The 144,179-nt window shown below is 41.9% G+C and overlaps 1 protein-coding gene across 3 annotated transcripts; it reads left to right on the top strand.

Annotated features, from left to right (window-relative positions):
- Positions 1–1,700: 1,700 nt before the first annotated feature.
- On the top strand, positions 1,701–65,639 carry GPAT3 (glycerol-3-phosphate acyltransferase 3). Of its 3 annotated transcripts, none has more exons than XM_043448180.1 (13): positions 1,701–1,917; positions 2,715–3,002; positions 12,303–12,369; positions 38,523–38,793; positions 43,532–43,606; positions 44,573–44,662; positions 47,250–47,343; positions 51,201–51,316; positions 54,572–54,627; positions 55,402–55,487; positions 56,546–56,674; positions 57,166–57,245; positions 64,363–65,639. In XM_043448180.1, the coding sequence occupies exons 2-13, from the start codon at positions 2,862–2,864 to the stop codon at positions 64,472–64,474; spliced, it is 1,317 nt and encodes a 438-aa protein (XP_043304115.1). In that variant the 5' UTR covers positions 1,701–1,917; positions 2,715–2,861; the 3' UTR covers positions 64,475–65,639. The 3 variants fall into 3 exon arrangements, with proteins under 3 accessions (XP_043304115.1, XP_043304114.1, XP_043304116.1); XM_043448179.1 differs by lacking the exon at positions 1,701–1,917 and adding an exon at positions 2,219–2,556; XM_043448181.1 differs by lacking the exon at positions 1,701–1,917 and adding an exon at positions 2,219–2,453.
- Positions 65,640–144,179: the final 78,540 nt, after the last annotated feature.

A 144,179-nucleotide genomic window follows, 5' to 3' on the forward strand; every position in this document is an offset into this window, starting at 1 on the left:
GCCCCCTTCAATGCCTGCACAGAGCTTTGTTGTTACTAAATGACTTCAAACTCATCATCACATTTGACCCTAAAAAGAATGCATTTTACTGATGAGAAAGCTGAAGCACAGGACTAAATGAATTGTTCAAATTTATGTGCTGGAGTCAAAAGTCTTCAAATTCTACGTTATTGCTGAGGCAGGAGATAGATGAGCCCCAGGCTGAGCAGTTTCTCCCTTATGGATAGAAACTCTGTAATAGCAGAAATTCCATAAAAACAGAACGATGGAGGAAGCTGGGCCCTGTCCAGATAAAACATGGAAGACCACGTATTCCTTATTTTCCAAGTTGAAGAGACCTCCCAGATCACACATGTGCAGAAAGGCTCTTTGGTGGTCAAAAAGGGAGGGGGCTTCACCTCATAGTAAGTGATAATCAACTACCCAGGAGCCTCTTAACTAGACTCCATAATTTGCTAAGAAATGAGCCTGCATGCATGGGAGAGTCCTGAGATATACCAAATACAGACCAGGCACATCTAAATGATTGGCCAGAGGAAACCAGGAAGAAACGCCCAATAAAAGTAATTAAAACTGCCAGGAGGTGCAACCTAGTGACTCTCTGAGCCTGCCTGTGTGTTCATCCACATTACTCTTTTCCTCCCAACAAACACTTTACTTCACTTGCCTTCTCTGTGGGAATTATCTTCTGCAAAGCTGAAAAGCCAGGGTCTTGTCACTGAGGACGGCCTCCGTCTCTGGCAGGGAACCAAAGCCCCTTTTCAAGCTGCTGCAGGCAGAGGTCACTCGAGATCATAGCCGTTTTACCATTCTGTTGTGGGACAATACTTCTTCCGTGAAAAAACAAACAAAAGCCCCCAAAACAAAAGAAGCAAACCCAGTTCATGAAATTTGGTCATGAGCAACAGAAATCATTGGAGATTGTGGGCGCTCAGCATTTGGGTCTCAGTGGGTAGACAAAGTCCATCCTTAAAGTTGCCTGCACTGGGACTTGTTGGGTAAACTTCGGTCTAATCGCTCAGGGTCCTTTAGGACCTGAGGAAATAAAAGGAGCGTTTAAGAGTTTTGCCTGAATGTATAGTGTTGAGTCAAAATAATCTTTGAGGATTTAGATTAAATAGGTGTTTGTTTCCAGCAAGGACTTTGTAAGGATTTTGGCAACTGTGTTTTTCTTGTTTTCATAAAATGGCAGACCAAACAGAGGTTTAATGTTGAGAAGCCAAGCGCCTGAAACTTCTTTATTCATAACTTGAATTTTAGGACCGAGTCACATTTCTTTTGCCCCTTCTTAGTGGGGGGTAAGGGGGGTGGTGGTGCGGGTAGGTAGGGGGGTTGTGATACCCTCCCGGAGAGAGGTGCAAAGGCCGAATATTTACATTCTTTGCCGGGTGATTCTCGTTCCTTCCGCTCCTAGTTTCCGCTACACCTTAGGCCCCGGCAGCCTCCATGGCAGTATTTTCGATCAACCCTCTGAATTCAGTTTTTCCTGCCCTCCCCGTTTTTCCAGCTTGAAATAACACCCGAAAGAGACTGCTGTGAGATTTTTGGTCTCATTCCGTGACGATCTGGAAATCCTGGGGAGCCTGATTTTCTCATCGACTACACAGTCTCAACATCCCTTCTCCCGCTTATTCTTAAAAACAGATCAGGTTTCTAAGAGGCGTGAACCGCAAGGAAGTCAATACCCCTCCAAGGTTGTTCGAAGGAGGGCCAGCCAGACGGCGGTGCGGAGACTGAATTCCCTGGCAGCGCGCGTCCTCGGGGTGAAGCCAGCGCGGGCCCGGCCGTTCTTCTGTGGTTTCTGTGCCTTGAGTGTGGGGTGAAAGGAGAGGGGAGCTGTGGTCGGAATTTTAACCCAGGAAGAGAGCGACCCTGGGCGGAAGGATTTCTGCGCCAGGGACGCGGCGGCTGAGCGAGGTGAGCGGTCGGAAAAAGCTTTCCCCTCCCGGGATGAGCTAGGTCTCTCCCCAGCCGCTCAGCATAGGAGGGAGGGGATGGGGGGCGGGGGGAGGAGGAGGTGTGGGGGACCTGGAAGCGGAGGAACCGAGGCGTTTCTCTTCCCCCGGCCGAAAGCCCAGCCGAGAGGTCGTTTTATACCCAAACAGGACCTTCTCAAGCGTCCCGGACCCATCGGTAGTCCATTCTGGGCATGAGAAAAGGCTAACGTTTTGCAGATGAAAATTCTGCTCCCAAAGGGACCTCCGCTGAGAGTGCTGGGAGGCGGGGCTCGGCGAAGGCGGGAGGCCGCCCCGGGAGGCTGCGGCGCTTTCCGCGTGGATCCCGCCTGGAGGCTCCCCGTTGGGTGGCGGAGGAGGTGGGGCCAGGGCTGGGCGCAGAAATAGGGACTCCCGGCGTCCGCGCGCAGCCTGCGGGCGGTGCAGTCCTCGGCCGGGCGCCAGGTCCGCGGCGGTGCGGTGCGGTGCGCCTCGGGATCCTCGCCCGGGAGGGCCTCCGTGAGTCACCGCTTGAGTTGTCGCAATCGCCACCCAGCGGAAATTGGACCGGGGGTGGAGCCGGTTCCCCGCCGCGCTCGCGTGTCTCCGCGCTCGCTCCCAGGTCTGCGCTCCAGGCGACGGCTTCGGCGGGGGGCCTGGGCCTCTGGCGCAGAGAGAGTTAATCGGCCGCGGCGAGGAGGAGCCCTACGAGGAAGGAAGGAAATTGCTGTCCTTCTGAAAGTTTTTTTTCCCCCTTCCTCTCTTCTTTTCCCCCCGCAGAGGTGAGTGCCCGGAGACGGCGGCGTTGACTCCTGGGAGCCGGGCTCCGCGCTGCTGCTCCTGGAGTTGCCTTCGGACTACCTGCCGACAGGGACGGCCATCGCGCTAGGACCTGCTCCGTGGAGCCCAGTCGGGGTGCGCCGAGCCATGGATGGCGCGGAGCTGGCCGGGCAGATCCTTTACACCTGGCTGACTCTGGTGCTCGGCCTCATACTCCTGCCTTCGGCCTTTGGGGTGTCTTTGGGTATCTCTGAGATCTATATGAAGATCCTGGTGAAAACTTTAGAGGTGAGTCCGTGGAGGGATGCTGCGCCCCCTCCTTGGAGGGCTTTGGGGTGGGGGGAACCCGGGGCGATGGAGAAAGAGGTTAGAACTGAGAGCCGAGGAGACGTCAGGAGACCTGGAGGAAGGTCAGTGGTCTGGAGGGAGGTGCGTTTTAGTTTATCCTCGGCCGTGTCCGGGCGTCTCCCGCAGAGCTGGAGGGCTCCTGAGACCACTGGACCACCTTGTTGCTGTGGTTGGAGGTAGAACGACCCCACCCCCTGTTATTATGATGATGATTTTTACTCATCTCAATGACAACACGACCGCCTTTTCTATCACCGGTATTTCTTTATGTTCTTTGAGCGAGCAGCAGCCACCTCATTCTCCTTAGTTTTTACAACCTCAGGTTTCAGAGGTCCTTCTGTGGACTAAGGTTTCCCGTCCCGAAAGGCATCAAGTTTATGCCTAAGGTAAGAAACCGATCGCTGCATGGTAGAAAGAAATCTGATTGTATTTTAGGAGTCATGGAAATTTAATCTACCTAGTGGCACTTGACACGTCATTGAAAATCCATGTTTTCTTTGACTTCAGCTCTTCCTACCCTCCTGTTTCTTAAATTTTGCAAAGAAAGGTGTTAGATGGGAGTGGCCCTGATGGAACAACTGTTACTTGCCCTTCATACAGGGTTTTATGAAGTCACAGAGGGTTCCCTGTGGACTCTCATCAGATGTAGGGAGAGCAAATGTTATCCCCCCCTTTACAGGTAAGGACACTGAAACTCTGAGAAGTTCAGTGATTTGCTTGAATCAAGCAGTGGAGACAGGAATCTAACTGAAGAGAGGGCCTATAGCGTAAAGGTTAATGGTGCAGACTCTGGGTACAGATTTGCTTTGACTTGGTACCAAAATCCCAGTTCTGCTTCTCAACAGGGAACTCACCTACTTACGCTTCATGTTCCTTATCTATAAAATAGTAGTAACAATAAGAACTGCTTCCATAGGGTTGTTAAGTGAGTTAAAATATGTCAAGCACTTTGGATTGGTATCTGGACATGTTAGATGCTGTGTACATGTTTGCTGCTAGTAAAAGAATAATATTATTGGGACTTGCCTGGTGGTCCAGTGGTTAAGACTACACGCTTCCGCTGCAGGAGATGCAGGTTCTATCCCTGAGGATCTTACATGGCTTGTTTCTTTAGCTGCTACAAAAGCTTCTAATGTGCCTACATGCCTGCTCAGTGGGGTCCAACTCTTTGTGACCCCATGGACTGTAGCCTGCCAGGCTCCTCTGTCCGTGTGGTTTCCCAGGCAAGAATACTGAGTGGGTTGCCATTTCCTCCTCCAGGGGATCTTCCCCACCTAGGGATCAAACCCGAGTCTTCTGTATCTCCTGCATTGGCAGGTGGATTCTTTACAATACCTTCTTAGACGGGTTCTCATTTTTCTGCCCTTATTCTCTGTCTGCGCAGGGCTTGGCTTTATTTGCTCTTCTCCCTCGGCCAGGAGAGTGGCTTTCAGATACATATCTCTAATCTTTTATCTCCTACCTGGAGATTACCTGTCACCCACCAGCTAATCTCCTGCAGATCTCTTCTACCTACTCATCTGTTTTATCTCACATTTTTGTTGCACTCTGTGGTTGATTTTCTGTCTAGTCTTTAAAAGTTGTATTTGACTGTTCATCAGCCCTCACGTTTTAAAAGTTATGTTGTTTCTACTTGGGAGATATTTCAGTCTCGAACCTTCCTTGCTGACGTCACACTTTGGACATGGTCAGAGTCTACTGTGAATTTCCTAGCTGCCTCTTGCCTTAGATCTTCTTCAGAATGCTCTGCCTGTAGCAGATGATTATCTTCAGCTGGTGTTCACTCTTAGAACTCTGAAATGACCAAACTGTTCTCCCATATAGTAATATCTTTTGGAATTGATACTGCAAGTGAGAACAGAGTAAATCTCACACTCTATCTTCTGGGTGCTGACTCTTGATCGCTTGCGTAAGTCAGGTACAGCTAAAGAGATGTCAAGGAGATTGGCCTTCTAGTACCTGTAGCGTGTGTGAATGCTTGCCTGCTCAGTACTATCTGACTCTTTGTGACCTCATAGACTGTAGCCTGCCAGAGTCCTCTGTCCATGGGATTTTTCAAGCAAGAATACTGGAGTGGGTTGCTATTTCCTCCTCCAGGGGATCTTCCCAACTCAGGGATTGAACACGATTCTTGGATTCTTTATACCACTAGTCACCGGGGAAGCCCTCTCTAGTTGCTGTTGGCCTGGCAACTAACTTCTACACTTTGAAGAGATATCGCCAGCCCAGGATCTGACTTTCATTGTCGCAGGGCCTCAAGTTTTAATTTTTGTCCTTCTAGCTTTGAAGAGATTTTTAGAGATGTACTCCTTGTTAGTAAAACTCTCAAGAATGCCAGTTTTCTTTTTCTGTATTTGCGCCAGGTCTTTCTTGCAGCTGCTGGATCTTCATTGCAGTAGGCAGGCTCTTCTTCAGTTGCAGCATAGGTTTCTCTTATTGTGGAGTATGGGCCCTCGTGGGCGCCTGTTAGGTAGTTGCGATGCACAGGCTTAGAATTAATTAAATTCTCCATTAATTTAGAGTTAATTAAATTCTTAGTTTCCCAACCAGGGATCAAACCTGAGGCCCCTGCATTGGATGGTGAATTTGAACCACTGGACCACCAGGGGAGTCCCACCAGATTTCTAATTTTAGTGGAAGATATACCAGTTAGCTTGGAAACCAGGTAGATGGCAGCATAAAGAACCATCCTCTTTGCTAAGACCAAAGTTTATTAGGTCAGACAGATGCTTGGCATATATGTAGTTAGAATGGGGATTCATTTTGTGAGCCATCTCTGATTTGGTGGTAGCTGCCTGGAGTTCCTGTGTTTGGGTACAGCTGGGCGCCTCAGGGAAGAGCTATGATCCAGTAGCAGGTTTGCTTTGGGCACAGGAGAGGGAGATGGTAACCCGGAGCTTTGTATTGTCCAACCAGAACAGCACTGTTGGAAGTTGACAGTCACTCAGTCGTGTCTAGCTCTTTGTGATCCCAGGGACTGTAGCCCTCCAAGTTCCTCTGTCCATGGAATCCCCTGGGCAAGAACACTGGAGTGGGTAGCCATTCCCTTCTCTAGGGGATCTTCCTGACCCAGGTTTTGAACCCTGGTCTCCTGCATTACAGGTAGATCCTTTACTGTCTGAGCCATCAGGGCAGCCCAGGACTGTATTTGGTGTTTGAAAGACATTTGTTAGGCAGAGGTTGGTATAGTGGATTGTCTTTCTGCCAACTATGGGAATAATTCCCTTAAAGATTGTGCTGGTTGTTTAATATTAAAACATTTTTATATTTGGACAAATACCCTTTGTTAAAGTCCGTTCAAGGTCCAGACCTTCTGTTACTCATTATTCCTTAGTATATTCTCAACTGACTTGGTGGTTTCTTTCTTTTACTTTCCAGTCCCAAGAATATATTGCTTCCCAGGTGGCCCTGTGGTAAAGAATCTGTCTGCCAATGCAGAAGACTTGAGAAGCTTGGGTTCAATTCCTTGGTTTGGAAGGTCCCCTGGAGTAGAAAATGGCAACCCATTCCAGTATTCTTGCCTGGAAAATTCCATGGAGAGAGGAGCCTGGCTGGCTGTATATGTAGTTCTTGGGGTCCTAAAGAGTTGAACATGCGACTGAGCACACACACAGCCCCAAGAATATTGTTTGCACTCTTAAAAAAATATATTTATTTAATCTAATTAATTTTTAAAAATATTTATTTGGCTGCGAGGGGTCTTAGCTGTGGCATGTGAGATCTTTGGTTTTTGCTGCAGCATGTGGGATCTTTTATTAATAGTTGCGGCATGCGAACTCTTAGTTGCTGCATGTGGGATGTAGTTCCCCGACCAGGGATTGAACCTAGGCCCCCTGCATTGGGAGCAAGCAGTCTTAGCCACCAGACCACAGGGAAGTCCCTCTTTGGACTGTTTAATTATAATTGGATATTTCTCAGGTTTCCTTGGTTACAGTTTACATACCATTTTAAAAGGTTGTTTAGTTTTATACATTATGTGTTTACTTTGATAAGCTTTTTCTGTGACCATAAACTCAAATTCTGGAAGTTGCAGTGTGAGGGGGTGATCTTCAGAATAGCTGACTATGAAAACGACTAATTGTCAAATAACTCAGCCAGCTGAGGACTCTTCTTAGCTCTCCAGTTCAGGTAATAATTATTTATTAAGTACCTGCTGAATGCTGCCTTCTGCATTGCTGAATATCTTTATATGTATTCATAAGTCCTTGATATGGCAAGCTACCTGAAAAACAGGGCTTGAATTCTTTTCTTTTTTTTTCTAGGGCTTGAATTCTTAGAGTAAGTGAGTGATTCTCTAAACCAGTGATTTTCTTCACTTCTGTTTCGTTTTTTTGTAGTGTTTATTTTTATTTATTTATATATTTGGCTGTGTCAGGTCTTAGCTGTAGTATGCAAACTCCCAGGTCCCCTCTATTGGGAGTACAGAGTCAGCCATTGGACCACCAGAGAACTCCCTCTAAACCAGTGATTTTCTAGGGGTATATAGTAATTTTTAGGAAGTAGATGTGTCAATATTATGACTTTATATTGGAGAAAATTGTTTTAGGAGTGCAAACTATGAAAAGTAAAACTTCTGGCTGAGGGAATGCATAGTCTGTCTGCTTGGTAGGGTGTATTAATATATATTTAGATCTCTGGAAGAGAGTATGAGTTTTTTATGTTTATCAAACAGGAGCATGGATTAAAGATTGAATTATGCTGTTCTCAACCAGGAAGGGTTAATGATGCTTGTTATTCATTGGCCTAAGGACTGTCATTTGTTGGCCTGAAGTTCACAATTAGAGGGAAATAAAGAATGGAAAGAGAATGTAGGATTAATGGAGAAAAAGATACAGGGGAATGATACATAAATTACCAAATCTAACCAGATATTGCAAGCAATAGATAGATAAAAATAAATGTTGATGGACTTAATTTTCCCCTCAACTTTTGAAGCATAAGTTGGACACATGAACAGCTGCCTCCAAATTTCTGGCGTTGTAACCTTGGGCAGGTCATTCAACATCTCCACCTTACTTTCTTCCTGTGTATTTAGGAATATAGCTCACAGAGTTATTGTGCAGATTGAATGAGGAGAAGTGAATGAAAGCACTTAATATACATTAGGTGCTCAAATTTTAGTGGAGTTTGGATTGGAACACTCATTGGTTGTGTGTGTGTGTGTTTGCTCCTATGTAGCCAAGAATTAATCTACCTTCAGATCTGATGGGTCAGCACACACATATTCAGAGCAGACTACTCCTGCCTTGTTATTTTAGTTACTATTCTTTCCCTTACTGTCTCCTCCATCCACCGGTTATTTTTCTGTCTTTTAAAAAAGGCAGGTCAATAATTTTCAGATGGTTAACACTTCTGTTGTTATAACACTCAGATATTATCCTTTGGTGTTGGAAATACAGTAAATCTTCTAGAAGGCCATGACTGTTTATGACAGAGTGCGCTTAGTCACTCAGTTGTGTCTGACTCTTTGTGACCCCACGGACTGTAGCTCACCAGGCTCCTCTGTTCATAGGATTTTCCAAGCAAGAATAGTGGAGTGGGTTGCCATGCCCTCCTCAAGGGGATCTTTCCTACCCAGGGATCCAATCGAGGCTCCTGTGTCTCCTGCATTGCAGGCGGATTCTTTACCTCCTGAGCCATTAAGTCATAGTAAAAGAAAACTACTAAAGCAATGTGCTTCTTAGTTAACTTCCACAGCACCTCTCTGGGATAGGGTGTGTTATTCCCCCTGATAGACTGAGGAAAGAAGGTTCAGAGAGGTGAGTTGACTAGACAGTGGCATATCACTGTCAGTGGTAGAATCAGCATTTAACTTGAATCTAGACCCTAGGTTCTTACTCTGCCAAGAGACCAGTTTATTTTGTTACAGTTGATGGCCAGCCATTGAGTAGGCCTAACATTTTGAGGCTTTGTACAATTTTGTACATTTTTCCTTTTTCCTTTCCCTCTCCTTAGTCAATTCTTATGTGTCTTTTTAGCATGGAAACTGGAAGTTGAATTGTCTAGCTGACAGTGCCATGTTTTTGCAAACTTTTGACCCAAGCTTGAAAAATTAGGCTTACCCATTTCTTTACTGTGAGTTGTGGACAGCTACTTATTTTCTTTCAAGAGGATTTTGAAATTAAGTGAAATGACAACCTGATGGAAAGTTGTCAGGACTTTCCTGGTGGTCCAGTGGCTAAGACTGCCTGCTCCCAATGCAGGGGACCTAGGTTTCACCCCTGGTCAGAGAACTAGATTCCATGTGCCGCAACGAAGACCAGACACAGCTAAATAAATAAATAATCATTAAAAGCAAAAACAAAAAACGTGCTCGTCTTGAACACAGTAACTGTGTTTTGGAGGACAGAATTTGGAGCTAGCATTTCAGGGGAGGGTCTTTGTTCTAAACCTTGTGTGATGACAGAACATGGAGTTCTTTGGAGCACATCATGCTGTTGGACCAGTGTACCCATATTAGTTTGTTGCCATAACAGAGTCCCATAAACTCGGTAGCTTAAACCATGGAAATTTATTCCCTCACAGTTCTGGAAGCTGAAAGTCCAAGATCAAGGTGTCAGGAGATTTGATTTCTTCTGAGGCCTCTCTTGGCTTGTAGATGGTGCCATCTTGTAGGTAGTGACCTGGATGGTCTGTCTTGTGTATACGTGTCCCTAGCTCTCCCTGTTCTTATAAGGATACCAGTCACACTGGATTAGGGCTTCACCCTAAGGGCTTCTTTTTAACTTAGTCACCTCTTTAAAAACTCAGTTTTCAAATAGAGCCACATTCTGAGGTACTGGGGGTTAGGGCTTTCACACATGAATTTTTGGGGGGAGGATAGGGGTACAGTTCCGCTCATAACAGCCATGCGATACCGATATTTTCCATCCCGTCAGCATGAACTGATTGTCCTAGTCTAAGGTAATTCCCACTTATATCATACTCAAAAGCGCATGCTCACATTAAAAAAAGAAAGCTCCAAGATGAGGATGAATGTTTATTTACAAAATTTTATCTTAATCATATCTTTAGTCTACTTATAACCAATAATAGGTACCAACACTGTAAAGTGAAAAACTCTCCCCCAGTGGCTCAGCGGTTAGGAATCCGCCTGTTGTGCAGGAGACGGTGGAGACGTGGGTTCGATCTCCGGGTTGGGAAGAACCCTGGAGGCGGGTGTGGCAACCTACTCTAGGATTCTTACCTGGGAAGTCCCATGGACAGAGGAGCTTGATGGGCTACAGTCTATGAGGTCACCATGCATTGGATATGACTGAGCCCGTGCGTGCACACACACATGAAAATAAACCTTCACCTCTCCTGAGACGAGATGGGAGGCATAAAAGTCCAGAATTTGAGAATTCCTGCCTGGGATCAGCAAGGAGGAGAAAAGGACACAACCAAATTAAGACTCTGAGCCTGTTATCATTTGTGACTTGCCACTTGAAGCCGGGAAGATTAGGCATCTATTTATAAGTTGTTTTCTAAGCACAAATGGCATGTTCCTGCTTTGCTGTTTGGGCAGTGGTGCAGGGGTCCTGATACAGTCAGGTTATGTCCTGCTTCTTGACCTTCATGTGCATGTTTTAGGTCGTTTATTCTCTAGCACTTATTTTCTTATTTATTAAAAAAAATCAGCTACAAAAAAAACCTTTTATCTTTCTGCTTAACACCTTCAAGCCCTGCAATAACTGAAGTGTGTTCTTTTGTTTGTATCTTGGAAGGGGCTTGTGCTGGGTCTTTGTTGAGGTGCACAGGCTTCTCCTGTTGCCTGTGGGCTCAGTCGTTGCAGCGCTTGAGCTCTCTAGTTAGGCATGCAGGCAGAGTTACCCTGCAGCATGTGGGATCTTAGTTCCCCAGCCAGGGGTTGAGTCTCCTGCACTGGAAGGCGAACTCTTAACCACCAGACGACCAGGAAAGTCCCAATAACTGAGGTTTTTGCCTTGACATGCTTAATAAATCCTGTCTTTTTGCCCCTTCAAAGGTACTGAACTCTTAATTATAATTATTAGTGACCTTTACTTCTTGTTTTGCTCTTCTCCTACCTCCCTGAGTCAGTTTAGGCACTGTTAGCTTCTAGAATTGTAATCATCTAGATGATATTTTAATTGATCCTTTCTCAACTGAAGATGGTAGCCATTGGGTTTTCTGGAGTGGTGTCAAAAGAGTTCACTTCTTGCTCTTGAACTGTGATGTTAATGGTAGATGATTTGGGAAATGTACAAAAAAAAGTATAAAGAAGAAAAGAGCAGATCACACCTTGCAATTATTTCTGGGAGTTAATTTTTTCTGTTCTTAAATTCTCTCAAAACTGCGGTTTCTCTTAATCATAACATTTTCTTTATCTTAGTAGATAAGTGACCTCATGGGCAGGTTGTTTTTTTTTTTTTTAACTTTTGTTTCTTTGTTGGTTTTAAAAATTTTTGTTGGTGTGTAGTTGCTTTACAATGCTGTGTTAGTTTCAAATGTATAGCATAGTGAGTCAGTTATACATATATATATATATCTTTTTTTCCCCACTTTTTTTAGATTCTTTTCCCAAATGGGCCATTTACAGAGTATTGAGTAGAGTTCCCTGTGCTATACAGTAGGTCCTTGTTAGTTATTTATTTTATGTAAAATAGTGTGTATATTTATTTCAACACCAGTCTCCTTAGTGATTTCATGGATTCCTTTCCAGCTTTCCAAGTCTCACAACAGTCCTTCTGCAAGCTTCTGTCTGATATAGGCAGTTAGGCATCTTAGAGAATGTCTCATCCTTGAATGCCTAATTTGTTATGAAAATAATATTCTTTGTGTCCTGTGTTTATGTCTTTACATGTATTAATCTCATTTAATCCTCATGGCAACCTTATGGGATAGGAACTATTATCCTCATTTTACCAATGAGGAAATTGAGGCTGAGAGGGATTAAGTAATTTTATACCCAGACAGAGTTGATGCTATAGTCTGTGCTCTTGTCCTCCATACTTTCTGACCTTCTCAAGGAGTAATTTATTGGATACCAGGTGTGTGTGAGAGTTTTAATAAGGTAAACATGATCTTTTCCTCATTTTTATTTGGGAATTATCGGTAACTAATATAAGAGTATACATGGGACTTGGAATGCTATTATATCAGAGATTCAGTGGGGTATCTCTTCAATTCAGATAGCATGAGGGCTTAATGGTTAATTTCATGTTATTTAAGCATGGTTTAAATATGTTGCATCCTGTCTGTGGCACATTTTACATTAATAACTTCTTGTTTTTTGAACAGTGGGCCACATTACGAATTGAAACAGGAGTTGCAAAGCAAGCAATCCTTAAAAACTCAGCTTCTGTCGGTAAGTCTCCCTTTTCATTATGATGGTTAAAATATCCAAATTGGGTAGATATGTGTCTACCCAACTTGAACTTGAAATATACCCCAAATAGTGCATTTTATGGGCCTTGGATTGTTCATAATTCTGTCCTTTATGCAAAATAGCAGCCTTCTGAGTTCTGGATGACTTTTCACTGTAAAGGTAGTCATACCATGCTGGTTATCTATGTGTTCTTACATTTAACAGTGATTGCCCATGGTATTTAAATGGACTTAAGAAAAAAGAGGGGGGGCTAATTGGACCACCTGGGGTTAAGTTAAACCTATTTTTGAGATTTCATTAGCACCTTATTCTAACTTTGGTTCTCAAAGTATGTTCCTTAAAATATTATTTCCTGCTAAAAACTAATTAGTAATTCATGAAAGAAAAAAAACTCTCTTGTGATGTAAGCTTGGGAGTCACCACGTGCTACAGATTCCTTTTGGAGACTAATAATGTCTAGTAATAAAGGCTCAGAAAATTCAGTGGCAAAGACACTCCCTTAGTTTTTGTTAGAAGTGAGTTTCTGCTTCTGTTTGTGTGTTTTTCCTTTGTCCCCAAAACCCTTTTCATGTGAGTTAAGAATTTTAAGAATTTTTTAAGACACGGGGTTCATAGGGGAGTAGAATTCTGTGGGAGTGATGGCAATGAAATTAGGAAGAAATAAACCCTGGATTTAATTAAAAGAATTAGGCTGTGTGTGTTTTCCAAAAATAAATGTATAAATATATAGAAACAATAGTGTGCCCATCTAATTTAGGGTTCAACATGGTCAAAATGTCAAACACTTTACTAGATGGATTTTGTCTTCTGAAAGCTTGTCTAAGAGGAATTGTAGAAATATAGTACATTTTGGAAATAAAGATTTTGAATGAACATATCTGTGCATTCTTGTATAATTAGATTGTTATGTTCTACTGATTGAAGCAACTAGTGAGTGTTGTGTTGTCCATGTAAACACCAGAGGATTAGCACCGATAACATTTTTACCATGATTGGGTATTTCTGACTATACTTCATCCTCTTTTTATTGCCAGATACCCTCTCTGATAATGACTAAATAGCACAACTTTCTCTGAGCTATAGCAGATCTACTAACTTTTTTTTCTGGGTTCTCTTTAAATGTGTGTCCTGTGATTTAAGGAGAGAAGAAACTTTATTGCTGATTTTTTGTTGCACTCGGTGAGACTTTGGGCTGTTGTTGACTTTGGATGAAGTTCTCTGGGACCCTGTAGATTGGGGTGGTGGCGGCCCATATCTTGGGCCATGAATTTAAAAGAGCACAAAGTATTTCAACTTGGTAGTTAAGAGGATTAAAGTCACTAGGTAAGGGTGTTTGCAGCATTGTTTTAGTTTTGTAAAAATTATTTATTTTTGACTGTGTCAGGCCTTGGTTGCAGCACTTGGGCCTCTCTAGTTGAGGCACGCAGGCTTAGTTGCCCCAAGGCATGTGAGGTCTTCGTTCCTGGGCCAGGGTGTCGAACCCGAGTCTCCTGCATTGGAAGGCAGATTCTCAACCCCTGGGCCACCAGGGAAGTCTCTGTTTTAGTTTTCAGCCTAATGGAAATGACTGTTTCCACTTGGATTGATTTATTTATTTTTGTCACCCTCTTGTCTTTTCTGTCTTTGGTCTTTGCCTGTTCCTTGGTACCTCCAGGAGACAGTGGAAATGAGCAGAAGGGGAAAATACACATCACAATGGTTGAGAGTCATGTGTTGACTCTTGATGTCATCAAACACTTTTGATGTCTACAGAATTTATCCTGTTTCCTTCAGAGTGGCTGCTCTTCCTTTTCAGCCTGTGCAGTTGGCAATTGACTATTGCAGGGACCAAGCATTTGTTGCCAGTGAGGTTGACACGGGATCCATGGGTGATGAAGACACAGTTCCTGTGGGGAGAGGGGCATCCACGGCGATAAATGCTAAAATCGCTGCATAAGCGGAGGATGATGTGAGATCTCACGCAGGCTCTGCCGCGTGCTGCTTTCGTCTTTAATCCCACGGCTGTCCTTGGTATGCCCCTCTCCTCCTGACTTATGTCCTGCTTGGGTCGCCCGGTGCCAGGGTGTGTCCCCTGTTGGATACGTTCTGGTGCTTGGAGTCAGCTGGGAGGTAATGTCTCAGTCCTCCACAGAGGCAGAGGGTGATGAAACCTTCAGCGCTTGTGTGTCTGGCTGCTGCAATCCCCTGCCTTCGGAGCGTCCCGCCTCTGTCCCGCAGCCAACTAGGGCACAAATCAGGGTTGAGCCGGGCAAAGTTTAGGCCAGGGTCACTGGCAGGCCACGGCTGGGGGTGCAGGTATGATTTTGAGACATAGCGCTGATGCAAGGTTTGGGGAACCGAGAGGAAGAGATGAGCTAAACAGGGACGAGAGTTAGGTTTATTTTCTGCGTCCAAAAATTCTCCCTGCTGCTCTTACTTGGCGAAACGCATTTTTGGAAACACTTTTCACATCTCCCTCTCCAGTTAAACCCCTCTTGTACTGTATTGGGTTGGCCAAAAAAAGTTCTTTTGGGTTTTCTGTACTGACTTATGGAAAAACACAAATGAACTTTTTGGCCACCCCAGTATTTTTTCTGAGCCTTTACTGAATAAGCTGATTGAAAGCTGAACTTTGGGAAGTGTTATCTTTGTGCTTAAATACTTCCTTGCCGTCCTTGACTGGACTCTACCGTGACTTTTATTAAAACACTGTCTTAACTCATTGAGCTTTAAATATAATCATAAAGAGGCTCTTTAAGAAGCTCTATCATTGTACATTCCTCTTCTAAGTTAGGGTTAGTGTTAAAACAGTGGTGAATATAAATTTTTTCCTCCCTTCAAGTCACTATGTTATAAAGGAAGCGTTCATCTTCAGTGGAGAGTACAGAGTTGCCCTCTAACCTAGTTTTTCTTCCCTGGGAGCTGATGTGCTAGAAGGTAAAATAAGAAAAGAGTCTTGGTTTCTTTGCATCAACTGTGCTCTAGCCATAGGACAAATGCATCTCCTTGGAACCCTGGAATGTGATTTTTAACAACTTTTATTTTACTCTGTTGTAAATAGTGGTAGGGACCTTTGGACTATAAGAAGCCTCTCGCCTCTTTCTCTGGGTATCTGATTTCCAGGACTTAGACTGTCAGACTTGAATGAGTCAGTAACTGTGATTGTCACTGAAATGAATGTCATTGATTATGTCATTTTCATGACTCAAGATAAATTCTACTGTAATTGCCTTATGGTGCTAGGACACCGTGATGATTACCAACTGAATGTTGACAGGTAGGAATTAAGGGCCTGCAGTTGCCCTTGCCTGGGGAGTGAGTCACAAACAATACACACAGAGGCCGTGGCCCAGACCTGCTGGTGTTCCCTGGTAGGTGTTGCTGACCTTGTTCCCTGGTGCCTGTTGCTGGCCCGACTCAGCATCATCGTCAGTGGGGGAACACACTTGCCTCCTCCGGTCCTCCACCTTGCTCTGTTCCAGCAAGGATTTGGGGTCACGTGGCCTACCGTTAATTAAGCCCCTGGGCTAAATTTTTCTTCTGCCCTACATCTCTTGCCTCTCAGCACCCCCACCCCACTTCTCCCTCCTCCCAAACACACACAAAGGACAAAATGCTGTGGTTAAGCGTCTGATGTACCTGTTCGAGGAGAATTCAGCCAGACTAATGTCTCCCACTGATTTCATTCACATTAGGAATTCTTTTGTGAGAACTGACTAACCGTGTTGATACCAGTACATTATTATTATTAGTAGTAGTAGTAGTTGTTGCTGTCTCATTGCTGTCCAACTCCATGTGACCCGTGGACTGTAACCCACCAGGCTCCTCTGTCCATAGGATTTCCCAGGCAAGAATACTGGAGTGGGTTGCCATTTCATTCTCCAGGGGATCTTCCCGACCCAGGGATTGAACCCTGGTCTCCTGCCTGGCAGGTGGATTCTTTACCACTGAGCCACCTGGGAAGCCTGTGATTCCATTTATATGAATTGACCAGGAGAGATGAATCCACAGACACAGAATACAGACAGAGGCTGGGGCAGTGGGGTCAGGAGTGACTGCTTCATGGGTTCAAGTCTCCCTTGGTGGGAATGAAAATGTTCTGGAACCAGATAGAGGGGCAGCTGCACGCTGTGAATGAGCTAAATACCACTGAATTAGACACTTGAAAATAGTGAATTTGGTGTTAGATGAATTTCACCTCAATTTTTTTTTTCTTCTTGCCATGAGGCATGTGGGATTCTTTACCACTGAGCTATAACGACAAGTTAGTTTAATGACACTTTGGAGGACAGTTTGGCAATTTGTAGCAAAGTTGAAGACCTACTTATTACCCATTAACTCCTCAATTCCTGTGATATCAAACCTATCCGAACTCAGCATGTATGTGTCAGGAGACATGTTACGAGTACATGGAAACGTGGAAATGTGGAGATGACCCAGTTACTCCTGAGGAAGGAAGATTATGTAAGCTGCTTTATTTATACTATACAGCAATCAAAATGAATTAGCTGGATTTACGTGAAGAAAACAAAATAGACAAATCTCAAACAACGTTGAGAGAAAATAAATGTACAGTATAATAATATAATAATATTCATTTAAAATTGAATACCTTAAACAGATACTATTTATTTATGTAGATGTATGTTGATTAGTAATAAAATACTTACAGAAATGATACATCAGCTAGAAGGAAGGTCAGATGGAGAGGTGGGCTTTAACTGTACCTATAATTTTTTCTTTAAAAAATAACTGAAGCGGATAGGCCAGTGGGTTTCTTTTCTTTGTTGAACTTGTATGTTTTGGTTAAATTTGTATTTTAAGCATAAATGTTAAGAAAACCACTCAAATAAATTATTAATATCAATAATCATTCAGCTAGAGTTTGTAGTCTGATGAATAGAACTAGTTTCATGTGAATAGAAAACAGACACCTATCTCAAAGGTGTGACTGATGGATTCAAGCTCCAAAATTCATCTCTAGTCAGTATGTCCTGTGCCTGGAATTTAAACTTAAACCTGTGGAACAGAGGCACTAGTAACTGAGTTAGAGCTGAGTTTCACAACCTTAGTACTACTGACATTTTGTCGTTATTCAGTTGCTCAGTCGTGTCCAACTCTTTGTGACCCAGTGGACTACTGCCTACCAGGCTCCTCTGTCCATGGGATTCTCCAGGCAAGAATACTGGAGTGGGTTGCTATTTCTTCCTCCAGGGGATCTTCCCGACCCAGGAATCGAACGAGGGTCTCCTGCATTGTGGGTGGATTCTTTACCAACTGCGCCATCAGGGCAGCCCCAAATGTACTCTGCCCTCTCTGACGCTGCATCATTCTTTGTTACAGGGAGCGGTCCTGCATAGGGTTCCGGGTCTCTACTCACAAGGTGACCGTAACACACTGTTAATGTGACAACCAGCAGTGTCCCCAGATATCACCCACTGTCCCCTGGGGGCAAAATCCTCCTCTCTTCTCCCCCACCCCACCTTCCACTTCTTTTAGTGAATACCATGTTAATCTATTGGTACCCACTCTCATTGGAATAATTTATTTAGTTTTCTAACCAGTAGCCCCTCGAAGGAGCAGAACTTCATTTCTCCAGTTTGTGGCGACTAGTTTGGGGGGAGCTGGAATGCAAGGTAAGACATGAAATCCACAGGGTTAGCGGGGTCACTGGATGGTGGGAGAAGGAGGTGGCAGGTTCTTTAAGGAAAGAGAGAGGCGAGTGGAGGGAATCTTCCTTTAAAGTTCACCTCATCATCTGATGAAAATAGACTTCCTCTTTTAGAGGAATCTTTACTGTTTCACCTCTGAACGCAGATGACTATGCATGTAATTCTGGCCAACAGTGAGTAAGCGGGATGGAGTGGTTCTGGCAGGAAAGAGAAGACAGGACGTCAGAGAAGACTAATGGTCTTAACTGCGTGGTGAGGGATGGGTGGAAAAAGAGCAATTTGAGCCGTAAGTCACAGAGAGGAAGGCTCCTAGCCTAAGAAACCAGTTTTTCCAGTATGTTTTAGCCCATAAAACATACTCTATTATTTTTCCAGATTGTGTTCCTTTTCATATAGCTGTAACAAAGTGGATGACTTGCCCTGTGTCCTCTCCCTGTTTTCCATGAAATTAGGTTTCTTTTAAATTTATTTTTTAAAAATTCATTTATTTTTTAAATGAAGGATAATTGCTTTACAGAATTTTCTTGTTTTCTGTCAAACATCAATAAGAATCAGCCATTAAAAAAAAAGTACTGAATCTAAGCAGATTTTTAATCTAATGACAACCCACTCCAGTTTCCTTGCCTGGGAAATCCCATGGATAAAGGAGCCTATCAGGCTGCAGTCCGTGGAATCACAGAGTTGGACTGTTTTCTGGGTGGCTCAGTGGTAAAGAATCTGCCAATGCAGGAGACACAGGTTTGACACAGGGGATCTTCCCTGGGTTGGAATGATCCCCTGGTGAAGGAAGTGGCAACCCATTCCAGTATTCTTGCCTGGGAAATCCCATGGACAGAAGTACCTGGAAGGCTATAGTCCATGGGGTTGCAAAATAGTCAGAAAGAACTTAGTGACTAAACAACAACAAATCCTCAGCTGTTGGAAGTCTTGTTGGTGATTTCTCTCTCTTCATCCCAATTCCCTCAGTTGTTTTGAAGAGGGTATCTGCATTTCAGAATTATGAGATTTGAAAAAACTGGGTGTAAAGTAGACTCAAGGATTCTTTGAGAGGGAAAACAATGTAGGCTCAGATGATAAGACAGTCAACTCAAGAGCACATCTCCTGTTTATTTAGAGTTCTCTTTACTGCTGGGAGGGGTGGACATCTCACCGGGGACTCATCAAATTTAAAATGCAGCTTGTCATTTTAGAAGCGTTCCTAAAACCAGCCTCCCCACCCACCACACCCCTTCTGGCCACCCTACACCACAGAGAAAACCCTGATCAAAACTCCAAAGCTTTTCCATTCTGTTTCTGCCTTATAGATGAGAACCTGTCAATAATAATGATAATCACCACTCTTTGTTAAAAACTGACTCCGTTGTGCAAACTTTATTTGCATTGTTTATGTCAAGATAATGTCTTGTTAGGGCTTCCCATGTGATTCAGTGGTAAAAAGAACCCACCTTGCAAGGCAGAAGATGTGGGATTGATCCCTGGGTCGGGAAGATCCCCTGGAGAAGGAAATGGCAACCCACTCTAGTATTCTTGCCTGGATAATCCCATGGACAGAAGAGCCTGGTGGGCTACAGTCCATGAGGTCTCAAAAGAGTCAGACACAACTTAGCAACTAAACAACAACATTTTCTTAACCCTCATCTTATGGATGAGAAAACTATAGATGAAGAAGCTCAAGTAACTTGCTTCAGATCACGTCACTAGTCAAAGGCAGCCTGGAAAGGAATCTCAACTTGTCTTTCCTACTCAAAACCCCTTGCCACCACTCCTTACCCTAATCCATGCCTTCCTTACCAGCCTGTCTGGTCAATATCTTCTGATTCTTCCTTTGAAGGTTGAGGTGACTCTTGCACAAATGGAAACTCCTCTGCTGGGTGTTGGTTTTGTCATATCCTAGGAAACTCATAACATTTTAATCTCAAGACATCAACAGAAATTTTAAAGAAATGAATCTGTTCAGACTATTCAAAATTATGATCAAAGCTACTGTACATAAATGCCAAACCCTAAGACTGACATTTTAGTTGAATTAATGGTTCATTTGATGATGAAGTTTTATGGACACTTTCGTGTTATGGAATTTCTTGTTTAATCTGATTAGTTATGTCCAAAGCAATGAATAATGTGTGTCAGTCAAAATATGAGTCAACAGTGTATTGAATGAGATGTTAAAATGTTAGTTGTTAAGATGAAACTATGCCTGTTATTCCAAATGCCTATTGGTTTCTCTGCAGTGTCAGTTGACAACTGATTACAGTGTCCATACTTCTACCCCACTGATGCCTTGAAATAGGTATAAATACATAATTCATCCCATGATTATATATCTGGGGCTAAAATCCTCCCATTTTATAATCAGTATTGGCTATTTTGTAAGTTTCTGAACTACTGAGGGATATAATGGTGGAAATGATGGTAGGTTTTCTCGTCCACGTTTCTCAAGAGGCTACAAGTATATTTCCAGTACTTCTGGCTTAGTACTTTCAGTCTTAATAACTGAGACACTAATAGAAAATTATTCACAATGAAAACAGCAAATTATTTTATTATAGATATAGGAACCATGTAGAAATTAGGAAAATAGAACATTTATTTCAGCAGAACTTTTGTTTCTATCTTAATCCCAAATAACAGGGTCAACAAATGGATCCTGTTGGGTTGGCAGAAAGTTCATTTGGGTTTTTCCATACACTGTTACAGAAAAACCCAAATGACCTTTTTGGCCAATCCAGGACCATGTTAATCTTCCTGTGACCCTGGAGACATCACTAAGTGATGATGTCTTTGTTACCACTCAGCCTTCTTTATGGTCCAACTCTCACATCCGTGTATGACTACTTGAAAAACTATAGCTTTGACTATATGGACCTTTGTTGGCAAAATGATGTCTGCTTTTTAATATGCTGTCTAGGTTTGTCATAGCTTTTCTTCCAAGGAGCAAGCATTTTCTAATTTCGTGGCTAAGGTTACCATCTGCAGTGATTTTGGAGCCCTAGAAAATAAAATCTGTCACTGTTTCCACCTTTTTCCCATCTGGGTAGTAGCTATTTTTTTTCTTCTGCTGGATGACAGGGTGGCACTGGATTGCATTCTGAACGCTGCTGTACCCTTCCTGTACTGTTCTATGTTTAGATCCTGCACCTCCTCAAATAGAACTAACTTACGTGAATGGACCTGCAAACACGTGTTCACATGTTTGAAAGTTCGCAAGTTGAAGGTTATGTAGGGGATTTACTGTACTTTGGAGACAGTGCAAATACAAAGCAAATGACATCTTCAGGTTCTAAGAGAAAAGATTGTTACAGATGGTGATTTCAGATATCCCTTTGTAACCAATGGCACTCTCTTGGTTTAAGCAAAGTGGAAATTGATAATGAATTCCAGAGACCATCCCTTAAAAGGAAGAAAGGGAATTAAAATTGGATAGACAGTGCAGATGTTGGCTATGTGTGATTTATAGCGTGCACCTGCTTGATAGACTATGTAAAGTCCTCCAAGTCTTTGCAGAGGGTTGGTGATGTTGATTTTTTTCCCCAAGTGTGGTAAACTTTCTGTTTATTAAGTTGGTATCTGTTAGTGTTTCATGCAGACTTGAATCCCCTTCCTTCCTCTTCCTGCTTCTCCCACAGCATTTGCACAGATTTACTTGAATAAATGAATGTCCCCATTTTCAGTGACTCACATGTTCACACAGTGAGTTTTCTTGCCAGTCAGTGGCAATCCACATGACCCTCTGCAACAGTTACCGAGTGTGTGACGCCAGCAGGCATTGTGAAATCCCAGCGCGGCAGTGCTCAGCCTAGCCTCTGATGCCCCTCTCAACGAGCCTGTGCCCACGATCGCTAATCAGTAGGGAAGCTTGTGTCTAAGAGAACCTGTGCAAGAGAAAAACAGGCATTTTGTAATCAACAAAAAGAGCTGACATCCTTTTCTTTTTTTTTTTAAAGGCAGGACATTGCTTAGCCATTTCACCCTCATCATTTTAAAAAAATTATTATTTATTTATGGTTGCGCTGGGTCTTTGTTGCTGTGTGCCTGCTTTCTCTAGTTGTGATGAATGACCCAGGACTATTCTCTAGTTGCGGTACGTGGGCTTCTGATTGCGGTGGGTTCTCTTGTTGTGGAGCACGGGCTCTAGGCACATCAGCTTCAGTAGTTGCGACTCATGGGCTGTAGAACGCAGGCTCATTAGTTGTGGCGCATGGGCTTAATTGCAACATGTGGGATCTTCCCAGATCAGGGATCGAACTTGTGTCCCCTGCATTGGCAGGAGGATTCTTAACCACTGAACCACCAGGGAAGTCCCCATCCTCATTTTCACAGGGCAAGCCATCCATTGTGTCTTTTAGTATAAGCCTGATTTAGTTGTAGTAAAAGATTTAAATGCTGAAGTTGAAATTCTAATACTTTGGACACCTGATGCGAAGAACTGACTCATTGGAAAAGACCCTGATGCTGGGAAAGATTGAAGGCAGGAGGAGAAGGGGACGACAGAGGATGAGATGGTTGGATGGCATCACCGACTCGATGGACCTGAGTTTGAGCAAGTTCCGGAAGTTGGTGAAGGACGGGGAGGCCTGGCGTGCTGCAGTCCATGGGGTCAAAAAGAGTCAGACATGAATGAGTGACTGAACTGAACTACTGAACTGATTTAGATTTAGAAGCTTATAAGTGATATTTTGTAAGTTTGAGGAGACATAGTCTTTCCCCCCTTGTCTTTGCAGACAATCAGTTAAAACAACTCCTGCATCATATAATGAGTGGGGTTGGTGGTTCATGGGCTCAAGGAGAATGAAAAGGGGAAATGGAGTTCCGCTGATGTGAAGAATTTTGAGTGATTTTGGGAAAAAAGAGTATCAGGTGGAAGAAATTGTAAGCAAAGGCAGAAGTGTAGGAGAGTCTAAGAGGCATTAGGGGCCTAAGAACTAGGGGCCTAGGCGGGCTGGAGCTAGGATGAGGGAAGATGAGTTGGAGGTGGAAAGAATCGAGAACAGATGTTTCCATCCTGAAGGATCTTGAATGCCAGGCCAGGAGATTATTTAATTAAATTCAGGACAAATCTGGTAACTTTGTGGAAGTGGAGCTAGACAGGAAGAGAGTGGGGGAAGTGGAGAAAGGATGGTGGTAGATGGAAAGCCATTCCGAAAGGTAAAGTGGCTTTGAACCAGAGCTGTGGGGCTGGTGCAGAGGTGGAGGGTCTGGGCAGCCATATATTATAAAATGTAAGCCTTGGGGTAGAAGTCAGGACTAGAGTTGCACGTTTGGGAGTTATTTGCAGAGGGTGGAAATTGAAATGGTGGACTGAGTGAACTCACTTAGTGAAAGACATGTTATTGAAGCTAGAGAGAAAAGAAAAAATGGAAGAGAAGCAGGAAGAGATAAATGAACCAAATGAGGATTCACCAGGGAAAAGAATAAGAGCAGAGAGAGTGGAGATTCAGAGGAGAGGGAGTTCTAACTGTATATTTTCTCTCTGTATTTCTCTGCCCACTGATACTTCTTTTTTTCCTTAGTTTTAATTAACTTATTTGACTGGCTGCGAGGAGTCTTAGTTGCAGTACGCGGATCTTTGATCTTTGTTGCGGCTTGGGGGATGTTTTAGTTGAGGTATGTGGGATCTAGTTCCCTGACCAGGGATCCAACCAGGGCCCCGTGCATTGGGAGGGTGAAGTCTTAGCCTCTAAACTTCTAGGGAAGTCCCGAAACCCTTGAGTCTTAATTTGCATTTCTTTTATAGAGAGTGTGATTTGGTACTTGTTTTATGTTTTTAAGGGCCATTTGTATTTGTTTTTCTGGGAGCTGTCTACTCCCATCTTTGGTCATTTTTCTTTTTTTTGGGCCACTTTTCTATTTCTCCTGATTTCTGTCTCGCTTTGGCATCTAGGATCTTCTCCTGCATTAAAGTGGTTAGCTTTTGTCTCAGCAGAGATAAAAGTACTGCCTTCAGTTTGTGATCTGTGTTTTGTCCTTTGCTTATCATGCGTCTTACTTTACGAGTATTTTTCATCTTTATGTAGTCAAACTTAGCAGTATTTGCTTTTTGTAGCATCTGAATTTTGAGTTTTTTATTAGAAAGATTTTTCCCTCTGCCAAGTCCTAAGGGAATTTCCTAATGTTTTCTTTGATTACTTTTATGGCTTTAAAAAAATTTAAATCTTTGATTCATTTATTCTGGTCTGTTTGTCCAGATGACTATCCAGATGTTGCCAACTCCCTATTAAAAAGCCCATCTCTACCCAACTGATTTTCGATGCATCCTTCATAGTTTCCTGTGTTCTAGTATATGTTTGGATCTATTTCTGAACTTTCTGTTCTCTAACATTTACTTCTTTTCTCTTGCACGGGTATGTTGCTTTAATTATTGACATTTTAACAGATTATTTTAATATCTGGTAGGGATTGCTGTTTGGTCACTTTTCCTTACAGAAAACTGTCTTGATAATTCTTGCTTTTGACCCATATGATCTTGAGATTTAGCTTGTCTGTAATCAAGAGGAAATACAACATCTGTTTTTATTGGCATCATGTTAAATTTATAAATTTCCTGAGGGTGGTTTGAAGTTATCAGTGTTGAGTCTTCCTCTCCAAGGACATTGCATCTTTCCATTTGTTTAGGTGTTTTTTTTGTGTGTGTGTCATCCAGAGGTGTTTGAAAGTTTTCCTTACATAGTGTACATTTCCTCTTAAGTTTATAATTCTAGCTGATATTATAAATGGAGCATCTTCTTCCATCATATCTTCTAACTGGTTGTTGTTTGTATATTGGAAAGCTTTTGATTTTAGTAAGGCAGAAGGATATAATCAAGTCAGAATTCTCCTACTGTATGTAGATTTTCATATTTCCTTGTTTATTTTTTCAGGTATGCAGTTATTTTATTGTCAAGTAGTGATAGTTTTGCCACCTATTATTCAACTTTAGTTTGTATTTTATTTCTTTTCCAGTTTATTTTCTTTCTTTCTTTCTTTTTTTTTGACTGCATCACACGGCATGTTGGATCTTAGTTCCCTGACTGGGGATCATACCCATGCCCCCGGCAGTGGGAGTGTGGCGTCTTAACCACTGGACTGCCAGCAAAGTCCCTCTTTGCCAGTTTACACGTCATTTCTTTCCCTGGTCTAATTGTTCTGGCAGCTGCTCCAGTACAATGTTGACTAGCAGTGTTAGTTGTCATTCCTCCTGGGGACACGCCTCCAGTGTCTTCCCAGTGAGCATCAGGTTGGGCTTGACCTAGTTTTCCACCTTATGGTAAATACTTCTTGATGCTTGTTTTGTAAGTCAAGAACAAATGTTGAAGTTTTAATGTTTTTTCAGCATGTTTGGTGATGAATATACATTTCCCCCACTTAGGCATATTTTGGTAAATTACATTAATAGCATAATATTTGAGTCATCTTTGAGTTTATGGGCTAAACATTGCTTGACCATGCTATGGTGCTAGAAACTGTCTGCCAAAACTGGAGTTAGGACTTTTTTGCAATTGATCGTTATACCTGAGGTTAATGTATTACCTACCAGCTTACTTGTTTCCCCTCCTTCCCTTCTTTCCCCTTGTCTCCCTTTCTTCTCAGATTTAAAGGTTTGGTAGAATTCCTTGTAAAAACAGTTTGGGTCAGGGACTGATAAGGTTTCTTTACTCCCACATTGTTTCATTTGTGCAAATGGCTCTCTTTAGAGCATTCATCTCTTGGTGTCAGAATTAGTACTTTTTTTTTTTTAAGTTAGAAAGCCAAACTTTTGCTCAGCTTTTTATTAATTTGGCAGGACTTTGTGCAAAGCTGTTTCTTATTCCTTTTATACTTTCTGTTTATATTATTTCTTTTTTCTCTCTTTTTTGGTTGTGTTGGGTTTTCATTGCTGCGTGTCAGTTCAGTTCAGTTCAGTCGCTCAGTCGTGTCCTACTCTTTGCGACCCCATGAATCGCAGCACACCAGGCCTCCCTGTCCATCACCAACTCCCGAAGTCCACCCAAACCCATGTCCATCGAGTCCGTGATGCCATTCAACCATCTCATCCTCTGTCATCCCCTTCTCCTACTGCCCTCAATCTTTCCCACCATCAGGGTCTTTTCAAATGAGTCAGCTCTTCGCATCAGGTGGCCAAAGTATTGGCGTTTCAGCTTCAGCATCAGTCCTTCCAGTGAACACCAGGACTGATCTCCTTTAGGATGGACTGGTTGGATTTCCTTGCAGTCCAAGGGACTCTCAAGAGTCTTCTCCAGCACCACAGTTCAAAAGCATCAATTCTTCAGCGCTCAGCTTTCTTTATAGTCCAACTCTCACATCCATACATGACTACTGGAAAAACCACAGTCTTGACTAGATGGACCTTTGTTGGCAAAGTAGTGTCTCTGCTTTTTAATATGCTGTGTAGGTTGGCCATAACTTTCCTTCCAAGGAGTAAGTGTCTTTTCATTTCATGGCTGCAATCACCATCTGCAGTGATTTTGAAGCCCAGAAAATTAAAGTCAACCACTGTTTCCACTGTTTTCCCATCTATTTGCCATGAAGTGATGGGACCAGATGCCATGATCTTAGTTTTCTGAATGTTGAGCTTTAAGCCAACTTTTTCACTCTCCTCTTTCACTTTCATCAAGAGGCTCTTTAGTTCTTCTTGACTTTCTGCCGTAAGGGTGGTGTCATCTGCATATCTGAGGTTATCGATATTTCTCCCTGCAATCTTGATTCCAGCTTGTGCTTCCTCCAGCCCAGCGTTTCTCATGATGTACTCTGCATATGAGTTAAATAAGCAGGGTGACAATATACAGCCTTGATGTACTCCTTTTCCTATTTGGAACCAGTCTGTTGTTCCATGTCCAGTTCTAACAGTTACTTCCTGACGTGCATACAGGTTTCTCAAGAGGCAGGTCAGGTGGTCTGGTGTGTCCATCTCTTTCAGAATTTTCCACAGTTTATTGTGATCCATACAGTCGAAGGCTTTGGCATAGTCAATAAAGCAGAAATAGATGTTTTTCTGGAACTCTCCTGCTTTCTCGATGATTCTGTGGATGTTGGCAATTTGATCTCTGGTTCCTCTGCCTTTTCTAAAACCAGCTTGGACACCTGGAAGTTCGCGGTTCACGTATTGCTGCAGCCTGGCTTGGGGAGTTTTGCGCATTGCTTTGCTGGCTGTGAGATGAGGGCAGTTGTGCGGTAGTTTGAGCGTGTAGGCTTTCTCTGTAGCATCACACAGGGGCTGCCGTAGTTGTGGTACCAGCCTTCTTGTTTCGATGTGTAGGCTTCTCCAGTTTTTAATTTCATCTTTGTAAATTCTTATTTCATACTTATGTGACTTTCTCCCCTGTCCTTATTTCTCTTGCTTGGATTAACTGATGGATATATAGGTGTTTAAAGTAAACTTTACCCTTTTCATGTAAAAAAGAAAAAAAAGTTGAATGTAACTCTTAAATGTGCCAACTGGGGAAAGGTTACCAGAGGAACCTAATTTCATAACTCTAATGCTTTTTAAAAAACTAGGCCATCATGATAGAGTAGCACTTAGGAAACCAGAAGAAGTGCGAAGTCAGCATTTATTTGTAGCACATGTCATGTATACGATAATGATCGCTTCATGATTATTCTGACTTTGTCCAACCCCATTTTTTTGGCCGCGCAGCTTGAAGGATCTGTGTGGAATCTTAGATCCCCCACCAAGGATTGAACCCAGGTGCTTGGCTGTGAAAGTGCCAAGTCCTAACCACTGGACCACCAGGAAATTCCTTTTCTTTTTATGGTTCTATTTTATGGTACACATGAATCTAGTTCTAAAGCAGGGACACTTGTGAAACTTCTAGGTAGTGATTTTGTTTTTAGTTTGCATTGTTTTCACATATTTGCTTTTTATCTTTACCAATTTCTCCATTTCCAAGAAGACAGAAACTTCAGACCTTAAAACAACACCCAAATGACTGAGCAAATGGCAACTCCTCTTACAAGTACATTGCTAGTTTGACCATCAGCTAAAATATCAATAATAGGTGAAAATAAGAGAAAGATGTTAATGTGTATGACATCTCAGTGTTCTAATACTTATTGGTAATAATATGGTTCTCTCAATCCTAAGTAGTTCTTCTAAACCATTTTAGGGGGCTTCCTGGTGGCTCAGCGGCAAAAATTCTGCCTGTAATGCAGGAGATGTGGGTTCGATCTCTGGGTCCGGAAGACCCCCTGGGGGAGGACACGGCAACCTACTCCAGTTTTCTTGCCAGGAAAATCCCATAGACAGAGGAGCCTGGCAGGCTACAGTCTATGGGATCGCAGAATCGGACATGGCTGAAGCGACTGGGCATGCACAACCCTTTTAGGTTGTAGAGTGAGTGTGTTAACATAGATCTGTCGCTTGTAGCAACAAAATAATAATGTGATTCAGAGGTGGGGGCCATTCCAGATTTTGTGGGGGCCTGATGCTTAGACAGTTTGGAGACTGTCTTTAAGAAAATAATACTCAAAATTAGATGTGGGAGCTTGGAAAGGTCTGTGCAGGTGAGGAAACTGAGGCTTAACCTCGTTAACGGCACGGTCCGTCTGTCTTTGGCTCAGAGACCTTGAATTCAATGTGCAATCATGGCTGAGGATGTAGCAGGTTATTTATTGGGACCAAAAGAGATAGAGGCTGTTTTCTACAAAACTTGGCAGGGTGACTCTACAGGTTACTATAACTGTTAATATAACAGACGTAGACAATTTTAGGATACACCTTAGCGACAGCAGTAAACATCAGGGATGACTATCCTTTCTAAACCTTGACTGATCTGCAAGATACATGGGGCAGCTGCCTCTGCCTCAGACAGGGCTTGAAGAGGAAAGATACAGGCAGGACATCTGTGTGCTGAGTCATAAACTGGACAGAACAGCCTCCTCAGAGAGAACTTGAGTCTGGCTGAACTACAAACCAAGGGAGTATTAAACAGACCACTGCCCGGGGGCTGTTCTCTGTTGGGCTTGTAGTGGGAAGACCTAAACAGATGTGCTCCAGTCTGTAAAGGTTCCTGCCCCTGTTACAAAAAAGCAACAACAAAACAGTGACTTGAGTTCTGGCTTCCTGGGAAAGATGATTGAGCCTAGGTCAGTTAGTGACAAGTGCGTGTCCAGATTAATGGCAGATGGAGGCCACTTACAGATTTTCCCGTATCGATGTTCCATTTCTTCCTTCAGAGGTAGGAGAGATATTAGGAAGAACTGCTACTGGAGTAGGTCTTCTGTTTAGCAAGGAAAAACTAGGCTGATGTGGAGTTAATGGGGGAAGATCTTAATTAATATCTTTGAGGTTTGTGAAAGATCAAGTGTTGGACAGAGTAACATGGAATTTGGAAACTTAGGATATGAGGGAACATTTGGTTTCAGAGTCACAGGCTTGGTTTTTAAATCCTGGTTCTATTCCTCTTTCTCCCCATGGCCCTGGGCAAGTTAATCACTCTGAGTCTTAATTTCCTCATCTGCAAAATGGGGATAATAGACAGTACCTCCCAGGATTATGGGGATTCTGTCAGTGTGTGTGTCAAGGGTTTAGCACACAGTCTGGCATCAGGAAGCACTCAATAAACGTCAGCTGTCTTTTAGTTCAGCAAAGAAGACAGAAATATCCATGGGAAGTATAGGTGTGATTGGCTAGAGCCTCTAATTGAGAGGCTAAAAGCTGAAAGCTGTGGAGACTTTTTTTTTTTTGGCCACACCATGTACCGTACAGCATATGGGATCTTAATTCCTTGACCAGGGATCGAACCCGTGTCCCTTGAGTTGGGAGCATGGAGTCTTAACTGCTGGACCACCAGAGAAGTCCCTGTGAAGACTTTAAAAAAAAAAGTGCTGAGGCATAATTAGCATACATTAAACTGTACAAATATCAGCTGTTCAACAAGGTGAATTTTTACATGTTTGTAGACCAATGTGACTACCCCCCAGATTCAACTAAAGATCGTATTCATCATCTCAGGGTTCTCGCAGGCCTCCCTCTAGGAGACATCACTCATCCCTCAGTCCCTGCTGTAACCTCTCATGATTTCTGTCGTCATCATTTAGTTTTTCCCATTTATTGAAATTCACAAAAATGGAATCATACAGTTTGGGCTCTTTTGTATCAGTTTTTTCACCCAGCATAATGTTTATGCAATTTCTCCTTGTTGTGGCATGAATCAGTGGGTTTTTATTAATTGCTGTGGACTGTTTCTTTATATGGGGCTTCCCACGTGGCACTCGTGGTAAAGAACCCACTTGCCAATGCAGGCGACTTAAGGGATGCTGGCTCCATCCCTGAGTCAGGAAGATCCCCTGGAGGAGGGCACAGCAACCCACTCCAGTATTCTTGCCTGGAGAATCCCATGGACACAGGAGCCTGGCAGGCTGCAGTCCATGGGTTCACAAAGAGTCGGACATGACTGAAGTGACTTTGCATGCTCACATTTCTTTACATACAAATACATATTAATTTGCTTACCTATTATTGTGTTGATTGACGTTTGAGTATTTTACAGTTTTTAGCCATTAGGAATAAAGCTGCTATGACCATTGCTGTGAACTATTTACTTGTTTTTCTTGTACACGCCTTGTAGCAGGATTGCCGGGTCACAGGGTAAGCAAGTGTGTTTTAACTGTTGAAAACTGCTAAGTGGTATTCCAAGATGGTTGTGCGCTCTCTGAGCTGGGTCTGAGTTCCATAACCTCTTCAGTGCTTGATATTTTGAGCTTTTTTAATTATAGCCATTGTGGAGGGTAAGTAGTAGTACATACCTCATTTTGTTTTTTTTAAAAACAGCATTTTATTAAAAACAGCATTTTAAGTACTTTTCTCTCACTATGTAAAATGATGTGTGTGCTCAATTGCTCAGTTGTGTCTGACTCTGTGACGCCATGGGCTGTAGCCTGCCAGGATCCACGGGATTCTCTAAGCAAGAATATTGGAGTGGATTGCCATTTCCGCTTCTAAGGGATCTTCTCTACTCAGAGATCGAACCTGTGTTGTCAGGCAGGTTCTTTACCACTGAGCCACCTGGGAAGCCTATGTAAAATGATACATATGCTTAATTAAAAAAGTAGACATGGCAGATGTATAAATAAGAAAATCTAAAAAATCACCCACATGAAATCCTGTTACTCAGAAAAGACCTAGTATTTTGATGTCTTTCCTTATAATTTTTCCTCTATTCCTATTTATTTTTAAAAGTGTAGTTATTTTGTTTAGTTTTTTGGCCTCACCATATGGCAGGGTCCTAGTTCCCTGACCAGGGATCAAACGTGTGCCCGCTTTGTTGGAAGCGTGGAGTCTTAACCACTGGACCGCCAACGAAGTCCCCATGATTAGTTTATTAGATTTGGGATTGGACCCTGGTGTCTGTATTTTTCTGGAGGAGGGTATGGCAGCCCACTCCAGTATTCTTGCCTGGAGAATCCCATGGACAGAGGAGCCTGGTGGGCTACAGTCCATAGGTCACAGGGAGCTGGACATGACTGAAGTGACTGAGCACACACTCACGTCTGTATTTTTATAGATACCAGAGATAGTCTAATGTGCAGCCAAGCTTGAGAACTACTGAGTTAGTCCAATTTTTTTTTCCGTGGCCTTTCTGTGTATTTTAGTTCCTGGCCTGGCACTCTCTCTGTAATGACTGAATGAACAAATGAATGAATGCTTTTGATTTAGATGAGGAAATAGATTCCCAGCTAAATTGACTTTTCAAATGAGTTTTTAGATACATTAAAAAAATATATATCTAGTATTCATTTTTAAAAAGTAAAGAGAATAGTATAATTAATCCCATTATACCCATCACCCAAATTCAACAAGGATTTGTTTCATCTATCCTTTTTTGTTCAGTTTTTCCTTTGTGGAAGTTTTTTCTTTTCATTAAAAGTTTAATGAGAAGTGCAGTATGTGAGCAATGTAGAAAATCAGAGAATACAGATAAACAATCAAAAACACCATATTCTCACCTTAAGTATTTTATCTTTTTTTGTAGAAGTATTTTAAAACTAATCTAGATACTATGTCATTTTACCTCTAAGTACCTTAGTATGCATGCACCTCAAAAACTTGACTTTTAAAAAACATAATCCAGGTACCATTATTATACTTAACTAAGTTGATAACAGTAAACTGGATTTTAAAAGGTACTTAAGAAGGAAAGCAGTTGTCATCAGAAACACAAAGAATTTGCTGTGAAAAAGCACAGTCAAATCGCCTAAATTATGTACTGGAAATTGTATTTTGACTAATGGGCCAGGAAATTTTTTGCACATGGTATGCCTCAAGCTTAGCCTTGTCATATTACAGGTAAGTTACTTTGAAAAACGGTGACAAAAAGTGGACTAGAAACCTGTGCAGTTGTGTGACTTCATAGTTGGTGAACTGGTTAGCGTGTTAATTAATATCTGTGATGATGAATGAACTGGAGAAGCATGAGGACAGAGCTCAGTGGTCTTCGGGAACCCTTGGCCTTGGCCTGCTAGCATTGCATCAGGAGCTTGAACTGCGCCTAAGTGACTAAACCTGGGTCTTATCTCTCTGGAGCCTGGCACTGAATAGTTCTGCTCTTTAATCCCAGCAGCTCCGACCCACCCCACTCCCCAAACCCAACAGCATGCAGTTAATTTTTACAGCTACTTTACCTTGGTCTCTTTAATCAAGCAGATTGCATTTATGGATCAGAAAGGATATTGGGGCAGGGGAGGGAAGAATATAGGGCTGGCTTCCTTGCCGAGACCAGAGCCCTTCAGAGGAGCTCCTCATAGCAGAAAAACAACCTTGTTACCAGGATTTGGTACTGAGACAGACAGACTCCTTCCTGCCCAATTGCTTAATAATTGGGTAGAGGGGATATAGAATAAAGGGCTTCCCCAGTAGCTCAGTGGTAAAAACCTGCCTGCAATTCAGGAGATGTGGGTTTGCTACCTGGGTCAGGAAGATCCCCTGGAGAAGGGAGTGGCAACTCACTCCAGTATTGTTGCCAGGAAAATCCCATAGATAGAGGAGCCTGGTGGGCTGTAGACTTGCAAAGAGTCAGACATGGCTGAACGACTGAATACACACGCACACACACACACACATACACAGTAAACTTTTTTTAAAGGGAAGTAGTATTTACTTAATCCTGTAATAGATAAATCATGAAAACAGAGGATTAACAGATACTGTCTCCTCCGATTCCTTTTTACCCATAGTTGTGAAAACACTTAACATAAGATCTACCTTATTTACAAAATTTAAAGTGTACGATACAGTATTGTTAACGATAGGCCATACTGTACAGCAGGTCTCAAGTATGATTTTTTTTAAAAAAATTGAAGCATACTATACACAGACAAGGGTGCAGAATTCTAACTGTACAGCTTGATGTATTTCTCAGAGTAAATGTATCCATGAACCTTTCATCTAGATCAAGAAATGGAACATTACCTCTGCCCCAGAAAGTCCTCCTGTTGCCCTCTCTAAGTCCCTACAGGATGAGGAATTTTTTGTTTTTATTAATTCCAAACTAGATTTAATTTTTAAATTTCCTGTGGAAATAGTGCTAAAGGAAATTTCTATTTCATGGTTCAGTTCAGTTCAATCACTCAGTTGTGTCCATCTCTTTGTGACCCCATGGACTGCAGCACGTCAGGCTTCCCTGTCCATCACCAACTCCCGGAGCTTGCTCAAACTCATGTCCATTGAGTCTGTGATGCCATCCAACCATCTCATCCTCTGTCGTCCCCTTCTCCTCCTGCCTTCAGTCTTTCCCAGCATCAGAGCCTTTTTCAATGAGTCAGCTCTTCGTATCAGGTGGCCAAAGTATTGGAGGCCAAAGTACTCCAAGTGCCAGTTTCATGGTACTGGTACTGCATGATCTGTGATCACGTATATTTTGAGTTAAGTATACTTTGCTTGTGTAGGATTCCAGCTCGAACAGACTAATTCACACAAAGTTTCCACGAGAGAGTGTTTTAAACTCCGAGCTTCTGACGTTTGGAATACAGCTCATTGGTAGGTTAAGGATCAGTTTCTGTACATAAGCAGTTTATATCCACTTCTGGTGTGTAGTGGACCCTGATTTTCTGTAGTAATTGCTGACCCAGAAAACATACTTCACAGCTGCAAGATGGAAAAACGAGCATGACTTATATAAATGGGCAGTTATTCCAAGCGTTCACTCAGCTAATTTAGAGTTAATTATATTTGAGATGGTTTTAACTTAAGCCTCCATTTTTTTTAACAGGCCTTTCATAGCTGGTATTATCTATGTACCAATGACTTGCTAAAGGCAGGGGGCAAAGGAAGCTTGTGCAATTCATCTCTTGCATTAGATGGAGATAGTTGTTCTAATTTTATCTTCATCCCAAGCATGAACCTTGTCGGGTTGGCTGAAGCATTTAGTGTAAGGACAAAGTTCAAATGTTTGTGGCTTTCCTTTTTTAAAGTTAACTTGTGAAACAAAAGGAAATAGCTCCTAGAATCAGGGTTTTACCGATTTAAGAATTGTGGGTCACTCTGAAGGATCAGAATTAATTTATTAACAATAGCGAGGTTTCCTTAATGACAATAAAAACCCAGTATTGAAACATCTGTGCTAGTTTGATACGTATTTATATTGCCCTGCCAACCCCTGAAACTACTACTCTGATTTGATGTTTATTATTTTTATGCATATTTTCATACTTCCCCTGTACATGTGAAGTGAAGTGAAGTGAAGTGAAAGTCGCTCAGTCGTGTCTGACTCTTTGTGACCCCAAGGAATTCTCCAGGCCAGAATACTGGAGTGAGTAGCCATTCCCTTCTCCAGGGGATCTTCCCAACCCAGGGATCATACCCAGGTCTCCCACATTGCAGGCGGATTCTTTACAAACTTAGACACCAGGGAAGCCCCCCCATACATGTATGTATTCTTAAATAATATAGTATCTATTGTTTTTCATTAGTCAGTTCAGTTCAATTCAGTCACTCAGTCGTGTCTGACTCTTTGCGACCCCATGAACTGCAGCATGCCAGGCCTCCCTGTCCGTCACCAACTCCCAGAGTTTACCCAAACTCATGTCCATTGAGTTGGTGATGCCATCCAACCATCTCATCCTCTGTCGTCCCTTTTCCTCCTGCCTTCAATCTTTCCCAACATCAGGGTCTTTTCAAATGAGTCAGCTCTTCGCATCAGGTGGCCAAAATATTGGAGTTTCAGCTTTAACATCAGTCCTTCCAATGAACACCCAGGACTGATTTCCTTTAGGATGGACTGGTTGGATCTCCTTGCAGTCCAAGGGATTCTCAAGAGTCTTCTCCAACACCACAGTTCAAAAGCATCAATTCTTCGGCGCTCAGCTTTCTTTATAGTCCAACTCTCACATCCATACATGACTACTGGAAAAACCATAGCCTTGACTAGATGAAACTTTGTTGACAAAGTAATGTCTCTGCTTTTTAATATGCTGTCTAGGTTGGTCATAACTTTCAATCCAAGGAGTAAGTGTCTTTTAATTTCATGGCTGCAGTCACCATCTGCAGTGATTTTGGAGCCCAAAAAAAGACAGTCAGCCGCTATTTCCACTGTTTCCCCGTCTATTTGCCGTGGAGTGATGAGACCAGATGCCATGATCATAGTTTTCTGAATGTTGAGCTTTAAGCCAACTCTTTCACTCTCTTTCACTTTCATCAAGAGGCTCTTTAGTTCTAAAGAGGAACTTTAGTTCTTCTTCATTGTTTTGCATTAAGCAAACTCTAAAAATATCACCTTTCACTTATTCCACTGAATTATCTGTTTCTTCTGATGTTTGCAAATTATCTAAGTCTGTAAATGTTTAGTTAATTTTAAAAATTACTTATTTGCTTATTTCATTTTGGCTGTGCTGGCTCTTCGTTGCTGCGCAGTCTTTTCCCTGGTTGCAGGAGTGGGGGCTACACTCCAGATGCAGTGTGTGGGCTTCTCCTGTGGAATACAGCCTCTAGGGCACGCCGGCTTTAGTGGTTTGCGCGTGGGTTCGGTAGTTGCAGCTCCAGGGCTCTAGAGCACAGGCTGAATAGTTGTGTAACAAGGACTTAGTTGCTCCTTGTCAGTGAGATCTTCCTGGCCCAGGTATCAAACCTGTGTCTCCTGCGTTGGAAGGCGAATTCTTTACCACTACCACCTGGGAAGTCCTCTGAAAAAGCTTATTTTTAGAAGGGCTGGTGGCTCAGATAGTCAAGAATCCACCTGCAGTGTGGAGACCTGGGTTCGATCCCTGGATCTGGAAGATCCCCTGGAGAAGGAAAAAGCAACCTGCTCCAGCATTCTTGCCTGGAGAATCCCCGTGGACAGAGGAGCCTGGTGGGCTACAGTCCGTGGGGTCGCAAAGAGTCAGAAATGACTGAGCGACTAGGCACACACACATTCCCGACTCCAGTGTGTTTCATCCAGCGATTTCCCAAGTAACTGTTCATCTCTCCCCTCTAGACTTAAAAAACAAACAAACTGTACATTGGTAAATAATGAAACTCTTGTACTGCTAAATATTGGCCACATTGGATAGAGTCACCTGCCCTGAGTGGTACTGCAGTACCTATGGAACGCGAGGGTAATTCAGTAGAACGCTGGTTCATTCTCTGATACTGATTAAACCCTTTGCAGAGATGAAGTAAGATTAAAGTACTTGGACTGCGCAACTGAAGAAGATAATCTAATGATCATTCAAGAACTTACTTTAGTGCTCTCATTCTTAAGGTGGTTAGGTGTTAGCTTTGCTTTGGGCAAAAATGAAAGAAAAACCACCCCAAATCCCAAAAGTAAAATCAGAAAACTTGAGTAAGTTTTAGTAAGTAAGTGTAAAGATTCCAAATACTTTCCCAACCGCTCTCCATCACCATTTTATAAAGAAGGACACCAAGTTACGTGACTTACCAGTTACACCTGGACATAGAGCTGCCTGGTGGTTGTCCTAATAGAACCTGACTTTGAACTTCACATCCTCTTTATTTTCTACTCCATTATGCTGCAGTTCTTAAAAAAAAAAAGAAAATGGTATATTATAGCTTGTTCTTTAGATGCACGTCCAAGTTCTCCAGCAGGTAGATAACATAGTTCCCTCCACTGTCCTCACTGATTTCCTAGGAAATGGAAAAGTGAGGAAATCAGAGGCAATCTTCTTTCAGGGAATTTAACATCTTAATTCTTGACTTTTCTAATTAAAGTTGGACGTGAATTTGTTTGTGATATGCCCCATAGGGACAGATGGATAGCCATGTCACTGTGTATGCAGCTACTTTTATTCTTTGAAGATCTTCTCATTTATTATTTTTATTATGTGGTTAGAACCAGATGGTATTAGTCGTTTTTCAATTTAACAAACTTATGCTACTTTGAAAAGTCTTTGAATTATTTTCTTTAAATACAATAAAGTACAATAAACAGTATAAAGTACAATAAAGTACAATAAACAGTATAAAGAGGAAAACCTAACGGCTGAGAGTAACCTCTTAATTTTTTTCTTCTTGACATTTTTACTGTATATATATTTCATAGAATTGAGTAAACCAGAGTTTTAGATCCTGACTTTTTCACTTAACATTATAGTTTTTTTCTTTTAATGGATGCACTATATTGTGTTGTCTGGATCGATTATAATGGAAAATGCTACAGTAAACACTCTTGCCTGCATTTCTGATTATTTTCTTATGACAGTTTCCTAGAATTGGAATTATAATCATCAGCAAAACTACTTTTAGTCTCTTTATGCCAAACGGATTTTGACAAGATTGCTCCTTAACTGACTGCCTGAAACCAAGCATTCAGAGTTAAACAGCGCAAGAGTAGGACAGACTGACATCAGTGCCTCTCTCGCATGATTTACTGAAAATAATACAGTTCCAAACTCGTACAAATTGAGTATGAGAAGACCTGTGTCATTTCCTTCTTTGAATTTTATCATTAAACAAACATGCTGCTGATTTGATCATGTGAAAAGGCCACTGTGTCTGATTCACATTTCTTTGATGACTAAAAAAGGCATTGAATATTTATTAACTATTTATGTTGTTTCTGTGAATTCAGTTCATGAAGTTTGCTTATTTTTTTTTCCAGGAGCCTGTGTTTTTCTTATTAAATAATTTTTACAAATTAAAAACATCAACCTTTTGCTATTTGTGAAAAATACCTTTTGCCATTTTGCTTACTTTCTGGCTTTATAGCTTTTTACTTTTCTGGCTTTATAGGGGAAAATATAAACCTTTGTTTCTACACGATCTAGGTCTATACTTGGGGGAGAGTTTGTTTCTGTGAGTTCTTTTGCTGATGATACATAGGGATGAATGCAAGCAAGAGAGTTATTACTGAGGACGAGATTCCTCTGTAATGAATTGAAATCATCGGATAGAAGCCATTTCATGCAGACTCAGTGATTTTACCCCTTTTCTCACTGCAGTTGCTCGTCCTTTATTTCTGAAGTCTGCTTCATGTTACCCATTAGATGTATTTGTCTTCTGCATAAAGTAGTCTCTTTGATCAGTTGTTCTTCTGTCCTATGGCGTTTTCTCATGTCCTGATGCTTTCTTTTAAGGTATTATCCAAAGAGATGAGTCACCCATGGAAAAAGGGCTGTCTGGTCTGCGAGGAAGGGACTTTGAGCTGTCTGACGTGTTTTATTTCTCCAAGAAGGGGTTGGAAGCCATTGTGGAAGACGAAGTGACCCAGAGGTTCTCCTCAGAGGAGCTAGTGTCATGGAATCTCCTCACAAGGACCAATGTAAATTTCCGGTACATCAGTCCGCGGCTCACCATGGTGTGGGTGCTGGGCGTCATTGTGCGCTACTGTGTTCTGCTGCCTCTGAGGTACGTCTCCCCGCCAGTAACTTGATAATGGTACAGCTGGAGCAGCTTTCATTTTATGTACTTAAGATTTTTTTTTGAGGTGTACCATTTTAAAGTCTTTATGGAGTTTGTCACGTTATTGCTTCTACTTTATGGGCTTTTTTTTTCTTTCTTGCCATGGGGCATGTGGGATATTAGCTTCCTGACCAGGGATTGAACCTGCACACCCTGCATGGGAAGGCGAAGTCTTAACTGCTGGACCACCAGAGAAGTTCCCCCAGCTTTCTTTTTAAATTATGTATGTAGTGATCACATGAGGGTATTAATGGCAGTAATCCCACCCCTTCCCGTTTATTAATAGAAAACACCATTGAATGTGACCTCCACAAAGACATATTATCTCTTCTCTTGTATCTTCCCCAAATGAAAGTGTGTATTCAGAATCCAGTATATATCCATTTGGATCTATGTTGCTTTCTTAGTCATAGATAATTTGAGGATCGATTTTCATTGTTGTTGAGCCGCAAAGTAGTGTCTGACTCTTTGCGACCCCGTGGACTGTAGCCTGCCAGGCTTCTCTGTCCCTGGGATTTCCCAGGCAAGATTACCGGAGTAGGTTGTCATTTCCTCCTCCAGGGGATCTTCCCGACCCAGGGATCGAACCCATGTCTTCTGCATTAGCAGGTGGATTCTTTACCACTGAGCCACCCGGGAAGCCCTGGGGACGGATAGAAAAGGGAAGTTAGAAAAAAGAAGGGAAAGTATGTACAGTTTCATGTCCACCAGAGTGTCATCCAGACTGTGACTGCCTCTCTTCACTGGTCTGTAGCAGTTCATAACTGCACAGGAGAGAGAAAATTCCTGAGAGTGGTTACCACACAGGAGAGAGATATATGGGAGGGTGAATTTGTTCCACCTCGTTCCATTTTGATCTCTCTCTTTTGTATTAAAAGTCCCCCAGTTGGGTCCCCTTTGTTCTAAGTGAGGGTGCCTCCTCTTGAGGAGTTAGCCTCAAAGCCCAGTTTATTGCAGCCACAGTATGGAGTGTAAGTAGAAAAAGTGATGAAGCAGGACAAGCCGGGCGGCAGGAGGAAGTGGCTGAGGTCTCTTTAGAATGATGGTGGCAGGTGGAAACGTGGCTGCCAGGCATGACATGGTCGTTGATGGTCTTGCTTCATTCCCCTGGATGTGGCCTTGGTGTACTCTCAATGGGGCTTTCCAGGGAGTTGCTACCAGCCAACTAAAATTGGCACGTGAGTTGAAATGTCTTGACCACCCCTAGGGTGGCCTATCCTTGCCTCACTCAGATTTATTACAAGGAAAGAGGTTGCTTAAGTGTAGGCAAAGGCACATTTCTACCAAGCTGTTTCTCTTTTCTTGCCCTCTTGTTGCCAGTGTCTAGATGGTGGGGGTAGGAGGGGGAGGAGGGGAGAGAAAAAAATTAGATGGTGGGGGTATCTTTGGGGAATCATTTCAGCTGTGATAACAGAGTGAAATTCGGACATACTTGCTTGAACATTAAGTCAGTGTTCCCAGAGTGGGGTTCATGTTCTCTGGGGACAAAGAAGATTGTCCTTTGGTGGGTAAAAACGAAATGGTTCTGCTTTGAGTTTCCCTGGTGGCTCAGTGGTGAAGAATCCACCTGCTTGTGCAGGAGACACAGGTTCGATCCCTGAGCCAGGAGGATCCCACATGCTTCAGGGAAACTAAGCCCTTGAGCCACAGCTATTGAGCCTGTGCTCTAGAGCCGGGGACCTGCATCTGCTTAGCCCATATGCGGCAACAGCAAAAGTCTACATGCACCCTGGAGCCCATGTTCCGCAAGAAGAGAAGCTACTGCAGTGAGGAGCCCGTGTACCACAACTATGGTAAACCCGCGCATCAAAGAAGACCCAGCACAACCAAAACAAAAAATAGTTCACCTTTTATTTATTGGAAGTTTCTAGTCTGTTTATAATTAGCACCTTCCATTGATATTATTTTATTTTTATAAAGAAATGAAATTTCAGTAAAGTTGAATAATATATAGATGAGCTCTTACATCGTCACTTGCTCCATCGGTCAGACACTGTATCCAAGGCAACCTGAAGAAAGTGAGGATTTTACAGTCCAGGGTGCTTGAGATGGTCTCCTCTGTTGGTTAGCTTCCACTTGCTGGAGGTGCCCACCAAATAGTGATATGATTCTGTTACCTGGTTTAAATTTACACTCATAAAATAAGTACATGACATAAAAGATTCTTGCAAATAAACCACAGATTTAGGATAATCCAGTAACGTAAGCACCCAAGAAAAGAAGAAAATGGCAGAATTGAAGCTCCTCCTCTTAGTACCTACTCTTCATGTGAAAGGATTACTTTGTAAGTACTTTTTAGAAGAAGCAGTTTGAACAACTTGTGGACATTGGGGGAAGGAGAGAGTGGGACAAATTGAGAGCAACATTGACATAGTTTATAAAATGGAAAGCTAGTGGGAAGCTGCTTGTAGCCCAGGGAGCTCAGCTTGCTGCTCTGTGATGACCTAGAGGGGTGGGATGGGGGCGGGGGGCTGGGAGAGGCTCAAGAGGGGATATATGGATACTTAGAGCTGATTCACATTGTTGTATAGCAGAGACCAACGCATCATTGTAAAGCAATTATACTCCAATTTAAAAAAAAAAGTTTCTACAAAGTGAGCATTTAAAACACAGATGGTGCTAAAATTGATTGCGTTGATGGTGGTATAACTCTGTGAATGTGCCAAAAACCACTGAATTGCCACTTTAAAGTAGGTGAATTGTATGACATGTGAATTTTATCTCACTAAAGTTCTTTAGCAAAACAGATTGTGCCAGAAACCTTGTGTCATCTGTGAGAACTCTCACGTTGGCTCACTGACACTGGAAAACAGAATTTTCCGTTAATTTAGCAAATTAAAATGTTCAATAGTTTTGAACCCAGCTGTGAAGCATGTTAAAATATATGACCTCTTCTGATTTAATGTGTAGGAGCAAATGATTCATTATGCAAGATGGCAGTATTTTAAAACTTGTATAACTGATGGATGAGATTAAGCAGTCCTTTAGTTTTTGCATTAGTGGCTGACTTGAAAATATGGTGTCCAAAGAAAATGAAACAGACCTTCAAACTGCAGTCTTAAAAGGTATTAAACCAAGACTTTAGCAAGGTTTAAAACCTTAACAAAGAATTTATAAGGAAGCCCTATTTATCTTGAAAGATTTAAAATCTCAGCTTTTTCTTTTTGAGTAATTCTATTTACATTTCTAAAAACAACTATTTTCTTATTGAAGCGATTGGCCCAGATATTAAAAGCACTTTTTAAAAATTAGAAAGTGTCTGTTGAGATGAGAGGTCCTGTCTGCCACTCTGTTTACTAACTTCTGAGCTATTTAGAACTTCACGAGGGTACAGCAGTTAAATTTACATGGAAAAATGTAATGTGCTGTTTTTATTATGAAGGAACCTTTAGGTAAAACTTCCTTGCCATTTGCTATACATTTTAAATTTCTTTGAGGAAAATTGGAATTTTTCCCTTTTGTCCCCATGATTAAAATTTACCCTGATGCTGGGAAAGATTGAAGGCAGGAGGAGAAGGGGACAACAGAGGATGAGATGGTTGGATGGCATCACCGACTCAATGGACATGAGTTTGAGTAAACTCCGCGAGTTGGTGATGGACAGGGACGCCTGGCGTGCTGTGGTCCATGGGGTCGCAAAGAGTTGGATAACACTGAGCGACTGAACTGAACTGAACTTAGAAAATACAGGAAAACAAGTTATTTTTAGAACTTTGCAAGGTATTTTCTTTTATAGCCTCACCAGGCCACATCAGGCCACACCAGAATAACTACTTTCAACCCCAAACGACTCCTTTCTACATTATGTGAAAGGAAAAAAAAGTGAAAGTGTTAGTCACTCAGTCCTGTCCGACTCTCTACCACCCCTGGACTGTAGCCCACCAGGCTCCTCTGTCCACCGGGATTGTCCAGGCAATAATACTGGAGTGGGTTGCCATTCCCTTCTCGAGGGGATCTTCCTGACTCAGGGATTGAACCTGGGCCTCCTGCATTGCAGGCAGATTCTTTACCATCTGAGCCACCAGGGAAGCTTTATATATTGTACAAGAAGTTAATGAGTGACATATGTACACCATGTGTAAACTAGATACTAGTGGGAAGAACAGGGAACTCAGCTCAGTGCTTTGTGATGACCTAGAGGGGTGGGAGGAAGGCTCAAGAGGAAGGGGGGATACATGTATACTTAGAGCTGATTCACTGTTATAGAGCAGAAACGAACAGAACATTGTAAAACAATTATATGCTAATAAAAACATTTAAAATTTAAATATGAATATATATTTTTTAATTAAAAAATACTTCGGAAAAGCAGAAGAGCAAGATTTTATTCTCTTCACTAGCCAGATTAACCCTTTGATAATTGCATAGACTGAATGTGGCAGTTTTCCAGGTCTGCTCTATACATCTGTAAGCTGGTTATGCACTTGCTGTTATTTTGAAAATGGTGTCAAACCCTGCACAGTATTTTGAAAGTTATGCTGCTTTTTTTCTCTCAAAATATACCAAGAACCGTTCTTCTGTGTCAGAATCTATAGGTTTGCGTGATTCTTTGAATGCATCATATTCTGTAGCGTGGATGCTCCACAGGTTACTTGTGGTTTTGTTATTCATGAATTTTATGTTCCTTCTCTTTTCCCCCTGCTGTTCAACTAGCTTTTGCATTACCTTTTCTTTTCTCTTTCAGGCTTACCTTGGCTTTCATTGGGATCAGTTTGTTTGTTATAGGAACCACCCTGGTTGGACAGCTGCCAAGAAGCAGGTGAAATATTTTTTTTCCTCCCAGCCATTTAATAGGATTGTCCCTTTACTTTCTTTTTAAATTTTTTTAAGAAAAGTTTTCTGGCCATGCTGTCTGGCATGGGGGATCTTAGTTCCCTGACCAGGGATTGAACCTGTGCCCCTGCCTTGAAAGTGTGGTGTCTTAACCACTGGACCACCAGGGAAGTCCTGGATTGTTCCTTTTCTTAGCTGTGTCCACAAAGAGAATATTTGTGTGATTCCTGTGTACTGCCTCAAATTTATGGCCTTAGCACATGTATTAAAATGCTGCTCATTTCATCTTCAGAGTCTCTAAGTGATTTTCCATCATGCTTTCATTTAAATTGACTGAAGTTGCTCTTACAAAAGAGAAAATGAAGAGGAGGAGGGAGGAAATGGACTGAGCGATTCAAGGAACACAAGAGACTCTTGTAGGATCGTCAAGCTTGTGAGGCCAAGACCACAGATGCCTCAGCTTATCTTGGTCAAGGATTTGTCATGATGGGAACCATTTTCCAGTAGAGTTTTGTCCTAAATGCCTCAGTGGGCAGAGAAGGCAATGGCAACCCACTTCAGTACTCTTGCCTGGAAAATCCCATGGATGGAGGAGCCTGGTCGGCTACAATCCATGGGGTCACTAAGAGTCAGCCACGACTGAGCGACTTCACTTTCACTTTTCACTTCCATGCATTGGAGAAGGAAATGGCAACCCACTCCAGTGTTCTTGCCTGGAGAATCCCAGGGACGGGGGAGCCTGGTGGGCTGCCGTCTATGGGGTCGCACAGAGTCGGACACGACTGAAGCGACTTAGCAGCAGCAGCAGCAGCCTCAGTGGGACCTTGAGAATTGAACTGTGCTCATATTTCAGAACATAGTATGTTGCTGGGAAGGAACACCCTGGAGCTTTGATTGTGTTGTTCCATAGGAGAGCCCAGAGCTGCACAATAAAACGTTTTGTCTCCTTTAGCCTCAAAAACCTGCTGAGTGAAGTGGTCCACCTGACTTGCTGCCGCATCTGTGTCCGTGCCCTCTCCGGATCCATTCGCTATCATAACAGGTGAGTGTGTACCACTTTCATACCTGCTTTCTCAGGTCAGGTCAGTGTGATTGACAGGAGTGGGTGGGGGAAAACAAGGGAAGTAAGAGTCCTTCCGGAGTGTTCATCTCTACCGTGTAGAGCATCACAGACATAACAATGCACCTGAACACTTTGAGAAGCAATCCAGGGACTTCCCTGGTGGTCCAGTGGTTAAGAATCCACCTTCTAATGCATGGGCGTGGCTTCAGTCTCTGAACTAAGATCTCACATCCTGCAGGGCGACCAAGCCCGCACACCACAACTAGAGAAGCCCTAGTGCTGCAACAAAGACCCAGCAGAGCGAGCACCCCCCACCCAAAGAAGCAATCCATTTGCGGAAGGAGCATGACCATAAACATGTCACGACACCTAATAATTGGGCATTTATGGTGTGCAGGCCTGGCCTGTGATTCTTTCTCCTAGGTCGTCTCTGAGAGAAGGTGCTATTATACCGTTTTACAGGTGAAGAAGTGCAAGCTCCAGGATTGGTTGTCTAGGGTCACGTGCCTAGTAAATGTCAGAGTCAGGTTTGGAATGGGGTTAATTAAAAATTTTTTAAAAATGGTGAAGGTGATAGGGCTGTAGAATGGTGGAAAGAGGGCTAGACTTGGAATTCTGAGGCTGGTTTCTAGTCTCAGCCTTGCCAGCTTCTAAAATCCCAGCACTGAGCTGAAAATAGAACCTAGCTTTTTGCTTCCCTCACGCCTTCATCAGGGGGGAGAAAGGTGGTAAATGAAGTCATTAACCACCTGAAGTTTGTTTTGATTGTTTTTGAATTGCTTTTCTGTAAATTCAGTTTTTTTATACTTAATATCATTAGTTTAAAAATTCTAGGACAAACATCTTTTTTCTACTGACTAGATCTTTTTTTTAAATTAAAAAAGATTTTATCTTTTAAAGGTTACTTTCTACTTACAGTTATTACAAAATGTTGGCTATATTCCCCTTGTTGTACATTACATCCTTGAGCTTATCTTACACCTAAGAATTTGTACCCGCCACTCCCTCACCCCCGAATTGCCCTCCCCCTCCTTACACTTATAACCATTGGTTTGTTTTCTGTATCTGTGTGACTGGATCTTTCTGTCTAATTTGTAGAAGGAAAACATTTCATCATTTGGCTTTGCCATGTGTTACCAACTTAAAAGCCTCTTAAATTTCTAAAATTGCACGACATTTTGTGATTGGGCTGTAAGTTTTGGGGCGAGAATGAGAAGAAAATGTTTTGGTAGAAGTGTGATCAAAGGAAACACCTTCTTCAGAAATAAAATGAAAATGAAACGTTAGTCACTCAGTCGTGTCTGACTCTGCGTTCGCATGGACTGTGACCCACCAGGCTCATCTGTCCATGAAATCTCCAGGCAAGAATACTGGAGTGAGTTGCCATGCCCTTCTCCAGGGAATCTTCCTGACCCAGGGATCAAACCCTGGTCTCCTGCATTGCAGGCAGATTCTTTACTGTCTGAGCAGTCAGGGAAGCCCCTTCTTCGGAAAAGGTGCTTTAATTACATAGAGAGGAGGTCACAACTTATTGTAGAATTGCTTCTAATTTTAAGGAAAACTTGCTGAAGTTGTTATGCATTTTGTTCCCTTTCTTTTCTGTTTAGGCTCAAAGAAAACTACTTTGCTTCAGTAGTGTCAAATACTGCTTAAACTTTGGGACAGAGGTTGGCACACCAAACTATGAGCCTGTAGGCCGAATGTGGTCCATCCTCTGGTTTTTGTAAATTAAGTTTAATTGGAACACAGCCATGCTCATTCATTTATGTATTATCTGTATCTGCCATTGTGCCAAAACAGCAGAGTCCAGTTTTGATTGGGATTGGCTGGCTTGCAAACCCTAGCGTGTTTACTGTCTGGGCTTCCAAGGGAAAGTTTGCCAACTTCTGCTTTAGGGGGATAAGGCGAAGGAAACTACAGTACATTTACTCTGGATCACTCTGAAGCAACTGAAAGTGATATTTATGAAGATGGAAATAATACAAAAATACTTAGGATAAAATAAGGAAAGCTTACATATCACAAAGTTTATTAAAGTGATGGAATCTTTTGTATTGATAATTCAGTCTAATATTTAAAAGTTTTTTCATTCTAAAAGGACAATATGATCATTACAGAAAAGCGATATAAATACGTGTAAAGGGAAAATCATGGGCCCTCCTCCTTGTATACTCTTACCCCTTCCCATCATACTGCCTAGAGACAACCCTTTTAAGATGAGCCCATATATTTGAAGGTTTATTTTTTTTTTTTAGTGTTCTCTAAGAAACAAAATAGCATGAATTTCTCCAGATGTATTGTGAGTTAGTTGCTCAGTTGTGTCCGACTCTGCAACTCCACAGACTGTAGCCCGCCAGGCTCCTCTGTCCATGGAATTCTCCAGGCAAGAATACTGGAGTGGGTAGCCATTCCCTTCTCCAGGGGATCTTCCTGACCCAGGGATCACACCCGGGTCTCTTGCATCGCAGGTGGATTCTTTATCGTCTGAGCTACTGTGGAAGTTGCTGTTTTGTAAAATAGTGGCCATTCTTCAATGTTTAGTATTAACCATTGTATGTAATTGCAGGCAGTACAGGCCCCAGAAGGGAGGCATCTGTGTTGCCAACCATACATCCCCAATCGATGTTTTGATCTTGACCACGGATGGGTGCTATACTATGGTAAGAACAGCTCACTGGTATTTCAAGTACTTGCATGTTCTGTGGATTATTCAGGCTTTTATTTTATTTTGGCACAAATTAGAAAGTTAGTTTTATATTAGAAAGTGACTGGATATACTATATAAGTAAGTCTATAAATTATTAATGCCTAGTCGTTTCAGTCATGTCCGACTCTTTGCGACCCCACGGACTGTAGCCTGTCAGGCCCCTCTGTCCATGGGGATTCTCCAGGCAAGAATATTGGAGTGGGTTGCCATGCCTTCTTCCAGGGGATCTTCCCAACCCAGGGATCGAAGCCAGGTCTCCTGAATTGTAGGCTGATTCTTTACCGTCTGAGCCACCAGGGAAACCCATAAATTACTAATATATTTGCATACATTAATAATATATTTACATTATTTATATTATTAATATATAATTACATGAGGAATATATAGTGCAAGAAAAAGAAAACAGTCATTATATATAAGGTAGTAAGAAATTAGTGTACTGAAATGTAGACACACTTGAGCATGACTATACTTTATAAAGTTGATTCCATCTTGCTTCTAGAATCCCTGCAGTGTTTAATGACACTTTGAGATGTTAAAGCCATCCTCTTTAGAGCTGTGCAAATCCCTCACTAGCCAATTAGCTCTTTCTCCCTTCAGGGAGTCATATGCAATTAAAAAAGGAAAAAAACAAAACAAAACCTGGCTCTTTAGTGAAGATCAAGCAAGAAAGGCTAATATTTATACCATATTGCCTTTCTCAGTTCTTGCTGACACCTCCCAAAGGAAAAATGAAGCCTACTAAAATCAAACATCTCTAAAGACCTTTTTGTGGCATTTCTTGCATTTTTTTCAAATCGAAGATGTTTCAAGTCAGTGGGTCTTTTCTGTTACCCTGAAGAACTTGTCAAGATTTCCTTCATCTCTTTCCTGTGTGTGTCAGGTTAAATTTGGAGATCTCTAAAGGTGTTCTGTCCTGCTTGGTGGTAAATATGCCCCACGCTGGTGTGTGAAATAGAAAGATGGCATGGGGATCCTGAGGTGTGGTTGGTCGCTCTGTCGTGTCCGACTCTGCGACCTCATGAACTGTAGCCCGCCAGGCTCCTCTGTCCACTCCAGGCAAGAGTACTGGAGTGGGTTGCCATGCCCTCCTCCACGGGATCTTCCCAACTCAGGGATCGAACCCAGGTCTCCTGAATTGCAGGAGGATTCTTTACTACCTGAGCCTCCAGGGAAGCCCGGGATCCTGGGGAGGGGAATTTCTTTTCATATCTCATGTTGCTGGCTTGGGCTTCACAGAGAACAGATGGATTTTTTTAGTTTCACTCGTCAGCTCCAGTAACTGATAGTTGGGGTCTGGTATTTTTTTCTGTGAAAGCATTTGAAGGGAACCTTTATTTTATTTATTTATTTAGAGATATCATTGATGTACAATATTATATAAGTTTCAGGTTTACACTATAGTATTCATAGTTTTTTAAAGGTTATACTCCATCTATAGTTGTAAAGTATTGGCCATATTACCTGTGTTGTATATTATGTCCTTGTAGCTTATTTATTTTCTACATGGTAGTTTTGTACCTCTTAGTCTCCTACTCCTGTGATTGATGGTCATGGTCTGGTGTGCTTTCCTGGGAAGACATTTGAAGGAAGCCATTGTTGATTGAAATGTCTGCAGGCCCCCGTGGAGTCCTGGTAGTTTGATTGCCTGTGGGTTATACATTCATTGAGGGGGGTTTGAACACCTTTGTAAAAACGGCTATGTTATTGGCAGATATTGTCTAAAATACAAGCTCAGATATATACCTCTTGGACAACTACCTTTTATCAAGTTATAAATTTCTCTAAGTTGTGAAGCTCTTTTTGAATCTCAGGAAGCTTTAACAACCTCTCCGAAAAGACTTATGGGAATTGGTAGGTCTTGACATTTTTTAGGTTAGCAATCAGTTAATATTTATGTATCCTTTCTTTCAGAAAAACAATAACATGCATTTGCTTTATACCAACAAATATTTTTATATAGTTCCAAGATGTTTATGGATTCCAGAAAAGCCCATCCAAAGACCCTCATGTTAACAGTCCTTGATAGATCCCACCCAACTCTGGGTGTATATAGTAATTCCTTGCATTTAAATGGACAAGCACTTTCACATCCATTGTAATCTTTTGTGACCTTTCACATGCATTGTGACCTTCCCTGTAATCCAAAGAGGTTAGGGCTGAGATGTTTAGCTGAGAAAGCAGCTGTTTTCGTACAATACTATCTTTGTAAATTTCTGAACCAACTTGCCTAATCATGATTTTGTGTTTTGTGAGACAGTATTCATTCTGTGTCTTAGTCAACAAAGATTTGAGGATAACTCATTTGTGACTGAAGGCCTCAGAATCTTCTTAGCGTTATTCATGCTTCTTGATCATACATAATTGTCATTACAGCTTCAATATACAATTGTATAATTTACAGTATTAGCCAAGGCTTAGAACTGCAGACTTTGATGGGTTGAGTAATAGAAGGCAAAAGCCTGTTGGATTTATTTTTTACTTTTAATTTTTTAATTGTAGTTGAATACAATGTTATGTTACTTTCAGGTGTACAATATGGTGATTCATCACTTATATACATTGTGAATTGATCACCACTATACGTTTACTATTTGTCTGTTCACCATATAAAGTTAGTGGAACGTTACTGACTATATTCCCTGTGTGGTACATTCCATCCCATGACTTACTTATTTTGTGGCTGGAAGTTGGTACTCTTTAATCTCCTTCACCTATTTTATCCTCCTCCCCATTCCTATCCTCTCTAAGCCAAATTGATTTTTCAAATTTAATTTTCCAGTATCTCACAATTATGAATAATGCTGCAATTTAAACATTGTGCATATGTATTTCCATTTTGTTTGGGGTATATCTTCAGGGTAAATTCCTAGAAGTGAATTATTGAGTTTAAGGATAAACGTTTATGTAAACTGAAGTGAAGGTGTTACTCACTCAGTTGTGTCTGATTCTTTGCAATCCCATTGGTTGTAGCCCCCAGGCTTCTCTGTCCATGGAATTCTCCAGGCAAGAATACTGGAGTGGGTTACCATTCCCTTCTCCAGGGGATCTTCCAGACCCAGGGATTGAACCCCGGTGTCCTGCATTGGAGGCAGATTCTTTACCATCTGAGCTCCAGGGAAGCTAATGTATATGTAATTTTAATAGATATTGCCAGATTTCCTTCTATGAGTGTTATAAGCTCCCCATCCCAAGCCCTGTAGGAGAGTGCCTGTTTCCCACAGCCTTGGTACGTTGTCATGCTTTTGAATCTTTGTCAGTCTGTTGGGTCTGAAATCGTATTTCAGTGTAGTTTTAATTTGTATTTCACTTACTTTGACTTAGTTGGAAAATCTCTACTTTGAAGAGCTAGCATAAAGCCAGTACCGCAACATAACTTAAAATTGAAAGGTGCTACTCAAGAACATTTTGTGCTTATATTTGGCCAGTCATGTCCTTTGAGCAGGGGCTTCCCAGGTGGTAAAGCACCTACCTGCCAAAACAGGAGGCAGCAGGAGATGCGGGTTCAATCCCTGGGTCGGGAGGATTCCCTGGTGGAAGAAATGGCAATCCAGTCCTGTATTCTTGCCTGGAGAATCCCATGGACAGAGGAGCCTGGCGGGCTACGGTCCGTGGGGTCACAATGGAGTGGGACACTGCTGAGTGACTGAGCACGCATACATGACCTTTGAAGAGACTAAGAACTTCAGTCAGCAGGAGGTCAGTCTTTTCTCTGAGGGGGAGTAGGAACTTACGTTAAAGAAAAGAAGGCTTTCTTTGGACAGCTGTGCCTTTACATTTTTTTCCATTTTCTCATGGTCCTTGCAGGTTGGCCAGGTTCATGGTGGATTGATGGGAATTATTCAGAGAGCCATGGTCAAGGCTTGTCCACATGTCTGGTTTGAACGCTCAGAAATGAAGGATCGTCACCTGGTTATTAAGAGGTAAGCAGTGACATTACTTGGTATCCATTGGGTTGGCATAAAATCTTGGCCTTCCCGTCAAAGAGGGCAGAGCCAGCAGTACTAGAAGTTAACACTAAAAATAAGGGTTAAAACTAAAATATATGGACCTCTGTTTGTGGTTGGCCATTTCTGGTGAGTCACCTGTCTTAACTGGATTTAAAAAATTTTGAATTCTCTACTCATGGTGGTATAGATGATGTGGTTAGAAGACCCATACATTTACATTGCCCTGACTTAGGTATTCCAGTCACTGAATTTCTAAAACTGAAAATTACTACCTTGAATGTAAATAATTGGTAACGGCTGAATAAATAGATGGTTGCTTAAGTATTTGCTGGATGTCATCACTTACACGCATCTAGAGATTGACAGGCAAAAACGCAAACTGGTTGTCTGAAGAGGCCTTACAAGTAGCTGAGAAAAGAAGAGAAGAGAAGGGCAAAGGAGAAAAGGAAAGATATACCCATCTGAATGCAAAGTTCCAAAGAATAGCAAGGAGAGGTAAGAAAGCCTTCCTCAGTGATCAGTGCAAAGAAACAGAGGAAAATAATAGAATGGGAAAGACTAGAGATTTCTTTAAGAAAATTAGAGATACCAAGGGAACATTTCATGCAAAGATGGGCACAATCAAGGACAGAAACGGTATGGACCTAACAGAAACAGAAGATATTAAGAAAAGGTGGCAAGAATACACAGAAGAACTATACAAAAAAGCTGTTAATGACCCAGATAACCATGAATGGTGTGATTACTCATCTAGAGCCAGACATCCTGGAGTGCAAAGTCAAGTGGGCCTTAGGAAGCATCACTAAGAACAAAGCTAGTGGTGGTGATGGAATTCCAGCTGAGCTATTTCAAATCCTAAAAGATGATATTGTGAAAGTGCTGCACTCAATATGCCAGCAAATTTGGAAAACTCAGCAGTGGCCACAGGACTGGAAAAGGTCAGTTTTCATTCCAATCCCAAAGAAGGGCAACACTAAAGAATGTTCAGACTGCTGCACAGTTGTACTTATCTCACACGCTAGCAAAGTAATGCTCAAAATTCTCCAAGCCAGGCTTCAACAGTATGTGAACCGTGAACTTCCAGATGTTCTAGCTGGATTTAGAAAAGGCAGAGAAACCAGAGATTAGATTGCCAACAACCACTGGATCATTGAAAAAGCAAGAGAGTTCCAGAAAATCGCCTACTCCTGCTTTATTGATTATGCCAGAGCCTTTGACTGTGTGGATCACAACAAAGTGTGGAAAATTTTTCAAGAGATGGGAATACCAGACCCCACCTGACCTGCCTCCTGGGAAATCTGTATGCGGGTCAAGAAGCAATGGTTAGAATGGGATATGGAACAATGGACTGGTTCCAAATTGGGAAAGGAGTATGTCAAGGCTGTATATTGTCACTCTGCTTATTTAACTTATATGCAGAGTACATCATGTGAAATACCCGGCTGGATGAAGCACAAGCTGGAATCAAGATTGCCGGGAGAAATAGCAATAACCTCAGATATGCAGATGACACCACACTTATGGCAGAAAGCGAAGAAGAAATAAAGAGCCTCTTGATGAAAGTGAAAGAGGAGAGGGAAAAAGTTGGCTTCAAACTCAACTTTCAAAAAGTAAGATCATGACACCTGGTCCCATCACTTCATGGCAAGTAGATGAGGAAACAATGGAAACAGTGAGAAAATTTATTTTCTAGAGCTCCAAAATCACTGCATATTGTGACTGCAGCCATGAAATTAAAAGACGCTTGCTTGTTAGAAGAAAAGCTATGACCAACCTAGAAAGTGAATAAAGAAAGTGAAAGTCGCTCACTTTCATCGTGAAAAGTTGTCTCTTTGCGACCCCATGGACTATATATAGTCCATGGAATTCTCCATGCCAGAATAGTGGAGTGGGTAGCCTTTCTCTTCTTCAGGGTATCTTCTGAATCCAGGGATCGAAGCCAGGTCTCCCGCATTGCAGATGGATTCTTTAGCAACTGAGCCACAACCAACCTAGACATCATATTAAAAAGCAGAGTCATTATTTGCCGACAAAGGTCCATCTAGTTAAAGCTATGTTTTTTCCAGTAGTCATGTATGGATGTGCGTTGGACCATAAAGCTGAGCCCCGAAGAATTGATGCTTTTGAACTGTGGTGTTGGAGAAGATTCTTGAGAGTCTCTTGGATTGCAAGTAGATCAAACCAGTCCAGTCAATCCTATAGGAAATCAGACCTGACTATTCATTGGAAGGACTGATGCTGAAGCTGAAACTCCCAATACTTTGGATATTTGATGCAAAGAGTTATCTCACTGGGAAAGACCCTGATGCTGGGAAAGATTGAAGACAGGAGAAGAAGGGGATGACAGCGGATGAGATGGTTGGATGGCATCACCAACTCAATGGACATGAGTTTGAGCAAGCTCTTGGAGTTGGTGATAGACGGGCAAGCCTGGTGTGCTGTAGTCCGTGGGGCTGCAAAGAGTTGGACACGATTGAGCGACTGAATTGAACTGAGAGGCAGACAGAGCTAGCGCTCTTTATGGAACAGGACGGGAAACTTCTGGGTCTTGGAGTGGAGTTAAGCTACCAGAAACCTTTGTTTGAAGCAGCTTTTTGCCTGAGACCTTTAACTGGAGGCACTCGAGTCATTGCCTCTGTGAATATGATGGTGGGCTATGCTTGTAAGAGTGAAACGGTACGTGCCTATTGAAATGTCTTTAAGGTTAGAGAACTGTTTCCCTTCTTGTGATTATTGAGCAGTGGTGTGCACCCTGGCAGTTGTAATCTGTCTCAGCTATGCCAACTCTTACACTTGTTTAGAAAGGGGCCAACTTGAGTTTATTTCCTTTCTCTTCTCCTTATTGCTTTATAGTTATATTTGTGTTAGTGGAGAGTAAAGAATACCAAAGAGAGATTGGGATTGATGTATGCACACTTGCATGTGTAAAATAGATAGCTAGTGGGAAGCTGATGTATAGCACAGGGAGCTCAGCTCAGAGCTGTGATGACATAGAGGGGTGGGATGGGGGTAGGGTGGAATCGAGGCTCAAGAGGGAGGAGCTATATGTATCCTTATAGCTGATTCACGTTGTGGTATAGCAGAAATTAACACAATATTGTAAAGCAACTGTATACCAATTTTAAAAAATTTGCATGATTTAATTGAACCTAAAAGAAAGATACCAAAGAGGATTCCCACCTCTCTACTTTTGAAGGTATAATTTAGATCCTTTGTTTTTCTTCACAGACTAAAAGAACATATTGCTGATAAGAAAGAATTACCCATATTAATCTTTCCTGAAGGTGAGAAGTGGGATTGCTTACCAAGTTATGGTTGATAACAACAGGTACCCGAAGTATATGGGGAGCTGGATTGTTCTGGAGCTGGCATTCTTAGTCCAGATTTCTGCTGTCCTTTAGGAATGGCATGGCCTCTCTGAGCCAGTAATTCCCTGCTTTCTTATGAGGTTTGATGGAAGTCATGGTACCTTTTGGATCTCAGAAGTTGTTTCTGGGTAATAAAGTTTGATGGGCTGGCTTCCCTGGTGGCTCAGATGGTGAAGAATCTGCCTGCAATGCAGGAGACTCGGGTTCGATCCTTGGGCTGGGAAGATCCTCTGGAGAAGGAAATGGCAATCCACTCCAGTATTCTTGGCTGGAGAATTCCATGGACAGAGGAGCCTGGTGGGCTACAGTCCATGGGGCCCCAAAGAGTTGGACATGACTGAGTGACTAACAATTTCACTTTTAATGAACTTAGATAGGTATTGTCCATAACTTTATAAAGGTCCTTATTTTAAAATATATTGAAGTCGCCATCTGTTGTGAAGAAACTGTATCTCTAGAGTAGTCAACAATAAAGTAAAATTTGTTGTTAAACAGGCTTAGAACTGTTGAATTACTACTACTTAAACAGGAGTTAATTTGTAAAGTGATAGTATTTAAAATATCTGTAATTTTAAAAAAAAGTCTGTAATTTTGATGTGACCTGAATATTTTAAATTATTTTATAACAAAATATTTCCTTTTCAAATTGACTGCTTTAAAAAATTTCACTCCCTACCAATGTGCTTATAGGAACTTGTATCAACAATACTTCAGTTATGATGTTTAAAAAAGGAAGCTTTGAAATTGGAGGAACCATCCATCCAGTTGCCATTAAGGTAAGACAGATTATCCACTCTCACACCCCTCCCCGCCAAAGACAGTGACTTGGTCACTTTATTTTGATATAATTTCAAACTTAAGATTTGTAAGAATAAGGAATACTTGTGTGCTGTTTGCTTCCCTGGTTGTTCAGATGGTAAAGAATCTGACTGCAATGCAGGAGACCCGAGTTTGATCCCTGAGTTTGGAAGATCCCCTGGGGAAGGAAGTGGCAACCCCCTCCAGGATTCTTGCCTGGAGAATTCCATGGACAGTGGAGGCTCATGGGCTACACAGTCCATGGGGTCACAAAGAGTCGGGCACGACTGAGCGTGTGCTCTTCATTCATATCCACCAACTGTTTACATTTGTCCCATTTGCTAGATCTCTTTCTATTGATACAGATATAGATATGTAGCGGTAGGGAGATACTATGTGCCAAGCCAGTGTCTGGGTACTGAGGACACTGTGATATCAGTGTCAGATACTATTCCTGCTTTAGACCCACCTCCCAGTGAAGTGGGTAGACAGACTTTTAAGAATCATGTCAATAACCCTCCAGTCTGAGCACTCTGAGGCTCTACTCAGGGGAGTTACCTGGCCTGATTTATTCTTGATTTTGTTTCTTTTCTTTTGTTAAAAGTTTCATTGGAATATAGTTGATTTACAGTGCTGTGTTTGTTTTCAGGTGTTCACAAAGTGAATCCACTCGGGTATACACACACATGTATCCAGTCTTTTAGCTCCTTTTCCCACATAGGCTGTTACAGAGTATTGAGTAGGCTTCCCTGTGCTGTGTGGCAGGTCCTTATTAGTCATCTATTTTATACATATAGTCGTGTGTTTATGTTGATCTCAGTCTCCTAATCTATCCCTCCCCTCCTTTACCCCCTGGTAACCACAGGTTGTTTTCTACATCTTGTTGGCTCTTTGGATCCTTTCTGTCCAGTAAAGTAGCTTCTTTTTGTTTTTTTGGAGGGGGGCAGGTCTGATGGATGTTTGGCCTGTCATCTACTGACATGTAAAAGAGATGCTGCCATTTAATTCCTAACTAGAATGCATTTTCTTTTCTCAGTATAATCCTCAGTTTGGTGATGCGTTTTGGAACAGTAGTAAATACAACATGGTGAGCTACCTGCTTCGAGTGATGACCAGCTGGGCCATCGTCTGTGACGTGTGGTACATGCCCCCCATGACCAGAGAGGTATTGCATAGATAACAGGTGCTTTATCTAATCAGATGAAGGCAAGAAAACCTTTACCTGCACGTGTGGGTGTCTCCTTTCCTCATATCAGTTGAATTTGGACTTTCTGCCTTCTTGGCAAATGAGTCATTTAACAAAAATGTATCTAGCGCTCTTGAAAATCTCACTGGTTTTAGATCAAGAGACTCTTTTCCATAATAGTTTTTACCATTGTTGTTGGTTTATTGAACCTACAGATACTGTAGAATGTTTTATCTTGCGTAAGTCTAGTAAAGAGCATAATAAATATATATATGTGATAAAGATATTAAACAAAAAGAGCACTGCATTTTCTTGATGGAACAAATGGTATTTGCTATAATTCAGAATAGAGCATATTTGAGTTAAAAATGTGAATATTGTACTTTAAAACAAATCTAAATGATTGTGAGATATTTGAAAGCGTTGTTTGAGAACTGTCTTCAGGATGTGCTGGTCATTTTTTATTCCAGGAAGGGGAAGATGCAGTCCAGTTCGCTAACAGGGTTAAGTCTGCTATCGCTGTGCAAGGAGGGTTGACCGAGCTTCCTTGGTAAGAAATTTTTCAGAAGTTTTATTACTTTAAAAAATAGATCATTTATTATGCTTTTTAGTTGGAGGTTTAGCTGACATTGACAGTGGTTGATACAGCATAATGATGGCTTAAATAAGATTGAATTGTACCTCTCATACTTCATCATAGGCAGCCTAGACTGGTACAACAGCTCATTTTGTATTGATCTACCATCCTCAGTGTCGTCCAGGACGGCTCTGCCCAGTGAGTACCGTAACGTGACTAGCAGGGAAGAACTAAAACAAGAAGAATGCATTCATGTCTTTAAGAGCACAAGCTGGAAGTTGGACATGCCACTTCCACTTCTGTCTGTTGACTCGAACTCAAGTCACGTGATGGCACCTTGTTGCAGAGGATGCTCGGAAATGCAGTCTTTGTTCTGCTTGGCCCTGTTAGTGGCTCGGTCATGTCTGACTCTTTGCAACCCCATGGAACTGGGTTTTGCCAGGCTTCTCTGTCCATGTAATGGGGTTGCCATTTCTTTCTCTAGGGGATCTTCCCGACCCAGGGATCAAACCCAGGTCTCCACATTGCAGGCAGACTCCTTATGTCAGAGCCGCCAGGGAAGCTCCTGCTTGGCCATATGTCTAGCTAAAATTTAGGGATCTTTCACTGAAGAAGAAAGTGGGGTTGGATTTGAGGGGAATGGATCTTTAAAGGCAGGGGGCAACTTACAAACTTGTTCTTGTTTATCTCCAGCTGTAATTATATTAAAGAAAACTTCAAAACTTGACAGGAAGTAAGTGAAATATTATAAGTATGGATATCTATGGCTTTATTTTTGTGTTTTTTTAAGAAAGATAGAATATAGGTGAGAGTATTAATCTGATCAGGCTGCCAGAACAAGCTCCCATAGACTGGGTGGCTTAAACAACAGAAATTTATTTTGTCACAGTTCCGAAGGCTGGAAGCTCTCTGGTGTGTCTTCTTACACGGACACTGTTCCTGTCTTGAGGGCCCATCCCTGATGACCTCATCTATACCTAATTGACTCCCCAAATCTCCATCTCCAAATACTCTATTACTGAGGGTTAGGGCTTCAGGACGTGAATTTTGGGGGGCACATGCAAACATTTTGCCTGTGTCAGTGAGGGTTGAATATCCCTAGGTTATAACGGGAGATTAAATTTGTACATATACACAGACATTGTATTAGCATATTTAGCACAAAAACAGTTCATTCGTTAAGTCCTGTGCATTTAATAAAGTCCCTGCTATCTATCTATTTGGTGTTTTGAAAACACTTGACTTGAGAAGTTCGCTAGAAGCAATTTTGGGAGTGTCGTGGAGCAGGATGTGGCTAGGCAAGTCTGGCTGTGAGCTTGGCAGCCAAAACCTTTTGAACCGGCAGAGGTACCCAGGACTGCTTAGGGATTAAGCCTATGAAGAAGGGCTGCCTGGATTCTTATATACCCTTTAATGCAAGGGTCGGGGATGTCTCTAAAATAATTTCATCAACTCACGTATCTTGAACACAACTAATTTCACCCAGGAAAGTCTGTTTCTGGCATCTGTCTTGCTAATTAACAAGCCACTAACTTCTGCAGTGATAACCCATTTCTAAATTCACTATGCTAATTAACAAAGCTTGGAAAGTTGATGGGTGATCAAGATAGTGGAAGCCTTATAGTGGCATCTCTGGAGGGTGGCCTTCTAATTAAATGCCTGGCTGACCGCTCTGGGGCTGTGAGTTCTTGATTTAGGGCAACTCCCTGAACTGTGGTTAAGATAGCTTAGGACTAACATTCTTATTACACTCTCTAAACTGGAATATGTGAAACTAAATTTCAGACATCCTACTGAAACCAGGTGACTCAGAGTGGGACTTCAGTCCACGTGGCCAGGACTTGAACCCTGCCTAAACCTAGATGGGGACTTGAGCCCACGGTGTTTTAACTAGAATCACTCACCTGATGTCTGGGGTTACTGAGGCTCAGGTACTTTGTGTCCCAGTGCAGAAGAAATTCAGTAAGAGGCAAAGTGATAGGCAAGAAGTAGATTTGTTACTATAGAACAGTTGAGGAAATGCAAATGGGCAGGTTGCCTACCTCACAAATTAAGTGGTCTATAATTTTATAATCAAAGGAAAATGAGGGAGAGGAAAAGACTGTCTTCTTTGAGCAGAGGTCAAGCTTATATCACTAGCTCCTCCTTTGTATTGGGTAGGAGAGACCCTTGTAGGGTCAGACCTTGTAGGGTCAGACACTATCATAGCTTATTCAAATCAGTAGGAGGGTGGTAATGTTTTTCTTTGACCTAATGACCTGGGGAATGTCTCATGCTTTTTATTTATGACTTTATAGCAAAGCAAACCTGCTTCATTCCATGATAATCCCATAGTTTTCTTGAGCAATCATTAACTTACAGTGGTCTGCCAAAATTTCCTAAGTTTCTCTGTCTATAGTCCCATACTGGGACCTTTACAACTACCGGTTGCTGTTTAGTCCCTCAGTCATGTCTGACTCTTTGTGATCCCATCAACTGCAGCACTCCAGGCTTCCCTGTCCCTCACTGTCTCCCAGAATTTGCTCAAATTCATGTCCATTGAGTCGGTGATGCCAACCAACAATCTCATTCTCTGTCGCCCCCTTCTTCTCCTGCCCTCAATCTTTCCCAGCATCAGGGTTTTTTCCAATGAGTCAGCTCTTTGCATCAGGTGACCAAAGTATTGGGGCATATTCGGGGTTGATTTCCTTTAGGATTGACTGGTTTGATTTCTTTGCAGTCCAAGGGACTCTCAAGAGTCTTTTCTAGCACCGCAATTCAAAAGCTTGAGTTTTTTGGCGCTCAACCTTCTTTATGGTTCAACTTTCATATCCGTACATGGCTACTGGAAAAATCATAGCTTTGACTAGACGGACCTTTCTTGAGCAATCAGTCTCCCAAAGTTTCCTAGGATTCTGTATCTATCTATAGTCCCCTACCGGGACCTTTATAACTACTTGTATAAGTATCCTATTCTGTCCTTATCACTGCCATCACGAAATAACAGGCTTACCAATGCTCTAGTTTACAGATGTCTTAATGACCCATGTTCATATGTATAACTGGCTTCCTCTTCCTCGTCCATTGCTTTCTATTCTTTATCCCTCCTTCCTTTTACTTGATATCCTAACCCTAGTCCTGCCCTGAAGCCATTATGAAAAGCTTAGAGCTTTAGATCTGTAGCCTCAGGTACCAAGGAAAGGAAGAAAGCCTTGCAAAACAAAGAGAGCCTAAGGGAGTTAGCTCCAGGACAGACTGTCCTCAGCCAGACTGGCTTGAACAAAATGACAGAAATGATCCTCATAGTTTTAAAATTGCCTTTTATCAGGCTATATGCAGTTTTATATACAAAAAAAGTTACTTTTAATTACTTAAGACTCTTCTTTTAAAAGAAAATAAGCTCACTGCTTTTCCAGTTGTGTTTGTCATTCATCTGTTGGGTATGAATTAACATGTCTAGATTCCCCCCGCCCCCCAGATTAAATGAGAACTTAATTGAATCATCTTTTTAAAAATTATTATGTGACTATTTTTAAAAATTTATTGATTGATTGATTTTCTGCTGGCTCGTTGCGGCAGGTGGGTTTTCTTTAGTTGCAGTGAGTAGGAGCTACTCTCTAGTAGCGGTGCAGGAGTTTCTCATTGCTGTGGCTTTTCTTGTTGTAGATGTCGATTAAAAAAGATGCACCACGTGAGAGTTACAAGTTTTATTTAGGGCGAAATGAGGACTGTAGCCTAGGAGATAGCACCTCAGATTGCTCTGAGAGACTACTCCAAAGAGGTAGTGGGGGAAGGTCAATATATAAGATTTGGGTGAATGAAGCACTTTACGAGAGGTTTTCTGCTCGTCATGAAGAGCTGATGTCATCATGAAGGGACTTAGTGATTTTCTAGATATGAAGAGATGCAAAGATTGGGATCATGAAATCAGTTCCTGAAAACATCTACCTCTCTAAAGGCCTGTTCTGTCAGATTCCGTGGAGCACAGAGTGCCTCGCTCTCCACCCTAAACTCCCTCAGGGGTTGTTGAGGGTCAGCAGCTGCAGCAGCAGAGGGTTCAGTCTCCGCAGAGGCAGATGGCAAATGCCCTCGTTGTTGTTCAGTCCCTGGCAAATCCTCTTGGCAAGTGCCAGTTTGTAGTTGACACAGAGCGTGGGCTCTAGGTGCACAGGCTTCGGTAGTTGCAGCACATGGGCAGTCGTTTGGGGCACGGCTTAGCTGCGCCTCGGCATGTGGGATCCTCCCAGACCAGGGATCTAACCTGTGTCCCCTGCATTGACAGGTGGATTCTTAACCACCGGACCACCAGGGAAGCCCTCAATTGTATCATCTTAAACTGGCTTTTATATTCAGCTGCTGCCCTCCTTAAGAACTAAGACCTGCCGTTGCAAAGGGGAATTGAATAAAGTCTTGAAGTCTCCGCTGGCGTGCCTAGAGCAGTGGCTCAGAGGGTAAAGCGTCCGCCTGCAGCGCGGGAGACCCGGGTTCGATCCCTGGGAAGATCCCCTGGAGAGGGAAATGGCAACCCACTCCAGTACTCTTGCCTGGAAAATTCCATGGATGGAGGAACCTGGTAGGCTACAGTCCATAGGATTGCAAAGAATTGGACCCAACTGAGTGACTTCACTTTCACTTTCTTTAGAAGGGAGATGCTCAGGATTTTCAAGGACAGATGTCGCTAATTGATTTGTTGCCTGTTTTGGCCTGGACCTCAGAAAAGGAGGAATGGCCTTTCCTCTGGCTCTCCCTCCCTTTCTTATTTCTTACCAACCATCCTGGATGGCATCACCGACTCGATGGACATGAGTTTGAGTAAGCTCTGGGAGTTGGTGATGGACAGGGAAGCTGGGTGTGCTGGAGTCCACGGGGTCCCAAAGAGTCGGACACAACTGAGCGACTGAACTGGTAACTCAGCTGGTAAAGAATCTGCCTACAATGCAGGAGACGCCAGTTCGATTCCTGGGTCTGGAAGATCCCTGGAGAAGGGATAGGCTACCCACTCCAGTATTCTTGGGCTTTTCTGGCGGCTCAGACAGTAAAGAATCCGCCTGCAATGCGGGAGACCTGGATTTGATCCCTGGGTTGGGAAGATCCCCTGGAGGAGAGCATGGCAACCCACTCCAGTATTCTTGCCTGGAGAATCCCCACAGACAGAGAAGCCTGGCGGGCTACAGTCCATGGGGTCACAAAGAACTGGACTTGACTGAGCGACTAAGCACCACACACATTGCTTTTATGTGAATTCTGAATAGTAAGGACTGATGTTGAAGCTGAAACTCCAATACTTTGGCCACCTGATGCGAAGAGCTGACTCATTGGAAACGACCCTGATGCTGGGAAAGATTGAAGGCGGGAGGAGAAGGGGACGAGAGAGGATGAGATGGTTGGATGGCATCACCAACTCAATGGGCATGGGTTTAGGTGGACTCCGGGAGTTGGTGATGGACAGGGAGGCCTGGCGTGCTGCAGTTCATGGGGTTGCAAAAAGTCGGCCACAACTGAGTGACTGAACTAAACTGAACTGAAGAACTAAGAAAGGCAGGGAGAGCCAGAGGAAAGGCCATTCCTCCTTTTCTGAGGTCCAGGCCAAAACAGGCAACAGGTCAATTAGCAACATCTCTTCTTGAGCAGCCAAAACAGGCAACAAGTCAGTTAACCAACATCTGTCCTTGAGCAGATGTTGAGTGGTGCCAGGGAAACCCCTAAATGCTGTGTATAGTGAGAAGCATCTCCTGTGGATAAAAGAGGCTCTTGTGGACAATTCTGGAGGTCGCATGACAACTTCTAACCTTATTTCATGGAAATTTCCTACAGCTGACCCCCTGGAAGATTTGTGGGCCGAAGTCCATTTTTAAAGTTGAGGACTTCGTGGTGGATCATGTCTTAGTTTTGACTCTAGAGGCCTGGACATTACAGCGGACTCAGGCTGCCTTCTGTTTGTAGGTCAAGCTCTGTCTTCACGGCATTGAGTTCACTGGCTAACCTATGAAACTCCCATCATCATTAGAGAGACTTGATAAACATTCATGCTTAGCTGGGTTAAAATTAAACAGGCAGAGTATAAAGTAAGCACTTTCTTGGTCCGTGGTCTCCTGGGAATTAAAATCTAAAGTGTGAGATTAGGAGAGAGTGGATCCGATAATCCAGTCTTCTTCCAGGTCTTCCAACTTGTTTCTTTGTATTGTCAAAAGAAGGAAAGACATACACAATCCTTTTAACTTTGGCAGGTCTGATTTTTACCACCCTGGAGAGAGTTCAAAGATTCACAGGCTGTGAAATAAGGAATGCAGCTTACATAGGCCCTGTGATTTGTTGAATGCCATTCATGTTTTTGTTGTTTGTTTTATTTATTTTGAGTCTCTTTTGGAATATGGAAGATTATCAATACTTACAATAGAGCACTTTGAATCAAAACATGACTGGTTAGACACAGGATTAGATATGAATCATGAGCCCATTTCTTTTTGAGGAATTTATCCCCCCCCACCCCCACACATAGCACCTTCATCATTTCTTATATGTATATTTATAGTGAGACCAGGGAAGCCCAGTAACTCAGACGGTAAAGCATCTGCCTGGAATGCAGGAGACCTGGGTTTGAAACCTGGGTCAGGAAGATCCTCTGGAGAAGGAAATGGCAACCCACTCCAGTGTTCTTGCCTGGAGAATCCTATGGACAGAGGAGCCTGGTGGGCTACAGTCCATGGGGTTGCAAGGAGTTGGACATGACTGAGTGACTAACATACACATAGGCCGATTTAGATGAAAAAATCTAGTACTTGTCTTTCCTTGGGGAAAAAGATAGGTAAACAGTCCAAGTTTTAATATCACATCCAAATATGGAAGATAGCAGCCCTAACTTCTAAAAAGAAAGTGAGCAGTGAAATTGTGCTGAATTCTTACCAAACATCAAAGAGATTGTTCCTTCAAGTAACACAGGTCTGGTTGAGCGGTAGAGCAGAGACTGAAGTCTGGGTTTTTCTGCTTCCAGATCCACTGTACTTTGCCTCTTCTGAGCATCTGCTCAGCGCCATGGCACTGTGCAACATGTATGAGTAGGTAACCTTTTGAAATCATTGCTGGGAGTATTTATGTGTCTTTCTGTTCTCAGGGATGGAGGGCTGAAGAGAGCCAAGGTGAAGGACACCTTTAAGGAAGAGCAGCAGAAGAATTACAGCAAAATGATTGTGGGCAATGGATCTCTCAAGTCGGAATTGAACTGAATGCCATGCAGGCTTTCCAGAGCTAGTCCTTAGAAATGGAACGGGGTGGAGATTTTTTGTTTTTTCTTTTGACAAGGAGAAGAAGGAAGTGCGTTGTTTTGCCTTTTACTTTTTTTTTTTTTAATTGTTAACCTTTTCTACAGGATGGTTGTCTCTACCTCCTCTTGCCAGAGGCGGAACCTACGGTGCCATTTTTGGCTTTTGTTGTTAAAGCATTAGCCACATGAACTGTAAAGTCGTGTGCTGAGTTTGAACTGATTCTGCCTTTTGTGAAATGACTGTGGCCTTGTGGATTGAATGAAATATTTGTACTGGAAAAAGCTCTTCTAAAACACTTTGGGAATTCATTGTGTTTGGAACTCATTGAGAGGGCAGTTCTCAAGAAAATACCCCACACTTTGTTCATGATTCGTTTTCACACGCCCTTCCCTTCCCACTTTCCTTACTTAAACAAGGATTCCACATTAGGTTCTAATGGCTGTCATGGTTTTGTCCTACTACAAGATTGAAAAGAAAAATGGAAGACAGTCTTTAGGAGAAAGGACAGCTTTGTGGCCCCTTGATCTGAAAGTTGAAAGGAAATTAAATATCTTTTACTGGCGTGTTAGAGGAGACATCCCATTTGGTGAACTTTACCAAAGAAAAGTGAATCTACGTTACAGTGAGCGCATATTTATATGTAGGAGACTTTCAAATAGACCTATGTTAGCCAGCAACCGGTGATAAAGCTTTTAGTTTTCCATGTTTCTATAGTAAAGGTCTCTACCTGATGCCTCTCGCATCTACTGATTTGTTTGATCCATGTCACCAAACACATTTCAAAGAGGAAGAGCCTCTGACAACCACCACCAGTCACATTGAGCGTCTTCCGCAGAGGTGGGGGTGTTGTGAGTGAAGTGTTTGGCGCTGTTCCTCCCCCATCACCCCTTTGTCCTTTATTTCAGAACTTTCCCATTTTCTTAAACATGAAAATAAGTGGTAAAATTACCTTTTGGAATCTGAGCCTTAAATCTTTTGAAGGGGAAAATCAGTGTTTCCCGACTGTGCAGCCTAAGCAATGTTGATAGCAATATAGTGCCATCAGAGTGTTATTTCTCTTCTGGGAACCATGTACAAAATGTGACACTGTCTTACGGTGAATATAAATAAATTCTATATTTCTAAACGTGTGTTGCATTATTTTCTCTGTACCTCAGCTCTCTTGCCTTCTTTTGATTTTGAGTAAGTTAAATTTTTTCACATTACAATCAAGGATTGTTTGTTTTTTCATTTCAGTGACATAGTTGGATTTTATTCGACTGGAACGGCTGGAAAATGAGAAACATGAACCATTGGTTTTGCTGTGTTTTTTTTTCTCTCTCCTTTTTTTTTTTAAGCTAAGTTGTCTGGACTCTGACTCTTGGACCTCGTCTTGAGCAAAGACAGAGACTTCAGTTGTTTTGCAAATGAACGCAGGCACTCCTCTCTTAACTGAGATAGGCCTGCCCCAGCACAATCAATGTGTATTCTTCTCCTCAAGCTTTATGGATTTGATCCCAAAGGAAAATTTGTGAACAGGTGACCGTCACCGTCAGCTAGCTTTCTTTTCTTACTTCCCCCTATCTTTTTCCTTTGTTCTTGCTTTAACCTTTGCCCCGACACCCCCAAAAAACTCTCTTGAGGGTAAGCTTTGACCCCAAATCAGTGAATTTGTATGTTGAGGTGACTCTGTTTTTTTCTCAGAAGATTTCCTTTTTCTTTTTGCTTGTCATATATTCAATACAGCTTGAATTAATAAACTCATTCTATTAATTCGGTCAATTCTCAGAAAAGTTGGTAGAAGAACTAATAGCCCTTTTGTTTGGATACTGGTAATATGTATCTTTCCAAGGGCACCATGAAAGCAATCATGCTATCACACATTCACTAGAAAATCTAATGCTGTTTTTTTTTTTTTAATCAGAATATAATTGCTTTACAATGCTGTCTTAGCTTCTGCTGTACAAGGTGAATCAACTATATGTATACATATATCCTGGAGAAGGAAATGGCAACCCACTCCAGTGTTCTTGCCTGGAGAATCCCATAGGCTGCCGTCTATGGGGTCGCACAGAGTCGGACACGACTGAAGCGACTTAGCAGCAGCAGCTTCCCTCTGGAGCCTCCCTCCCCTGCAAAACCCACCCCCGCCCCCCACCATTCCACCCCTATAGGTCATCACAGAGCACCAGAACCTTTGTCTTGTAAGTTTTTGACTTATACAACTAGTTTTCAAGTTGTTTTAGGAATTACAGTGTTACTGAAAGCATGTTTTTAGAAAGCAAATACTGCTCAGATTTAGCTTATGTTCCCTAGAACACCTTTTTTTTTTTTGACTTGCCTTTCTTTATATTATTTTACACCCACTTTTAGGAATATTGTGCCCAGAGTTTAGTATTCCTGGGACTTCTGTAACTGTTGGTGTATGAAGGGTAAGCAGGAATTGGTAGAAAAAAATCCCATTAGATAAGCCCTTTCATCTGACTCTTCCATGTAACACAGATTCATTCGTTGAGTCTTGTGAAGGGCCATCACCTAAAAAAATGATGGCCCATTTTTATTCCTACCCTTTGCCTTGGTGACCTCTATAGACACTGGGTTTCAGGAACACCAAGGGTTTCTGAAACATCTTGGCACATACTGGGATTTGATGAGCAGCCATCTCTGAATCAGCAAATAATCCTCAGAGCACAGGGGAAACAGTCCTGGATCACAGCCTGGTGCAAAGAACAGTGGTGAGGAAAGTTTTCTAGTAGAGACAGACTTGCTAAGGTCTAGTCAACTTCTTGGTGATTTGCACATGCTGCATTTCAGACATCTGCTGATATCTGGAAATACACAATAAGGGCTGTTGGTTTCTCGTGCCTACAGATAATGTACTGGGGTTATGAGGGCCGCCTCTGGATCAGAGTTGCTTTCAGTAGCTGTTTCTGAAATATGATACTTTTAAAAGTGTGGTACTGCAGATCTAATCTGTTTCTTGCTGGGTCTGAGTGACCTATTATGAACTTGACAAAAGCTGTATGCTTGCTTTTTGTTTTTTTTTGAATACTGGGTTCCAATGGATAGATGCTACTGGTATTTGATGTTATTTTTTGGAGTAATGGTTAGGATGAGATAAAGAGTCATAAAGACATTTTCTAATTGTGACTGTAGCACTCATCAACTTTTCAGCCTTTGACTAATTACTGCTCTGATTCTCATTTGTCTTTTTATTTATTGTGAAATTGTAGAGCACACACAAATGTACCTGTGTACATTTGTGTGCAGGTATACTTTAAGGGCAATGATAAAAACAGATACTTTGTTATTGGCATGTTTGTTACCAAGTCAATGAGTAGAAAATGACTGTATCCTGGAAGGTATGAAAAATTCACCAGCTATTCCATTTATAGTCAATGGACAGTAGGGTTCTTTTCAGTGTGTTGAGACATGCTTGTGTATCTCTTGGTAGACATGCTCAAGAGTTTCTCTAGTTGTATGTGTACTAGGAATTAGGATTGCTCTCAGTTCAGTTCTGTTCAGTCGCTCAGTCATGTCCGACTCTGCGACCCCATGAACTGCAGCACCCCAGGCCTCCCTGTCCATCACCAACTCCCAAAGTCCACCCAAACCCATGTCCATCAAGTCGATGATGCCATCCAACCATTCTCATCCTCTGTCGTCCCCTTCTCCTCCTGCCCTGAATCTTTCCCAGCATCAGGGTCTTTTCCAATGAATCAGCTCTTCACATGTGGTGGCCAAAGTATTGGAGTTTCAGCTTCAACATCAGTCCTTCCAATGAACACCCAGGACTGATCTCCTTTAGGATGGACTGGTTGGATCTCCTTGCAGTCCAAAGGACTCTCAGGAGTCTTCTCCAACACCACAGTTCAAAAGCATCAGATCTTTGGCGCTCAGCTTTCTTTATAGTCCAACTCTCACATCCATTACGACTACTGGAAAAACCATAGCCTTGACTAGACGGACCTTTGTTGGCAAAGTAATGTCTCTGCTTTTTAATATGCCATCTAGGTTGGTCATAACTTTCCTTCCAAGGAGTAAGCATCTTAATTTCATGACTGCAATCACCATCTGCAGTGATTTTGAAGCCCAGAAAAATAAAGTCAGCCACTGTTTCCACTGTTTCCCCATCTATTTGCCATGAAGTGATGGGACCAGATGCCATGATTTTAGTTTTCTGAATGTTGAGCTTTAAGCCAACTTTTTCACTCTCCTCTTTCACCTTCATCGAGATGCTCTTTAGTTCTTCCTCGCTTTCTGCCATAAGGGTGGTGTCATTTGCATGTCTGAGGTTATTTATATTTCTCCCGGCAATCTTGATTCCAGCTTGTGCTTCCTCCAGCCCAGGGTTTCTCATGATCTCTGCATTTAAGTTAAATAAGCAGGGTGACAATATACAGCCTTGATGTACTCCTTTTCCTATTTGGAACCAGTCTGTTGTTCCATGTCCAGTTCTAACTGTTGCTTCCTGACCTGCATACGGGTTTCTCAAGAGGCAGGTCACATGGTCTGGTATTCCCACCTCTTTCAGAATTTTCCACACTCTAGGATAGGGTATAAGCATTTCAACTTTAGTGTTGAAACAGCCATACATTTTCAAAAAGGTTGTACCATTTTACACAAATTGTGCTATCAGCAGTACATGAAAGCAACATTGACATTTAGTGTAGTAACATATTTGAATTTTATTTTTAATCTTATTTTGTGCTTTCTTGTTGTTTGTTTTTTCGCTAAGTCGTGTCCAACTCTTCTGCAACCCTGGGGATTGTAGCCCGCCAGGCTCTTCTGTCCATGGGATTTTCCAGGCAAGAATACCACAGTGGGTTACCATTTCCTTCTCCAGGGGATCTTCCCAGACTAGGGATTGACTCTGAATCGTTTGCATTGGCAGGTGAGTTTTTTTTTTTTTTTTACCACTGAGCCACCAGGGAAGCCCTGTTCTCTTTCTTACATTTTTAAAAATGGCTCTCTCTCTCCTTGCCCTTTTTTGGGTTTATTTCTTTTTCCATTTTCTCTACTTAAATTGGAGTTTAATGGTCTTATTTGTTTTCGTCTGTGGTTACTCTATAAATTTCAACTTGCAAAGTCTAAAATTGATCACTATCCTTATACTCCTGAATAAAAGAGGGACTTTGAATTCCAGTCATTCATTCCTTCTTTCAACTTATATGATATTATGCATTTTAATTACTTACATAATCCCACAAAATATGGACATTGTTGCCATCATAATCTTTTTTGTAATTTTATATAGTCAGTGTTTACCCATATGTTGACTACTCTGTTATTCCTTACCTCTTTTACCTCAGTCCTTCCATGTGGGATCACTTTTCTGATTGAGAGTCTCTTGGTGGCAAATTCGGTTTTTGTTTTTCTGAATGTTTATTTATTTTCTATACATTCTTGAAAGCTTTTGCTAGATGTAGAAGTTTATGTTCATATCAAGTTATTTTTCTCTAAACATGTTAAGGATCATCCCACAGTTGCTACTGAGAAGTCAGCCATGAGGCATGATTATTACTTCTTTGAAGGTGGCGTTTCTTTGAGCATGTTTAAGGTGACTTGTTTTTGTTCTTATACCACTTTGCTGTGATGGACTCAGTGTGAGTCTCTTGTTATCTCTCTTGCTTGTGACTTGACTTCTCATCTGTGGTTTAGTATTTTTTATCAATTCTCAGATATTCCTTTCCATAATGTTTCTGTCCCACTTGCCCTCTCCTGTCTTTTTAGAAGTCTGATTAAGCAAGTGCTAGACTTTCTCACTCTATCCTGTATGTCTCTTAATCTCTTTTTTATACTTTCCATTTCTTTGCCTCTAGCTAGACTTCCTTCTGGACAATCTTGTGATTGTACCATTTCACTAATTCTTCAGTTCTGCCTAATTTGCTGTTCTGTCCCTTCATTGAGTCTTTAACTTCAGTTTTTATATTTTTCATTTTTATGAGTTATATTTGATTCTTTTTATTTTTTATTTTAATTTTTTATGGGGCTGCAAGGTATTTTATTGAAGATTTTAAAATATAATTCTCTAAAGGGCATATTGCTTAAAATCACAGTGTTTAATATTTTTATTAAAATATAGTTTATTATATTCATTTCAGTTTCACAGCATAGTGATTCAGTATTTTTACAGATTCTACGCCATTAAAAATTATTACAAGATGTGCTTATCCTTATTGCTTATCGGTTTTATACATAGTAGTTTGTTTCTCTTCATTCCATACCTTCAATTTGCCCTTCCCCCTTTCCTCTCTCCATTGGTAATCGCGAATTTGTTTTCTATACCTGTTAGTCTATTTCTGTTTTGCATATACATTTATTTGTTCCTTTTTTTTTTTGTCTAAATTGCAGTGTAGTTGATTTACAATGTGTTAGTTTCAGGTGTATAGCTAAGTGATTCAGTTATTCACGTATCTGCATCTATATATGTCTATCTGCTTCAGATTGTTTTCTAAGTTATTATAAGATATTGAATATAGTTCCTTGTGTATTTGATTCTTTTCCAAGAGTGCTTACTCTTCAGTAAGTTTTGGAGCATCTTACACATATAGATTTTATATGTTTTTCCACCTATTCCAAAGTCTGACATCTTTCTTGAGTCTGAGTCTTTTTTTTTTTTCCCCCCCTGTGGCTTCTCATTAAGGGAGTCATTTCTTGTGTGTTTAGAGAGTTTTCATGATGATGTCATCTTGGAATTTTTATCTTTAAGCTTCAGGCCTTCAGATCAAGGATAAGCAAACTATAGCCCATAGGCTGGACCCTGTGGAATACTTTTTAAAAATTTTGTAAGATTAAAAAAAGTTTTTTCGGTAAGATTTTATTGGAAGACAGCCACACCTGTTTGTTCACTCCCTGTCTGTTTGCTTCTGTGCCACAACTGCAGAGCTGAGCAGTTGCAACAGTGAGCAGATTGCCCAGAATGCGTAAAATATTTACTCTCTGGCCCTTCACCTGGAATGGTTTGCCTATTTCTGTTCTAGGGTACAGTCAACCTGGCACCACTTTATACTAACTGACTAGCTTGAGAGTTATTCAACCATGTATATAGTGAGAATGTAGCTTGTCAACCCAAGTGAGGTCATCTGGTGGTTTTGAATTCTCTGCTTAATGTTTTTGAGATTCATCCATATTGTTATATTTATAAGTAGTTCTTTCCTTTTAATTGCCAAGTGGTTTTAAATGCTTAGGGGAAAATTATTTTTCCCTTTCACTTAGCACTAAGGTTTGACACAGGCAATTTATTGGGCTGGCATCTGGGAGTGAAGAATGGGTGATTTCTTCTTTCTCCTTACTTAAAGGATGTAGTCCTTTGAGATCCCACCCTTCAAGGAAAGTTTCTAGTTAGACTTCTCACCTTGGGCTGGCCTTCAACATTTTATCTGGTCCCTTAGGTCCTTCTTGTTGTTGTTCAGTTGCTCAGTTGTGTCCGACTCTGTGATCCCATGGACTGCAGCTTGCCAGACTTCCCTGTCCTCTACTATCTCCCAGAGTTTGCTCAAACTAATGTCCATTGAGTCAGTGATGTCATTCAACCATTTCATCCTCTTCCTCCCCCTTCTCTTTCCCTCAGTCTTTCCCAGCATCAGGTCTTTTCCAATGAGACAACTCTTCACATCAGGTGGCCAAAGTATTAGGGCTACAGTTTAGCATCAGTCTTTGCAATGAATATTTAGGACTGATCTCCTTTAGGATGGACTGGTTTGATCTCCTTGCTGTCCAAGGGACTCTCAAGAGTCTTCTCCAACACCACAGTTTGATAGCATTGATTCTTCTGTGCTCAGCCTTCTTTATGGTCCCTGAGGCTCTGGAAACCACTCCTCAAGCTTGCTTGGCTCAGCCAACACCCTCAAGGTGAAGGGCAATAGCTGGCCTCTCCAGTCTGCTTATCTGCTGGGGTAATGTATCTTCCTTCAGTCTTTGGTGTGAGTACCTTTTTGCTAGTTAATGTGCTGTGCTATGCTTAATTTCTCAGTCGTATATGACTCTTTACAACCCCACAGACTGTAACCCACTAGGCTCCTCTGCCCATGGGGATTCTCCAGGCAAGAATACTGGAGTGGGTTGCCATTGCTAGCTAATGGAAGCAGTCAAAATAAAGGAGAGGTACATGTTGGTAGAAATAAGAGTTCTAGAAAGCAATAACTTTCTAAAAAGTTTCTCTGAGTCATTATTTTAATATAAAGAGCAGAGTGCTTCCTTTAGGATTAGAACTTAATTTGCAAAATTAAGTACTGTGCTGAAGGTTTTTTGTAAGATGAAGTGATAAACAGGAAGATACGGGCCAACACAGGGAAAGCTCTGAGATTCTTAACAGTCACATTGCATATGATAACCTAATGGCATGATGGCAGTTGAAAGCAGGTGCAGTGGTATTTCCTGAATTTTTGGTTGAATGACAAGTTCTCTGACTGCCTATGGTCTGAGTCAACCTGGGCTGAAGTCCCATCAACGCCTTTGATTGCTCTTCATGAGGGTCAAAAATCTCCTTGATGGGTGACCCCTGCTGTTGTAGGTAGCATACAGCGGTTCTGGCTACTCAATGGTCTCTTGGAAAAGATGCCCCAAAACCGCTTTTAAAATAGAATATTTATGCCCTGTCTTGGTGAACTGAAATACCGTGAATTCCTTTGAGCTCTAAGCTGTGATTAGGGTGTGGGATGTCTGGAAGACGGGGACCAAAAAGTCATCCTCCTTGCAAAGTGAAATATGATACTACTTTTAAAAATAAGTGAACTTAATTTTTTTGGAGATGCTTTCAAAATTATATCCCTTTGCTTAAGATACATTATTGCCAGTTATACAAACCAATTAGGAATGATAGCTTTCTTGGGAAAGATAGCTTCCTTGGGAAAGCCTTCAAATGACTGTTTCTCTAGCTTTATAAAGTAAAACACATACTTGGTGCCTGCTCTGTGTGCCTGGTCCAAGGACACAGCAATGACAAGGAATGGCAAAGTCACTGGGCTTACAGAAATCCACAGTAGCAGGTGAAAAGCAAAAAATCAAGGCACATGTTTGGACAAAACCATCCCAGGGATTCAATGTGATCTTTAACTTTTTTCATTGTATAAGCCTAGGATAGTAAATGCCTATGCATTCTTTAGTGTAACTTTAGGAAGAGTTTACAGAAAATTATACTCTTCTTAGAGTATCGCGTCAAATCAATGGAGCTCTGTAACTGGGAGAAGAGAGTGAGCCTAAACTCTATGGAATGCACAACTGACAGTCAACATTGCCAAATGGACTGAACACTTGACCTTGGTTAAGACCTGCTTATTATAGCAACCGTCTTCTCATACTGGCAACCCTGATGTCTTGTTCAATCGCTCAGTCGTGTCTGACTCTTTTGCAACCCCATAGACTGTAGCCCCCGCAAGCTCCTCTGTTCATGGGATTTCCCAGGCAAGAATACTGAAGTGGGTTGCCATTTCCTTCTCAAGGGGATCTTCCTGACCCAGGGATCGAACCCATGTTTCCTGCATTTTATGTCTCCTGTGTTACAGGCGGCAGCTTTACCGCTGAGCCCGATTGTTGCTAAATTGGGCACAAGTGAAAGAGTTCCAGACTTCCTAACTGGAAATAATTTTCAGTGCTGGTTGTTTTCAAGGCAGGTTCTGAGGTTGTCCTTGAAGAGCCAGAATTTTGTTTAGGATGAGACAAAGGAAGGACTTTGAAACCCTGTCTTACCCAGGAGGTTCTACAGTAATTTGGTTAATCAGTGGAGTGATGAATGAGATGCTGTGGCTTTAACCAATAAATCCCTTGGTTTAATACCTCTCTTTGGGAAATGCTTTTTTTTTTTTTTTTTTAAAAAACAACTCATTTATTTACTTATTTACTTAATTATTTATTTTTGGCTGCGCTGGGTCTTTGTTGCTGCTCTGGCTGCGGTGTGAGGGCTTCTCATTTCGGTGGTTTCTCTTGTTGTGGAGCACAGGCTCCGGAGCATGGACTCAGCAGTTGCGGCGCAGGCTTAGTTGCCCTGCGGCCTGTGGGATCTTCCCAGAACAAGGATGGAACCGGTGTCTCCTGCATTGGCAGGTGGATCTGTAACCACTGGACCACCAGGGAAGCCCTGGAAAATGCTCTTATTAAACAGTGGTTTTGTATAGGTTTTTAGCTCATTCTTTAGGTAATGCAGATGATGATTCTGACTCTGCTAGTACGGAGGCCCTGTGCTGCCGAAGATAGGAATCGGCACCACAGGAGTTTCAAGCCTGGAAGTGAAAACAAGCATCACTAACCACAAGAGGAAGTGGAAAGACCGTTGGTTTTTTTTTTTTTTTTGGCCCAGGCGAGAAGTGCTGTGGAGTCTGAAGAAGTGGTTAATGCAGGGGATGAGAGGGCGTGTGGAAGGGAGGACATGTGAGCCATCTCTGGAGGGTAAGTGCTCTCTGATGAAATTAGGGAAAATGCAGATGAATGGATTCCTCCTTTCCCTATGTGCACCTAGGTATACCACGCCCTCCCTCCCCTCACCCCAAACAATAACAGAACAAAAGCCTCAGTAGGAGAGGGTTGTTTATAATCACAGAGCTGTTTGTGAAGTGTTTCCTGTTTTTATTTTTAGAGCCATTTTACCCTTTCTCTCCTGTTGTTAACACTACCTGAGCCCAAACCATCATCACCTCTCACCTGGGCTACAGTAAGAATCTTTCAATGGATTAACCTGCTTCCGCTCTTCTCTCAAAAATAGTCTATTTGGTGACTGCAGATCACCAAATAGCATCCTAATGAATGATGGTGATCCTTTAGAATCATAACTGAATCATGTCACTTGCCCGCGAAATGAGCCCTGTGGTTCCTTCCCCCATGGACAGCTCTGCCCCCTGTGCAGGTTCTAACACCTGCTTTGGTCTCCGCTCCCCGAGCCTTCCCACCCCCAGTGTGGGGGCTGCCTTACTCTGCACCACCTGTGGTCTTAAGACAGGGTGGTTCAGGAAAGGGAGAAGCAGAGAAACGGGAGGTGGGAGAGCCATTCCTGTTTTTTGTATTTTGAGGAGGGAACAGCAGGGGCATTGGTTAGCAGTTGCAGAGTGTATCTTTTTTTCAACCTTTACTTTCCATCTTACATGTTTCTTTAAATTACACATTTAGATTACATATTTAAAGATCCCTGGTGGCTCAGATGGTAAAGAATCTGCCTGCAATGCAGGAGACCCAGCTTCAAGCCTTGGTTCAGGAAGATCCCCTGGAGAAGGGAATGCAACCCACTCCAGTATTCCTGCCCAGAGAATCCCATGGATCAAGGAACCTGGTAGACTACAGTCCATGGGGTTGCAAAGAGATGGACATGACTAAGCAAGGAGCACTTTAACTTTCACTCTAAATAACTAGGTCATTTTCCTGCATGAATTGTTTTTTTTTTTTTTTAATGTGGATTGCTTTTTATTGAATTTGTTGCGATACTGCTTCTGTTTTATGTTTTGGTTTTTTTGGCCCCAAGGCATGTGGGAGCTTAGCTACCCTACCAGGGATCCATCCCTCACCCCTTGCATTGGAAGGTGAAGTCTTAACTGCTGGACTGCCAGGGAAGTCCTCTCCTGGATGGATTCTAATTTTGCTTTAACAAACAAGGAATGTCAGAATGTTTTAGGACTATGTTTTCTTTTGAAAACTGAGATCTGATGGTTGTTTTTATTGTTCGGTTGCTGGGTCGTGTCCTGCTCTTTGAGACCCCATGGACTGCAGCACGCCAGGCTTCCTGTCCCTCACCATCTCCTGGAGGTCTGGTAGTACTATGAAACAAACTGATGTCTGATATTACTGTGCTGCGGAGGGTAAATGTTATCTTTACTTTTGCCATATTCTTTCCTGTTGTTGCCATGCTACGGTACTGAGCAAGAGACTTCTCCTGTCACTGAGGTTGGTACATCCCCTCCAGGCTAGCCAGTTAGAGAACTTCCTTTGTTCCCAGTGTGAACAGATGACCCAAGAGTGTCAAGCAGAGTCTTTTGAAAGAGCAAAAGGCATATAGGAGAGATAAGTTATTTTTTTCTGAGGTTGCACATGCAGATCTCAAGATTCTGAGGTCATCTTTGCTGCACATGGAGAGCAGCTTATTGAGAATGAAGCCAACATAGAGGAAAGTAGACAGAAAAAGGATTCATCCTGATGGTACAGTTTTTTTTTTTTCTTTTTTTTTTTTTTCTGATGGTACAGTTTGATACCCTTCATTCACGCATGCCTGAAGCCAGAAAACCCCATGAATTTTGAGATACAATAATTGATAAACTACTTTCCCCCTACTTAAGCTAGATGGGTTTGTATTTAGAGTGAGTTTAAATTTTTGGCTATAGTATGTTGAAAATGAAACAGTCCTAAAACAAATAGCTTTATAAATATATATGTATAGTTTATATACATATATGTGCACATACACAAGAACTTTCCAGCCAGGAATTTTTTTTAACTTTTAAAAATATTTATTTATTTATTTGGCCATGCTGGGTCTTGTTGAGGCAGGCAGGGTCTTAGGTTGTGGCATGTGAACGCTTAGTTGAGGTATGCGGGATCTAGTTCCCTGACCAGGGATCGAACCTGAGCCCCTTCCATTAGAAGCCTGAAGTCTTAGCCACTTAGCTACCAGGGAAGTCCCAGGAATTCTTTTCTTTTCCCCAAAGCCCAAATGCCCAGAGCCTCATTCACTCGGTCTCCCTTTGCCTCCATCCATTCTCTCTGGGGCAACGCTGTGAAATCCTGGGGCTCTGCGAGACAAAAATGAAAGCCCATTTTTGGGCAATGAATGTGCAATGTGCATTTTTAAGGAAATTCCCCTTTAGTTAAGTAGGGCCTAATTTTAGTGGTTTAAACATAAAACAAGTACAGTAAACCTGTTATTGACTATTTATAGAATTTAAATATCTCCCTCAGAGGACTTTTTGGACGGCATCATTGTCATGCTAATTAAATATTAATGTAATTAAACCCGAGTCCAGCTGAGATCGGTAACTGTGCCATGAGCCCCTGGCAGCTTCCTGCCTGCTGCGGAACTCCTGTCTGAGGCCGAGAAGCCAGTGTGGGTGTTGGCCCTAGACGAGGGAGACCTCAGAGTCACGGATTCTTTCAGCTGCTGCGGAGCACAGAATCTGAGTTCAAGGTCAGGGCGGACAGCCAGCCAGTCTGAGCCTGTCCTGAGCAGTACAGAGTTATCACATGCTCACAGGAGGTAGAGGAAGATTTTTCAGAAGTCTCCCCCTCCCTTTAGGAGTGAGCTGGAGAAAAAGAGCATTTGAGACCCCAGTACCTCTTGTGATGAATCTATACCTGACTCCAGCCATCTCCTAAGGGAAGTCCCCATATTCAGCAGAACACACACACATTTTCTAATGCTGCAGAATGATAGATTTTGGTATAGGCACACCACTCTGCCTGCAGTGTGGGAGACTGGGGTTCGATCCCTGGATTGGGAAGATCCTCCGGAGAAGGGAATGGCATCCCACTCCAGTATTCTTGCTTGGAGAACCCCATGGACAGAGGAGCGTGGAAGGCTGTAGTGCATGGGGTTGCAAAGAGTCAGACATGACTGAGTGACTATCACACTCACTTTCACACCACTCTGACATCTGAACATAAAAGGGATAATTGAACAGACTCTCAAAGGGGTTTAATAATAAAATACTGGGAATTAGAGATTCCACAATGCCGTAGTTACACTTTGAGGGGGACCACGAGAAGGCTGGTGTCAGTGCTTTTCTTTTGTAAACAAACCCCTATTATTAGGAGAGAATGCTTTTGTTATTGTTTAGTTGTGTCTGACTCTTTGCGACTCCATGAACTGTAGCCTGCCAGGCTCCTCTGTCCATGGAATTTCTCAGGCAAGAACACTAGAGTGGGTTGCCATTTCCTTCTCCGGGGGATCTTCCCTACCCAGGGATGGAACCTAGGTCTCTTGCATCTCCTGCATTGACAGGCAGGTTCTTTACCACTAGCGCCGCCTGGGAAGTCCAGGAGAGAATGCTGCATTGCAGAAGAACAACTCGCAGAATCTCAGAATGGGTAAACCATGGCAACCTCCTATAAAGCAACATAAGAAGTAACCCATTTTCTCTCGTTATGACTCTGTATGACAGTCTCTAGGTCCATCCATGTCTCTGCAAATGGCACAATTTCATTCCTCTTTATGGCTGAGTAATATTCCATTGTATATTCGTACTACATCTTTATCCATTCCTCGGATGGACATTTAAGTTGCTTTTATGTCCTGGCTATCGAAATAGTGCTGCAATGAACATCGGGATACACGTATCTTTTCAAATTATGGTTTTCTCCAGATACATGTGCTTAAGAGTGGGATTGTTGGGTCATATGGTAGCTCCATTTTTAGTTTTTTGGGAACCTCCGTACTGTTCTCCATAGTGGCTGTGAGATAATATCTCATTGTAGTTTTGATTTGCATTTCTTTAATAATTATTGATGTTGAGTACCTTTTCATGTGCCTCTTGGCCATCTGTATGTCTTCTTTGGAAAAATGTCTATTTAGGTCTTCCACTCATTTTTTTGGATGGCATGGTTTGCTTTTTTTTTTTTTTGATATTGAGCTGCATGAGCTATATTGTATATTAATGCATATATGTGGAATCTAAAAAAATGGTAGAGATGAAACTATTTGCAAAGCAGAAATAAAGACACAGACATAGAGAACAAATGTATGGACACCAAGGAGGGGAAGAGGAGTGGGTTGAGCACTATTATGTATAAATGGATATGAGAACCTACTGTATGGCACAGGAAACTCTACTTCCTGCTCTATGGTGACCTAAATAGGAAGGAAATCCACAAAAGAGGGGCCAAATATATATGCATGGCTGATTCACTTTGCTGGATAGCAGACACTAACGCAACACTGTAAAACAATATACTCCAATAAAAATATTTAAAAACAGAAGTAACCCATTTTCTCATTGGAATCTGGGACTCCCAGTCTGTATTAAAGAAAAACATTTTGGTTTTTCCTTTGACCTTGTTTTCTTTTGCTCTTTTCTTTTCTTCTATTTATAGTGTGACTCCTTCAACACTCAGTCTGGCTTTGGTCGCCTGTGTTCAGTTCATTTAGCTTTGCTATTTTTAACACATCATTGAGGTAGTTTTGGATCAAAATCATGTGCCTTGGCAGCACAAGTCATTCAGCTAACAAAGGCGTAGTAATCACTGAAGCGAAGCCAAGTCAGAATTTTTTTAAGAGTAGTATTTTCCAAGTGGTTATGTGAATTCTTTCTAGTGAGATTTGCTTTGGAACAAGAAGTATTTATTTCCCAGGACTGATCTCATTTCCTTCTAAAGTGGTCTCATCAAATAATTGCTTGCATCCTTAGAAGAAAATCCAGTTTCATAGACACAAGCCAAAGTCTGTGACCAAAAGTTCAACTTCATGTTCTACTAAGAAAGTAAATAATGTCATATTAGCACCTTTTTTCTTTTTTTAATAATGGGAAATTGCTATATGGTCAAAAGGTTTTACATTTCTTCCTTCTTGCGACTCCTAATAAATTCCAATTCAGGAGATTTTATTCTGCTGTTGTCATGTTTATATTTATAGATGAAATTGAGGGAGTTCTTCTGGTGGCAGTTCAAAATACTTTGTGGATTAACCACCTGTCCTATGTCAATAGCCCGACGTTCTGAACAAAAGCTTAAAGACAGTGATTCATTCACTCAGTGATCACTGAAATAGAACCTTTCCTGACAACCCTCTGGGCAGAAACAAGCGTTAATTTTTCACATCGATTGACGTCTCATCCGTTTGTCTGTGGGTGTGGCCATGGGGCAGGAGTTGAGTCTGCCTACAGATCTTTCTCCGGGCTTGGGGTCCGTGTCCTGGCCCCTAATTGTGGTGGTTGTGGGGGTAGGGTGTGGCCAGCATTGGCGCGTCAAGCTTTTGAGCATGGCCTGTGAGACTGCCTCCTAGTGCTCCCCGTGGAGGGGCTGGAGGTGGTCCCTGCCACGTTGGCAGATTCGTTAGTGGCCAGTGGGAGCGACGGGGCTTCCCAGGTGGCTCGGTGGTAAAGAATCCACCTGCAACGCAGGAGAGGAGGGTTTGATCCCTGGGTCGGGAAGGTTATCTGGAGAAGGAAATGGCCGCCCACTCCAGTATTCTTGCCTGGAGAATCCCCATGGGCAGAGGAGCGTGGCGGGCTATAGTCCATAGGGTCACAAAGAGTCAGGCGTGACTTATGGCTAGACAGCAGCAGCAGCAGTGGGAGTGGTTGGCATTTGAAGACTCCTGAGTTCAAATAGGGGTGAGGGAGACTGTGTTTCTCTTTGTTTATCCCCTGGTGTTGGATTTCCCACTAAAGCTGGTAGATTCATGCAATTTCCTGGAAGAGAAAGGAACTTGACCCGCAGCTGCTTCGATAGGTGGATCCGTCTGAGCCACACAGCCGAGCATGTGGTCACCTGCCGAGTGTGCTGCGCTTACTTTTTAAAATAATGTTTCATTGACATTTTTATTGTTATTTAATTTTTCTTTTTTTTGCCACACTTCGTGCGAGGCTTGCATGGCATGTGGAGTCTTCATTCCCTGACTAGGGATCAAACCTGCACCCCTGCAGTGGAAGTGTCACATCTTAATCACTGGTCAGCCAGGGAAGTCTCCTCCCTTACTCTTTTGAGTTGCAAAAGTAGGTGTCATTGCTACTGTGTGTTCTGTATCCCAGGGACTCTGACCCTGCAATGTAAGAATTATTATCCTCATTTTCAGGTGATCAGGAGTGAAGCCCACAGAGGCAAGGAGACTACCTAAGGCCCCACAGTTTTTGAGATGGAGTCACAGCTAGTATACATTTAAGATATTTCTTTATAAATATTTTACTGCTATATTTGTCAAAATGGCTGCCACTCCTTATCACTTGTTTTCCTTAATTCTAATTCTTTGCCCTAGCATTCCGATTGCTTTTCTGATTTATTGATACTGTATGTCCTCTGGGTCTTCTCTCTCACCTTTGTCTCCCCATCAAACTGTCTGGCAATGTCTGAACCTTTTACCCTCCCCTACCCTATACATGCAATTGGAACCTTCCTTTAGGCTCACTCCTTTCTTCTTTTCTGTCATCACCATTCAGGCAGCGTTCGGACCAATTCACTCCATTGCTAGATTATAACAGCCTTGGAACCAAAACTCTCCAAATCTGAAGCCACCATTAGATTCAGCTTCCTAAAGTACCCTTTCATCCTGTCCTGGTTCCTCACTAGATGCCAAACAAAGGTCAGTTCCTTAGCCTGGAATTCTAGGCTCCCCACAGCATGGTTCCAAACTAATAAAATTGTTATTTATTTATTTACTTACTTTTTTTGAGGATGCCTAGGTGGTTCAGAGGTAAAGAATCTGCCTGCCAGTGCAGGAGACACAAGAGACGTGGGTATGATCCCTGGGAGGGGAAGATCTCTTGGAGGAGGAACTGGCTACCCAATTGTTTTTGGCTGTGCTGGATCTTTGTTGCTGTATGGGGACTTTTTTTGTAGTTGTGGCAAGTAGGGGCTACTCTCTGGTTGCAGGACACAGGCTTCTCTTTACTGTGATTTCTCTTGTTGTTATTTAATTTTTAATTTTTAGAGCATGGGTTCTAGGACACATGGGCTCAGGAGTTGTGGGGCATAGGCTTAGCTGTGGCATCTTCCCTGCCCAGTGATGGAACCTGTGTCCCCTGCATCAGCAGGCGGATTTTTAATCACTGGACTACCAGGGAAGGTCCAGCATCAATTTTTTAAAAATCTATAAAATGGGCATAAAGTTGTTACTGAAATAATATATTTAAACACTTATTAAATTATGAAATATTCTGCTAATGTGAGGTGTTAATAGTATCTTCACAGAAAACTCTAAGATGTAAATAGGGAAGGACTTATTCTTCATTTTAGACGGGAGTAAATGAAAACAGATTGGTAACAGGGTTTGTGGTCACTGTGAATTAGTGATGAAGGCAGGACTCAAATTTCTGATTTCTTGTCTAACACTCTTCCATGATGTCACATCCAGGGTTCAGAGGAGTGGAAGGTATACAAACCAGGAGAGGTAGTAGGAAGATGTGTTTTTTAAAACATGAGCAGGTGAATGCTGTGATTTCAGAGCTGTCCCTGTGGAGTTGAACCTAAGACATCTCCCTACAGAGGCTGTATATTTGGTTGTCAGTACATTGAAAAGAAACATAGCTACACCTTAGGTATGTTTTAGTTAAATTAAAAGATGGACGTGTATTTATTTTGAGGTGATGATTGAAATACCTTCCCCATGTGTAATGGAATTTTCTTTTTTTGGCAATGCTGAAGACAGTTCATTTAGCTGCATATGTTGTCAGTGAAATTTCCCACATGCTTACACGAAACATTTGTCTTCTCCAGATGGCCTGTGTAAAGCCCAGTTGTTCTTCCAAATAAATTTATAGTTATGACAACCGTGGTATCTCTCTAGACTAGATGAGAGTTTTTTCTTGGAAAAGGAAATGGTCTCTTTCCATTCAAATAGGGAAAGTGGGCACCCAATTGTATTAAGGCTGAAACTTGATGGGGTCTGTATTAGAGAGGTCAGTAGGTTAGGGATCCTGTTTTTATTCCCTCTCCATCCTTCAAATCTGTGTGGTCTTTAGCTCCCTCCATAAAAGAACCCCAAACATTAAAGAGCTCCAGAAAAGGGTCCACAGATTTTTTTTGTCAGTAATACCTTCCTTTCTATGTTAAAAATTCAAACATTTATTATTCAACAGTTAATATATAAGAAAGAATGTCTGTACCACATACGTAATTAAGAAACCTACTAATAAGTTGAATATCCATGGAACCACCAATCTGCTTCTGAGCCAGGACATGGTTAATGCTGTTCAATTGATCTGTGGCTCATTTCCTTCCTCCTTCCCTTCCCACTATGAACCGCATTGCGCTTTCCAAAATTTTCGTGAACTGACTATATTTATAAAGAGTTTTGAAAACCTTTTAGGAGAATATGCAATGTGACTTCAGATGTGTATTTATTAATACAGTAATTCTTCACTTCGTGCTGAGGGCCTTCAAGTCTATGATCTCCTTTGAAATTCACAACAGTTCTTTGAACTAACTCGGATGGGAATTTTATACTTTTGCAGGTAGAGAAAAGAGGCTCACCCAGGACTCGTAGCTGATAAGTAGGTATCAAAGTTGAGGTTAGAACCAGAGCCTTCAGACCCCAGGTCCTGTGATCTTTGCTCATAACGACATTGCCCATGAATGAGTAGTTGCCACCAAGTAGATTTCCAAGGGGAAATCCATCTTCCTGGCCTGATAGGATTATCGCTGCGGGTCATAGTAGTAGACCACAGGAACTTGTATTGTTAGCAGACCCAGACACTCAGGGCCACGTAGGGTACCTTATTTTTCCATGTTTTCTCAGCCCTCAGCATGGTATCTGAAACACAGTAGGTCCAGGTTAGAAGCCTGGGTTCTGGCATCCAACATCACAGCATTGCAAACTGGCTCTTCATTCAGTAGCCGTGTGACATTGGGCAGATAAATTAACCTCTGTAAGCCCCAGCTACTCCCTTGTAAAATGAGTTTAATCATCCCAATTCTCAGGAGTGCTGAGAGGAGTAAATGAGACAATGACTATGAAGTGACAGCAGAGGGATTGCCAGGGAGCAAGCACTGAATAGATTGTAGCTAAAAATAAAAAAAAAAGAGTGTCTGTTTCCATGTCCTTGGGCGAATCATTTGATTCCATCTGTTCCCCGCTTTCCAAAGCTTCGGAGCCTTATGTGTGCAGGGAGGGGGTTAGACAAAGATGAACTCTCAGGACTTTGGAGCTCTGACTTTCAGTGAAGCTAAATACAGTTCCCAAGACTTCTGCTGACTTAGTTTAACTTAATATTTGACTTTCGAAAACCATATTCAAATGCCTTTGTTGTTTATACTTCCAAGTCCTCACGTGACACACAGACTAGTGTGACGAGAGAGAACTGCAAAATAATAACCAATGCTTTTCTCTTCTGCAATTTTCTTGTTGCTCCATAGGCTACTGGTAGCATTCACTGCTTTGGCCCTAGAAAGTGTAAAAATTGAGTTTTATGTGATTAAAAAAAACCACACAGCAGCATTCATTATTATATTCATTATATTGAATTATTCATTATTATTGAATTATTCATCATATATAATGATATATATATAATAAATATAATAATTATTATATTCTTTATTATATTGGAAATCCTATTGGAGGAGTTAAACTTTTGAGAGAAAAAAGAGGCCTTAAGCATTGAGTTACCTTTCTAACTGTGGTCTGGAAAGCATGTGCAATGGTGTGATAGTAGCTTCCCATCAGACAGGCATTAAAGTTTAAGTCTAATGTTAGAAGCCAAGTTTCAGACAGAACATGACCGAGGTTTGATGCTGTTGAGTGTCTGAGACGGGCCTTCTGCACTATGCCATGTAGTGGAGGTGGAGGATGAGAAAGGAGAGACATTCTTAATTCATCTGGGAGGATGTCGGAGCAGAGGGGACCTGCCCCTTATTTCCCAGGTGAAGCTTTAGGGCAGCAAGCAGTGAAGTCCTTCTGAGATGGCGCAGCTGAGGAAGAGCGGAACGGCGTGGCCTGTGGAGGCACAGTCTCCCCCCACGGCTCACTCACAGGCGCGAGAGAAGTTGCCAGAACCGGTTCCCAGCGGCGGTGGGGAATTGACCGGCAGCCAGGGAGGAACCTGGAGAAGCCTTGCAGCGTGGCCGAGGAGGCCCCACGCTGACTTGCATGGGGGGCGGTGACCGGAGGGAAGGAGGGAGGCACCGGACACCACTGCGCGCAGAGGGAACGGAGCCTGTGAAGCAAAGGACAGGATGGATCATGTATGCAAGAAAACCAGCCTGAGCGGAGACCGCTGGAGAATGGCTGGCGGACTGTATTCCTGTGGATGGTAGGCCAATAGACTGCCCGGCTTAGTCTGGGAGACAGTCTGGACACAGGTAACTGTGTCCACCAGGCATGCCGGCTGCTGTGTGTTTTACTAGATTATATCCAAAGTGTCATTTTTTTTTTTTCCTGCCCCCACCACATAGCATGTGGGATGTTAGGTCCCGGACCAGGTACCAAAGCTGCAGTGGAAGGGTGATGTCTTAACCATTGGATCGCCAGGGAGGTCCCCCAAGGTGCTATGGAAACCTAGCCACACATTTCAGAGCCTTCCTGGGCACAGACCCCCCCATATCACTTGTACTTAATATTAAACTGTAATATTAAAATATTCAATTATTTTTAGTCTGTAACTTTTCCTCTTGGGATTTGAGTTATCTGGCTGTTTGTTCTACCGTTTAATAAAACAAAAACCAAATCAGCACCCCTTCCTCCTAAACCACCACTGGTCATCAGGCTTCTGAACTTGAAGAGGAGTGAAGAACGGGGGGAAAAGCTGTGAAATGGGGAAATAGTTCAGAAATAATACTTTCTTTTTTTTTTTGAAATAATATTTTCTTGGCAATAAAAATATTATCTTATTTTTCTGTGCATGTAAGCAGCTTTGCATACATCCCCTTGATTGATCCATGTAAATTAGGCTGTTACAGATGAGGAAGAAGAGACTCAGATTTCTAGATTGAAGCTCTTTCTGCTGCCATTATGATCAGAAACACAGTGCCTAGAGGTGTGTGCGTGTGTGTACTGTGCATGTGTTGGAGGTGAGGGAGAAGGTGTGGGGACTGAAGGCAGATTTTTCTAGAGAAAAATGTCAAAACAGCCCAATCACTCAACAAAGGCACGATGAATCAAGGACTAGAGTGATTTGCTTCAACAAGTCATGAGGATCTGGCTTTAGATATACGGATAATGGCCCTTTTAATTCCCATTTTCCTTATGACATCATCACTTGCTGTTCGTCAAAACATTCTGGGAGGAAAACTCCGGAGCTCAGAGATCAGGCCAATTATTGTGGAGACTCTTTTGGAAGAATATCATGCTTCACTCTGCTCAAGGGTACATGGTACACTGGAGGACCTAGAGGAATCTGCACTAGGTTTATAGGCTCTAAGGGACATATGGACTCTTCTGTATCTTTTCCTTTTTTTAAGTAGCAGAAGCATCCCCCTTGACTGGGTTCTTAGTGGGCCTGTCAATCAAGATGCCCCTCCTTGGGTCAAGGGTTGATCACATGATCCACTCTAGGCCAATCAGGTTCCCCCTCGGAAGCTGGCGTCTGGACTGAAATGTTCAGGTGGACTGAGTGATTCACTTTGAGGGAGATAACTTGAAGAGAATCTGGTCATTATTTCCCGCTACTGCGATCTTCGAAGCTGCTCTCTTTCCTCCTTGGGGTCTGATACTTCTCTATTTCCTTTGACTTGATAAGTTACCACATGCCCTTCTAATTTACTGCTTTCAGTTTAAGTCACCCAGAGTTAATTTTGGTTGCTTCAATCTAAATATCTCTAACAGGACTTTTCCTGGTGGTCCAGTGGTTAAGACTCTGTGCTTCCAATGTTGGGGCCAGAAGTTAGTTCCTGCCTGGGGAGCTAAGAACCCACAGTCTGTGTTCTACAGCAAGGAAAAAAGAAGGGGGGAAAAACTCAGGCTTCCTTCGTTGCACAGCATTAATAATAAAAAAAACTAGCAAGTTCAGCAGTGGTACAGTGTTGCTCAGTATTTTCTTTGTTGTGGGCAGTCTTCATATTCTATGCAAATACTATGCACATTTGCTAACTTGTGGAGAAAAAGCCCTTTTCAGGCAGAAGACAAGCTGGAGCCAGGTTAAACAGTTAATAAAAGTGAAGGAAATCTGAGCTCACGAGGAAACAGTGGGTTCAAGAAGAGAAAAGGTAGTTATCAAGATGTTTATTGGTCAAGAACCCTGTGTAGGCACTGTTTACAATAGCCAGGACATGGAAGCAACCTATATGTCCATTGGCAGACGAATGGATAAGAAAATTGTGGTACATATACACGTTACTCAGATGTTAAAAAGAATGCGTTTGAATCAGTTCTAATGAGGTAGATGATACTGGAGCCTATTATGCAGAGTGAAGTAAGTCAGAAAGAAAAACACCAATACAGTATATTAACACATATATATGGAATTTAGAAAGATGGTAACAATGACCCTATGTGTAAGACAGCAAAAGAGACACAGATGTAAAGAACAGACTTTTGGACTCTGTGGGAGAAGGCAAGGGTAGGATGATTTGAGAGAATTGCGTTGAAACATGTATATTATCATATGTGAAATAGATCACCAGTCCAGGTTCGATGCCTGAGACAAGGTGCTCAAGGCTGGTGCACTGGGATGGCCCTGAGGGATGGAGTGGGGAGGGAGGTGGGAGGGGGGTTCAGGATGGGGAACACACATACACCCATGGCAGATTCATGTCAATGTATGGGAAAAACCACTACAATATTGTAAAGTAGTTAGCCTCCAATTTAAATAAATTAAAAAACAATTCTGTGTAAGGTTGGAGACCAGGTCAAGTTTTATCCATCTATGGCCAAGAGAGTTCAGGGAGAACTCTTGTTGGGACAGGAATAGATCAGAACTTCTTAGTCAGCCTCTTCCTTGGGCAGTGTGTGCTGGAAACGGGTTGGACACCAGTGACTGTTATAGATCCTAGGCTCCCTGAGTTAGACTGTTCTCCCAGCCTGAATTGTCCTGGACTCTGGAACTGTTCTCTGAACCTGCCATTGTTTATCAGGACACAGATCCTGTCCTGATAAATCATTGCACCTGCTTTGTAGTCACTCTCTGCCTTCAGGAAATTGTCTCAGATTTGTGACACTCATTTGTTTACTCATTCAGTAAATATTTATTGAATGCCAGTCACTGATATTGATGCTAAGTACCTAGTGGTACAGAATAGATACAGTTCCTTTCTCAAGGGGACAGTAACTGTTGAGAGGGGGAGAATGATATTAAGCAAACAGTTAAACAGAAATTTATAATTACAAATTGTGCCACGTGCTAAGCAGGAACATTGCAAGTTGTGATCAGGATGTAACATGGTGTTTTACTATTGAAGGAGGGGCTATGGAGAGAGACTTTTCCCTGTAAAGAGGGTTCACCAACTTTCATTCTGATGGTAAGATCTTTGCATTTTATCCAAGAGGCTTTGTGCGATACATTCTGTAAGGTACAGTATGTTTTTGTGTTGACTTTATGGGTAGTAGGTTGTAACTGAAAGCTGAAGGCAAGTTTTAAGAAGACCTCTTGGGCCAATTGTGTATGTGTGTTTGGTTGCTCAGTTGTATCCAACTCTTTGTGACCCCAGGGACTGTAGTCCTGCCAGGCTCCTCTGTCCATGGGGTTTCTGAAGCAAGAATACTGGAGTGGGTTGCCATTTTCTTCTCTAAGGGATCCTCCCAACCCAGGGATCAAACTGGAGTCTCTTGGGTCTCTTGCACTGCAGATGGTTTCTTTACCACTGTGCCACCTGGGAACCCCCTTGGGCCATTTGGTGGGCATTAAATCTGGTTTAGACACGGGGACATAAACTTGTGACTCTAAGTTTCAACAGAGAAAGTGATTTAAAACTCATTAAAGTTGTGTTTGGCCGTGAAGAAAGAACAGATAATGAGGCTAATTTCATGGGTACATCATAGGAGTTTGGCGATCTCAGCTGTCATATGACATGTTGATATGATGATGTGACATGTTGATATTTGATAAATAAACATTTATTTTTAATTGAAGGATAATTGCTTTACAATATTGTGCTGGTTTCTGCCATACGTCAGCATGAATCAGCCATAGGTATATATATATCCCCTCCCTCCTGAACCTCCCTCCCACCTCCCACCCCATCCCACCCCATCCCACCCTCTAGGTTGTCACAGAGCATTGTAGTGGGTCGTACATCCTTGAGTAATACAGCAAATTCCCACTCTTATCTGTTTTACATATGGAAATGTATATGTCTTCATGCTACCCTCTCCATTCGTCCCACCCTCTCCCTCCCCTCCCCTCACTGTGTCCACAGTCTGCTCTCCGTGTCTGCATCGCTACTGCTGCCCTGCAAATAGGTGATATGACTAAATTTCCTAAACACATTGTAGGTGCATCTGTTATCCTGAAAGAAATGACCAGACCTCACCTTCTTCCATTTGTTGAACATGTTAGTGATTTGACCATTAGCTGAACATGTTAGTGATTTGACCATTAGCTGAAGACCGTCGTTAAGAGCAGGATACTCTGTGAGGTACACTGTAACGACCAGCATGTATATGGAATCATCTAGAATAAAGCAATTTTGCTATCTAATAGGAATCTATGTGGCTCATAAATAACATCTTAGACTTTGACAATCATCCTGAGTGGCTGAGAAGTCTTTGAAAGAATGCTTTAGGTGCCATCTTGTGGTCAGTATTATGAATGTATTGAATTCAACTCATCTTCAGCTTTCCAGAAAAATTGTTAAAAAGTTTGTGAGGTTCCCACCAGCTATTTATTTGGTGCTCTATGATGACTTAGATGGATGGGATGGGGGTAGGTGGGAGGGAGGTCCAAGAAAGGGGGGATATTTGTATACATATGGATGATTCACTTCATTGTACAGCAGAAACTAACACAGCATTGTAAAGCAATTATGTTAAAAAAAAAAAGAAAAAAAGGGAAAAGTTTATGAGGACTTCTGGGCTTTCAGACTTAAAACCTCACCCCATAGAACTAGTGTCTTAAAAGGAGTTTACATTATTTGGCTAGGACAAAGCCTTGGTATAGTAATCAGTTCTCTTTCCATGTCAGTTGATAGACACCTGTTTTGAACTGTCTTAAGAAAGGTGTAGGAAATGGCAACCCACTCCAGTATTCTTGCCTGGAGAATCCCATAGGCTGCCGTCTATGGGGTCGCACAGAGTCGGACACGACTGAAGTGACTTAGCAGCAGCAGCAGCAGCAAGAAAGGTGTTATCTTGCAGAACTGAGGAAGCTGCCGCAGGAGCCAAGGCCTTGGCGGCTAATTCCAGGTCCTACTGTCCCCAGGCCCTGCCCCTCTATTTCTCATTTCTGTTTGGTTTTATCCCCTCTTGCTTCAGGGAAGAGTGCTGCTAGAGGTCCAGATTTCTAACCATTTCTGTGTTGTGACTCAGGTACAGATAGAAGAATCTCGAAGGAAGGACTTTGGCCCGATTTGGGTCCCATGCCAAGCCTGGTACCAACCATGTGATAAGGGAAAGGGGGCACCCTGAAGAGTCAGCTTGAGTCTGTGATCATGCCCCGTGGTTGGGGGTGGAGGAGAAGGCACCTTGGCAACATGAATATGTTCCCATAGTGACGGAATCTGTGGGAATGCCTATAGGCCAATGAGCAAACACAGGGCACGACCTGACCCACTACAACTGCACTGCCTGGACCCCAGCACACATCCAAACCCTTCCCCAAATCTGAAAGGGCCAGAATACTTTACTTTCCTGAGTACACGCAACAACACAAACTCACCCCCTCTTCAAGTGGAGGCAACTCAAAGATGTGCTGGGTTGACAAATTCAACACCAACAAGTTCAGGATTTCTAGACAATGTACATTCCTCTTAGGTCCAGATGGAGTGTCCAATCTTGGCCCAACAATCTGTTTCCATTAAGGAAAAAAAAACTCAACCACAAAGTCAGTTCCCTTGAGTTGATCTATTTTGGGTTTCCTTAACTTATCTTTGAAAATTTCCTAAAGAAAAAAAATCCTCTGAGAAACATTTTAGTAAGTCAGACACTTCAGAGACATTCAATCATGTATTCAAATAAACAGTTATTTGAACCTCTGATGTTTGTCAGTTGTCATTTTAGCTCCTGGGAATATGTCCCTGATTTCTCTGAACTTAAAGATGTGAAAAATAATTACAATACTAAGCAGTAAGGGACTGTGATTGCAGAATGAATTACATATATGTTCAACTTGTAGCATTTTTCAGAATTCTGTATATTTCACAAGTGGTCTTTATGGAAAATTAAAACTGCTGAAATAAGAGAATCTCATTGGTACAGAGAATAGGGATAAATACCAGTAAAACCTCAAAGAGTTGGCCATATTTCTGGGAATAATTTCAGAGTGAAAGATACTTGGCAATGGTTTGTCTAAAAAGATTGAAGCATTTTCTTCTTTTGAATTTTTCTAGTCTTTTGTTCCAAACAGTTTCTTCACTTGAGGGCTGATTAATCATGAAACAATGTTGAATCAATTTACATTATTCATTAATTAGTTTCAGAGCTCATTATCTTGTTGGTGTTTCTAATTTAAAGCAAATTGAATGATTTATTTTAAGACCTACATTTAGCTTAATGATTAGAGAAGAAGGATAGAGTAGTGCTTAAGAACATGGGTTTTGGCACTGTATTGATTAAGATTTGAATCCTACCTCCACTCTTATTAATTGCCTGACTTTCAACCCATTTTTTAACCAAAGTCTCTGTTTTCTGATCTGAGTAATGGGAGCAATACCAGTACTCACCTCATAAGATTATTGTGAGGGTTTGGTGAACGTATAACAGAATTAGTAACTAGTGCTTCCCTGGCTCAGACAGTAAAGGATCTGCCTGTAATGCAGGAGATCTGGGTTTGATCCCTGGTTTGGGAAGATCCCCTGGAGGAGGGCATGGCAACCCACTCCAGTATTCTTGCCTGGAGAATCCCCATGGACGGAGGAGCCTGGCGGGCTACAGTCCATGGGGTCGCAAAGAGTTGGACATTACTGGGCAGCTAACCACAGCACAGCACACACATCCCTCACTGATTGAGGGTTGCTTTGGGGGTGTTAACTCCCTGACACCTTTGGCTGACCATTTTGTACCCAGTGGAAATCTTTAGTTGGGGAGAAGCAGGTATAGTACTTGGTACAGAAAAGCATCAGTATGGCTAGAACTCTCTGTTGAGGCTATGAGTGACTGAGTGTGGGTTGGGGGGATATGGGTGGGGTACCAGAAATGTGTGCTAGAAACTTTTCTGTGAATCCCTCTTAACTATGTAGGTGCCCTCACTCTATGGTTCTACAGACTCTTTTTTTCTTTAAACTTTTAATTTTATATTGGAGTATAGCCAATTAACAATGATGTGATAGTTCTAGGTGAACAACAAAGGGACTTAGCCATATATACACATGTATCCATTCTCCCCCAAACTCCCCTCCCATCCAGGCTGCCACATAACATTGAGCAGAGTTCCGTGTACTGAACAGTAAGTCCTTGTTGGTTATCCATCTTAAATATAGCACTGTGTACAAGTCAATCCCAAACTCCCTAACTACCCCTTCCTCCTATTCTTCTCCCCTGGAAGCCGTAAGTTTCTTTTCTAAGTCTCCACAGATTCTTGCTTCCTCCTGTATAAAACCTACCACATTGTACATGTTGTCTATTCTTTCTCCTGGGCTATCATCTCTATGTGGGCAGGGACAAGATCCACGTTGTTCACTGTGGTGTCTCCAAGCCTAGGTGATCAGTAAATATTTGTTGACTGAATGTTCTGATCAGGAATAAATAAATATTCATGGAAAAAACTAACTATATGAGTATTAATAAAGCAAGTTTTTGTGCTTTGTATTTTCTACACATAGAAGAGTACTGCTGAACTCTTTTTTTTTCCTGATCAATTTTTATTTATTTTCTTTTTTTTTGGTTTGTTTTCTAAAACTTACCAGGTTTTTATTTTTTTTATTATTATTATTTTTTCATTTATCGTTACCAGTTGGAGGCCAGTCACTCCACAATACTGTAGTGGGTTTTGTCATACACTGACATGAATCAGCCGTGGATGCTGAACTTTTTCAACACAAAGACATGAATGCTTGATTTGAATCCATTTGATCTGGTGTCAGACTTGAAGGAAACTTGTCTTTTACAATTTTATGGTCCATGGAAAAAGTAGAGATCAGATATTTCTCTCTCTGAAACACATATGGTAAGCAGGGAGTAGCTTCCATGAAGGTAAGATGGAATAAAAATGTTATTAAGTTTGAAGTCTTTTTAAAATTTATTTATTAATTGGAGGATAATTGCTTTACAATGCTGTTAGTTTCTGCTGTACAATGAAGTGAATCGGCTACATGTATACATATATCCACTCCCTCTTGAAACTCCCTCCCACTGCCCATCTCACACTTCTAGGTCATCACAGCACTGAGCTGAGTTCGTGCTATATAGCAGCTTCCCGCCAGCTGTCTATTTCACACGTGGTAGCGTATGTTGGTTCTGTTTGTGAAGTTACTTGTCAAAGTTTCCCAAAGGGAGTGTGCATGCAGGTTCAGTTACTCAGTCGTGTCTTGATTCTTCGCAACCCCACAGACTATAGCCTGCCAGGCTCCTCTGCCCATGGGCTTTTTCCAGCAGGAATACTGGAGTGGGTTGTCGTTTCCTCTTCCCGGGGATGGATTAAAACCCGAGTCTCCAGCATCTCCGACATCAGCAGGTGGATTCTTTACCACTGCGTCACCTGGGAATCTCATTCCCAAAGTGAGAGAGTTCAGCAATTTTGGAGGAATTTCAAGGCTGAGAATATGGTGGCGAAATGTGGCAAATCTGCCAGTAGGTGGTGCATTTCACGAAGCAATCGAGGTGGGTTTTTTTTTGGCGTTTGGACTGTGTTTGAGTTCACAACATTAGCCTCAAAATGAACTGGATTAGTTTCTGAAGGATTGATAAGATTTTAGCATCAGGCAAGCAATAAGGGGAGAAAAATCAGCCATCCTCTTCCACAAGCAAAAAATTCAGAGGGAGATACAATCTTTGCAGTTCACACAACTGCAGCCAGTAGTATGGGGAAGAAGAAATGCATGAAAATGACGGTGTGTACAAGTCTATCCCAAACTCCCTAACTTCTGTCCCCATATCCTTCCCCTGGACCTGTACACACTGCTATATTTAAAATGAGTAACCAGTAAGGACCTACTGTATAGCACAGGGAACTCTGCTCAATGTTATGTGGCAGCCTGGATGAGGGAGGCATGTAAGGGGGAATACATACATGTACGTGTGTGGCAGAATCCCTTCTCTGTCCACCTGAAACTATCACAACATTGTTAATCGGCTATACCAAATACAAAATGAAAAGTTTAAAAAAAAAGGTAATTGTAGGTTGGTTATATGCTCTTGTATGGCCTGAACAATTCCAATTTTGAAAACTTGGACAGGCACATATGCCAGGAAAAATTCAGATTTAATGGATAGTTCTGCTATAGGGTTAAGAGTTGCTTAAATGTACAGTGTTAAGATGAACGGGGAAGTATTGGACTTAGCTTTGTGAATTACCACATGGAAGCGGAAGTGTTAGTCACTCTATTGTGTCCAAATCTTTGTGGCACTATGGACTGTAGCCCGCTAGGCTCCTCTTCCATGGAAATCTCCAGATAAGAATACTGGAGTTGGTTGCCATTTCCTTCTCCAGGGGATCTTCCCAACCTAGGAATGGAACCCAGGTCTCCTGCAGTGCAGGCAGATTCTTAACCGTCTGAGCCACCAGGCACTTGACTGTGAATTACCACCTAAATACACATAACTTACCACGTAAATACCACATTTATGCTTGCGAGTTATTACATTTAAAAACGAGTCATACAGTAATTTTTAATACTCTGATATGTATAACTTGACAAACTGCTGAGCTATCTTAATATTTCAGTTGAATTTAATAAACATGTATTGGGGGTCTACTATGTACCAGGCAGTCTGCCAAGCACTGGAAATCCACAAATTAGTAAAATGGAGCCCTTCCTTCCATGTCAGCCTTCAGCCCAGCTGTTTGCAGACCTGTGGAGACCCTGCTTCTCCTCCATCACAGCTAAAGGTCTCAGTCCAAGGGCTGCGTGCAAGCAGAGGAGTCAGTGCTCCCTAAATCTGTGCTCCCTTCTGTAGCAAGGTCCCTGCTTCTCTCACACAAAAACCTTGCCTAGTCAGGGGCTGCAGAGGAGTTAGAATTGTTCACCCTCTGATTATGCTCCAGTAGTCATGTATGGATGTGAGAGCTGGACCACAAATAAAGCTGAGTGCAGAAGAATTGATGCTTTCGAACTGTGGTGTTGGAAAGGATTCTTGAGAGTCCCTTGGACTGCAAGATCAAACCAGTCAATCTTAAAGGAAATCAACCTTGAATATTCATTGGAAGGACTGATGCTGAAGCTCCAATACTTTGGCCACCTACATTGGCCAAAGATGCACATGATGCAAAGGGCCGACTCATTAGAAAAGACCCCATTGCTGGGAAAGATTGAAGGCAGGAGGAGAAGGGGAGGGTGAGATGGTTGGATGGCATTACCGACTCCGTGAACACAAGTTTGAGCAAGCTCCTGGAGGTGGTGAGGGTCCAGGAAACTTGGCATGCTGCAGTCCATGGGGTCGCAAAAGGTCAGACACGACGGAGTGACTGAACAACAACATGCCTCTTGTACTACCACATTTTTTTGTTGTTCATTTTTTTAAAAATGTTTTTACCATTTTTAAAATGGGTGTGAAAGTGGTTTTATTTTTTATTTTATTTGTTTTGGCTGTGGCACGCAGCGTGTAGGATCTTACTTCCCTGACTAAGGATGAAATCTGCAACACCTACATCGTGACAGCAGAGTCTTAACCACTGGACCAGCAGGGAATCCCCTCTCACCCTTCAAACATGGAAGAAGTATGGTCATTTTCAATGTATATTAAAATCCAGTGATAGGATAAAAATGCTCATGCGTCACACCTGAATTCTATAATTATATCCTTTCCCAGGATGCTTGTAGAATGTTCAAAGACATGGCAAAACAGTCAAAGTCATATTCTAGGAGAAGGCTTGAAAATGACACCTCTTGTGCCAAGGCTCTAATAAGATTGTCCCCAGGTTTATCCACTCCTCATCATCCAGAAAGATTCAGAAAGGTAAAAGTTGCCCTAGGCGGTAGCAGAAAGATGCCCAGTTACTTTTTATGAATCAGAGCTTTTAGAAGAAATGAGCAGCAACCATTTTGAAATGGGTCATAGAACAAAGACATCTTTGAAAACACACAGCCCTGGTTCAGATCCCAACTTAACCACATGTCAACTCTGTGATTTGGGGTAATTTATTTAACTGCTGTGAGCTTTGGTTGTCTCACTTAAAAAAAAATAGGAATTATAATTCCCAGCTCATAAGGTTGTTGCAATGCTTGAAATAGGATAACACATGGGAAAGCAACTATCATTCCTGGCATATGAGGCAGTCAAGTAAATTTTAGGATTACTTTTTCCCTCTTTGGAAGGGGCTGTGTGTGGTCAGTTGGGCTTGCTTGGTGGCTCAGTGGTAAAGAATCCGCCTGCAATGCAGGAGATGCAGGAGACATGGGTTCGATCCCTGGGTTGTGCAGATCCCCTGGAGGAGGGCATGGCAATCCACTCCCGTATTCTTGCCTGGAGAGCCCATGAACAGGGGAGCCTGGCAGGCTATGGTCCAGTGGGTTGCAAAGAGTTGGACATGACTGAAGTGACTGAGCATGCATGCATGTGTGGGTGGTCAGTCACACAGTCATCAGACAATGTGTAAGGATGTTTGGTATCAAAATGATGTCATCACCATCGACCCATCATCTCTTGGTTTGCTAGCAATGCCCCTCATTTTGGTGGCAATGTCAATAGACAATTTCATTGTCTATTGTAAAGTCAGTGGGCAAAGGATTTCAAGGGCTGATTCTGAAAGTGTGTGTGTGTGGATGCTCAGTTGCTCAGTGTCTAACACTTTGCAACCCTATGTACTGTAGTCTGCCAGGCTCCTCTGTCCATAGGATTTCCAGGCAAGAATACTGGATTACACTGCCATTCCCTTCTCTAGGGGATCTTGCCAACCCAGGGATTGGGCCCTTCTCTCCAGCATTGGCAGGTGGATTCTTTACCCCTGAGCCAGCTGGGAAACCCCAAGTCTGAAAGCATTCATAGGCAAATCCAGAGTGGAAACAGACCATTTATATTTTTCACACATGTTCTTGTAACTGGTAAGCTGGAAAGCTGGCATTCTCAAAGAAATTGATGAGATGACAGGTAAGGTTGGGGCATCCCAGAACTTTCTCATTTGCTGTGGGATCCTCAGCCTGCTGGCTTAAATGAAGTGAGGAACAGTTTCTCTTCAACTGCCATGGACAATATGGGAGCCCGACTGCTTTTGTTGCTGATGAAAATATTATGGCCTCAGTTCCCTGTAATCAATTTACTGCTTTATGGACCCAAAGTCCTCCAGAGAATTTAATAAATTCACATAATGTTTCTAAGTGCTGCATTGTGCATTTGGAGCTCTGATTTAGCTGACAAATGTGAAAAATTCGTGTAGCTAGACAAATCCCCAGTGATTAGACATGTGTAGAAGCTAAAGAGAGCACGCTGCTCCGGAGAAGGTCAGTATTAACATAAGGCAGAGATCCTTCTCTCGTGATCAGCTTCGTGTCCCCCCAGCTCTGACAGTTAATACCATCAGACCGAGTATTTGCAGGGGGGTTTCCACTTCCAGTGGGGCTGCACTTTTGGTTCCCTAACCAGCTGCAGTTTCTGATCCAGGCAGAGCAAAGAACAACAAAAATAAGGCAATGTTAGAGTGTGTGACAAGCATGGTACCCACTGGATTTAGATAATGAAATGGTCACTGAATTATGGACATTTGACCCCAAAGATGTCAGAGTTCTCTAAGGGAGATTTTTATGGGCTAATATCACAGGTCACTTGTTTAAAACTGCTTTCACTTAAGTTGTATTGAATCTTTCTGCACATCTTTTTCTTTCATTCTAATTTCCTTCCTTAAATTTACCAAAATAATAAATATTAAACCATTTTTATTGTTCAAGATAATCTCTCTTTATTGATGTACATATGAGCATTCTACCTAGTTATAATCAATCCATCGATTGCTTTGTCTTAAAAATACCATTTTATATTCCATTTTTTCTCCTTAATGTTATTTCATACAAGCAATAATGTTATTTTATATCCATCTAGATGGGCCACAGAGCTGTGGTTTCAAATAGCTCTTTAGCATTGAATTTCTGGAACTTATCTCTTAAAGTGGACAACTGCTGTGTGCTTCAAAGACCACTATTGTTCACAATTACTGCAGATTTTATTGCCTGACTTTTAACTTGAATTTTGATTTTCAGTTTGAGCTATATTTAGGGTTTAGCTTCCCTGGTGGCTCAGTCAGTAAAGAATGCCTGCAATGCAGGTAGACCAGGGTTCAATCCCTGGGTCAGGAAGATCCCCTGGAGAAGGAAATGGCAACTCACTTCAGTATTCTTGCCTGGGAAATCCCAGGGACAGAGGAGCCTGGCAGACTACAGTCTATGAGGCTGAAAAGAGTTGGACATGACTGCAATATTGAGAATACACACACACACACACACACACACACACACATACAATTTGCCATTTTAACCATTCTTAAGTGTACAATTCCGTGGTACTAAATACATCCATAATGTTGTACAGTCATCACCACTATCAATCTCCAGAGCTTATTTCATCTTGTAAAACTGAAATTCTATACTCATTAAATAGTATTTTTCATTCCTCTATCCCCTCAGCCCCTGGTAATCACCATTCAACATTTTGTCTCTATGAATTTTACTATTCTACCTCATATAAGTGGAATCTTATGGTATTTGTCTTTTTGAGACTGGTTTATTTCTTCTTAGCATAATGTCTTCAAGTTTCATAGATGTTGTAGGGTATGTCATAATGTTCTTCCTTTTTAGGGCTGAATAATATTCCATTGTATGCATATACCACATTTTGCTTATCCTTTCATCCAATGAATGGACACTTGGGTTATTTCTGTAGCTATATTTTTAGTATTTATTAGTTGGGAAAATCCAGAATAGAGTCATAGACTATTTGCAGTGACCCTGTAGCTTCTTGGGGGGTGCCTAGAATGGAAAATCACTGCATAAGAGATTTTAATTTTTAAAAACTTTTTGGTAAACTCTGACCTGAATGGCAGCATGATGCAATGCTCTTATAAACAAGATGTTTAACTGTGAGACTCCCTGTCACTCAGATATTAGCAGTAGATGATAAGAAATGGAAAGTTTGGGGGTTAGTGAAGGTCCCTTTCAAGAGGACAGGACTTGTTAATGAACATGCTTTCTAGGAGTTCCACTTTATATGGAGAATGGCCCCATATGCCGTATACTAACTGGAGTGTATTCCTGTCACCCATCTTGAAGTGGTAATGCTTATACCAGGCAGACAAGATTCTCCATTAATACTCAAAGGGTAAACCCTTGTGATGCTGCAATTTTATTTTTGCACTATTTTGTTGCTGTCACTGCTGATAAGTATGTCTCTATACTTGCCAGGTTAAATTTGTCACCAGTTGTAATACATAAAACGCATACCTCTATATGTACACATTTTTTTCATTTTCTAAAACGAACATCATAAAAAAGACAGAAGCATGACCTCAAAAGGCAGGATACAGACTCAAAATATTGTACAGCAGCTTCATCTTTTTATTAGATTTTCTGTGTTTTCTCCCCCCTAGTTGCTGGATAAAATCCATACAAATGAAATACTGGCTCACTCAGTAAATAATAATGAAAAGGTAAATTCATTTTACAGAGAAGCCAGTACATGTAAGACATCATCTTGAATGACTGTGATTTTCTTGAACTGATCACCAGGCTATTACAGTCTCTCAAAAATAATATCTGGCTTTTAGGCTCTCCAATTGTGCCTGCGACCTCTCCTTAACCCTTTGGCTCTTAAGAAAAATTGATTTTTTTTAACCATGTGCAGCGTATGCTGCTAAAATTACATAGGTGCCATTTGGTTCGCATCACTTTGGTGTTGGAAGAGATGACAGTGCATGCCTAAGGTCTTCTTTCTGCCATCATTTCCCCCTCAACTGTAACACCCAACCATTGCATCTTCAATAGTTATGATATGAAGATATTAATACATTATATGAATAACTAATTCTAATTATTTTTTTAAAAAAATAGAAAAGAAATACCTTTAGGGCTCAAATTTTGTTTTCTTTTAAAGTTTGTTTTGGACTTCCTTGGTGGCTCAGACAGTGGCCTGTAATGCCGGAGACCCAGGTTTGATCCCTGGGTGGGGAGAATACCCTGGAGAAGGAAATGGCAACCCACTCCAGTATTCTTGCCTGGAGAATTCCATGGACAGAGGCGCCTGGCAGTGCATGGGGTTGCAAAGAGTTGGACATGACTGTTTTGTTTTCTTTTTAAGTTTATCTTGAGCTAATTATGTGTCGAAACCTATGTTAGATTCCATTGTCTGTTTTTTGAGAAAGTCCAAAAGTGTGTGTGTGTGACAATTTTGTTCTTTCCTCACTATTCTCTCAGACTGGTGGGAATAACTACATTTAAATAGATCTTTAGTGTGCCAGAGAGGATGACTGAGTGACCAGCTATCCTGGTTTGCCTAAAACGGAGGGAGTTCCCAGGACATGAGCCTTTCAAGGCTAAGCTTGGGAAAGTCTGGCAAACACAGGTGAGCTGGCTACTCTGGAGAATGGGTTTATTCTGGATTTGTTTCTGGGTGAGAGAAAGGTCAAATTCAACAACAGTTTTTCTGAGCAATTTCAATGTAAAGGGCAGGGTTTCCGAAGGCAGAAGGTTAGCAAAACAAATGGGCTCTCAATGAACTTTCTACCTGGAGGAGCTGGGGAGTCACCTGTCCAGAAAGCGGAGGTCACACCTGGACAAGCCAAGTGCCGGAGGAGCAGGTACCTAGGCTATGGGCATCCAAAGAGGGAATGGCCCCTCAGAGTGGTCTGTGCTCATAGTTCTCTTCTAATCAGAAATAAAACCCTCAGGTCACCACAGAATGGGCTTCCTGGATGGCTCAGTGGGTGAAGAATCCACCTGCAATTCAGGAGACACAGGAGACGCGGGTTCGATCCCTGGGTCAGGAAGATCCCCTGGAGGAAGGAAATGGCAACCCATTCCAGTATTCCTGCTTGAAAAATCTCATGGACAGAGGAGCTTGGTGGGCTATAGTCTAATGGTTCACAAAGAGTTGGATATGAATCTCCCAATTCATCCCACCCCTTCCCCGAACTCTTGCCCACATGTCCATTCTCTACGCCAGTGTCTCTATTTCTTCCCTGCAAATAGGTTCCCCTGTACCATTTTTCTAGATTTCACATACATGCATTAATATAGGATATATTTGTTTTTCTCTCGGGGCTGAGAGGGAAAGCCAAGAGGGAAGTTATATATGTATACATATAGCTGATTTACTTTGTTGTACAACATTGTAAAGCACTTACATCCCAATTTTAAAAAAGGAGTATGTTTTAAAAAATTAAAAACAAAAGAAATAAAATACCTATAGCTCAGAAATGCCATGTAAATAACTATTTACTGAGCATCTGAGAAGGTAGAATGCGAGTAAAGTCCTTGAGTCAGAAAGAATTTGTCCATAACTCAAGATGAGGCTTCGTCATTATTAAAAGCTTTATTAGGCTTTACTGAGAACTTTGAAGATGGAAATAAGTTGGAAGATTTTATGTCTTCGTCTCTAATATCGGGTGAGTAGTAGCCTGAGGAAATACTCCTGTAACCTTGAGAAGTGTGTCCAGTTTGAAATAGACTTGAATTTGAGGGAAGGGAACTGAGCACTTGGCCAGACAGGCCTCCTACCTGCAGAGAAGCCAGGCTGCTGGGGTGAGGGTCTTCAGAAAGGAGGCCTCGGAAATTCAGCAGAGTAGACTGTGGGTGGAAGCTGAGGATGGGCAGGCCCTGGTGCAGTTATGATGTTGCCGTTCAGTCCTTAAGTCATGTCTGACTCTGCAACCCCAAGGACTGCAGCGGCTAGGCTTCCCTGTCCTTCATTATCTCCCGGAATCTGCTGAAACTCATGTCCATTGAGTTTGTGATGCTATCCAACGATCACAACCTCTGCCACCTCCTTCTTCTTTGCCTCCAGTCTTTCCCAGAATCATGGTCTTTTCCAATGACTTGACTCTTCACATCAGGTGGCCAAAGTATTGGAACGTCAGCATCAGTCCTTCCGGTGAATATTCAAGGTTGATTGCCTTTAGGATTGACTGGTTTGATCTCCTTACTGTCCAAAGGACTCTCAAGAGTCTTCTCCAGCACCACAGCTTGAAAGCATTCATTCTTTGGTGCTCAGCTTTCCTTATGGTCCAGCTCTCACATCTGTACATGACTACTGAAAAAACCACAGCTTCACTATCTCCTGGGAGATAGTGAAGCTATGGACCTTTGTCAGCAAAATGATGTCTCTGCTTTTTAATACACTGTTTAGATTTGTCATCTTTCTTTCTAAGGAATAAGCTTCTTTTAATTTCATGGCATAGTTATAGTTGCCACCAAAAGGAGGAGAAAGCAGGCTGAGTGTGGGATGTCTGTCCTGATTTTTGAAGGTGTGAAAAGTGGTGGATGGCCAATGAGGAGAGGCTAAGGGTGGAATCAGACAGTCCTTTATTGGAATCCCTTTCCCAGGGCTTTCTAGCTGTGTAACCTGGGGCAATTGACTTAATCCCTGCAAATCTCCATCTTCTTATTTGTGAACAGGGACATAATTCCTTCATGACAGTTAGTCATTAGGATTAAATAAGATAATGTAAGAAACTTAGCTCAATTCCTCTACATAATTCTAAATAAATAGTAGCTGTGAACACTTTCGTTTCTAATAGTAGGGCAGCCATCTCATTGATGTCGTCAAACTGTGATGCTGGAGAAGACTCTTGAGTGTCCCTTGGACAGCAAGGAGATCAGATCAGTCAATCCTAAAGGCAATCAACCCTGAATATTCATTGGAAGGACTGATGCTGAAAATGAAGCTCCAATCATTTGGTCATCTGATGCAAAGAACTGACTCATTGGAAAAGACCCTGATGCTGAGAAAGATTGAAGGCAAGAGAACAGGATGACAGAGGACAAAAAGGTTGAATGGCATCACTGATTGAATGGACTTGAGTTTGAGCAAGCTCTTGGAGATAGTGAAGGACAGGAAAGCCAAGCGTGCTGCAGTCCATGGGGTTGCAAAGAGTTGGACACAACTGAGCAACTGAACAACAACAAAGTCATCTCATTCACTTGCCATGATTAAATAATAACATTTGGTACTTCTTTATCATTTTATACCATCTTTCTTCTTCCTGAACTTTTAATTGATATGTACTGTAATTCTGAGAACTGTTTTCTAGCTGAGACTCAGATTGAAAGCATAAGGTATCCATCTGATAAATGTCTTAGGACTGAAGTCTGACCTGTGTGACAAACCAGCTGATCCAAGATTTCATCAGAACCAGTAAGTTTCTTCCTGGGACTCCTCTGGGATATAGTTTATTCTGTCCTCCAAGGGCTGTTTGCTCTCCTTGGCTGAGAACCAGGATGGAAAGTAGAAGGGAAACCCCATGGATAGTTGTCAGTGCAGTACATGCAGGGCTTCTCAGGTGGTGCTAGGGGTAAAGAACCTGTCTGCCAATGCGGGAGACCTAAGAGACCAGGGTTCGATCCCTGGTTTGGGAAGATCCCCTGGAGGAGGGTGTGGTAACCGATTCCACCATTCTTACCTGGGAAATCCCATGGACAGTGGAGCCTGGCGGGCTACAGTCCATAGGGTAGCGAAGAGTCGGACACGACTGAAGAGACTTAGCGTGTGCCGCAATACATATGATGGACAGTGGGAGCAGCCTTGTCCACACAAACCCCCCTGCCCAATGTGCTCTGCTCTCCTCTCCCTACAGCAGTTCCATTGACTTTCTGAGCCAGGGAAAGTCATCCTGGGGTCGAGGATTAATCCTTCTCAAGTGTTCTGGCAGGGATGAGAGCCGGAAGCAGGTACAATGAAGGCCAGGTTTGTGTTCAAGGAGAAGAGAAACACTTTGAAGTAACTGCCTTGGGCAGCGAAGCAGATTTATAGCCTATCCTCCTTACTGGGCAGCCGGAAAATATACCCAGTCCAGATAGTAAATTCACCTTCCCATGGTTGGATTTTGCTGCTAAGACTTTTTTTTTTTTTTCGGTTTTAAAGGAAACTAGGAATTCAGTCTTATAAAAATTAGAGTTACAGCACTGACATGTGCACACTACCATGTGTAAAACAGATAGCCAGTGGGAAGCATCGCTGACTCACTGGACATGAGTTTGAGCAAAATCCAAGAGACTGTGAAGGGCAGGGAAGCCTGGCGTGCTGCAGTCCATGGGGTCTCAGAGGGTCAGACACGACTTAGCGACTGAACAACAAGTAGGGAGCTGCTCTATAACAGCGGGAGCTCAGCTCGGTGCTCTGTGATGAACTAGAAGGATGGGACGGGGGTGGGAAGGAGGCTGAAGGTGGAGGGGAGGTATGCACACACACAGCTGATTCACTTTGTTACACAGCAGAAACTAACACAACATTGTAGTGCAATTATACTCCAGTTAAAAAAAATTACAGCTACAGACTGGGCTGAATGAGGTTATTCTCTGCCTAGAAGGTGAATATTTATGGTCACCTAATACCAGAAAACAACATTTAACAGTTGGTGGCGAAATTTGTGGACTGGGCAAGCAATGTGAGCATCAGCTGAGTTGGTGGCTGGGGTTCAGCGGTGTCGACAGAAGTAGGTCTGTTTAAAGTGCTGGGGCGCCTTGTGGGAGAGGACTGACCCTGAGGGAGGCAGGAATCCGTCTGCATGAGTCCAGTCCCTGACCAAGTCCGGGGTAAGGTTTTGGGAGGACCATTATTTGAATGGGCCTCCCTAGTGGCTCAGGGGTAAAGAATTCGCTGGCAATGCAAGAGCCACGGGTTCGATTCCTGGGTCAGGAAGATCCTCTGGAGAAGGAAATGGCAACCCACTCCAATATTCTTGCCTGGAGAATCCCATGGACAGAGGAGCCTGGCAGGTTACAGTCCATGGGGTCTCAAGAGTCAGACATGACTTAGCGACTAAACCACCACCAGCACCATTGTTTGAATATATTCTACCTCATAGATGAGTAATGAAAAAAAAAAGGCTATAAGGCAGAAGCGGACAGAGTCATGATGCTAAAACATCTGTTTGTAAGCAGACTAGAAGTGCTTCAATGATAGAACGTTCATAAGAGAAACAGACTTCTGAGATGTAAGACCCCATAAGGCCATACTGCTGATGCAGAAGCTCAGAGGCTGGATAGATACCCACCATATTGAGCTGAGGTGGTGATCTGTGAGGAGAGCAGTTTTGCCATGTAGCAAACATGGAGTTTACATCTACAGAATGGATATTGTGGGTTGGATTCCTGGAAAGGTGGCTCTAAACCAGAGGTTAGTGTGTGAGTTTATTAGGGGTGCTCTTGGGAATCAGGACTTGCTGGGGAGGGATTGGGTGGAAGGAGGGGTTGGAAGGCAATGTGGCTACCCCCATGGCGAGCTCTGCAACTACAATTGCCCTTTGGAGTTGACCCCATTTGGGGCTTGGAGGCTGGATTTTCATGGCCCTATGTCAGCCAGTCATCAAATGCAGGTTGACCCTGGGAAGTGGGTAAGACTTTGGCTGAGGTGGTTGCATTCAGCCAACTTGAGGGCAATTCCCAAGAGCTGAGGGTTGGTGGAGGGCAACATGCCCAGGAGGTGGGGGGAATAAATCCTTCAGTCCTAAAGCTGAGATTTAGGTGGGATAGCACAGTCTGTTTCAAAGGGACTTACTTTTTGAGAGAACAATGGAATGTACTGAATGAAGTGCTTCTGGTTTGGGGAGATAGAAGTCAGTGTGACTATCAAACAAACTGAGTACTAAGTTGCTCAGTCATGTCCAACTCTGCAACCCCATGGATTGTAGCCCCCAGGCTTCTCTGTCCATGGCATTCTCCAGGCAAGAATACTGGAGTGGGTTGCCATGCCCTCCTCCAGGGGATCTTCCTGACCCAGGGATTGAACCCACATCTCTTACGTCTCCGGCGGGTGGGTTATTTACCCCTAGCGCCATCTGGGAAGCCCAAGCAAACTGTAGTAATCCTCAGATCTGGGAATCAGGGACCGACTGTGTCTTTAAACTAAGCTTAAAATCAGGTCAGATTAAAATGAATGAGCTCCAATCTGTCCCTATGGCCTTCTCATTCTGAGAAGAGCATACCCTAAGATTTCTCATTCAGTTCAGTTCAGTTCCATCGCTCAGTCCTGTCTGACTCTTTGCGACCCCAATGGACTGCAGCAGGCCAGGCTTCCCTGTCCATCACCAACTCCTGGAGCTTGCTCAAACTCATGTCCATTGAGTCGGTGATGCCATCCAACCATCTCATCCTCTGTCGTCCTTTTCTCTTCCTGCCTTCAGTCTTTCTCAGCATCAGGGTCTTTTCTAGTAAGTCAGTTCTTTGCATCAGGTGGCCAAAGTATTGGAGTTTCAGCTTCAGCATCAGTCCTTCCAATGAATATTCAGGACTGATTTCCTTCAGGACTGACTGAAGATTTCTCATACTCTAGTCAATAGTAAGTACTCTGTGTACTTCTAATGTTGCCTGGTGCTATAGAAATAAAAGCAGTAAAGATAACAACAATCACAATTAACACAAATTGAATGTTACTATGTGCCAGCACTCTTCCAAATGCTCTATTTACTATTTTCTATTTAACCCTTACAGTAACCCCATAAGGTAGGCAGTTTTATTATTCTCACTTTCAGGATGAGGAAAATCGAGACTCAGAGTTTAAATAACTTGTCCAAGGCTATGTAGCTGATAAACCCAGTGCTGGGTTGCAAACTCAGTCAGGAGAAGCAAAAGTGGAAAAATCAAAACCAAAGCAAGGTGGTCTTCAGAAGAGATGATCCCTGATGCTTTGAGATCTGGTCACATGAGGTTTCCTGACCAATGTTAGTGGCATGACAGGTCACTTCTCTTTCAACAGGTGAGAGTGCTGTGTCTGCGCTATCCTGAATTAGCCCGTGGAAGGCACGGCCTCCTGAATAGCATGGCCCATTCGAGGTTCAAAAGAGATTTATTCAGTGATGGATGGAGTGAGTGTACTGGAAGGATTATTATTATTATTTTTTCTTGGCTAGAGACTCCCCTTGGACAGAGGTTGCAAAGAGTCAGACAGGACTGAAGCAACTTAGCATGCACATGTGCTCAAAACAGAGTTAAAACCCTGGACAACTTTCTTACTCTCTCTGAGCCTCAGTTTTTCATCCATAGAAAGGAAATGATGTCTTTGGGGAGATGTGAGGTTTGGAAATAGTCACTGATGTAGCACAGAGTTTTGCACTGCATACACATTCAACAAGTGGAAGCAATTGTTGCTGTCATTATTATTATTATCGATTTTGCTCCACATGCTAGAAGGTGATGCTTGATCTAAGAACTATGAAGAAGAACGAAATGCCTCATTCTTTCAGCTTTGGAAGGCTTGACTACATCATCTCTAGCATTTTGTTTTAAAACAAAGTCCGGAATCCTAGATTTTCATGTTTGTCAGGTGCAGAGTTTTTAGACAAATAATTTGTACCTAAGTGAAAATGGAGCTTCTTGGTTTCATCCGGCCCCACCTGGCCCCCTTCCGACATTTTCAAGGCACGTCTTGCTTTTATTACCCTTGCATTAGCAGATCTACTTCAAGGAGCTTACCATGACCCAGGAAATGGAGGCTGATGAAAATTGGAGGAGGAGAGAGGGCAAGAAGACATAAAAGGGATTTTATGTTCTTTTTTAGGAGTCATTAAAGTAGTGTAAAAAAAAAATCCTTAAAATGCCACGTAAAGTAGTGTTTAGATAAGACTCAGAGGACATTTTCTATAGACAGATGGAAAAAGCCAGTCTCTGTGCTTTGGGCTGGGTTAATTCCTGGGTAAGGGGTCTGTCAGTCAGGGCTTGGTTGGATATAGGAGAAAACTTTTCACTTACTTTAAGCAGAAGGAAGTTTCACACAGGGAATAAATGTGCTTATGAAATCACTAGAGGGATTGGAGGAGGAGGTACTGGGTGGCTCTCCAGGTGCTAGTACTAAAAGGACAACCCACACCAGCTTGGTAGAGGGCCATGACTTCAGCACAGCGGGGAAGTTGGAGAACCAGGCGGTTCCTCGGGCTACTCTTGGTTATGAAGTCACGTTACCTTAGTTGTGAGTCTGGGGTCAGGGTGCTACCACCTCCACTGTCGGTTCACAAACACACTACCTCAACCAAAATCTAGGGGTCAGGAAGCTGGTCCCAGCATTGTTGGCTCTGGAGCTGTGATCGTCTGATAAATCTGCACTGGCAAAGTTGAAACAGGAGGCAAGGGGGCAGAGCACAACCTTTAAAAGAATGACATAGCCCGAAGACATGACATAAACTGATTAGAACCAAAGTAGTCCAAGATGGTGGACACGTTGACTTCCACTAGACCTTGAGCCTCAGAATATCCTCGTTGTAACACATCAGCCTCGGTACATGCTCATTGTAATACATCAGCAAGCTAAGTGATAGACCCACAGGTGCCATGACAATTCCAAGACCCACCATAAAGGTAAAAAAGTGGAACAGTGGCCTGATTCCTGGAAATCTCCAGCCCTCACCCGAATTAGTTGGAATAATCTTCCTGCTAATTAGCCTGTGAATTACCCAGCCCATAAAAATTAACCATGCCATATTGGGAGGCCACTCTCTCCTGAGATGGCCCACCTTCTATGGAGTGTGTTTCTCTCTAAATAAATCCACTTCTTACCTACCTTCCTGTCTACTTTGTCTCTCACTGAATTCTTTCTGTGATAAGACCAAGAACCTGAGCTTCATTAAGTGCTGAAACCAGGGTGTGATCTCAGTTGGAAGACCATGGGTTTTGGCTGGGTTCGAGTCCTGGCGCCACATGCATTCAAGTTCCAATCTGAGAGGCACATGGTTTCAAAATGAATATCTCCCTCCCTACTTGACTCAGGATGAAATCCAGTTCTTGCCCAAATTCATCTTCAAAGGAGTCATGCAGATGGAATTTTTATCTTTCCAGCTTCTGCAGTGCAGGAAAGCATGGTAGACAGAGGTTGGGATGAATGAATAGCAAATCCATCCGCTGTTCCCACCACATAGTGGTTTACAGGTAGGAAAATTGGGAAGGCTTTGATTTTCTCTTCTTGCATAAGCTTGATTTTGCATGTGTATGCAAAGAATAGCACCTGAGTGTTTGGAAGTGTAAACTGTCCACTGTTACCTTATCTTGATCCCATGATTTATTTCAGTGAACTCTAACACTAAATCTGAATTACTTGGAGGCCAGCACTTTGTTAACACCAGACACATTTAGAAAGAAAAGACAGTTTAAATATCATTGGAGGAACTTCTCGGTGGTCCAATGGCTAAGACATCACACTCTCAGTGCCGGGGCTCTGGGTTCAATCCTTGGTCAGGAAACTAAGGTCACACATGCTGCAAAGAAGATATTGCATGCTGCAATGCATTGCAGCCAAATAAATAAGTAAATGTTAAAAAAAAATTGGAAAAAGCAGTCCCTGTCCTTTAAAACTATTTTCAAAAAACCCACACCCATTAAAATCTCATTAGATAAATAGCAACTCCAATTCTTATTCACAAATATATTTAATAGTAATGAGCTTAATGGAGCTGTTTATTTTGTAATACACTTGGAAAACCATTGCTTCTCCAGTGACTGTGACCAAATAAGTGCCCAAATTATTTCTCTTCAGACCCTTTGGTCATGGCTAGATGCTTGGGTCAGAATCAAGTTTCTTTTTAACAAAAGCACATAGAGCAGTAGTACTTGGAGCTTAATTGATGAACATACTGGCTTGTAGTCTCCATTTGTAAAATTTATTTATAGCTTGTAATCTCTATGAGATCAGGGACCACATCTTTCAACCCCCTCATCATCTGCTTCCCACCACTGTTGATGCTATTTCCCAGGATCATGGACATACCAAGTGTGCAACCAGTTTTTGTTGACCATTTCTTAACTGAATGATGAAATGCAGGAATAAATAATGGCTAAAAAGACCACATATTTGCTCAAATCACAGTGAAATGTCAGCTATGCTGAGTCGCTCAGTCGTGTTTGACTCTTTGCTACCCCATGGACTGTAGCTCTCCAAGTTCCTCTGTCCATGGGGATTTCTCCAGGCAAGAATACTGGAGTGGGTTGCCATGCCCTTCTCTAGGGGATCTTCCCAACCCAGGGATCGAACCCAGGTCTCCCACATTACAGGTGGATTCTTTACCATCTGAGCCACCAGGGAAGCCCAGGAATACTGGAGTGGGTAGCCTATCCCTTCTTCAGGGGATCTTCCCGACCCAGGAATTGAACCGGGGGTCTCCTGCATTGCAGGCAGATTCTTTACCAGCTGAGCTACGTTGGGAAACACACTAGAGATTTTCTGCTTTGGTAAAGTACTTTAGATTTGACAGTTCAACAGTTCAGCTTTTATTTATTTATTTTTAACAAGAATAGTTAGGAAGATGGTTCATGTATATCACAGATCATTTTTTTCTCCCTCTGGTTTTTATTCTGCAATAGACACAACGATAAATGAAATTCCCAAGGTGATTATGCTTTGAGCATTTCATTCCCTGGAAGATATAGCTGTGAACAAAGAGAAGGAACATATTCTCTTATGGATATGTTCTCTAGGGAAGCATCCATACCCTAGCCTTCTTTTTAGTACTTTGCATGCTTTCTTAGATTTCATAAGTCACCCCAGAATGACTATGTTCTCAACATTTTTATCCTCCCTATGCCCTGATCAATACCATCCTTTTTGACCTTTGCAAAGAGCAGTGGGCAAAGCAAAATTTTGCTCTGTAGATAAACTGCAAATTGGTTTCCCTAGTGAACTTACAACAGATGACTCAGAATAGTGTTCCACAACAGACATGGTCAAGATGCATTATCAATATAAAGTCAAATACTTTTCTTTTGATGAGACTTCTGGTAGGGGAAAAGACATGAGTTCTAAGCAATCTGCTTTCATTATGGTGTTTAATTTGTGTGTCTGAAGGAATGTGATAAATTACTAGGTAAAAAGTTCAAAGGTTATTTCATCATTAACCAACTCCAAATTATTTTTGAGTACTTGGTGTATGGATGCCAGGTACTGTTCCACTTGCTAGAAATACAGCAAAGAAATGAAAATTTTTGCTTTCACAGAACTTACACTCCATTTCAGTTCAGTTTGGTTCAGTCACTCAGTCGTGTCTGACTCTTTGCTACCCTATGGCCTGCAGGACGCCAGGCATCCCTGTCTGTTACCAACTCCCAGAGTTTACTTAAACTCATGTCCATTGAGTCGGTGATGCCATTCAACCATCTCATCCTCTGTCATCCCCTTCTCCTTCAATCTTTCCCAGTATCAGGGTCTTTTCCAATGAGTCAGTTCTTTGCATCAGGTGGCCAAAGTATTGAAGTTTCAGCTTCAGCATCAGTCCTTCCAATGAATATTCAGGACTGATTTTTTTTTTTTAGGATTGACTGGTTGGATCTCCTTGCAGTCCAAGGGACTCTCAAGAGTCTTCTTCCACACCACAGTTGAAAAACATCAATTCTTCGGCACTCAGCTTTCTTTATAGTCCAACTCTCACATCCATACATGACTACTGGAAAAACCATAGCTTTGACTAGATGGACCTTTGTTGGCAAAGTAATGTCTCTGCTTTTTAATATGCTGTCTAGGTTGGTCATAACTTTTCTTCCAAGGAGTAAGCGTCTTAATTTCATGACTGCATTCACAATCTGCACTGATTTTGGAGGCCAAAAAAAAAAAAAAAAAAATCTGTCACCATTCCCATTGTTTTCCCATCTATCTGCCATGAAGTAATGGGACCAGATGCCATGATCTTAGTTTTCTGAATGTTGAGCTTTTAAGCCAACTTTTTCACTCTCCTCCTTCACTTTCATCAAGAGGCTTTTTAGTTCCTCTTCACTTTCTGCCATAAGGGTGGTGTTGTCTGCATATCTGAGGTTGTTGATATTTCTCCCGGCAATCTTGATTCCAGCTTATGCTTCTTCCAGCCCAATGTTTCTCATGATGTACTCTGCATATGAGTTAAATAAGCAAGGTGACAATATACAGCCTTGATGTACTCCTTTTCCTATTTGGAACCAGTCTGTTGTTCCATGTCCGGTTCTAACTGTTGCTTCCTGACCTGCATACAGGTTTCTCAAGAGGCAGGTCAGGTGGTCTGGTATTCCCATCTCTTTCAGAATTTTCCACAGTTTATTGTGATCTACACTGTTGAAGGCTTTGACATGGTCAATAATGCAGAAATAGATGTTTTTCTGGAACTCTCTTGCTTTTTTGATGATCCAGCAGATATTGGCAATTTGATCTCTGGTTCCTCTGCCTTTTCTAAAACCAGCTTGAACATCTGGAAGTTCACGGTTCACGTATTGCTGAAGGCTGGCTTGGAGAATTTTGAGCATTACTTTACTAGCGTGTGAGGTGAGTGTAATTGTGCGGTAGTTTGAACACAATTTTTGAGCTTTGGGTCGCTGGAGTGGCGAGTGGCGGCTGCATGGCACTGAAGCTGAGAGCAGCCGAGAGGAAATACCCCACGTCCAAGGTCATTAGCCGCAGCCGTGAGGAGATACCCCATGTCCAGGGTAAGTGAAACCCCAGTAAGACTGTAGGTGCTGAGAGAGGGCATCAGAAGGCAGACACACTGAAACCACAATCACAGAAAACTAGCCAATCTGATCACATGGGCATTTTTATCTAACTCAGTGAAACTAAGCCATGCCATGTGGGGCCGCCCCACACGGACGGATCATGGTGGAGGCTTCTGATGAAATGTGGTCCACTGGAGAAGGGAATGGCAAACCACTTTATTATTCTTGCCTTGAGAACCCCATGAACAGTATGAAAAGGGAAAAAGATAGGACACTGAAAGATGATCTCCCCAGGTCGGTAGGTCCCCAATATGCTACTGGAGATCAGTGGAGAAATAACTCCAGAAGGAATGAACAGACAGAGTCAAAGCAAAAACAACACCCAGTTGTGGATGTGACTGGTGATAGATGCAAGGTCTGATGCTATAGAGAGCAATATTGCGTAGGAACCTGGAATGTTAGGTCCATGAATCAAGGCAAATTGGAAGTGGTCAAACAGGAGATGGCAAGAGGGAACACTGACATTGTAGGAATCAGCAAACTAAAATGGACTGGAATGGGTGAATTTAACTCAGATGACCATTACATCTACTACTGTGGGCAAGAATCCCTTAGAAGAAATGGAGTAGCCATCATAGTCAACAAAAGAGTCCAAAATGCAGTACTTGGATGCAGTCTCAAAAATGACAGAATGATCTCTGTTCGTTTCCAAGGCAAACCTTTCAATATCACAGTAATCCAAGTCTATGCCCCAACCAGTAACACTGAAGAAGCTGAAGTTGACAGGTTCTGTGAAGACCTACAAGACCTTTTGGAACTAACACCCAAAAAAGATGTCCTTTTCATTTTAGGGGACTGGAATGCAAAAGTAGGAAGTCAAGAAACACCTGGAGTAACAGGCAAATTTGGCCTTGGAGTACAAAATGAAGCAGGGCAAAGGCTAAAAGTACAGAATGAAGCAGGGCAAAGGCTAATAGAGTTCTGCCAAGAAAACACACTGGTCATAGCAAACACCCTCTTCCAACAACGCAAGAGAAGACTCTACGCATGGACATTGCTAGATGGGCAACACTGAAATCAGATTGATTATATTCTTTGCAGCCAGAGATGGAGAAGCTCTATACAGTCAGCAAAAACAGGACCAGGAGCTGACTGTGGCTCAGATCAGGAACTCCTTATTGCCAAATTCAGACTTAAATTGAAGAAAGTAGGGAAAACCACTAGACAATTCAGGTATGACCTAAATCACATCCTTTACGATTATACAGTGGAAGAACCCATAGAATATTATTAAATACAATTTGGGATTGTATTGTTGTTGAATTGGTTGAATGGACTCCTACTTGGACCCTAGCCTGGCCAAAGCCCTCTACCTTAGTGGGGAAGGTTCTTTTTTGTTTGGATTTGCACAGCCAATAACATAATCATTACTGAGACTGAAGCAGCACAAGCTTTATTCAATGGCCAGAGAATGGAAAAATGGGAACTTAGTTTGCAAATCAACTTCTCAACTCTACTGGTAGGAGGCTTGAGGTAAAAGGGTGGGATTGGGTAAAGAGAGGGGAATATTCATGAGTTATCTGGGAACAGGAGTGTAGTTTGCTCAGAACTGAGGCAGTACCCCTTTTCAGGCCTTGTATGGGCTCTTCCAGGTGTCATAGGTGTCTTGGTGTTGGTAGGTGTGTCAGTTGGCATGTTAATTTATTACAATGAGCAGGGTAATGAGGTTTGGGACTTCCCCAGTGCCTCAGATGGTAAAAAATCTGCTTACAGTGCAGGATACCTGGGTTCGATCCCTGGGTCAGGAAGGTCCCCCTGGAGAAGGAAATGGCAACCCACTCGAGTATTCTTGCCTGGAGAATCCCATGGACAGAGGAGCCTGGCTGGCTATAGTCCTTACAGTCCATGGGGTCGTGAAGGGTTGGACATGACTGAGCAACTAACACTTTCACTTTTCATATAATGAGACTCAGGGTCTACTGAAGATTGTGTCATCTGGCATCCTGGATTTGACTGGTTCTAACCAGTCCCAGTGGGCTCTTGCTTGCCTCTTCTGGTGGTTTCATGTAGGACAAAGATAACACTTCTCTGCAGCTTACATTCTCTTAAGGAAGGAGAAGGGTTAGAGCTGGAGGCTAACAGCCATGGTAACAATATGAAGAAGAGCAACAATGTAGTTTTCATTCCTACTGTTGTTGGCTTAAAAAAACTGTGCAATGTGAGAGTTGCGAGTTAAATTTCCTTTGGGGAAAAATGAAGACTGCAGCTCTGGAGATGGCACCTCAGATAGCTTGGAGACTCCAAACTGCTCCAAAGGTCAGTATGTATGTCATTTTGGTGCAACGGGCATGCATGCAATCAAGCACTTCTTTTTCCAGAAGCTTTCTACTAGTCTCGTGAAGCTTTTGCTATCAGGAAGAACAGTAGTCCCCATGAAGGAGTTTAGTGCTTTTCTACATATGGAGAGATATAAGAATTGGTCTCATAAAATCAGCTCCTAAAAATATCTATCTGTAGACCTGTCTTCCCAGTTTTCCCCCAAGCACAGAGTGCCTCACTTCTGCTCTCCACCCTGAACCCCTTTCAGAGGGTGTTGAAAATCAGCAGCCGCAGCAGTACGTAATTTAATCCTTATAGAGGGAGAAGGCAAGTGATAATGGCAAGTGCCAATTTGTAGTTGACACTGTGCTGTGAACATTATTGGAAGAAATGTGCTCAGAAGGCAAGAACAGAAATTTAAGAGCAGGAAAAAGAAGAGTTTCAAGGACCAATTTTAGATTGAGTAAATGGAGATAATGTGGAATATCTGTCTTGGAGATATTTTAGAAAAGCACCTAAGAAAATATTTAAAATAAAGTGACGGCGTCTATTTCAGTGTTGACAAAAATCCCGGCAACAACATATTTTCTTAGGAAACTTTTTGTTCACCTGGGCTCCTTCCCTTTCATCTCTTTTTTTCAACTAATTACTTGAACAAGAGATTAGATTTTGTAAAGTTACATTATCAGAACTTTGTCAGGGGTGAGATGGAGAATAGGTTCACACACCTCTCTACCCCCAAATTGTATGTAATTATTTTATATTGTTAGGTTAATCATGTTCCATTATGGCTTGCAATTATAATTATCTCTTATTTTTTGGTCTGGCTATTGATTGTGAAAACTGATAAACATCTTTTACTATTGTGACTATGTAACTATTAGCCACTTACTACCGTTGTATCATGATTGGTTAACAGAAAAATAATAGAATTCTGTATTACCAAAACTACCATTTAATAGAAGAACCTGTAATCACTTTTAAAAATCCAGATGCATATCAGAATTATCTTCGAATTATTTGAAGAATACAAATGTCCAGGTATTGCTTTTTTTCCTTCAGAACTCCAGATACATTTCTAATGAGCAGCCATGTTTAAAAACAACTGGACTATATGATGATCTTTTACTTTTATCTAGTTTGTTTCACTTTTTCTATTTCATATTCAGTACTCCCAGTTTATGTTGTCCAATCTCTCCATCTCTTCTTTTTTTTTTTTATGTTTTTTCTCAAGCCTTTATCAAGCATAGCAGAAAAACTCTTGTATACATATATGAATAATATATATATAAGAAAGTTTATGAATTTTTGCCTAATTTTTTATGACATTTTGATTCCACTTGTTTGATGTAGTGTGAATAGAATGTTAGATTTCTGATTAAAAATAGGTATACAATAAACAACAAAGGTTTACTGTTTAACGCAGGGACCTATAGGCAATATCTGGTAATAACCTGTAATGGAAAATAGTTTCAAAAATAACACAAGTGCATATGTACAGCTGAATCACCTTCCCGTACACCTGAAACATTGTAAGTTGACGATACTTCAGTAAAATATATATTTAAGAAAAAAATAGGATAGTTGGGAAGATTAAAAAAAATCTAATTGATTTATCAAAGAATGCCATAAGCTTCTGAAATAGAAAAAAAAACTTTAGAGAAAGCTGAATCTTCAAGGACAAATACCTATAGAAAGGTCAGAATTAAGGTCAGAATTCTAGAAGTAAGGTCAGAATTACTAAAGCAGGAAATGAAATGCAACCTCTAAAGTTGAAATAGAACATTCTTTTTTTTTTTTTTTCCACTATCAGGAGCAAGAAAAGACCAAAGCAGAGTGATGTTCTTTAATTACACAGGAAAGAAAGAGACTCAGTGATGACATCAAAAGGCCACAGGGTATTCAATATTTTTTTGAAAAACATTTCCGCACAATCGAGTAGAATGGGGCTCTGGAAATAGGTAATGCAGACTTCAGGAGAATGACAAGTATAAAAGAATACTTGGAGGAAGATAATTTAAATAAGAGAGATCTGTATCTAAATATGCAGACTCTGGTGATTTACATCCAAGGATACCAAGAGAATTGGTTGAAGTATTGTGGACCATAAAACTGAAAATGAGTCAGCAATTTGTAATGCTATTATTTGAAAAAGGGAACACGATCGAGAGATGTATGACATGAAAAGGGCAAGGATACTCTTGGCATTGATCAACCATTATTTAGAATATAATTACCAATCTTGGTCACTGCTTTTTAAAAGAGATGAACAGGTTCAAGGAAAGAAGCAAAAATATGTCAGATGGAATAAAATACTGGTGAGAAAAACCAATAATGGAGGTAAATTCCCAACTCTGACATCATTTTGGTTTAGAATACCAAGTTCCAGATCACACTGATTTGGAATATCCAGCTTTTGCATTTTAAATGATTGACATTTCAGTAGCCATATCTCAGGTTGAAGGAGGTGGGTGGTCTTGTTTAGATAAGAAGGATTATCATGAAAACCATTCTGGCTAATTGCTTTATTTTCCGGAGGGGAGAATGAGAGTTTAGGTGTATATTGGTATTATGAGAGTCAGACCAAAAAAGAACTAAACTAACAGTAATTATGTGATTAAGTACCAGAATAGCTTCCCTACGAGTCCTTAGCATAATAATCCATGGCCCTGGGACTTCCCTGATGGTCCAGTGGTTAAGCGTCTGCCTACCAATACATAGGACATGGGTTCCATCTCTGGTCCTGGAAGATCCCACAGGCAGCAAATCAACTAAGCCTAGGCGTCACAGCTACTGAGCCTGTGCTCTAGAGCCCATGCTCCACAGCAAGGGGAGGCTCCACAGTAAGAAGCCCGTGCTCTGCAACTAGACAGTAGCCCCCACCCCCCCCTGCAACCAGAGAAAAGCCCCCCAAAGTGACAAAGACCCAGCACAGCCAAAAATAAATAATAAATAAAAAATTGAAAAAAATCCGTGGCCCTTAAGCACATGCAGTTGTCCCTTTGGGTAACTGAGGGGGATTTGTTCCAGGACTCTCCTTGGGTATCAAAATCTGTGGATGCTCAAGTTCCTTATGTAAAATGATATAGTATTTACATATAACCTGTGCACATCCTTCTGTATACTGTAAGTCATCTCTAGATCAATTGCAATTTCTAGTACAACGAAAATGCCATGTAAATGGTTGCTGATGTGTGGCAAATTCAGGTTTTGTTTTTTTTGGAACTTTCTGGATTTTTTCCCCCAGAATATTTTGAGATCCAGGGTTGGCTAAATCTGTGAATGTGGAACCCGCAGATACAGATGGCTGACTGTACTGCTTTCCTGTTGTCACAGAACCCTCTATTCCTTGATTCACTGGACCTTATAAAAGTCATTGATAAACAGGTGCCCATTTCAATGGGAATTCTGCTATGACGCTGCAATTGCTAAACCGGCAACTTTGCTTCTTATTCCTCCCAATTACTCTTCGTTTCCCTTTTCCATGGACACATCCTAGAACATTTCTTTCTCAGATTCCCCGGAATGTTTAAGTTGCCCCTTCCTGCAAGTTCAGCACCCGCCTCCTTGCTCATGTAGATATTGTCCTGTGGACTGGTGTCTCTGGGATAGACCTTTACTTCTTGGGCTTCTTCTTCCTCACATACTGTTAAAATTTCCCTTTCCTTTGTCCCATCATCTAGGATCCTTTACTTGGCTTTCCAAATTGACAGCTTATTAACACTGGTAACTTTCTAGAGGGGTTAAAAGTGGTTCCCTTAATGAGTAGTGGTGGGACTGATGGTACAGGAAGAACATTTTAGATGGCATATGGAAGTGGCATAACATAGCACTGAATCACATACAGTGAAAATTATTCCCTTTTCAATTTCTTCTCAAATCTTTCTAATTAAGGGAAGGAGAAAGTTTCATTTTAGTGGTTTCAACAAAGTTTTGTCTTTTAACAACTGCTCATCTCCCCTTTTGACAAAACAAGTCTATGGTCTTCAGGCTGACAGCCTTGGGAGGTAGAATTACTTGTTAGACTTTTTTTTTTTTGTATTGAGTATAATATTTGCACTAGAGAGTAAGTAAAAAATGTTACCTTGATTAATTGTATTATTTAGGATTTAAAATTATTTAAATAATTCTCATTGTCTATACAGTTCCATTTTACTTAGGTTAGTGATACTGGTTTTTAACAAAGTTTTTTAAAAAGAAATTTAGTAAGTAGATAATGATTCAAAGAAAAAAATATTGCACTATTTCACAGATTCTAAGGACTCACATTTCCCCTTAATATTTTAATCTCTCTGAAATCATCATACGTCACACAATTGGTTTCATCTTGTGATAACATGGACTAAGGCACTCAGAGTGGTGGAAACCTTGAGGTGACTCCTGTGGTCAAATTGAGAAAGATCCACATTGGAGCATTTTAGATTCAATGATATATGGTAAATAAACATGATTTAGAAAGAATGGAGAATTGGTGAAGAAATTCCTGGAGTTTAGGAAACAGTAGCTTAGTGACCTACTCTTTCCATCTGGTGCCTTTGTGTTTTAACGGGAGCTCTCTAGAGGTGCAAAGCCTTAGCCCCAAGAGTGAAAGCAGGGGTAGAAATGTAAGCCTGCGGCTGGGTTCTGGTGGGATCAGGGAAACCCCGGGGAGACAGGTGGCCTTCTTTTCCATCCCTCGGTGCTTGTGCTTATCAACTCTGCCTCTGTCCCTGAGGCTTGTCTGGGGTCCTTTGTGACATATATGTTATCCTTGCTCAGAAAGTTTTGGGCACTGCATAATCAGCTTGCAAGCTTATCAATTATAGGGAAATCAGCTTTGTATATGCAGAATATAGGTCCATACCTCTGAACGTTGGGGTTATCTGCTTAGACTTGCTCCCTGTTGTCTGATGATATGCCATGATGTCTTCTGCATAGGAGCCTTTGAATACTCACCTGTTACAAGAACAAATGGATGCTTACCCTTGGTCCGGGTGTAGCTGTCCTGTGTGGCCTGGACAGCTAGGGGCCAGCAGCAGCCCACAGTTGGCTTCCACCGTCTCCTCTGGAGGTGATGGCTGGGAATTTGTATGGCACACCATTTGCATACTCTAACGAGATGGGCTATAATTGGCCTTCATCGATTTTGTTTTCATTGAGCTAAAATAGAGTCAAAGCTTCTTAGGCTAGAAGAACCGATTGATTTGTGGTAGAATTCAGGACTATTCAGTTGAAGAAATAATTAATTATGTTCTTATTTAGTAATCATCAGGGCTCAGCCAGTTGCTTTGCAGGAGAATGTGCTCAGCAGAATTGGACTTTGCTAAGACAGGAATGCTTTAGTATAGGTTCCAGCTAGGCAAATGGATACTAGAAATAATACGTATTTCTAAAGAAATCTCTGTGCAGGTCGGAGACAATACTGTGTAAACATATACATTGAGAATGAGACATGCATAATATTTTCCCGTTCTTCATGTTACTCCTCATGCGAGCATATACCTGTCCATGTATCTTGAATCTATCCCCTTGTCTTCAATGTTCTGTAAGTTCTTTGTGAGTTAATTAAATCTGGATGAATGATGTCTTCCACTTTTGCCTTCCATATCTTGAGACCTGGCAGTTGTTTCAGATTGGTCACAAACCCTAAGGAAACAAATGAAGGAATTTCAGTCTGATTTGGTTATCCTAGAGCTTGGGACACTGAAGTGAGCACAGGTGTTTGACAGGCCATTGTGTGTAGAGAGAATAGCTTGGAATTTTGAACTGACTATGACTAACAGCTTTGTAAACGTTTAGTTCCATGTCACTCTCTCCTTTTCAAAATTTCTTTTGAAATTATTATATGCAATTTTTGGATATTATCAGTGCTTATTAGAATGAGTTCTAGCCTCTAAATTGAGATCTTACATCCTTTGAAGATTAAAGTATAGATATAAATGGCCACATCCTTTTGTTCAACATTTACTCAGTGCTCAGTGTATAAGATATTATGGTGAGTATTGTAAGTGATACAACCATGCATAAAACACCACAGCTGCTCTGAAGCATCTTACAAGCTAGTACGGAAATATTTGTCAGAAATTCTTTTGTAAGTTAGCTATTTGGAACTATATAGATAATATTATGCTTGCTTCATAGCCTAGACCACAAAAATCTATGGGAAGAGTGGGACTAAATCATGAAATTGCCAATGTTTTATCACTTTTTGCTCTACAAAAAAGGCCACTTCTTGTGGTTCAACCTAATATACACGTAAAGCAATGTACCTTCAGTCCAGTTCAGTTGCTCAGTTGTGTCCGACTGTTTGTGACCCCATGAACCGCAGCGCTCCAGGCCTCCCTGTCCACCACCAACTCCCGGAGCCCACCCAAACCCATGTCCATTGTGTCGGTGATGCCATCCAACTACCTCATCCTCTGTCGTCCCCTTCACCTCCTGCCCTCAAACTTTCCCAGCATCAGGGTCTTTTCAAATGGGTCAGCTCTCCGCATCAGGTGGCCAAAGTATTGGAGTTTCAGCTTCAACATCGGTCCCTCCAATGAACACCCAGGACTGATCTCCTTTAGGATGGACTGGTTGGATCTCCTTGCAGTCCAAGGGACTCTCAAGAGTCTTCTCCAACACCACAGTTCAAAAGCATCAACTCTTCGGCGCTCAGCTTTCTTTTATAGTCCAACTCTCACATCCATTACGACTACTGGAAAAACCATAGCCTTGACTAGACGGACCTTTGTTGGCAAAGTAATGTCTCTGCTTTTTAATATGCTGTCTAGGTTGGTTATAACTTTCCTTCCAAGGAGCAGCCCTTTTTGAATTTCATGGCTGCAGTCACCATCTGCAGTGATTTTGAAGCCCAGAAAAATAAAAGTCAGCCACTGTTTCCACTGTTTCCCCATCTGTTTGCCATGAAGTGATGGGACCAGATGTCATGATCTTAGTTTTCTGAATGTTGAGCTTTAAGCCAACTTTTTCACTCTCTTCTTTCACTTTCATCAAAAGGCTCTTTAGTTCTTCTTCACTTTCTGCCATAAGGGTGGTGTCATCTGCATATCTGAGATTATTGATATTTCTCCCGGCAGTCTTGATTCCAGCTTGTGCTTCCTCCAGCCCAGTGTTTCTCATGATGTTTTCTGCATATAAGTTAAATAAGCAGGGTGACAATATACAGCCTTTACATATTCTTTTTCCTATTTGAAACCAATCTGTTGTTCCATGTCCAGTTCTGACTGTTGCTTCCTGACCTGCATACAGGTTTCTCAAGAGGCAGGTCAGGTGGTCTGACCTATCTCTTTCAGAATTTTCCACAATGTACCTTACTAAAGCATAAAACCAAGAGTGACTCATGATCATGAATTATATTGATTATGTGAGGAAAGTGTGTCCTGAAGCTTATCTCCTCCAATATTAGACCTAGAAATGAAACAAGGGACCCCTATATGGATGTTTCCATTTGCAGGGATAATTAAAACAGGAGTTTGCCTTGGGCATGAATCTTAACAAAAAGGGTTAAATAGTGGGAATTAGAAGGGTAACAGGGAAAAGGTGAGGAAGGTTGTTCTTTGAGGGATGCTGGAGTCTCCTGCAGGTCTAACTGGTGATGAAGCTCCATGGCTGGGTTGTCACTGCTGTTATCTCTTATACCAGAACTGTGTTGAGCCTACTATGAGTCACACCAGAAAAATGATGTCCATGCCCTTCCTCTTAAAGGAAGGGCACAAAACTAGTGTGCCCTTCAAAGCTAGTGACAGGGCCTCTGCCAATGCAGCCATGGAAAAACCAAATCCAATAACACCAGTGATGCTGCTGCTCACATTAACGCAAATATGGATATAATGTGATTGGTTGTCATCCTCTGTGCTGTGCTTAGGCGCTCAGTCATGTCTGACTCTTTGCGACTCCGTGGACTGTAGCACACCAGGCTCCTCTGTCCATGGGATTCTCCAAGCAAGAATACTGGAGTGGGTTGCCATGCCCTCCTCCAGGGGATCTTCCCGACCCAGGGATTGAACTGAGGTCTCTTGTGTTGCAGGTGGTTCTTTACCATTTGAGTCACCAGGGAAGCCCTGTCATCCTCTACCCACCTCTGTTTGAGAATGGGATGGGCTAGAGTCCTCATTCTCCCTTGGGGCAGGTGAGCATGAAGGATGGGTAAGGCCAGCAGGGAGATTCAGGCAATCGCATCTTGAGAAAGTTGGAAGGAAGGGACAATCCCCGTGTGTTTGGTATTCTTCCTAACCTAATTTCCTGGATGCAGTTGACAAAAATGAATACTCACTGATTACCTAATTTCTGGAATTGCTGCCGCTGTCTTGGAATTATCACTGATATTGAAGCTTGGAATTATCACTGGTTGTCTTGGAATTATCACTGATATTGAAGGGAAAACCATTGTCATTGCTGACACTAAGCCTGAGGGTTGGTGCAGACACATTTCAGCTATGTAACTAGACCCTCAGAACTTCCCAGCTGAGTGGGCTTGTTCCAGTCACTACACTCATCTCACAATAACAGCAGCTTGCATGATTGGAAAACTTGGACCCACTTTTCACATTATGAAGAATTTTGCTGAACCTCCATGATGTGGTGATCTGAAGAAGAAAGCAGTAGCTTAGACTCCACCTACTCCCACCATCCAGATATTCCACAAGTTCACTGGAAGGATTAAACTAAAAGTGCATCTAGAACTCCAGTTTGTCAACTGTGGCTTTTAGCTTTTCAGACCTTGAAATAAAGGAATGTGGACACACTAGGAGGGAGGTGGAGTGAATGTTGAGTGCCTCTCCATTGTATCTACTACAGAGCTATTTCATTTTCTAAGGATTTTTAATCCCAGCAGCCAGAAGAAATAGACAGAGGGTACAAAATCTGTCTACTATCATGACTCTCATCAGTTTGTTCACTGTTCATTTCCAGTAGGAGAAGGCAACAAATATAGGAGCTAACAATGAATTTTCAGGCATATAAAAAAGCTGAATATTTATTTATACCCCAGAGGAAAATTCAGAGTCAGCAAGTGTCCTAAGCACTCTGTCCCTTCAAACAGGACAAGATGGTGACTCTGGGGAGTGGTGTGGGGATGGGACAGGGACTGGGCATGCAGCCTGTGAAGGGGAGATTCCTTGGGGTTCAGATATTCCTTTCCTCTCTCTTTCCCTTTGTGGCATCAATCTGAGATGATGTTGAGTAGAATTCAGACTGAAGAGTCTGAACTTGTTTCCTATTTGATAGGTAGCACTGGAAAGTTTTGCATATTTTTCACGAAGATAAAAATTATAAACAGGATAACTGACTGTAGATGGTGAGGATGACGCTTTGGTCAAATGTTCCCAGCTCGGCTGGGTCCTCTTTACTTCTTCCCCCATAACTTGTTTATTTGTTGCACAGCCCTGCATCACCCTCATGGCTCAGATGGTAAAGCGTCTGCCTACAATGTGGAAGACCTGGGTTCAATCCCTGGGTCAGGAAGATCTCCTGGAGAAGGAAATGGCAACCCACTCCAGTACTCTTGCCTGGAAAACCCATGAAAGGAGGAGCCTGGTAGGCTACAGTCCATAGGGTCACAAAGAGTTGGATACGACTGAACGACTTCACTTTCACTTTCCTGCGTCACTTGGCAGACAAAATTCTTAGTCCCCTTCAGTTTTTGATGGTGGTAAGTGATTATTTTTGGAGGAGGAAAATAAAAGGGCTCCCTTATGTTCTCATAGTGATTTCTTGGTAGCTCCTCTTGTCAACGTCCCACTAGCTTCTTTGGGTTATGGTAAAGAAGAACACAGAACAAAATCACAAGCCAGGTGGCTGCTCTTGAGTCCTTTCTTTAATTTGGAATCACACTGCCTTAGAAACTTAACTGATTCTTAGTTCAAAGTAATTCTATAGGCCTTTCAGATAACTTGCTCACAGTATTGATAAATTAAAAAAATTGGGGAGAATGCAGAGGGTGGAGAGGTATAGGCTTTTTTCAGTGATGAAAAGTCACATCTTTGAAGCTTCTCTGATCTTTTTCTTCATCATTGCACCTTTCTCCCACTGAGACCTGTACACTTTTCTCTTGGGCACCTGTAACATTATTTGTCTCCCCTCTGCTATCCTGAAAGCATGTTAAGATTGAGTGTACATGTGCTCAGTCGTGTCAGACTCTGCAGCCCCATGGACTGTAGCCCACCAGGCTCCTCTGTCCATGGGGTTTCCCAGGCAAGAATACTGGAATGGGTTGCCATTTCTTACTCCAGGGGATCTTCCCAACCCAGGGATCAAACCTGCGTCTCTTGTGTCTCCTGCATTGGCAGGTGGATTCTTTACCACTAGTGATACCTGGGAAGCCCATGTTAAGATCTAGAGCCTTGTCTTATTCATTTTTAAAAATTTTTATTTTATTAAAATTTTTTTTCAACCAGTGGATTTTGCTAACCCTCTAATATTGATAATACATGTTAAGTTATATTAGAACCCCTCCTTGAGCATGTGATATTTCCTTTCCTTTCTTTCTTTCTGGCTGTGCTGGGTCTTTATTGCTGCTTGAGGGCTTTCTCTAGTTGCAGTGAGTGGGGGCTACTCTCTGGCTGTGGTGCTCAGACCTCTGATTGTGGCGGCTTCTCTTGCTGTGGAGCATGGAGTCTAAGGCATGCGGGCTCAGTAGCTGTTGCACACAGGCCCAACTGCTCTGTGGCATGCGGGATGTTCCCAGGCTAGGGATTGAATCCATGTCCTCTGCAATGGCAGACAGGTTCTTAACCACTGGATCACCAGGGAAGTCCAGGGAAGTCCTTATTCATCTTTCTTAAGTAGGTAAGGAGTACATTTACATACAGTAGGAGCTTAAGAAGAGAACTTTTGAATGACTGGATAAATAATAGTTTTGTTTAAGGAGATACTAAAAAGAATGTGTTTACTGTTTTTGTACAAACACTTATAACAATATTTCAGCAAAGTAGAAAAATACAAAATAAAAGTGGTAATAATCATCATTCAGAAATAATCAGTGTTAGAACTAGTGATGTCCACATTTCCAGATGTCAGGAAAAAGATTATCATTGACATATAATAGCAATGTCTAGATTAGGTAGGAATAAGTAAAATTGTAGCCTTACTTCAGATTCAAGAATACTTAGAATATTTAGGCATTAATATTACATAAAACCCTCATAATTTCTGTGACATGACCTCTTGCTGAGAAAATCAGTACGTGAACCAAAAGTAGACAATATGCTTTTTGTGGACAGTGGAATTGCTCACGTTTATAATAATTTTGCAATGACAGCCATATGTTTGAGTTCATGAATGCTAAGTATCCTAATTTCAAAGAATTTAAAAGTTAAGAAAATCAGTCTATCCTTAAAAAAAAGAATAAGCTAGTCATTTTCTATATAAGGAGGAATACCAGTAGAGAGTTATAAAGGATGATAATTTTGTCTGTATAAATCATTCATTTATGCATTTATCTCAACTTATAATGAGTATCTCCTATGTTCCAGACATTGTAGGGGATATAGTTGCAAATAAATTTTTCAGTCTTTAAAATATTTCTTCTTTCATTCTAAGATCCATAGGAAGCTTACATTATTTTACTTTGAAGTATTTTATCAAGAAGGAAGATTATAAAACTAATGATGCTAACTACCTTTCAACACTGAATTGACAAGATATCCTGTATTTACAGAAACAAGACCAGGTAACATCATTTTACCCTAAAAGTTTGATTTCCACTCCTATGTTTTGAATATGTCCTAGACTATATAGCTCTATGTACCATAATGTTGGCGGAGTCTGGCTTAAGATTTCATTAGAGGTTTTCACTACATTCTAATTCAGTGACTTTCCTACCCACTTGGTAAATATTCCTTGGAACTTTAGACCTTCTTCTACCCATATCTTAAGATGAGATAGAGCATAGTGCCAGGGCAAGGTCTGATCAGGAATCAGACCTGGCTCCACAAGAGCAGATGCAACTTTTTCTCAGTATCTGTCATGTGTGAGGTAGGAAGTTCAGCACTTCTGCATAGACTACCTTTTAAATTCTTCCAATAACTCTGCAAAGTGGGTATTATCATCCCCATTTTTGAGAGGGTTAGTGGTAGGTAAGACTGTGGTTTCTGGATTGGTAACCTAATACTAGCATTTATTAGGACTTCCCTGTAGCTCAAACAGTAAAGAATCTGCCTGCAATGCAGGAGACCATGGTTCAATCCTTGGGTCGGGAAGATCCTCTGGAGAAGAGAATGGCAACCCACTCCAGTATTCTTGCCTGGAGAATTCCATGGACAGAGAAGCCTGGCGGGCTACAGTTCATGGGGTTGCAAAGAGTCGGACACGACTGAGCAACTAACACACACTAGTTTTTTTTAGTGTGTTACTGTGAGGAAGTTTCTGACCTCTCTTTCTTCGGTTCCTTAATTAGATAACAGTATGGTCTTATAGGGTTTGGGGCAAGATTAGATAAATTAAGTATGTGAACTGAAAAGAGTGGTGTCTGACCATAGTAGGCACTGAGTAAATATAAACTATTTTTGTCCGTGCTCAGCTACTTTCAGGTGGTACCTGCTATATCTGTGACTTTGGGCAAATTATTAGCATCTCTGGATCTAAAAAGCATCATATTTTTAAAAAGTCTCATAGTGTTGTTGGAAGGTTGAAAAGAGATTAATCAGCATGAAATTTGACAGTTATGCATTATGTAAGTATACAAGTTAATATTACATTGTTCATTATATAGTATAGCCTTGTTGAAAGTGAAAGTGTTTGTCACTCAATTGTGTCCAACTCTTTGTGATCTCATGGACTGTAGCTTGCCAAGCTCCTCTGTCCATGGAATTCTCCAGGCAAGAATCCTGGAATGGGTAGCCATAGTCATTCTTCAGGGGATCTTCCCGACCCAGACATCGAATCTGGTTCTTCCGCATTACAGGCTGATTCTTTACCGTCTGAGCCACCAGGGAAGTCCAATATCCTTTTATTAATCCTGCTTTTGCTTTTTATTGAAAACTTTATTAAAATATCCTAGCAAAGGAAACAAGTCTCAAGAACTCACTCAATTATTTCTATTTTAAAAGTTTCAAGTTTCTTTTTTGCTAAGGTCTCAAAAATGGCAATTCCTGTCTTATCTGTTGAACTTTAGTATATGTTACAAGTTTTGATCAGGGGGTAGGAAGCTTTACAAGTAGATAAGATATGCAATAACTATTTTATAATAACAAACTCAAGTTCAATATTTTCTTGGGATGTATTGTAATTATAACCCACTTCTGACAGTGAGCATACTTTTCAACAGCGTCTACTTTCTTTACAACAGTATTTTAAGGGATATGGGCATGGGTTGTTGTCCCCATTCTACAGACAAGAAAATGGACTCCTGAAGATAAATGAACTGCATAAGGTTTCATCTAAGAAATTACCAGACTTGTTCTCTTACCTCCTGATCTATACATGATGTTATATGTATCACTGTTTAAGATAAGAATGCCAATTTCTGGGCATGATGGATTGCACTGACATCTCTGTTATAGATAATTTTCTGAGAGCATTTTTGTCTTTTCTACCTAGAAGAGGGTACTGAAAATTTTGATGTGGACAAACACTTCAGTTAAAATTGAAAAACTTGTTTCTGGAATTTCACCTAGTATTCCAACAACTAATTCTTCTGCAAGAAGTTATATATATATATATATATATATATATATATAATTGTATCTCCTGAAATTATTATATGGCCTTACCTGGTGGCTCAGACAGTAAAGAATCTGCCTGCAATGCAGGAGACTCGGGTTTCATCACTGGATAGGGCAGATCTCCTGGAGAAGGAATAGGCTACCCACTCCAGTATTCTTGGGCTTCCCTGTTGACCCAGATGGTAAAGAATCTGCCTGCAATGAGGGACACCTGGGTTTGATCCCTGGGTAGGGAAGATCCCCTGGAGGACAGCATGGCAACCCACTCCAGTACTCTCGCCTGGAGAATCCCCATGGACAAAGGAGCCTGGTGGGTTACAGTCCATGGGGTCGCAAAGAGTCAGACATGACTGAGCGACTAAACACACACATGCACACACACACAAGAGAATGCTGGAGTTGCAGCCCTCAGTCAAATCAGGGTTGTTGGCTTTGGGTGAACATGAGGTGACTTCCTGGTGTTCCTGTCCTCTTACTGGTATGGTGGTGACAGGAGGGGAAATCAGGCTTCTGCCACAGGAAGTATCCCTACTTTGTAATATAACTAATTGATCACCAAAATCTACCTTTATTTTGGGTTTCTACTGGTAGTAAAGGGAGAATACCTTAAGCCCTTTAAGTCTGAGTTGGGTCAGAGGTTAAGGGTATAGTATCCAATAAATCACTGCAGATGGTGACTGCAGCCATGAAATGAAAAGATGCTTGCTCCTTGAAAGAAAAGTTATGACCAACCTAGACAGCATATTAAAAAGCAGAAACATTACTTTGCCAACAAAGGTCCATCTAGTCAAAGCTATGGTTTTCCCAGTGGTCATGTATGGATGTGAGAGTTGGACTATAAAGAAAGCTGAGCGCTGAAGAATTGATGCTTTTGAACTGTGGTGTTGAAGAAGACTCTTGAGAGTTCCTTGGACTGCAAAGAGATCCAACCAGTCCATCCTAAAGGAGATCAGCCCTGGGTGTTCATTGGAAGGACTGATGCTGAAGCTGAAACTCCAATCCTATGGCTACCTGATGCGAAGAATTGACTCATTTGGAAAGACCCTGATGCTGGGAAAGATTAAAAGTGGGAAGAGAAGAGGACAACAGAGGATGAGATGGTTGGATGGCATCACCAACTCAATGGACATGAGTTTGAGTAAATTCCAGGAGGTGGCGATGGGCAGGGAGGCCTGCCGTGCTGCAGTCCATGGGGTCGCAAAGAGTTGGGCATGACTGAGTGACTGAACTGAACTAACTGAACCCAATAAGACTGTGCTTACTTCAGATAGTGACCACAAGTTTGGGGGTCCACGGGCCACCTGCACTTCTGATCAACTGGCTATAAATTGAGGGGTTCTTAATATCCCTTCAGTTTTGAGAATTCACTAGAAAGACTCTAGCTCAGATGGTAAAGAATCTGCCTGCAATAGAGACCTGGGTTCAATCCCTGGGTTGGGAAGACCCCCTGGAGAAGGAAATGGCAACCCACTCTGGTATTTTTCCTGGGAAATCCTTCTGGGACAGAGGAACCTGGGAGACTACAGTCCTTAGGGTCACAGAATTGGACATGAGTAAGTTACTAACATTTTCACTTTCAGAAGGACTCAAAGAACTCCAGGAAGTGCTGTACTTACAATTATGGTTTTATTGTAAAGGATACACAGGGTACATAGGGTGATGTCTGAGAGGTTTCCACACACAACTTGCATGTCCTTGACACACAGAATCATGGCACATCACTCTCTGAGCATACCTACGTGTTCACCCGCCAGGAAGCTCACACAAGTATCAGTATCCAGGATTGTCATTGGGGTTTCATTGATTAAATTATTGGCCATGTGGTTGAACTTAATCTCTAACCACCCTTTCCTTTGTGGAGCTTGGGCTGATACCACCTAGCTCAAAGCCCCAACCTTTTGCCCTATGGTTGATTTTTCTGGCATGACCAGCCCCTCTTCTGAGTCATGCTCTTAGTATAAACCCAGAAATGGTCCAAGGACTTATGATGAGTAATAAAGACACTCCTACCACTCAAGGAAATGCAAGCATTTTGAAGCTGTCCTCAGGAATCTGGGACAAAGACAAATTCTTCATTACAACAATAGTTCGTATAGGTCAAGAACCAATAAATGCTTATTAAGTGAACACACAGAAGAATGAATAAAGAAATGAATGAATTTGATGGACTTTCTGAGGGATTGGAGCCAGGCCTTTAAGGTCTTTTCTCGGGTAATGAACTTGGGAGCCTCTGAAACTGCTCCATCCTTAAAGTGTTCGGAATCTACCAGTCCAAATCCACATGCCTATAGTGGTGGTGCTAGTGGTGAAGAACCCACCTGTCAATGCAGAAGGCATAAGAGATGTGAGTTCAATCCCTGGGTTGGGAAGATCCCCTGGGAGAGGGCATGGCAACCCACTCCAGTTCCCTGGACAGAGGAGCCTGGCGGGCTACAGCCAATGGGGTTGCAAAGAGTCTGACACGACTGAGCAACTAACGCTTTCATTTTCATTTTCCCATATCCTAGGCACTGTTCTAGGTGCCGAGGATATAGTGGTGAACAAAGTAGGCAAAAATCCCTGCCTTGGGGAGCTTTCATTCTACCTGGGAGAGACAGACAATGAGCACATAACAATATGATCACCAAGTGGTGATAAATGCTTTGGAAAAAAATGAATTGAATGCCCAGAACCTGTTTGCTGCTCCTCTGCAGGTTGGGCAGGTGAGGGCTGGACAGGTATCCAACTATGGGGCAAAGTTGATCATTTGTTGCTGCTGCATGCCCTCTGGGTGAGAAGAAAATCTGTCCCTGAATGCTTAGTGAGTCGGCTTGGCCTTTTGATTCTGCAGTGATTAAATGCCAGGCTATTGGGAATTAGTTTTATTCTAATTCAAGGTTAAATGTAGACAAGACCTCCTTCTTCTCCATGTATCAAAATTCAACTATGGATCTTTCAAGGGTGTCAGCCCCTCTTTGAAGCCTCCTCTGACTTCCTATCACCATCTAACCCCTCCATTCTTTTCTATCATGGCATTTAATTTATAGCTCTCTTGTATCACATCTCATTCTGTCATATACGGAATTACACACTTATTGGTTCTGTTTTTCGAATAAAATTTGTAATTCTTTGGAGGCAAAGAGGTTCTTTTTCACTCTCTTCTTCACTGTATTCATCATCTTCTCTCTCTATCTCAAGGAGCTTTAGAATGCTTGGTACATAATAACTGTTCAGTTAATTATGGATTGAAAGAAAACATGCTTATAAGATTTGCAAATGTATACATTGCTTATCTAATTTCTGCCAACATATAGATGAATGGAGTTTTCACTAGTTTCCTTAGAACATTCTTTGTGACTGTTTCTTAGGGAAGTATTCCAAAGTTTAGACTCTGAAAGAGAATAATAGTAGGCAGGGTTTTCCTGATAGCTCAGCAGGTAAAGAATCCACCTGCAATGCAGGAGACACTGGAGATGCGGATTCAATCCCTGGTCAGGAAGGAGGAAAAATGGCAACCGACTCCAATATTCTTGCCTGAAAAATCCCATGAACCAAGGGGCCTGGCAGGCTACAGTCCATGGGGTTGCAGAGTTGGACACGACTGATGCACACAACAGCAGGCAATGGGAACAAAAACAACATCAATAAAAAAAAAATACTTATTGTTTCTTTCTCATTGTAAGAGGATACATCCCCACTGGAACAAATTGAAAAAAATATAAGTGAGCATAAACAAAAAGATAAAGATCACTTTCACTCATTCAACAGGTATCTGTTGAGCTCTCACGACTCTCTAGGTACATGCAAAGCACTGGGAATATAACAACACAGGCCACATCCTGCTTTCAGAATTTCATAGAAAAGAGATATTTAAATAGATGGTTATAATTTGCACAGTTAATCAATGAACTATCACTTCTATAGTTCTTATACATGAAGATAGTTAATGCTAACAGTTTAGTGTTATTTATTTATTCAAATTATTTTTAAAAGTAACATAGTCATAAAAATGAAAAAAAAACTAGATAATACTATACTGCTATTTTTTAATCTGGCTGTTCAACATGATAAATTTTGTGACTTTCTTTAGGTCTTTTAACATTTCTCTACAATAACATTTTAAATAGTTGCTAATATTTTGTTTTAACAATGCTCTAAACTTTCATATTGTGATACATGTTATTTCAGTTCAGTTACTCAATTGTGTTTAACTCTTTGCAACCCCATGGACTGCAGTACACCAGGCTTCCCTGTTATTCACTTTCTCCCAGAGCTTGCTCAAACTCACATCCATTGAGTCGGTGATGCCATCCAACCATCTCATCCTCTGCTGTCCCCTTCTCCTCCTGCCTTCAATCTATCCCAGTGTCAGGGTCTTTTCCAAGGAGTCAGTTCTTCGCATCAGGTGACCAAAGTTTTGGAGCTTCAGCTTCAGCATCAATCCTTCCAATGAATATTAAGAACTGATTTCCTTTAGGATGGACTGGTTGGATCTCCTTGCAGTCCAAGGGACTCTCAAGAGTCTTCTAAGCACCATAGTTCAAAAGCATCAGTTCTTCGGTGCTCAGCTTTCTTTATAGTCCAACTCTCACACCCATACATGACTACTGGAAAAACCATAACTTTGACTAGACGGATCACTGTTGGCAAAATAATGTTTCTGCTTTTTAATATGCTGTCTAGGTTGGCCATAACTTTTCTTCCAAGGAGCAAGCATCTTCTAATTTCATGGCTGCAGTCACCATCTGCAGTGATTTTGGAGCCCAAGAAAAGAAATTCTGTCACTGTTTCCATTGTTTCCCCATCGATTTGCCATGAAGTGATGAGACCAGATGCCATGATCTTAGTTTATTTACTTAGAAACAATTACTGGGATTGGAATTTTTCTATCAAGGAGCATGCAAACATTTGCAGCTTTTATTGAGTATGACTCTATTGGCTTCTCACTCCTGTTGACCACCAGCGTTCACTTTTACTAGCAGTGTGTGAGAGGACTGGGATCAGCAATTTTTTTTTTTTTGCACTAAAAAAGAAATAAACCTTGTCTGGGTGTTTTTGTTTGTGAGTGTGTGATCATTTCTTTTGCATTGATCTCTAATGAGATGGGCTCCAAAGGATAATGAATGAAGTTTTTAATCAGTGTTTGGGCAGAGAAGCACTTGCCAAGGTGAATGTCAGGACTGTTGGGTGACTGCAGCCCTTAAACCATAAGGTGAGTGGATGACTAATAGGCCTTACTCTTCATACTTACATTAATTGACTCTTCAGTTTGGCCATCATCTCGCCACCACTTGGAGAGAGGGCATTTAAGAAATAGCCTGGACTGGGGAGAAGAATGATGGGAGGGATAGTTAGGGAGGTTGGGACTGGCATGTGAATGATGTATGTGTAAAACGGGTAATCAACCAGGTCCTACCGTATAGCACAGGGAACTCTGCTCAGTGTTATGAGGCAGCCTGGACGGGAGAGGAGTCTGGGGGAGAATGGATACATGTATATGTACAGTTGAGACCTTTTGGTGTCTACCTGCAACTATCGTGGCATTGCTCGTTGGCTACACTTTAACATAAAATAAAAAGTTTAAAAAAAGAGAGAATATCCTGGTCAGGAGCACAAGGAGAGAGACAGGGCAGAGGGTGCCGGTGTCGCTAAGGAGATTGTAAAGGAGAAGTAGGCTGTGTACCCATGAGGAGGAGTGCAGAGAGCAGCGAGTCAGTGAAGAAGGCCTTTTCCCCAATAGGAAATCAAAACTCCAGGCTGGAGGCAACATGCCCACGTGAAACAAAGTGTCCTGTCTTCTGTAAGAGGATCTTCTGTATCTCCTCTCTTATAGCATCATTGTGGCACTTGGCTTAAAAAGCGCTATGAGATTACTCCTTTATAGCAATATTATAGTCTAGCCTCTAAAGAGATTCTATTTTTCTTTCTAAAATGTGCCAGATTGGAGAAGGAAATGGCAACCCACTCCAGTATTCTTGCCTGGATAATCCCATGGACAGAGGAGCCTGGTGGGCTACAGTCCAAGGGGCGCAGTGAGTGACAGGACTAAGCGACTTCACTTCCACTTTCATCTGATGAGCAGCTCCTGCTCCACGTTTAGCCTCTCTGGCTCCTGGGGGCCAGGTGTGTGTTTGGCAGACACCCAAAGTCACAGCAAAGGGAAAAAAAAAAAATAAATAAAATGTGCCAGATTTTTTCATATAAAGGAGAAAGCAACTGGTATCAAACAGGGACCAGGCTTGTGGGTTTTCTCTGAGATGCAAAGGAATGCAGATCAATGCAAAGGAATGCAAAACAATGTTGGAGTGCCAATCAGCGGGCATGTCTCACAGTCACATTCTACTGCCACCAATTGCCATGACCTTGGCCAGGTCCCTTCACATCTCACAGCTTGTCTCCTCACTTTTAAACCAAGGGATTTGAGCAAAATGGTTTTGAGGTTTCTTCTAGCTTGAACTGTCCTTTGACACTTTGTCATCTAAACCAAAGCTTGTGTAGGTTGGGATGGAGGCTTACTTTATTTCCCCTGCTTAAATATGGGGAATGATGTGTAATTTCAACAGTGTACGGACTGTCATCTCTCTTATGAGATTCTCTGTGGAGTTATACTAGAAAGAGAGGGTTTGGGGATTTGTAACATAATTTCGTACCTACAAATTTAGTATCCACAATTTCTTCTTTATATTTCGGCCTGGTCTTCATAGTTAGCATCCTGACCTGAATTCATGTTAATAATAATAATAATAGTAACAATAATGGAAGAATCCTTTCCATCTCTCCTTACTTTTTCCCCCCTTCACTCTGCAACTGTTTTTCTTAACTTCTATCTCACCTCATAAAACAATGAACATTTTCCAATTTATTGAAACAGTTGTTCTGTAGAAGACCAGCATGCTCCAATGACTCTCAGTATCGTTATATCTTCATCAACCCCACAAAGAAGAGTGTGCTGGTGTGTGTTTGTGTGCGTGCGTGAGCATCCACGCAGAGTTGAGAAGCCTGAGGTAGGCAGAGGAATGATTAGGTGGTTGGGCTTCAAAGAGAACATTTGTAGATTCTATCTGGAACACATTTTATTAAAATTGCAACAAACTTTATAAAATCAGATGTATGGTTCATTAAGGGAACATTACCTTACAATTATGATTAATTAGATTAAACTTATGAAAGTGTGTTATTTGTTCAAACCAAAGGGTGGGGGAAGATGATGGATGATGAAAGAGTGTGATAAATGAAGAAAGCAGCTGAACTAAATTGAATGTGTATTCATCCGTTTTCACTTCATAACTAATGATAAATTGAGCATGTCACATTTAACAATACATGTCTGGGCTTAAGCACACAGTTTCAGCTCCTGTTCGCTAATGCTTTGTGATAGGTGGTTGAGACCAAAGAATGGAAATTTTAGCTCTTGGACTTTTGTTTGCTTACATCTTTCCTTAGAAAGCACAATGGATACTTACTAATGGAATTAAAATAATTAGCAGAATTTATTTTTTACGTAATACAAATTGTATTTCCTCAGGTCATGTAATCATAGTCTTTAAAATTAGGAGATTAATTTTACTTTACCCTAAACTCCATGTTTCCCGCATTTGCAGACTTAGGTAGCAGAGGTAAAAAGCACCCAGAATTGTAGAAATTTCTTTCCCCCTTTTTCTCTCCCTCCAATATAGCTGTGTTTATCTTGGCAAGGGATTGGAAGAAACACCCTGAGAAGCTCATTAGACAGTCTGGGAAATTCAAAAGTAAGGAGTAAACATTAAGTAGTTTACATCAGCTTCCTGAAATCTCAAGTTTTCCGATATTTAAAAATCACATTGTAGTCTCTCAAGGACCATCTGAAATTTACGAAGCTGGTCCTGGGGTCAGGGAGAAAGTGTGTGGAAAATATTTCCAGTCAGACTGAAAGTCGACAAGTTTGCCACACAGAGTCGGGAGCGGTTTATGAAAAGAATCCACTTTTGCTAGAAAAGTTTAGGAGGATTATGCTATAGAGTCTGGCACACAAGCAGTATTTTTCTGCTTTTTAATTCTTACTGAAATTGGATTAAGACAATATGAAATGAGTGATGATTTGATTTCTGAAAGCTTTAAAAATTTTTTTTTCTAGAACGATTTTGGTAAGATTCATTTTGGGTTGTGGTGAAGGTTTCTAGCCAGTTTTGATTTTTATCTATACCTCACCCATAAGCTCCATCTCAAAATCGATTTAAGCATTCCCTGTGTAATATTTTCAGGAATGATGAGACTTTTAAGGGATTGAGTCTTCTTTAGGCACTTTTCAGAGTATTTCATCCTTGGATATACATACACGTAGATAAGACTCTTGGACAGGAATTACTCTACTCCTTGTAGCAGGGGAGGTGTTTTGAAAGACAGGAGGTGAGACAAACTGTGGCTATTTAGGAGTTTTGAAGCAAATGGACGGCGGTGGTGTCAGAAGTAGTTATTCACTGTCAGTTACATGGCTAGAAACAAGATCTAGGGCTGTGATTCTTAATTGGGGGTGGTGGTGTTGGCAAGTTTGCCTGCAGGGGACATTTGGTAATGTCTGGAGGTATTTTTGGTTGGGAAAAGGTGCGACTAGCATCTAGCGGGTAAAAGACCAGGGATGCTGCTAAACAATCCTAAAATGCACATCACAGCCCTTCATAGAATTCAAAGAATTCTCTGAATTATTAAGTTCAAAATGTCATTAGAGATGAGGTTGAAAAATTCTGATCTAGGGTGAGTTATGAATTTAAGAATGGCAGATTAGTGAACAGTGAAGATGAAATTAAAGGTGAATTACAAGACTGACATTATAAAAATAAGTCTAAATTATATTCTTAAAGAGACACAACAAACACATCAACCAATATTATGCCAAATGAACCCTAAACTCAACAACCTGACTATTACACTAGTAACTTTAAGTAGAATATAGTGTAAATTGGGTTAGTCTTGGATCCCAACCAAAGCAATGTAATTCTGAAGTACTAAAATAATTGTGCTCAGTTAAAATCATTTTCATAATATATTCCCTCGGGAGTTGATTCATTAAATTACAGTGAGGTTTTTAGGAGGTGTTATGATCAGTACTTTTCCACAGAGGGGAATTGGAGGGGTAGGCTTTGATCTTATGGTTGAATTGGAAACAGAACTGGAACCATAATTCAGCTTCTCTGAGTGTGTGGCTTGATTCTCCCAGTTAAACCACCTCTCTTTCCCAGGCTGGGAGGCCGTCCCCTCTCCTGTGAGGAGATGGTCTCTATTAATGCAAATTGTCTAGGAAAAGAATGTCTTGAAGGTGAAGGAAGGTGGTAGAGCCTTGAGTCATATTAAACTATTCAAAAGAGGAGCTTAGAGGAAGAAACTGTCACACTTGTCTGAGTTCTGACATGAAAATACATTGCGGGGATAAGACAATTCATCTGTCAGCCTTCCTGTTGGAAGAATATTTACTCAGCTGTGAGAAGACAGCTTCAGTGAACATCCAAGATAATGAAAGTTTGATAATACTCAATATTCTGGAAATAACCCTGAATCGAGTAGGTTCTTAGTGTCAGGATGCAAGATGATAAAGAAACTTGAGAAAACTTCCAAGAAAGAGGAAGTAACAAGATCCATGTCAACAGAGCTTTGTGACTGGGAGGTGAGGGTCCTGTCTTTGTCAGGAGGGAGTCAGAACATGTTTACTTCACATCTTCTCATGTTTCAACTCTTTAAAAAAGCTGTGCTAACTGTGGTGGTGGAGAAGACTCTTGAGAATATCTTGGACAGCAAGGAGATCAAACCAGTCAATCCTAAAGGAAATCAACCCTGAATATTCAATGGAAGGACTGATGCTGAAACTAAAGCTCCAATACTTTGGCCACCTGATTTGAAGAGCCACCTCATTGGAAAAGACCCTGATGCTGGGAAAGATTGAGGGCAAGAGGAGAAGGGGGCAGCAGAGGACAAGATGGTTGGATGGCATCACCGACTCAATGGACATGAGTTTGAGCAAACTCCTGAAGATAGTGAATGACAGGAAGCCTGCTGGACTGCAGTCCATGGGGGTAGCAAAGAGTTGAACATGACTTAGTGACTGAACAAAAACAAAATATATTTAACATGAAGTTTACCATTTAAAGCGTACAATTCAGTAGCATTAAGTACATTCACAACGTGTGTAACCATCACCACATTTATCTTCCAAAATTTTTCATCACCTGAAACAGAGATTCTGTAACCATTAAGCAGCAACTCCTAATTTCTTCTTTCAGCCCCTGGTAGCCTCTATTCTACCCTCTGTTACTGCAAATCTGCCCATTCTAGATACGGTCTATGAGTGGACTCATAGTATATGTGAACTGCCTACAGTTCACTTTTGCATTCCCAATGCCCAGTTAATGCCAGACTCAAAAAAGTACTGGGTAAATATAGACAGAATAACTGAAACTCTTGAAGGACAAGAGTAACAAACAACCATGGGATTTCACACATAATTGTTATTTTGCTTGGTAATGATAATGGCATAGCCTTCCATTTGAATAGTGCTGGATGTTTCTTCAAAGAGCATTGACATTTTATCTCATTTGATGTTTGATTATCTGGGGGAAAATTGCTGCTCTTTTAAGATTGAAAGTGAAAGTGTTAGTCACTCAGTTGTGTCCACTCTTTGCAACCCTGTGGACTGTAGCCTGTCAGACTCCTCTGTCCATGGAATTCTCCAGGCAAGAATACTGAATGGGTTGCCATTCCCTTTTTCCAGGGGATCTTCCCAACCCAGGTATCAATCTCAGGTCTCCTGCATTGAAGTCAGGTTCTTCACCATCTGACCCACCAGGGAAACTCATAAGATTAGACTTAAGTAAAATGTGTATCTTCCATCACATTAATATTTTGGTTTTTCTAGCTTCATTGTATTAGGAATATTTTAATTTGCTGCTCTTGAGAACAACTCCATGGAATAGGCTGCTCTGGGGACTTAAATGAAACACTTGCTTCATAATCATTTATGGATAAGGTTCATGCCCACCTCTCCTGGGAAAGAAATTGACACTCTCAGATATGAAGTGCATCCTTTCAAGTCTCATGGGAAATTAGCAGCAGAGCCAGAATTAGAATTCACAGCCTTCAGGTCCCCAAGGCTCCATGCACTGAGCTGCCCACCAAACACAAATTTCCTCTTCCCCTGCATCTATTCCCAGTGATCTCTAATGCCGCCTACAAAGCATGAAGCAAAAGTAACCATTCTTTCATGAATTCTCCCACAGGCGCGAACAGTGCAAATTGTTTTCTTTTGGGGTCAGAGCTTTGCCACCTGCCATTTCAGACACAGTGGAAGGCTGAAATACATCATTTGAGGGGTTATACACTATATCTCACCCGTTACTGACGAGTCCTGGCTTCTCCCTGGGAGACTGGTGCCTTCTTCTGCCTGACCTCGCCTTCGAGGTCCTGGTTCTCTCGTTAAGCATCAGGTGACTTTGGGAAATAGGAGGGGACATTTTGCTCCACATATAGGTGCAGTTGAAAGGAAAGGTTGAATAATTAAATCAATGCCCTCTTCATTGCCAACTTTATTTGCCCCTGTTTCTATGATCCCATTATTTTTTTCTTTTTGTGCAGCCTGTGGTTTGACATAACCTCAGTGCATTTCCCCTCTGATATTGTCTCATAAAACTCTCTGTCAGTAATATAACTGCCGGACCAGCTTCCCAGGTTATGTGCTTTTTCTCCCCGCTGAAGCACACCGGTAGAGAAAGCATTTAAGCTTGACACTGTGACTTTCCTGAGCTAAGTTCCGTCCTTTTATCTCAGAAAGGCTTTCAAGTATGCACTACAGTGCACTTACTTTTTTCTTAATATATAACTTCCATCCCACCTTCCTCTCTGCTTGCCAAAGGAGGAAAATAGACTTGTCTGCTTGGAATAATCAAGTGAGACTGTGGTAGGAAAAATAGGTCAGGGAATAGTAAGTAGCTAATTTACTGGGGACAAGACATTCATTTCAACTTAGAGTTTTCTTTTTTTTTTTTTTAATTGACAGGCTTGGAAAAAACAAGTTTTAACAGCCACAGTGTTATATTTCAGTGACAAGATTTGGGCTTTAGTAGGGACACTGATTTGGAGTTGGAGCAGAGAAGCAGGAGAAAGGATGGAGGTGTTGAGTGAAGCAGTGTTAGCTAGGGCAGGGTGATGTTTCTTCTAATAGATAGGTGCAAATCTTTTGTATACACCCTTAGAGTTCAGATGATAGTTTAGGGATCTCATGTTTATTGTCTGGTCCCTCTTGTCTTACTTTGGGTCCTATGATGCAGTTCTGTTCTATCTCCTGGGACTCACACAAAAGCATCCTGCATTGACTACACCCCCCACAGTGTTAGTTACTCAGCTGTGTCCGACTATATGTGACCCCATGGACTGTAGCCCACCAGGCTCCTCTGTCCATGGGATTCTCCAGGCAAGAGTCCTGGAGTGAAATATCCCTTCCAAGCCCCTGACAATTTTAATTTAGGATTGTTTCTTTAGTCAAGCCTCTTTTAATCTTCTCTACTACTATTTTCTTATTTTTGGAGCAGAGAAAGTTTTATTGCAGGGCTAGCAAGGAGACGGGTGGCTCATGCCCTAAAAAGCCCCAAGCTCCCTGAAAGGTTTTTGGCAAAGCATTTTTGTTTTTTTAAACCTTTTATTTTGTATGGGGGTATAGCTGATTAACAATGCTGTGATATTTTCAAGTGGACAGACAGCAAAGGGACTCAGCCACTCATACACATGTATCCATTCTCTCCTCAACTCCCCTCCCATCCAGGCTGCCACATAATGTTGAGCAGAGTTCCCTATGCTATACAGTAGGTCCTTGTTCGTTATCCACTTTCTGCTACTACTTTAACTAGGCTCTCACTGAGTCTCTTTGGACATCAGTGGTTTCCAAATAAGGCTCATCTTCAGAATTAGCAGGAGAGCAACACATACACACACGTGTACACATGCACACATTACACCACAAACATATATATAGATCCTCCAAATCCACTCTTGTTGATTTTGACTCATTTGGGTGAGGCTTAAGAATCCATATTTAAAAATACTCTTCCAGGACTGTCTAATGGTTATATCTGGAAATGTCTTTCTTAGACCATTTCGATCATTTGTCATTAATTAGATGTCTAGCCAATAATGTGTCCTTAGCCCAGTCTATCATCCTCCAGGGTTATCATCCTAAAAATGATTGTGTTGCTGAAATTTGACTTCTGTACATCAGTGCTGGATTAAATCTCAAAGACAGAGTTTGTGGTGAAGTAGAAAAGAATAGCTTTATTGCTTTTCATGCAAAGTGGGCCACAGTGGGCTAATGCACTCAAGGCTGTGTGTTCTGCCCTGGTGGTGTGTAGTGAGGAGTCATATAGTGTTCAAGGAGTAGGGCATGATCAGCTCATGTACATTCTTCTGATTGGTTGGTGGTGAGGTAATTGGGAGTCAGCATCCCAACCTTCTGTTTCCAACCAGACTGAGGACTACATGCTGTGGGCAGCATGCACTTAACTTCTTCCACCTGGTGGGGATTTCAGTATCTGCAGAACAGCTCAAAGGATGTGGCTCAGAACATTACCTAGAGTCCTTGAGGAAGAACTAAATGTCCTTGACTTTGTTCAGTAGTGGGAGTATTATTATTTTGTTTTTCTTGACTATTTTCCTTTCTGTTTTCATTTTCACTTCTCTGATTAAATTTATTTTTTGTCTAAAGTTTTGCTACAGCAAAAGGCAGGCAGAGGACATGGGTGGGTCTATTCTGGGAAGGTCTGATAGGGTCCTGCTTGGTTTTCATCGAATCACAGTACTCCACACAGCTATCTAAAAGTAAATTTCCCTTCTCTATTACTCCAAGGATAGAATTCAGACTTGTTGAATTAGTAGGTTGGGACCTCTCCAAAGCTATTCCTGCTCATTTTCCCAGCTTCCTTTCCTGTTACTCTCACTATGGACTTCGCCACATTGAACTTCTCACTGGCCCTGGGACTTCTGTACATTTGAATTCAAATCCCTCACAAATTCCTTTGATTGGAATGTTCTGCCTGTTCCTTCTTCACCTTGAGGCCAGACTTTCCCCAAAGGGCACCTCCTGCATGAAGCCTTCCTTGACTGAGGCAGACACTGTTAATTGCTCTGTGATTCTGAAACACCTTGTTCATGCAACTAAAACAGCATTCAACAAATAGCCTTTATTAGGTTGCAGGCTGTTGGAGATCAAGGACTATTTTAATATCCTGTTGCATCCTAACCTAGTGTAGTGTCTGGAAATTAATACTTGAGAATTATGTATGAAATGAGTGAATGAACTAGCTAGCACCTCATTTACAGTGTGATAATTAAGAGTCTGCATGCCGGCCCCAGGTTAACTGGGTTTGGTTCTTGACTCTGCTGCTTATTAGCTGGGTGACTTTAGCCAAATAACTCTCTGTGTCTCAATTTCCTAATTTAGCATGGTATTAGCTATTATTGTTAGAGTTGTCATTATTATTATTTTTCAATGTTAGAGAAGGATTAACAGGATATTCTCAGAGGGAATTGGTGGAAATAATAGGCTACAAGGTCTCCTTTGTGACCTTGGGCATGTCACACGACTGCTATATAAAATGAAAATTTAAAACCCTGTTTGCCCTTCAGATATGTAGCACAAATCAGAAATAACAACTGTTACCACTTATTGAGCACTTCTCATGTGCCAGGAGCTTTCTAAGCACTTATACCTATTATTTCGTTTAATTCTCCTAACACCTGCATGAGGCAGATATCCTTATATCTCCTATTTACTGACCAGGAAATTGAGTCACTTGCCCATGGTCACAAAGCTAGGATGCCATGGGGCCAAAACTTGGACCTGGGCCTGTGTAGCTCCAAAATTGTGCACAGAACTATTGTGCATAACCACACCCCAAACAAGATAACAGTGCCCATGAGAGTGTACTGTTACACGGTATGAAATAATTGATCATACTACTTTTGCTTGTGTTTGGCTTGAATGTCACACATGGAGACAGGGAGAGCTTTCATTTGGACATGCTTTGGGAGAGGAAAGAGAAGACAACAGTACTGCAGGAAGCCTTGGAGGGTGGGAGTCCAGAGTGGGGCAGCAGATGTAGTGGGGAGATGGAAATATGTATGAAGAAGCCAAGTCTTGTGTACCACATTTTAGAGAGTGGTTAGCTCTGACCTTCACTTAGACACTAGCTAGGAAATAGAAGCCTTCATTCAAGATGCCTTATCTTCAGGGCATAAGGCAAAGGAGCATCTCTGGCTCTGTCTTCCTATTGATCTGTCCTGGATAGTTGGAAGTAAAGAGGCAAGTGCTGGCCTCAGTGACTTAAAACGTGGGCATCTCAATAACGAGATGTTGC

The sequence above is a fragment of the Cervus canadensis genome, chromosome 26, assembly GCF_019320065.1.
Source record: "Cervus canadensis isolate Bull #8, Minnesota chromosome 26, ASM1932006v1, whole genome shotgun sequence".
Taxonomy (NCBI): domain Eukaryota; kingdom Metazoa; phylum Chordata; class Mammalia; order Artiodactyla; family Cervidae; genus Cervus; species Cervus canadensis.

What these genes read in the sequence shown, in the direction of transcription:
- GPAT3 (XM_043448180.1), top strand. Translation starts at nt 2,862, where the DNA reads ATGGATGGCGCGGAGCTGGCCGGGCAGATCCTTTACACCTGGCTGACT. An exon ending in GGACAGCTGCCAAGAAGCAG is followed by an intron (nt 43,607 to 44,572) that starts GTGAAATATTTT and finishes TGTCTCCTTTAG; the next exon opens with CCTCAAAAACCTGCTGAGTG. An exon ending in TGCCCCCCATGACCAGAGAG is followed by an intron (nt 56,675 to 57,165) that starts GTATTGCATAGA and finishes TTTTTATTCCAG; the next exon opens with GAAGGGGAAGATGCAGTCCA.